Raw genomic sequence first — 144179 nt, forward strand, 5'->3', positions numbered from 1 at the left:
CAGAAGAACTAGATGGTGCCTGGCTACAATCGATGACTGCCCTGACAGGGAACACAACAGAGAAGCCCTGAGGGAGCAGGAGAGCACTGGGATGCAGACCCCAAATTCTCGTAAAAAGACTAGACTTAATGGTTTGACCAAGGCTAGAAGGACCCTGGTGGACATGGCCCCCAGACCATTTGTTGGCTCAGGACAGGAACCATTCCCAGAGCCAACTCTTCACACAGGGATTGGACTGGACAATGGGTTGGAGAGGGATGCTGGTGAGGAGTGAGCTTCTTGGATCAGGTGGACACTTGAGACTATGTTGGCATCTCCCGCCTGGAGGGGAGATGAGAAGGTAGAGGTGGTTAGAAGCTGGTGAAATGGACAGGAAAAGAGAAAGTGGAGGAAGGAAGCAGGCTGTCTCATTAGGAGGAGAGTAGTTGGGAGTATGTAGCAAGGTGTATACGGGTTTTTGTGTGAGAGACTGACTTGATTTGTAAATTTTCATTTAAAGCACAATAAAAAAAAAAAAAAAAAAGACCTCAGGGACCCCACCATCATGGTGTCACAGGCCAGGGGAGTGAATCAACAAAACAAAACAAGCCAAAAAAATAAAAATAAAAAACTCAGAGACCCCACCAGCATGGTGTCGTGGGTCAGGGGTGTGGATCCCCGGTTTAACAGGGCTTCACAGCTTTACAAAAAGAAGCAAAGATGGCGCACAGAGCCAGGTGTTTGAAAGAAAGGATTGGGAGGTTGTGGGTAGCACAGAAGAAACCAAAAGAGAGAAAGAAACTACACCAGCTCAGGAACCTGGCCAGTGTGGATGCGTCGAATCCAACCCATCCGGGGCAGAAGCAGTTGTCTCCTGGCCAAGAGACTGTGGTTGGCGGGAAGCACAGGATGCTGAAGCGGGAGGGGAAGAAGGGTGGGAGTTAGCAAAGTTGTATATTGCTCTTTACCAGGTGCTTTGTCTCCTACTGGGAACTTGGTGAAGCTGCTTTCCCTTACTCCCTGTTCGCGAATCATGGGGGGGGAGGGGGGAGGCGAATCCAAGTGGCACGAACGCTGCACTTCTGGGCCTGCCAAGTCACCATAGCCAGCCAGGAAACTGGGAGGTAGAGCAGCAGGAAGAGGATGGCGGGTGAGAAAGCATGTATCACTGGTTACCGGGTGCTCTGTTTCCTGCTGGGAGCTCCATGAAGCTGCTTTCCTGTGCTCCCTGTTAGCCTGTCTCTGACTGGCGTCCAAGATGGTGAATCCATGCTGTGTTAGCTGAAAAGGAACCTCGGCAAGTATCTCTCCTCGATCTCAGTCCTCTGTCAGTTTCTTATTCCATTCAATGTCTGGCTGAGTTCTTCATCTCTTCATTTGACGCTCTGGGTTCCAGGGATGACAACTGTCTCTGTTTTACTTAGTTTTTCAGGTCTTTGCTGTGGAGGAACGGTGTGGTGCTTCTGTCTACGGCCCCATGTTGGCCGGAAGTCCTATACTTGCCTAGTGTTAACACAACTTCTGATGTACTGTGTTTGGCTCTGGATTATGCCTTTCCTTTAATTTATTTAATTGGTGGTATAGATTCTGCCAGAGTGGTACATTTTATACACAAAATGCTGTGGTAGGACTTAAAATACCTTGATTTAAGAACATTGAAAAGGAAGGAAAAAAACAAATCAAATCAGTGCTGTTGAGGCAATTATGACTCATGGGAACCCCATATATTATACAGTAGATCTGCTCTATGGGTTTTTTTTTTTTTTTTGGCTGCCATCTTTATAGAAGCAGATCACAAGGCCTTTTTTCTGCAGTGCTGCTAGGTGGGTTCTAACTGCCAAGCTTTAGGTTAGTAGATGAGCTCAAACTATTTGTGCTACCCAGGGACCTTAAAAGGGAAGGGAGTCTATTTTTATTTGTTGAACTATTCCTCCATCATGAAAAGCCAGTTTTAATAAAATAACAGAGGGAAGATGATGGTGGTAGCATCATAGTTAATTTCCTCAAATTCCCTTATAGAAACAGAAAGAAAAATCAAATAGTAAACCAAAAATCATGGACCACCTTTACATCTAATTAGTTTACCAGGTTTTCTCACAAACCCAAAATACAGGTGTGCAGAGAGAAAACATGGCAGCTACAAGCCCTACATTATCTCAACTTTTGTGTAGAAGGAAGCAGAGGAAGACAACCCTATATCTTGAGGGCTGAGAACAGGATATTCATGATGGGCCAAGTTGAAAACAATAGCTGAAACTAGGAGGAGTTTTGCTTAATCCATAGCTATTGAGAGTGCAATGGTCTATGGTAAATTCTGAAAGGACCAGAGCATTTTAGACCCAATGAACTCTTGAAACTGATCAGGTATGGCTTCCTTCCATAACAGGTTTCCACACTGAAGAAAACAAATAAACAAAAAATACTGAGAACTAAATTAAAATTTGTCAGTACAGGCCAATAAAATGACCGAAAGAAAAAGATCTAGATAAAAGTGGGGAGTGGGAATGACCCAGAAAAATATCTCGTATTTTTTAATATTAATCTAAAAAAAAATTTTAAAAAATGGTGAGAGAATCCTGTGAAGTGAAAACCTATTCTGAAACAAATTTTTTAAAAGTTTGAGAAATCTAATTTCATGTGAAAATCAGCATATGAAAATCAGCCTTGGATGTATAGCTAACTTTGAAACAGGTTAAATGAGGAGAGACTGTAGAATGTGCTGGCTACATGCTCAGACAAAATAGATATAGTAACTATAGAACTAATATAATTGAAGTCAAAAAGGATGCACATAACAATTAGTTTAACTGTTCAATAACTATTTAATTTTGGAATGTTATTTGTGTGTTATTTGGATACTAATGTGGATGTGATGTAGGATAAGGCAAATGAGTAACTATTGTATAATCTCATTCTATCAACTTCTGTACCTAAGAAAGGCTTCTAAGGGTAAAAGGAAGGAGGTACAGATGCAAAGTAGAAGAATTTGAGTAGTTCTGAAATCCTGAATTTGAATTTGAAATAAGAATGAACTCTTTATGCATTTTATCTATTTATATATTGATTAATGCATTTATCTATCAGTCTATCAATTTGTATTTTCTTCCCAGCTCCATCCACAAAATCTCTAGAATAAATCCAGTAAAAATGAGCGTTCTTAGCATCCAGATTGTAGTCTTAAAGCCCTTCCCCACTAAAGAAAATGAGAGTTTTTGGAGAAATGGCTTATTCCAGGTTTGAGACTACCAACTACTTATGATCTTATTGTTTTATAAATGTAATAAATCTTTATTTATTTACATATTTAATATATCCTATTGCTAAAAATGAAAACAAAGAAAAGCTTAAAAATAAATTTTAAAAATAGATGTTTGAGATGGGTTACTGTGACCCTTCCTCAAGTCTCATTACCATTGAGCATTTTCAGTCATATCACTCTTTGGCAATCTGATGTGTTAAACTGATGCCTTGCTGTTGTTATTTATTAAAAAAGATTTTTATTTTGCAGATATAATTATATCTAATTTTGTTAAGTTTTTTCATATGTTTTATCTGTTTTTCTACTGAATATTTCATCTTTTACATAGATTCTTCACCTCTTTTGTTGAACTTCTAAATTGCTGGCCTTTCACTTTTGGTTAGTTTTCTTCAGGTAGTCAGTGTTGCTTCCCAACGTAGTTTCATATTGCTTTCATTAGCAATTCTGTTTTTCGCTTATATTTGCTACTGGGAATTTTATTTTTTTATATCAAGATATTAAAGCTCCTGGGAATTTGTTTTTATGCATGATGTGAAATGGGAAACTTGTAAAAGTAAAACGTTAAAATTCCCTCAAATTTCAAGTTTTTTTTTACATATAAAGTTAGAATGAAAACTATTTAGAAATTAATAGTAAAATGGAAATACATAGAAATATATTGATTTTAGAGTAAGCCAAGATCTCTGTGAGAAAAATTTTGAGAACATGAGTTTTTTGTTTGTTTTAAAGACATACAATGGTACAACGGTCAGTAACTTGTCTCTTGTCAGTTAACTGATGATATGGAAATTTGAATAAATTGTTTTGTGTTAGTGGACACACTAGATTTTTTTTTAATTTTCAAATATAATCTTAATGTATGTATAAGCAGCTTGAATTTCCCCCACAAGTCTGCCATTTTGACATACTATGATAGCTTGTGTATTGCTGTGAGTTGGAAGGTATGTCACTGTTATTTCAAATACCAGCAGAGTTCCTATGGTGGACAGGTTTCAGCTGTGCTTACAGACTAAGACAAAGTAGGAAGGAGGTCTTGTCAGTCTACTTCTGAAAAAATTAGCTGGTGAAAACCTTATGAATAGCAGCAGAACATTGTCTGATATAGTGCCTGGAGATGAACACCTCAGGTTGGAAGACACACAAAATACAACTGGGAAAGAGCTACCGCCTCAAAGTAGAGTCATCCTTAATGATGTGGATGGAGTCAAGCTTTTGTGACCTTCATTTGCTGATGTGGCATGACTCAAAATGAGAAGAAACAGCTGCAAAAACCCATTAGTAATTGGAATGTAGAATGTGTGAAATATGAATCTAAGAAAATTGGAAATCATCAAAAATGAAATGGAATGCATAAACATTGATATCCTAGGCATTAGTGAACTGAAATGCACTGGTATTGGCCATTTTGAATCAGACAACTATATGGTCTACTATGATGGGAATGACAAATAGAAATGTCATTGCATTCATCATTGAAAAGAACATTTCAAGATCTATCCTGAAGTACAATGTTACAAAGCTGTCACTGACAGGATAATATTCATATGCCTAAAAGGAAGACCAGTTAATATAATTACTATTCAAATTTATGCACCAACCACTAAGGCCAAAGATGAAGAAATTGAAGATTTTTCCAACTTCTTCAGCCCGAAATTGATTAAACATGCAGTCAAGATGCATTCGTAATTACTAGTGATTGGAATGCAAAAGTTAGAAACAAAGAAGGATTGGTAGTTGCAAAATATGGTCTTGTTGATAGAAACAAAACTGGAGATCACATGATAGAATTTTGCAAGACCAATGACTTCTTCATGGCAACTTCCTTTTTTCAACAACATACATGGCAACTATGCACATGGACCTCACTGGATGAAACACACAAGAATCAAATCAACTACATCTGTGGAAAGAGACAATGGAAAAATTCAGTATCATCAGTCAGAACAAGACCAGGGGCCAACTGTGGACCAGACCATCAGTTACTCTTCCGCAAGTTCATGTTAAGTTGAAGAAACTTACAAAAAACCTACAAGAGTAAAAGTATGACCTTGAGTATATTACACCTGAATTTAGAGGCCATCTCAAGAATAGATTTGACCCATTAAACACTAATGACCTAAAACAGAGGCGTTGTGGAATGATATCAGACATCATACATAAAGAAAGCAAAAAGTCATTAGAAAGACAGGAAAGAAACAACCAAAATGGATGTCAGAAGAGATTCTGAAACTTGCTTTGAACATCAAGTAGCTAAAGGGAAAGGAAGAAATGATGAAGTAAAAGAGCTAAACAGATTTCAAAGGGCTGCTTTGTGAAGACAAAGTATTATAATGACATGTGCAAACACCTAGACTTGGAAAACCAAAAGTGAAGAACACACTCAACCTTTCTCAAGCTGAAAGAAGTGAAGAGAAAATTCAAGCTTCAAGTTGGAATATTGAAGGATTAGATGGGGGAAATATTAAATGATGCAGGAAACATTAAAAGAAGATGGAAGGGATACATACAGTTGCAGTACCAAAAAGAATTGCTTGACATTCAGCTGTTTCAGGAAGTAATGTTTGATCAAGAATTTATGATACTGAAGGAAGAAGTCCAAGTTGCACTGAAGGCATTGCAAAAAACAAGGCTCTAGGAACAGGGAGAATACCAATTGAGAAGTTTCAACAAATCAGTGCACCACTGGAAGTGCTTACTCACCTAAGCCAAGAAATTTGGAAGAGAGCTACCTGGTCAACCAACTGGAAAAAAAAAAAAAACAATTAACAACTACGCCACCACGGTTTCCAACTGAAAGAGATGCATAACTGTACCCATTTCAAAGAAAGATGATCCAACAGACCTGAGAAATTATCGAACAATATCATTAATACCAAACACAAGTAAAATTTTGATGAAGATCATCCAAAAGCAGTTGCAGCAGGACATCAACAGGGAAATGCCAGAAATTTAAGCTGGATTCAGAAGAGGATGTGGAACCAGGGGTATCACTGCTTACGTCAGATGGATCTTGGCTGAAAACAGAGAATACAAGAAAGATGTTTACCTGTCTCTTATTGTCTATGCAAAAGGCATGTGTGGATCATAACAAATTATGGATAGCATTGCAAAGAATGGGAATTCCAGACACTTAATTGTTCGCATGCAGAACCTGTACATAGACCAAGAGGCAGTCATTCAAATAGAACAAGGGGATACTGTGTGATTTAAAATCAGAAAAGGTATATATCAGGGTTGTATCCCCTCACCATACTTATTCAATCTGTATGCTGAGAAGCTGGACTATATGAAGAAGAACATGACATCAGGATTGGAGGAAGACTCATTAACAACCTGTGTTATGCAGATGACACAACCTGGCTTGCTGAAAATGAAGAGGGCTTGAAAGAAGCACTTTCTGATGAAGATCAAAGACATACAGCCTTCAGTATGGATTGTGCCTCAACATAAAGAAAACAAAAATCCTCACAACTGGACCAATTAGCAACATCATGATAAACGAAGAAAATATTGAAGTTGTAAAGGATTTAATTTTACTTGGATCCACAATCAACCCCCATCGGAAGCAGGGGTCAAGAAATCAAAGAACACATTGCATTGGGCAAATCAGCTGCAAAAGGACTCTTTAAAGCGTTAAAAAGCAACGATGTCACTTTGAGGACTAAGATGCACCTGACGCAGGCCTTGGTGTTTTCAATTCCCTCATGTGCATGTGAAAGCTGGACAAATGAATAAAGAAGACTGAAGAAAATTGAAGCCTTTTAATTATGTTGTTGGCAATGAATATTGAATATACCATGGACTCCCATAAGAAAAAACAAATTTGTCTTGAAAGAAGTACAGCCAGAATGAACCTTAGAAACTAGGATGGCAAGACTTCATCTCACATACTTTGGACATGTTATCAGGAGGAATCAGTCCCTGATGAAGGACATCATGCTTAGTTAAGTGAGGGTCAGCAAAAAAGAAGAAGACCCTCAAGGAGATGGATTGACACAGTGGCTGCAACCATGGACTCAAGCACAGCAACAATTGTGAGAATGGCTCAGGACCAGGCAGTATTTCATTCTGTTGTACATAGGGTCACTGTGTTTTGTATTCACCTCAACAGCACCTAACAACAGCTTGAATTTATTAATTCTTTCCATTAGTTCCCCCAATAATGTGACAAATGGACACACTTTATTTTTTGTATAGATGCAATTATGCATATGCTCATATCAACTGCATCAAAAATATAACTTTGTCAAAAACTTAAAATTTGAATTAATCAACAAATATTTCTATATTATGTAAAACAAAACATTTGGATTAGATATGATTACAGTGACTTTTCTTCTTTCATTCATTTTAAGTATTCATAACACCAAATGTGAAAGCTAAATATTTTTAAGTTGAACAGTACATTGACATGACAAAATTTTCTGTTACAGAATGTGATGGTTAAGGTTGTATGTCAACTTGGCTGGGCCATGATTCTCAGTGGTTTGGCATTATGATGTAGCTTGGCAGTGGTGTAATTGTAATCACCTCCATGATGAGATTTGATATAAGGTTATCACCTTTATGATGGGATCTACTGTGAGTAACCAATGAGTGGAAAGGGAGTTTCCTTGGGCATGAGGCCTGCATTCAATGGTAGTTGGATTTTCTGGCAAAGCTCTTTGGATTTTGCTCACTCAGGATCCTACACCTGGCTTCTATTTATCTGACTTCTGGTTCTTGGGACTTGAGCTAGCAGCTTGTCTGCTGACCTTGGGATTTGTCAGCCTCCGAGTCTGGATCTTGGGTTCCCCAATCCCTGCAGCTACATGAGTCAGGAGAAGCCTCCAGCATGACTCACGGATTTGAGACTTTCTAGCCTCTACAACTGCATGACCCATTTCCCTGATCTCTCTCTCTCTATAGAGCCTTCACTGGTTTTTCTTCTCTAGACAACTGAGCCTAAGGCACAGAACTTATAACAATATGACAATGTATTCTAGCAAACTGCACGTGGTTCTTTAATTTTGTTCTTTCCCCCTTCACAGTACACACAATCAAATTAAGTCTAATGGTTGTAGAACTGAAACTAAAGAATTGCTTCATTCAGCATTCTTAATGAATTCCATCTTTGTCATATTGTATTATGTTTATGAGACTTATCTTTTTATGCGTAGCACCACCATTCTCATTTCCCAGCTATTTATATAAAATAAGGAAAAATTCAATAAAATGCACAACTCACAGACTGCTGTATAGAGAAAGATGATAACACTGCAATAATTGGACTCTTGCCTCTCTGACAGCACGCCCACTATACAAAAGTCCAAATTTGCATACAAAGCATTTAGGAGTGACAATGGATAATGTACAAAGGATACGGGTTGTAAAACTTCAAACATGTAAAAGATGAACCTTTTAAAAAAATTATATTCCAAGCAGGAAGCAAATTAATTTTAGAAATATAGTGGATATTAAAATATTTCTCTGAACACTATAATTATTATCTATGAGTTATTTATCTGTAATTAAAAAGAAAATAAAGCCATTTATTCTTTGTATCTTAATTTACCTCTCCCAGTCATCTTGGTCTCAATAAATCAAAACATCATTTTTTGAGTTTCTCAGGCTTTGCTGAAAACATGCTGATGTCTGCAGTTTATGGTGCACCAAAAGTAATATGAATTACAGAGAGATGGATACATGGATAGATATATGATAAACAAGTATAAAAAAAATTTTCATTTTTAGTTTTGTTAACATCCCTTTTTCAAGAAATTTTTCCATTTCATGTAAGTTATAAACTTCGCTAGTGTAATGTTGTTTATAATATTTTCTTCTGATCCTTGTGAAGTGTGTAGAATATGTAGCAAAATTTCCTTCATTCTCTATTTAGGATGATTTGAGTATTATTTGTTTAGTTTGGTTATAATTTTGTTTTCTCATTCATTAGTCTAGTTTTGTTGTTGGTGTTAGTTGCCATCAAGTCAGCTCTAACTCATGGTGATCCCATGTACAACAGAAAAAAACATTGCCCTATCCTACGCCACCTCCACCATCGATCTTTGGTATGCTCGAGACCATTGTTGTGAGCATTGTTTATTTTATTGCCTTCCAACCTAGGGACATCATCTTCTGGCACTGTATATGACAACATTCTATTATGAACCACTAGTTAATTTTTGGAATAGATTGCTAGGTCTTTTTTTCCAATCTATCTTAATCTGGAAGCTCCACTGGAGCTTGTCCACCATGGCTGACCCTGCTGGCATTTAAAATACCAGTGGCATTGATTCCAGCATCATAACCACATGTAAGCCATAAGAGTATGACAAACCGATGGACAGGTGATGGATCAGACTACCTATGGATATAGAAATTGTATTCTTTTTAAAGAACTTTCAGTTTTGTGAATTATCTGTATTCTTTGTGTATGTTTGGCTTTGTTGATTTCTGTCTTTATCATTATTGTTTCCTTCCTTTTACTTGTTCACTCTCTATTCTACCAATCTATTTGTCTATCTTAATGCCACACTATCTTGATTCTAGGTTCATAATAAGATGGTTAAAAAAAAAAAAAAACAGTTGCCCTTGAGTCCATTTCGACTCATGGCAGCTTCGTGTAAGCAGAATAGAAATGTACTCCATAGGGTTTCCAAGGCTGTGATCTGTCAGAAACAGGAAGCCAAGCCTTTCTTCCTAGGCATGTCTGTTGTTCTTGTTGTGGTTCAGTGCCATCAACTTGGTTCCAACTCATAGCGACACTACGTACAACAGAACCAAACACTGCCCAGTTCTGCACCATCCTCACAATTGTTGTTATACTTAAGCCCGTTGTTACAGCCACTGTGTCAATTCATCTCCTTGAGGGTCTTCCTCTTTCTTGCTGACTCTCTACTTTACCAAGCATGAAGTCCTTCTCCAGGGACTGATTCCTCCTGAAAACATGTCCAAAGTATGTGAGATGTAGTCTCGCCAAAGAGCATTCTGGTAGTACTTCTTCCAAGACAACTCTGTTCGTTCTTTTGACAGTCCATGGTACGCTTAATATTTTTCTCCAACACCACAATTCAAAGATGTCAATTCTTCTTCTGTCTTATTCATCGTTCAGCTTTCACACGCATATGACCCATGGCTTGGGTCAGGCATGCCTCAATCTTCAAGGTGACATCTTTGCTTTTCAACACTTTAAAGAGGTCTTTTACAGGAGATTTGCTCAATGCAATGAATGCATCTTTTGATTTCTTGACTGTTTTTCCATGGGTGTTGATTATGGATCCAAGTAAAATGAAATCCTTGACAACTTCAAGCTTTTCCCCATTTATCATGACATTGTTTTTTGGTCCAGTTGTGAAGATTTTTGTTTTCTTTATATTGAGATGTAATCCATACTGAAGGCTATGGTCTTTGATTTTCATTAGTAAGTGCTTCAAGTCCTCTTCACGTTCAGCAAGCAAGGTTGTGTCATTGGTATATCATAGGTTGTTAATGAGTCTTCCTCCAATCCTGATGTTCCATTCTTCTTCATATAGTCCAGCTTCTTGGATTATTTGCTCAGCATACAGATTGAATAAGTGTGGTGAAAGTCTACAACCCTGACCCATACCTTTCTTGACTTTAAACCATATGGTATCCCCTTGTTCTATTCGAATGACCGCCTCTTTATATATGTACAGGTTCCTCGTGAGTACAATTAAGTGTCCTGCAATTCCCTGTCTTCTCAATCTTATCCATAATTTTGTTATGATCCATGCAGTCAAATGCTTCTGCACAGTCAATAAAACACAGGTATACATATTCTTTCTGGCATCCTCTGCATTCAGCCAAAATCCATCTGACATCAGCAATGATATCCCTGGTTCCATGTCCTCTTCTGAATCAAGCTTGAATTTCTGCCAGCTCCCTGTTGATATACTGCTGCAGCTGCTTTTGAATGATCTTCAGCTGCTTTTTGAATGATCTCGTGTGTGATATTAATGATATTGTTGGATAATTTCCACATTCAGCGGGATCACCTTTCTTGGGAATAGGCACAAATACAGATCTCTTCCAGTTGGTTAGGCAGATAACTGTCTTCCAACCTCTGGGTAGGTTCAAACTTCCAAGCTTTCAGTTAGTACCATATTTTTCTGCAAATAACACACACCTTCTACATTTGTTTCCCAACTGCTCTCTCCCCCTCTGAGGTATTTTTGAAAGCACAAATATGTCATTTTTTTTTACATTTTGCTTTAAAAAAAATTAACAAAGCACACTTACAAAAATATCTAGCAGAGGGAGGGAGTGGTTGGCAAACAAAAGTAGAAGGTGGGTGTTATTTGAGTAAAAATAAGATAGTTGAGCATTTAACTTCATAATAAGCCTTGAAAAACAGAAAATGTTAGCCCTCCAACTTTGTTCTTGCTTTTCAAAGTAGTTTTAGCTATTTCTAAGTCTTTGGACTTCCATATACATTTTAGAAATGGTTTTTCAGTTTCTCTAAATATCCTTTCAGAATTTTGATACAGATGCATTGAATTTATAGATTAATTGGAAGGATAATTTTTGTACTAGCAACATTGAGTCTTCTGACCTATAAACAAGGTATATCTCTCAATTTTGAGGATTTTACATAATTTATCTCATCGACATTTTATAGTTCTGTGTGAATAGTTCTTGCATTTCTACAGTCAGGTTTATTCATAAATATTTAATATTTTGATTATGCTATAATTTTATTTTTACTTGGGTTTCAATTGTTTATTGCTTATATATAGAAATACAATTGTCTTTTCATGTTGCTGTCATTACCTGTAACTTTATTAAGGTTACAGTTTTTGTAGATTGTATTAGATATTTTAAACTACCATGTCATCTGCAAATAAAGACAGTTTTACTTATTTCACTCCAATTTGGATGCACTTTATGTCTTTTCTTAGCCTTGTTTCACTGCCTGAACATCTAGCACAATGTTGAATAGAATTGATGAGAGCTGGCATTCCTCTTATTCCTAACCTTGAGGGAAAAGCATTCAGTCATTCACAGTTAAGTATGATGTTAGCTGTAGGTTTTTCATAAATGTTCTTTATCAGTTTGAGGAAGTATATATCTATTCTATGTCTAAGAAATTATTTTAGGGATGTATTGTGGGTTTTGTAAAAATGTATATTTCTTTAGTTTAACATGATCAAATACTTTTCATTTTTAGTTTGTTAATATGATGAATTATATTGATTGATTTTTATATGTTAAATCAGCTTTGTATTTCTGAGATTAAACCCATTTGATAATGATTAACTATCTCTTTTATTGCTATATTACTTTGGCTAAAGTTTTGTATATAATTTTTGCATCTATTTCACATGGGATACTGTTATGTAAATTTCATTTCTTGTAATGCATTTGACTGGTGTTGATATCAGAATAATTCTGGGTTCATTCCATGACTCAAGAACTAATTTCTTCTCATCAATTATCTGGAAGGGTTTCTGTAAAATTGCTATTAATTTTCCCTTAAATGTTTGGTTAAATTTAGCGATGAAACAGGGCAGGCCTCGGGTTTTCTTTGGCGGGTAATTTTTTAACTACAAATAAATAAAGGCTCTTCAGATTTTCTATAACTTCTTAAGTGAGCTGTGGTAGTTGTGCCTTTTAAGAAATGTGCCCATTTCATCTAAGTTGCCACATTAATTGGCCAAAGTTGTTCGCAATATCTGCTTAACATCTTTTCAATATCTGTAGAATCTGGAGTGGTGTGACATTTTTCTTGCTAATTTGTGTCTTCTCTCTCTCGTTGTCTTTTTTTTTTTCCCCCTCATCATTCTGGCTAGAATTTTGTCCATTTTATTGATCTTCTCAAAGAGTCACATTTTGATTTCATTGATTGTCTCTATTGTTCTTTTTATTTTATATTTGATTTCTATTCTGACTTTATTTTATTTTTTCTGATTACTATGACTTTAATATGATCTTTTTCTTGTTTCTTAAGGTGGAAGTTCAAGTCTTTTTTTTCTTTTTGTAGCTCTTTTTTCTTTTCTAGTATACATACTTATTCCTGTAAATTACTGAGTACTGCTTTACCTGCAGATATAGTTTTTGACATGTGTGTTTTCATTTTCATTCCATTCAAAATGTTTTATAGTTTGACTTTTGATTGCTTCTTTGGCCCATAGGTTATTTAGAATTGACTTAGTTAGGTTCCAAGTGTTCCAAATGTTTGGGAAATTTCCAGATAACCGACACTTTTTGATACGTTGTTTTTATTTTCATTATTCATTGAAATACCTTCTAAATTCCCTTGGGATTTTTCTTATTGCCTATGCATTATTTAGAAATAATCCCAATCCTCTGAAATATTTTGAGACTCATTTTGTGGAATAACATATGGCTATCTTGGTTAACGTACTAGGTAGATTTCAAAAGAATCTTTATACTGCAGTTATAGTATGTAGTGTGTATATCAATGTATTGATAATGTTTAAGCTGGCGATAGTGTTTTTCAGATTATTTATATATTAACCTTTTTTAATATCTATTTTTTCTATTAATTGCTGTGAATAGCGTCAATGTAATTTTGTCACATTTCATTTCACGTGCGCTTTTATACACACGTTTGAGATTGTTAGGTCTTCCTGATGAACTGACCCTTTAATTATTACCATTTTTGATATTCTTTGTTCTTTCTTATAGATCCAGGCTTCCTCTGGTGTCATTACCTTCAGTATTAAGAGCTTCCTTTAAAACTTCTTATAGCACAAGCTTGCTAGTGACAAATTCTGTTAGCTTTATTTTGTATGAAAATTTTTTATTTGTCTTTACTCTTAATGTTTTTAGAGGATATAGGGTAATTGTTTGACTATTTTTCCAGTATTTTGGAGTTTTCTCGTCTCCGTATGTTTTTATTCCATTTTAGATGAAGGTTCACAGAGCAAATTAGTTTCTAATTAATTAAATGATACACATATCGTTTTGGGACATTGGTTGCCAACTCCAGCATATGTAAACAGTCTCCCCTTCTCAACCATTACCCACTTTCCTGTCCCCTCCTGCTTTCATGTCATATCTCCAGGGTTGCTGTGCCCACTTAGTCTCCTTTTGTTTTATGGACCTGTCTAAACTTTAGCTGAAAGGTGAACCTCAGGAGTGAATTTAGTACAGAGCTAAGAGTGTCTGGGGGCCATACTTTTGGGGTTTCTCCCGTCTCTGTCAGACCAGTAAATCTGATCTTTTTCTGTGAGTTAGAATGTTGTTCTACATTTTTCTCCTGCTCTGTCCAGAGCCCTCTATTGCGATCCCTGTCAGAGCAGTCAGTGGTGGTATCCAGGCACCATCTAATTGTGCTAGACTCAGTCTGGTGGAGGTTGGACTAATCTCTTTCCCTTATGTATTTGGTTTTCTTCATTCCACCTTGCTCCAAACATGGTGGAACCAGTGGAGCATCTCAGATGATGGCTCACAAGCTTTATGAGCCCCAGATGCTACTCACCAACGTAGGATGTAAAACATTTTCTTTATAAACTATGTTACACCAGTTTTTTATACCAGTTTAGCTAGATTGCCCACCAAGACCATGGTGCCCAGCCTGCAGATCAGTAATTCAGTCCCTCAGGGAGTGTCGATGTGTCTATGAAACTTCCATGACCTTGCCTTGGTTGACTTGTGCTTGCTTCTCTGGTACTTTGTACTGTCTTACCCTTTACTAAAGTTACCACTTATCTATTGTCTAGTTAGTGTTTTCCCCTCTCCACCCACTCCCTCCCTCATAACCATCAAAGATTGTTTCTCTTTGTTTGTAAACATTTTCATAAGTTTTTATAATTGTGGTCTCATGAAATATTTGTCCTTTCGTGTTTGACTTATTTCACTCAGTGTAATACCCTCCAGATTCATCCATGTTGTGAGACGTTTCACAGATTCGTCATTGTAGTTTATCGTTGTATAGTATACCATTGTGTGTATGTACCATAGTTTGTTTATCCATTCATCTGTTGATGGATATTTAGGTTGTTTCCATCATTTTGCTATCGTGAACAATGCTGCAGTGAACGTGAGTGTGCATATGTCTATTCGTGTGACAGCTCTTATTTCTCTAGGATATGTTGCTAGATGGTGTGATATTTCTATTTCTGGCCTTTTGAGGAAGCACCAAAATGGTTGTACCATTTTCCATTCCCATGAGCAGTGCATGAGTTCCAATCTTCCTGCAGCTGATCTCCATATTTTCTGAAGAGAAATTAACAGCTATTCAGGTATGTGTTTTCCTGAATGCACTTGGACATTTCGTCTGGTCTCTTTTAATATTTTCCCTTATTCTTTGGTTTTTGTCACTTTTACTATTTTGTGTGTAATCATATTTTTCATATGTATCCTGCTCAAGATTCAATGATGTTCTTTTTATATATATATTTGTTTCATTATTGTGCTTTAAGTGAAAGTTTACAATTCAAGTCAGTCTCTCATACAAAAACTTATAGACACCCTAGTTATTCTCCCTACAATGTGACAGCACACTTCCCCTCTCCACCTTGTATTTCCTGTTCCACTCAGCCAGCTTGCACTGACTGACCTTATTAAAGCAATAAATTTATGGGCTTCTATAGCTTAGAAAAAACTGGCTTTTACATACTCAAATATATTTTCTGCATATCCTTTCCCTCCCCACCTGCTACTACTCCACTTAAATATGTTACACTTTGTGTTATATTTCCTCAATTTTCTTGAGGGTTAGAATTTTTAAAGATTAATATACTTTATTTTGTTAAAGCAGTTTTAAATTTATAGAAAAAGTGAGAAGAAAGTAAAGATAAATTCCATATACTCCTTTTCCTCCTGCACGGTTTACCCTATTATTAACATTTCTCATTAGTGTGGTCCATTTACTACAACTGATGAAACAATATTGATATATTATTGTTTTAAAAAGTCCATAGCTTATGTTAGGATTCATTTTTTGTGTTGTGCAGCTCTGTGGGTTTTGACAAATGTTTAATGATGTATATATACATAAATATGTGTGTGCGTGTGTGTGTATACCAAAACCTGTTGCCATCAGGTGGATTCCAACTCAGAGTGACCCTATAGGACACAGTAGAACTGCCCCATAGGGTTTTCAAAGAGCACCTTGTGGATTTGAACTGCCAACTTTTTGCTTAGCAGCTTCCATATGTGTATATCCTGTTGCCTTTGAGTCGATTCCAACTCATAATGACTCTATAGGACAGCGTAGAACTGCCTCATGGAGTTTCCAAGGAGCCCCTGATAGATTCAAATTGCCAACCTTTTGGTTAGCAGCCGTAGCACTTAACCACTGTGCCACCAGTGTTTCCTATATGTGTATATAGATACATACATAGATGTATGTATGTATATACGGATTGAAAGAGAGAGAGTTTCTGGTGGCTTGAATCCACCTAATAGCACTGTAGAAGAAAGGCCAGGTGATCAGTTTCCATAAAGATTACAGGGGAAAAAAAAAGCCCTATGGAGCAGTTCTACTGTGTAGCACATGGGGTAGCCATGAGCTGAAATTGGTTCTATGACAATAGGGATTTTTGGAGGGACATATATATATATGGAAACCTTGGTGGTGTAGTGGTTAAGTGCTACAGCTGCTAACCAAAGGGTCAGCAGTTCAAATCCACCAGGCGCTCCTTGGCAACTCTATGGGGCAGTTCTACTCTGTCCTATAGGGTCGCTATGAGTCAAAATCAACGTGACAGCACTGGGTTATATACAAATGGAAACCCTGGTGGCGTAGTCTTTAAGTGCTATGGCTGCTAACCAAAGGGTCAGCAGTTCGAATCCTCCAGGCGCTCCTTGGAAACTCTATGGGGCAGTTCTACTCTGTCCTATAGGGTCGCTATAGTTGGAATCAACTCGACGGCACTGGGTTTTTTTTTTCTTTTGTATATAGATGTATACACACATACACACACACACACACACACACACAGAGCGCTGGTGGTGCAGTGGTTAAGAGCTCGGATGCTAACCAAAATGTTGGCAGTTCAAATCCACCAGGTGCTCCTTGGAAATCCTATGGGGCAGTTCTACTCTGTCCTATAGGGTCACTATGAGTTGGAGTCTACCCAATGGTAAGAGGTAACTGATAGATATATATATCCCACCTGATATATATATATATATACACACACACACACATATATATACCCACACACACACCCATACATCTGTCAGTTTATCATACTGTGGGGGCTTGTGTATTGCTGTGATGGTGGAAGCTATGCCACCGGTATTCAAATACTAGCAGAGTCACCCGTGGCAGTCAGATTTCACCTGAGATTCCAGACTAAGAAAGATTAGGAAGAAGGACCTGGTGGTCTACTTCTGAAAAAAGCTAGCCAGTGAAAACCTTATAAATAGCCGTGGAACATTGTCTGATATAGTGCTGGAAGATGAGCCCCTCAGGTTGGAAGGCACTCAAACTACGGCTGGGGAAGAACTGCCTTCTCAAAATAGGGTCAACATTAATGACACGGATGGAGTCAAGTTTTGGGACCTTCATTTGTTGATGTGGCATGACTCCAAATGAGAAAGAAACACCTGCAAGCATCCATTAATAATCAAACCATGTAATGTACAAAGTATGAACCTAGGCAAATTAGATATCATCAGAGATGAAATGGAACACATAAACACCAATATTCTAAGTATTAGTGAGCTGAAATGGACTGGTATTGACCATCTGGAATCAGACAATCATATGGTTTACTATGCCGGAATGACAAACTGAAGAGAAATGGCGTCACATTCATTGTCAAAAAGAGCATTTCAAGATCTATCCTGACGTACAACACTGTGAGCAATAGGATAAAGTCCATATGCTTCCAAGAAAGACCAGTTAATATGACTGTTATTCAAATTTACACACCAACCACTAAGGCCAAAGTTGAAGATTATTACTAACTCTTGTAGTCTGAAATTGATCAAACATCAATCAAGAAACAATGATAATTACTGGTGATTGGAATGCATGATAAAATTTTGCAAGACCAATGACTTCTTCATTCCAAATAACTTTTTTCAACAACATAAACAGCGACTATACATGTGGACCTTGCCAAATGTAATACACAGGTATCAAATCGACTATATCTGTGGCAAGATACATAGAAAAGGTCAATATCATCAGTCAGAACAAGGAAAGGGCTGACTGTGAAACAGATTATCAATTGTTCATTTGCAATTTCAAGTTGAAGTTGAAGAAAATTAGAACAGGTCTATGAGAGCCAAAGTATGACCTTGAAAATATCCCACCTAAATTTAGAGACCATCTCAAGAATAGATTTGACTCATTGAACACTAACAAGAGAGTCATGGAATGACATCAAGGACATCATACATGAAGAAAGCAAGAGGTCTTTAAAAAGACAGGAAAGAAAGAAAAGACCAAAAGGGGTGTCAAAAGAGACTCTGAAAGTTGCTCTGGAACATAGAGTAGCTAAAGCAAATGAAAGAAATGGTGAAGCAAAACAGCTGAACAGAAGATTTCAAAGGGTGTTCGAGAAAACAAAGTATTGTAATGAAATGGCAAAGAACTGGAGATAGAAAAACAAAGGGCAAGAACATGCTCAGCATTTCTCAAGCTGAAAGAACTGAAGAAAAAAATCAAGCCTTGAGTTGCAATATTGAAAGATTCTATGGGTAAAATACTAAACGATACAGGAAGTGTCAAAGAAGATGGAAGAAATACACAGTCACTGTACCAAAAAGAATTGGTCGACATTCAACCATTTCAGGAGGTAGCATATGATCAAGAACCAATGTTACTGAAGGAAGAATTCCAAGCTGCACTGAAAGCCTTGGCAGAAAAACAACACTCTGGGAATTGACAGGATACCAGTAGAGATGTTTCAACAAATGGATGCAAAGCTGGAAGTATTAACTTGCCTATGCCAAGAAATTTGGAAGACATCTACCTGGCCAACCAACTGGAAGAGATCCATAATTTTACCCATTCCAAAGAAAGGTGATCCAACAGAATGTGGAAATTATCTAACAATATCATTAATATCACTCACAAGTAAAATTTGGCTTAAAGATTATTCAAAACTGGTTGTAGCAGCACATTCACCGGGGACTGCCAGAAATTCAAGCCAGATTCAAAGGAGGGCATGGAACAAGGTAAATCATTGCTGATATCAGACAAATCATAACTGAAAGCAGAGAACACTAGAAAAATGTTTACCTGTGTTTTATTGACTATGCAAAGGCATTGAACTGTGTGGACCATAACAAATTATGGATAACATTGCAAAGAATGACAATTCCAGAACACCTTAATGGTGCTTATGAGGAACCTGTACTTAGACCAAGAGGCCGTCATTCAAACAGAATACGGGGATACTCCGTGGTTTAAAGTCAGGAAAAGTGTGCACCAGGGTTGTATCTTTTCACTGTACTTATTCAATTTATAAACTGAGCAAATAATCTAAGAACCTGGACTATATGAAGAAGAAGATTGGACGAAGTCTCATTAATAACCTGTGATATACAGATGATGTAAGCTTGCTTGCTGACAGTGAAGAGGATGTGAAGCACTTACTGTCTGAAGATTAAAGATTACAGCCTTCAGTATCAATTACACCTCAATGTAAAAAAACAGGAATCCACACAACTGGACCAATAAGCAACATAATGATAAAAAGAGAAAAGATTGAAGTTCTCAAGGGTTTTATTTTATTTGTATCCACAATTAACACACATAGAAGCAGCAGTCAAGAAATCAAAAATCACATTGCATTGGGCAAATATGCTGCAAAAGATCTCTTTAAAGTGTTAAAAAGCAAAGATATCATTTAAGGACTAAGGTAGGCCTGACCCAAGCCATGATGTTTTCAATCACCTCATATGCATGTGAAAGCTTGACAATAAATAAGGAAGACCAAAGCAGAACTGATGCCATTGAGTCATGATATTGGCAAAGAATATTGAATATACCATGGACTGCCAGAAGAACAAATAAATCTGTCTTGGAATTAGTACAGCCAGAATGCTCCTTAGGTGCAAAAATGGTGAGACTTCATCTCACAAAATTTAGACATGTTATCAGGAGGGACCAGTCCCTGGAGAAGGACTTCATGCTTGGTAGCGTGTTATCGAAAAGAGGAAGACCCTCAACGAGATGGACTGACAAAATGCCTGCAACAATGGGCTCAAGCGTAACAACTGTGAAGATGGCACAGGATCCGACATTGTTTCGTTCTGTTCTACTTAGGGTCATTATGAATCAGAACTGACTCAATGGCACCCAACAACAACAACAACAACAACATATGTATATATATATATATATACAGGATGATAGAATTAATTTTACTGCATTAACATTCCCTAATTTCATATATTCACCACTCCCAAGACCCAGATAACCACTAATCATTTTACTGTCTATATAGGTTTACCTTTTCCAGAATGCCGTCTAGTTGGAATAATACAGTATGTATCATATATACCTTTTCACCTTTTCATACTGACATTTGTTACTTAGAAATATGTACTTAAGTTCCCTCCTTTTTTTTTAATGGCTCTTTAGCTCATTTCTTTTTACCTCTGAATAACATTCCATTTTATGGATGTACTACAGTCAGTTTATCCATTCACCTATTGAAATACATCTGGTTGCTTCCAAGTTTGGGCATTTATGAATAAAGCTGATATGATAATTTGTTTTCAAATAATTTGGGTAAATACCAAGGACTGCAAATGCTGAATTGTAGAAGACTATGTTTTGCTTTGTAAGATGCTGCCAGACTCTTTTCCAAAGTCACTGTACCATTTTTTATTTCTACCAGCAAGGAATAGGTGATCCTGTCTCACCACATTCTCACCAACATTTGGTTGTTTAATGAAATACATAAGCTATTTTTATCTAATGTGTGAACAGGAACTATAAATTTAAATAGCACAACAATGCTGCTAGTTTAACTAGATTTAATGCCTTTGAAGCTTTATTATTCTTTTCAATTTTTTCATTTGCTTCTAAAGTTAATTATTCCATGTTTGTATAAAAAACACTGTGCTTGAATATTGGAGAACAAGACCTATGTCACTTCGTTATAAGTGGTTTTGGTTGAATAAATCAGAGTTTGTAAATCTTAGTTTAATCATCCCTGAAATGGGGAGATAGTTCTGAGTATGCATTTGGGACTTCAGTTAAGGGTATAACTAAATGAGTATAAACATTTCTCTAGTTCTGCAGTTTTATGTATTGTGATTAAAGATCAAATTAGACTTATATTTCATATATGCACTCACATATACTTATAATACATACCAAACCCAGAACCAAACCCCTTGCCCTTGAGTCGATTCTGACTCAGCAACCCTTTAGGACAGAGTAGAACCATAGGGTTTCCAAGGCGTACCTGGTGGATTTGAGCTAGTGACGTTTTGTTTAGCAGCCATAGCTCTTAATCACTGTGCCACTGGAATTTCCTATAAAACACAGAGATAATTTATATTGAATTTTGTTTTGGTTTGAATTTTATATATAAAATATGAGAAATTATGTTTTATTTAGACCATTTACATAGCTAGTGAAATGAAGCTTTCATTCCACTAAAGCACAAGTTGTATTTTACATGTTCTGGTGATTTATTTTTTTTTATGGATTTTAAGGTGTAGATTGTCAAATTTGAAGCAAAAACAATCTATTAATAAACTACAATAATTATAAAAACAGGTTTTAAAATATAATTTATTGAATTTTTATCACTAGTATAATCATTACAATATATGTTCTATAGAAAATGACATCAAATAGAAAAAAAAAAAAAAAGGATCCCTGGTGATACAGTGGTTAAGTGCTCAGCTGCTAACCAAAAGCTTTGAAATTCAAACCCACCAGCTGCTCCAAGGGAGAAAGATGTGCCAGTCCGCTTCCATAAAGATTTACAGCCTTGGAAACCCTATGGGGAAGTCCTACTCTGCCCTATAAGATCCTTATGAGTCTGAATCAACTCATCACTTACGGGAAAAAAAAAAAAAAAAAGTTAATTTTTTGATTTCAAGCATAGCAGATGTATTCCCAATACATTTTTAATGATGTGTTTTTTAGCTTTCTATCATCAAAAAAAAAAAGTCACTGGCAAATAAAGGTGACAATTGGCAAAGGCAGCTGTCAAAACCAACAGCTGTTTTTGTGGGTTTTCTTCACTTTGCTTTATTTTAGTTTTAGGTGAGATTTTGTGAACTCATCACTTTTTTGTGGATTATTTGTCTATTCTATAAGCAAGCAAGAAAAAAAAAATGGAATTGAACGCTCCAAATGTCTCCAAAATCATTGTTGCCATTCAAGAAAATTACGAGAAGCAGAGCTATTTGGTGTTTATAAAACCATCAGTTAGCAGAGCTTGAAGATCAATATTTCAAAATTTCCATTCAAAGTCAAACTGAATGATTTTATGTCATATTAGTCAGCATTGTTGCAAGTCCTCTAAAATATATAGGGCCATAAAGGATGTCAGATGAGATACAGGAGAAAAACATAGAGTCTGAAAAAGAAAAAGATTGTTAAAAGACACCGAACCTACACACAGCCTCACGTTAATATACATCCTACTTTTCCTCTATTCCTAGGGTTTCTTTTTTTTTTTTTTTTTTTTGCCATTACCTAGTGGTAATTCATGTAGCTCCTGTTGTAAATTAAAACTCGCCTTTCAACATTGCTATGAAAGATGAAAGTGACTCACGATAAATAGCCATTAATGCACCACGTTTCTCGGATGATTTACCAATACGATTCTTCTAAAGTGCTGATAGGAATAGTCATGCATTTTAGATGTGAATCTTTCTTTAAAATTTTCATGTTACACAAAAGTCACCTAGGAGAGTTCTGAGGAATTTCAAAAAACTAAAGAAATTTGTCTACAGTATGGCCGCAATTTTCATGTAGATTGGTGTGTAACAAGTTTTGCCTTAATTGCTATGAATTGAATTTTAATGTCAGACTGCCTGCATTTAAATTCTGGCTTGACCTCCTTGACCTTGTGAAAGACTCCTAAACGTTTTAAGCCTCAGTTTTCTCACCTGTAAATAAAATAAAAAAGGAAGGCATATCTTGTAAATTTGTTGTGAAGTACAAGTGAATAATACAGTGTCAGTATAACACCTGGAAATATTTAAGGATTAAAAATGTTAATTTTTACTACTATTTTCATTTTTTGTTGTGTTGCTATAACATGCAGCATATTATTCAGCATTCGTATTGCTAATTATAGATATTCGTTTATGTCACCTCTGTTATTCAGCAAACTATGGTTCTAATATTTAAAGAAGAAGGAAACTTACATTTGACCTATTTTCATCTACTGAGATCACAAATGAAACCTAGAGGGAAAACATTTCCAAAATGTTCAGGAAATGATTAAAACAATTTCCTGGGAAGTTTGTGATTTAACGCTCAACTGAAACATTCTTAAATCGATATATTTATGACATGTGAATAATATAAAAAATCCACAAAGGGATGTTTTAAGGGTGATAAAAGTACTTCTACTAAGTTGAATGGAAAATCCTGAACTAGTGAATTAAATCTTGAATATCTTACTAATGGGATACAATAGTAGCTGTTAGGAAGGAAAGAACACTGGTTCTAATCTTCCGAGGAAGAAAAGTAAGGAAAGGTAATTGAACACAGATTAGAAGGATGTCCCCAAAGTCAGCTGGTATAAAGAATACTTAAGGGCAGTGTCGTGGATTGAATTATGTCCCCCTATTTTTTTTTTTTAAAAAAAGTGTGTATCGATTGTGTGTATCGATTGGGCTGGGCCCTGATTCCCAGTATTGTGGTGATTTTCCTATATGTTGTAAATCCTGCCTCTGTGATGTTAATGAGGGAGGATGGGCTGTAGTTGTGTTAGTGAGGCAGGACTCAACCTACAAAATTGGATTGTGTCCTGAGGCAATCTCTTGAGATATAAAAGAGAGAAGTGAGCAGAGAGACAGGGGGACCTCATACCACAAAGAAGGCAGCACTGGGAACGGAGCACATCCTTTGGACCTGGGGCCTCTGCGCCAGAGAAGCTTCTTGACCAGGGGAAGATTGAGGACAGAGACCTTCCTCCAGAGCCGACATAGAGAGAAAGCCTTTCTCTGGAGCCAGTGCACTGAATTTTTGGACTTTTAGCCTACTTTACTGTGAGGAAATAAGTTTATCTTTGTTAAACCATCCACTTGTGGTATTTCTGTTAATAGCAGCTCTAGATGAGGAAATAAGTTTATCTTTGTTAAACCATCCACTTGTGGTATTTCTGTTAATAGCAGCTCTAGATGACTAAGACAGGCAGTTTAGTCATGATGGAGTCAGCGGAGCTCAGGAAAGAATTTTGAAATCCACTGGGATCAACATCAGGTATACAAGGTCATTCTGTGTTCATTCTTGAAACCTAAGTATAAGCAGGGGGAAAAAATACAAAAATTGTTCTTGCTAATTTTGTGTAAAAATTTAAGTGTTCATAGCACAGTACCCAAAGAACATTAACCTACAATCTTACTCACCATATTTACTGCATATTTTATTATACTTTGTTTATGTACTTACTGGGGCAGTTTTATATATTCATTCTAAGTGCAGCAGTGGGTCTAAAATGAGTGTCAACCTTCTTTTTCAAAGGTTCTTAAGATGGTCTATCCAGGTAAATTGAAAATACTTTAAAACTAGAAGACATCTTAGAGAAGAGATGCCACGATGAATTATAAAGCATGAACTTCAAAGGGAGGTAGAGTGATGCTTCCATCTGACCTATTTTCATCTACTGAGATCATAAATGAAACCTAGAGGGAATATATGTTTTTCAGTGTATAAAGGCAGGCGTTTGTGGGCCATAGGACCCATTTACTTCAGAGAACGAGTTTTATCTTAAATAGTCCTTTACTTTGAGATCTCAGAGTGAAAGGTATCGGGATATTAAACATTGATTGCAGTGGATGCACTTGATTGGATCTATCATAGGATAGATTGCTATTGTAGGAGTCTCTGATTAAATTGTCCAGGAGAATTGTTTTCTAGCTTTGGCGTTGCAATGGAAAAAAAAAAACAAAACTGAGACAAAATGTTTTCACAACTTTTTCTTCTCCTTTATAAGTTTTTGTTTGTTTGCTTTCCTGTTTTCCTACAATATATGATTGTATTAGATTCCCCTGGAAAGTTATATGTCTTTTCAATATACTTAATTAGTTATTGTTTTAGTCTAAGAAGTATTTCTAATTTTTGCTTCTGTTCTAGTCACTATGCCCCTTCCACCCTCTTGCTGGAGTGCCGTATCTATGGAGGTTGTCTAGTGGTTTTCCTTTCTTGCTAATTGAATCCCTCCTCTCAGTATACAATAGGATGACAGCATGATGCGAACAATTACTTTTACCTCCTTTTCACTGTGAATCAACAGCCCTACATCCTTCTTTCACACATTATCCAATTTCATTTTTAGATCTGATAAAATTCAATAGATAATCAATGTAATATTTCCTTAGCACACCCTCTCAGCTCCCTCCTTCTTTCTGTCTGCATGTTTTACTTTCCAAATCTTCACCTACTCCATTAATACACTATACTATTCTGAAACTTCTTTTAAATTTTTAATTATTAACCTTAAGTGAGACCTTAAAATTCCCAGAGTTAGATAATTGCAAGTAAAATGATACAATTTATAATAACAGTAATTATGGCATTATTAGTGCACATTCAAACATACTACCATTTGTCTATTGGTTTATCATACTGTTATGGTTTATCACACTGTGATACTGGAAGTGATGTCACTGATGTTTCACACACCAGCAGGATCACCCATGGCGGCCAAGTTTCAGTGGAGCGTCCAGATTAAGACAGGCTAGGAAGAAAGGCCTGGCAACCTACTTCCAGAATTAACCTATGAAAACCTTATGAATCACAAGAGAACATCAACTGATTAGCTTGTTTTTGGCACATCATCGAGATGGATCAATTGCTGGAGGAAGACATCTTGTTTGGTGAAGTATAGGGCCAGTGGAGGAAAGAGAGTCCTTCAGTGAGATGGATTGGCACAAACACCACAATGATTGATTCAAGCATGTAAGCGATCATGAGGTTGATGCAGAACTAGGCAAGATATCATTCTCTTGTTTTTAAGGTCTTCAAAAGTCAAAATCCACTCAAGGGAATCTATATGTCTGTCTGTCTGTCTATCTGTCCTAATTAGGGTAAAATTATTTCTTCCCTTGTAATGGCATCTATTGTAGCACTTTATTCAAAACATAGCTTTTTTAATAACTAAGCAAACATTTTTGTGTTATTTGCATATCACAGTTCGTTAATAAGTCTTCCTCCAATCGTAACACAATGTTCTTCTTCATAAAATCTATTTTCTAGAATTATTTGCTCAGCATACAGACTGAATAAGTATGGTGAAAGGATACAACCCTGACACATGCATTTCCTGATTTTAAACCATGCGGTATCCTCTTGTCCTGTTCAAATGACAACTGCCTCTTGATCTGTGTACGGGTTCCTCATGAGCACAAATAAGTGTTCTGAGATTCTCATTCTTCACAATGTTATCCATAATTTGTTATCATTCACTTAGTTGAATGCCTTCACATAGTCAATAAAACACAGGTAAACATCTTTCCTGTACTCTTTGCTTTCAGCCAGGATCCATCTGACATCAGCAATGATATCCCTTGTCCTACATCCTCTTCTGAATCCAGCTTGACTTTCTGGCAGTTCCCTGTCAATATACTGCTGCAGCCGTGCAGATGACACAACCTTGCTTGCTTAAAATGAAGAGAACTTGAAGCACTTATTGATAAAGATCAAAGACTACAGTCTTCAGCATGGATTACACCTCAACATAAACAAAAGTCCTCACTACTGAACCAATAAGCGACATCATGATAAACGAAAAAAATATTGGTCAGTGATTTCATTTTATTAAATTCACAATCAATGTCCATGAAAGCAGCAGTCAAGAAGTCAAATGATGCACTTTATTGGGCAGATCTGCTGCAAAAGACCTCTTTAAAGAGTAGAAAAACAAATATGTCACTTTGAGGACCAACACGCTCCTGATCCAAGCCAGGGTATTTTCAGTCACCTCATGTGCATGCAAAAGCTAGACAATGAATAAGGAAGACCGAAGAAGAATTAATGCCTTTGAGTTGTGGTGTTGGTGAAGAATATTGAATACACCATGGACTGCTAGAAGAACGAACAAATCTGTCTTGGAAGAAGTATAGCCAGAATGCCCCTTTGAAGTGAGCATGGTCTCACATACTTTGGACATTTTATCAGGAGGGACCAGTCGCTGGAGAAGGACATCATACTTGGTAAGTAAAGGGTCATTGAAAAAGAGAAAGACCCTCAGGTCGATGAATTGATACAGTGGCTGCAACAATAGGCTCAAACATAGCAACAATTGTGAGGATGGTGCAGGATCAGGGAGTGTTTCAGTCTGTTGTATATGGGGTCTCTATGATTCAGAACTGACTGGAGGGCACTTAACAACAACAAACAAACATTGGTGAATTGTGAATTTCACCCCAAGAATGTTTAAGGATATTTTTAATAACTATACAATATTAAATTATGATTAACAACCTAATAAAGACGTAGTTACAGTTGTTAACAGCAAAATGTGCCACCCAGGGACCTGTAACAACAGTAGGTAAACCATATTTGAGGACACCAACTTTGATCAAATTAGTAACACAACAAAGATTCTTAACATTTCAAGAGACAGGTGGTAATACTCTCTGGCAGGTTTGCCACCAGTTGTTATGATAGCAAATGGAATTGCTTTCTAAAGAAATTATTCATATGTTTTAATTGTGAAGTGTAAGAAGTCACACATTCAAAATGGTTATTGACCATCAGTGAAGCGACAAAGAAACTATGCATATTATCTCACTTTATTGTGTTTTTAAGCTTCATTATAAAAAATCTATCATTGTTAACATCAGATACAAAAGAAGAGCATGTACTAAGAGAATCTGAAAAAAAAATCATTGTAATTACTATAATTTAAATCTCTAAGGGAAGCAGTTTTCTATGGAAGAGCTCAATGTACATGTTACTATTGATGCAGCAGAAAAAAAGCCATAATATTCTAGTATTTAAGTTTGACATGGATTTTGAAATAAATAATAGACACATGCATTGCTAAAATTATTACTTTTAATAAGCTTTAATAATGTCTACTAAATTTACATACCAACCATAAAACACTGAAGAATTTTACAACTTGCTATAGTCCAAAATTGATCAAATGTGCAATCAGTATGCATGGATGATTACAGGTGATTAGAATCAGAAACTAGAAACAAAGAAGGATTATTAGTTGGAAAATACAGTCTTTGCTATAGACATGATGCCCGAGATCACGTGATATAATTCTGAAAGACCAATGGCTTATTTTTCTGATGTACTTTTTTCCTTCAACTTAATCTGTGACTATACACAAGCGCCTCCCCTGATGGATTATACAGGAATCAACTCAACTACATCAGTGGAAAGAGATGATGATGAAGCTCAATATTATCAGTCAAGACAAAGCCAGGGGTTGACTGTAGAATAGACAATCAAGTTCAAGTTGAAACTACAGAACATCAAAGCAAGTCCATGAAAGCCAAAGTCCAAACTTAAATACATCCTACCAGAATTTAGAGACCGTCTCAAGAATATCTGATGCACTGAACACTAATGACCAAAGACAGAAAATTTGGAGGAAGATATCCAGAATATCATACATGAGTAAAATGAAAGGTCATGAAAAAGATAGGAAGGAAAAGACTAAAATGGATGTCAGAAGAGACTGTGAAACTTGCTCTTAAATACAGAGTAAGAAAGGTGAATGGAAGGTGTAATGAGGTAAATTAGCTGAACAGATTTCAAAAGGTGGCTCAAGAAGACAAAGTAAGCCCATGGCCTCCACCAGACTGAGACCAGTACAACTAGATGATGCTCGCCTACCACCACTGACTGCTCTGACAGGGATCCCAAACTGAGCTGGAGAAAAGTTTAGAACAAAATTCAGTCTCAGAAAGAAAGAGCAGACCCCAAACACCCTTTCAGCTCAGTAATGAGGTCTTTCTTGAGATTTACCCTTCAGCCAAAGATTGAGCAGGCCCATGGAACAAAACAAGACTAAAGGGACACACCAGCCTGGGGCAGGGACTGAAAGACAGGATGGAACAGGAAAGCTGGTAATAGGGAACCCAGGGTTGAGAAGGGAGAGTGTTTACATGTGGTGGGGTTAACCAATGTCATACTGCAATGTGTGTACTAAATGTTTGGTGAGAAACTAGTTTGTTCTGTAAACCTTCATCTAAAGTACAACAACAACAAAAAAAAGAAGATAAAGCAAGGTATTACGATCAAACTTGCAAAGACATGGAGTTATACAATCAAAAGGGAAAAATACATTCACCATTTCTCAAGCTGAAAGAACTTAAGAGAAAATTCAAAGCATGTATTGCATTACTGAAGGATTCTATGGGCAAAATATTGAAAGATGCACAAAGCATCAAAAGAAGACAGAAAGAATATCCACAATTACTGTACAAAAAAGAATTTGATGATGTTTAATCATTTCAGGCGGTAGCATGTGATCAAAAACCAATGGTACCAGAAGAAGGAGTTAAAGCTACATTGAAGGCACTGGCAAAAATAAAGCTCCAGAAATTGACAGAATACTAATTGTGATGCTTCAACAAATGAATGCTGCAGTGGAAATGCTTACTTATCTATGTCAAGAAATTTGGAAGAGAGCTGTTCAACTGACTGGAAGAAATCCCTATTTATGCCTATTACAAAGAAAGGTGATCAAACAAAATGTGAATATTATCAAACAATATCATTAATATCAAGCAAAATAACTAACGGAAAATTTGGCAGTTCAGACTCACCCAGAGACACCTCAAAAGACAGGCCTGGAGATCTGATTCTGAAAAGTCATAGACTTGAAAACTTTATGAGCAGTTCAACTCTGCACATGTTGGGTTACCATGAGTTGGAATCAACTCAATTGCAAAAAACAACAGCAGCAAAATTTTGCTGAAGATAATTTAAAAAAAATGACTGCAGCCATACATCAACAGAAAACTGCTGGAGTTAAAGCTGAATTCAGAAGGGGATGCAAAACAGAGAATATCATTGTTGATGCCGTATGGATCTTGACCAAAAGTAAAGAATACCAGGAAGATATTTACCTGTGTTTTATCAACTACATGAAGGCATTTGACTATGTAGATCATAACAAAATTATGGAAAACATGAAGAATAAGAGTTCCAGAACACTTAATTGTGCTCAGGGATCAAAAAGCAGTCATTCAAACAGGACAAGGAGACACTGCATTGTTTTATAACTGGAAAAGGTGTATGGCTGGGTTTTATCCTTCTACTTTACCTATCCAATTAGTCTTCTGAACAAATAATCCGAAAAGATGGAGTGTGTGAAGAAGAATATGGCATCAGAATTGGAAGAAGACACATTAAAACCTGTGATATTTAGGTGACACAAACTTGCTTGCCAAAAATGAAGACGACTTGAAACATTTACTGATGAAGGTCAAAGACAAAAATCCTCACAACTGGGCATAAACAACATGGTGATAAATGGTGAAGAAATTGAAGTCGTCAAGGATTTCATTCTACTCAACACCCATGAAAGCAGCAGTCAAGAAATCAAATGTTGTATTACATTGGGCACATCTGTGGCAACAGACCCCTGTAAAATCTTAAAAAAGCAAAGATGTCACTTTGATGACAGAAACCATGATATCTTCAATCAGCATTTGTATGCACACAAATGCTGTACAGTGAAAAAGGAAAACCAAAGAATTGATGCAGCTGAATTATGGTGTTGGCGAAGAATACTGAAAACACCTTGGATTGCCAAAAGAATGAACAAATCAGTCTTAGAAGAAATACAACCAAAGTACTCCTTAGAAGTGAGGATGATGAGACTTCAGCTCACTTACTTTGTGCACATCATCAGGAAAGACCAATTGGTAAAAAAAGACTTCATATTCAGTAAAGTAAAGGCAAAATCCTAAAGAGATCATTGACAAAATAGCCACAACAACAGACTCAAGCATGCCAACAATCACGAAGGTGACACAGGACTAGGCCACGTTTTACTCTGTCATACTCGAGGTTACTGTGAGTTGTAGCCAACTCAATGGTAACTAACAGTGACAACGATATATACATACAAAATCTCAAAGAATCCATAACAAAGCTACTAGGGCTAAGAAACCAATTTAGCATAGTTGCAAAATAAAAGATCAACACGCAAAAATATGTTGTGTTTCTATACACAGGAATGAAGAATCTGAAAATAAAATTAAGAAAAAAATCCAATTGCAATATCATGCAAAAGAATGAAATACTTAGAAATAAATTCATCTATGGAGGTGAAGGCTTATACACTGAAAACTACAAAACTTTGCTGCAAGAAATTAAACATAAGAAAGGACACCCTCTGTTCGTGGATTGGAAGACGTAATATTGTTAAGATGTCCATACTAACTAATTTACATATTCAATACATCCCTACCAAAATGCCTGCTGCCCTTTTGGCATTGGAAATGGAAAGGCCATCCCTCAAGTTCATACAGAATCACGAGGGCTCCTGAATAGCCAAAACAATCTTTAAAAAGAACAAAGTTGGAGGTCTCACACTTTCCATTATCAAAACTTACTATGTTGTTAGGTGCCATCAAGTCACTTTGACTCATAGCGACTCTGATGCCCTGTTCTTCATGCGGTTTAGCTTCTCAGATTATTTGCTCATCATTCAGATTGAATAGGAATGGTGAAAGGATACAACCCTGATGTACACCTTTCCTGACTTTAAACCATGCAGTATCCCCTTGTTCTGTTCAAACCACTGCCTCTTGATCCATGTACAGACTCCTCATGAGCACAATATAAGTGTTCTGGAATTTCCATTCTCTGCAATGCTATTCATAAATTTGTTATGATCCACACAGTTCAATGCCTTTGCATAGTTAATAAAACATAGGTAAACATCTTTCCGATATTCTCTGCGTTCAGCCAGGATCCATCTGACATGAGCAATGATATCTTTGGTTTCATGTCCTCTTCTGAATCCGGCTTGAATTTCTGGCAGTTCCTGTCAATATACTGCTGCAGCCACTTTTGAATGATCTTCAGCAAAATTTTGCTTGTATGTGATATTAATGATATTGTTCCGTAATTTCTGCATTTGGTTGGATCATCTTTCTTGGGAATAGTCATAAATATGGATCTTTTCCAGTTGATTGGCCAGGTAGCTGTCTTCCTAATTTCTTGGCATAGATGAGTGAGCACTTTCAGACCTGCATTCGTTTGTAGAAACATCTCAATTGGTAGACCGTCAATTCCCAAAGCCTTATTTTTCACCAATGCTTTCAGGGCAGCTTGGACTTCTTCCTTCAGTACCATCAGTTCCTGGTCATATGTTACTTGGTGAAATGTTCGAACATCAAACAATTCTTTTCGGTATAGTGACTCTGTGTAGTCTTTCCATTTTCTTTTGATGTTTCCTGCATCTTTTAATATTTTCCCCATAGAATCAGTCAGTATTGCATCTCAAGGTGTGAATTTTTATTTCATTTCTTTCAGCTTGAGAAATGCTTAGCATGTTCTCCCCTTTTAGTTTTCTACCTCCAGGTCTTTGCATGTGTCATCATAATATTTTGCCTTCTCAAGCCACCCTTTGAAATATTTTGTTCAGCTCTTTTACTTCATCATTTTTCCTTCTGCTTTAGCTACTCGATGTTCAAGAGCAAGTTTCAGAGTTTCTTCTGACATCCAGTTAGGTCTTTTCTTTCTCTCCTGTCTTTTTAATGACCTCTTACTTTCTTCACATATGATGCGCTTGATGTCATTCCACAACTTGTCTGACCTTTGGTCATTAGTGTTCAACATGTAAATCTATCTTTGAGGTGGCCTCTAAATTCAGGTGGGATATACTCACGGTTATACTTTGGCTCTCATCAACTTGTTCTAATTTTCTTCGGTTTCAGCTTGAACTCGCATATGTGTAATTGATGGTCTGTTCCACAGTTGGCCCTTGGCGTTGTTCTGAATGATGATATTGAGCTTTTCCATCGTCTCTTTCCACAGGTGTAGTCGATTTGATTCCTGTGTATTCCGTCTGGTGAGGTCCATGTGTGTAGTCACCGTTTATGTTGGTGAAAAAGGGTACTTGCAATGAAGAAGTTGTTGGTCTTGCAAAATTCAGTCATGTGATCTCTAGCATAATTTCTGTCACCAAGGCCGTATTTTCCAACTACCAATCCTTCTTCTTTGTTTCTAACTTTTGCATTCCAATCGCCAGTAATTATCGGTGCCTTCTAATTCCATGTTCAATGAATTTCAGACTGCAAAAGTCGGTAAAATATTCAATTTCATCATCTTTGGCCTTAGTGTTTGTTGTATAAATTTGAATAGTAGTCTTATTAACTGGTCTTCCTTGTAGGCATATGGATGTTATCTTATCCTATCACTGACAGCATTATACTTCAGTATATATCTTGAAATGTTCTTTTTTGAAGATAAATGCAACACCATTCCTCTTCAAGCTCCCAGTATAGTAGACCATACGATTGTCTGATTCAAAATGACAAATACCAGTCCATTTCAGCTCACTAATGCCTAGGATATGGGTCATTATGCATTTCATTTCATTTTTGACTATTTCCAATTTTCCTTGATTCATATTTCATACATTTAAAACAATATAAAGCTACAGTAATCAAAGCAGTGTGGGACTTGTATAAAAATAGATAACTGGAATAGAAATGAAATTCCAGCAATAAGCTCATGAATCAATGATCAATTGACTTTGACAAGGGTGCTAAGTCCATTCAATGGGAAAAGACTAGTCCCTTTAATAAATGTTGCTGAGATAAATGGATATCCTCATTTAGCAAATGAATCTGGGCTGCTACCTCACACCATACACAAAAATTAACTCAAAAATGTATCAGTGACCTAAGTGTAAGAGTTAGAAACACAAAACTCTTCACATTAAAATTAGGGATATACGTTCATGACTTTGAATATGACAGTGGATTTTTAAACACAATCAACAAATGAAGAAAATTGATCATTAACTTCATCAAATTAAAAACTTTTGTGGATCCAAGGACATTATCAATAAGGTGAAAAGACAACCTATAAAAATGCAGAAACTATTTGTAAATTGTATATTTTATAAGGGTCTAGTATCCACAATATATAAAAACTCTTGCAATTCATCCACAATAACAACAAAAAAAAAGACAAAAAGACCAAATCAAAAAAATGGGGAAAGACTTAAATACACATTTATTAAAAGGAGATATACCAAAACCAAAAACCCACTGTCTTTGAGTTGATTCTGACTCATAGCGACCCTATAGGACAGTATGGAACTGGCCCATAGGGTTTCAAAGGCTGTAAATCTTTATGGAGGCAGACTGCCACATCTTTCTTACACTGAGTGGCTGGTGGGTTGGAACCACCCACCTTTTGTTAGCAGCCAAGCACTTTAACCACTGTGCCATCAGGGCTCCTTTAAGGAGATATACATATGGCCAAAAAGTTCATAAAAATGTTTGACATAATAACTTTTTAAGGGAATGCAAATCAAAACTGCAACAAGGACAAAACCACTTTGTCCTTGTTGTTTTTAGTTGCCATTGAGTGGGCTCTGACTCATGACATCTTTATGTATAACAAAACAAAACATTTCCCAGCCCTGTGCCATCTTCATGATTCTTGATATACTTGAGCCCACTGTTTTGGCTACTTCGTCAATCCATCTAATTGAGGGTTTCCCTCTTTTTCGCTGACCCTCTCTTTTACCAAACATGAACACCCACCAAGATGGGTATAATATAAATGGGAATTTAAAATGGTTCAGCTGCTGTGGAAAACAGGTTGATAGTTTCTCATAAAGTAAACATAGACTTACCATGTGACTCAGCAATTCCACTCCTAGATTTGTATCCAAAAGAACTGAAAACAGGAACATGCTTATGCGTATTTACGGTACCATTATTCATGATAGCCAAAAGGTTTAAACAAACCAAATGCCCAACAATGGATAAATGGATACAAACTTTTGTAGACATCAAAACCAAAAAATTCCATTGCTGTGAGTAGATTCTGACTCATAGCGATACTATGGGACAGAATAGAACTGCCCCGTAGGGTTTCCACCTGGTGCTGTAATGGTTAAGAGCTACAACCGCTAACCAAAAGTTGACAGTTTGAATCCACCAGGTCATCCTTGGAAACTCTATGGGACAGTTCTACTTTGTCCTGTAGGGTCACAATGAGTCGGAATTGACTTGATGGCAACGGGTTATAGGGTTTCCAAGAATTGGCTGGTGGATTTGAACTACAACCTTTTGGTTAGCCAAGCTTTTAACCACTTCACCTCCAGGGCTCCATATGATGGAATATTATTCAGCCATAAAAAAGGAATGAAGCACTGATACATGGTAAAAAAAAAAAAAAAAAAAAAAAAACCTACTGCGGTCGAGTCGATTCCGACTCATAGCGACCCTATAGGACAGAGTAGAACTGCCCCATAGAGTTTCCAATGAGCGCCTGGTGGACTTGAACTGCTGACCTTTTGGTTAGCAGCCATAGCACTTAACCACTACACCAGCAGAGTTTCCACTGATACATGGTACAATGTAGATAAAGCTACACGAAAGATCATATGTTATATGATTCTCTTTACAGTTGGAATATTCTAAATAGTTAAATTCACTGAGACAGAATGCAGATTGGTGGTTGCCAGAGGTGGGGAGGACTGGGAAATGGGAAGAAATTGCATGATAGTTAAGGGGTTTTACTTTGGAATAATGGAAATGTTTTGGAGCTAGATAGAGATATTGGGTTCCACAGAAAACTGAATATACTAAATGCCACAAAATTGTTTATTTTAAAATAGTTTTATGTTATGTAAATATTGCTTCAACAAATTATTAAAAACAAAAACAACCTTCCAGTTGTATACGGAGATCATCTTTTATCAGTCCCTTTTCAGGTTGTAAGTTTTTAGACAAGGGGAGATCTAGCCAACAGATGTATTTTTTTTTCCCTTAAAGGATTATTTTATCAAACTATTAAATTTGTGTACATATAAGTGGTGCATACTCTCTTCTGTGCACTTATGTCTATCTGATCTCTTCCGTCATTTATATAATTTACCTGTACCTAGTATCATTTGAGCTTACGATCCCTGCAAAAACATTCTAATTTACTTTCTCTATTGTATGATTGAAAACAAATAAGTTTGGAGTGAATAATTATGTGTAAAATAAGTAGTTTCTTTGTGAGGACTTCAAAAGTGTAAGAGACTTAGTGCCTGCCTTTTATGGTAACTGTTTTTGCTTCCAAGAAGTTTATTTTTTTAAGTTTCTACTGTGTATTTTGTAGATAGCTATGTAGGGTTGCTATGACTTGGAATCGACTCAACTGCACTGGGTTTGTTTTTTTTGTTTTATGACCCAGATAGTTAAGACCACTTTATATGAAAAAATGACTCTTGGCATGAGAGGGGAAGTCCTACTTTTTTTTTTTTTTTTTATATCACATAGTTTTCTGAATTTAATTCACTGTTGTTGTTGGTAGGTGCCGTCAAGTCGGTTCTGACGCTTAGCGACCCTATATGCCACAGAATGAAACACTGCCCAGTCTTGTGCCATGCTCGTGATTGTTGTTATGCCTGAGCCCATTGTTGCAACCACTGTGTCATTCCAGGCAGTCTACTTCTGAAAAGAATTAGCCAGTGAAAATCTTATGAATAGCAGCAAAACATTAGTTCACTAACGTGTGAAATATTGAGAGTTTTTTTAGTGGAATTATCTATACAAATTATTTTAATCTTTAGAGTCACTAAGTTTAAACAAATTCTATCTTTTTGTTACAGTGTCTCTGATACAGAGGAAGAACAGAACAAGGACATCGTGTTAAATTTGTAAAGAAATAATGTCAAAATGGTTAATGTAATTCACCAGTTCAATAAACTGGATTACATTTTAGTAGGACAAAAGATCAACGAAAGCCAATTTATATTCATTGGCTGAAGGCTGAAACAGCAACCAGGTAATGCTTTCCCTATCTTTAGGCTCATTAGCTGTGGCTATTATGTTTGTTGGGTACCATAACATCCAGATGTTTCTGGACAGCTCAGCTAATTTTTTCCTTATGTACCAGTAAATGGTAAAGGATAGGAGGTTAAAAAAAAAATCTATCACTAGTCAAGGTCTGAGGCTTATGTTTATGTGGCTATCTTTTGAGTCTCTATATATTTTTCTAAATGTTGATATCTTCATAAAACCTTGAGGACACAGGCCACTTCTCTGAAGAATGGCTAAGGTATAAGGATTAGATACGCCATATATTTATTATTTGCATACTATCCTCATCCATTCACTCTATAAATTTGAATGATGTAGTATTTTGCTCTTTCTCTGTGATTATTCCTTAAGCGAATCAAATAGTAATGTCTGTAATACCTTATTTTACTCATTAACTTGTACTTTCTTTGTTCTACAATAGGCATTATCAATTTCCTGAAGAGAATATTGTGAATGTCCTACACAGAAGGTAAGTAACAGTTATCTAGTAGAAGATTGAGTTCTAATACATCAACATCATCCTGTATTTCATCTATTTGAATCATATTCATATAATTTTTATGTTTCATAAAATATTATATATATATATACACACACGTATATATATACATGTGGAGCCCTGGTGGTGTAGTGGCTAAGAGCTCAGCTGCTAACCAAGCCACTCCTTGGAAACCCTATGGAGTAATTCTGCTCTGTTCTATAAGGTCACTATGAGTCGGAACCTACTTGTCAATACCTAACAACAGCAACCACATATATACGTGTGTGTGTATATATCTATCTATATATACACACATGTATATATACATATGTATATCGAGAGAGAGGGAGAGGTGTTTTCCAAAAATGTATACACAATATCCAAAATCACAAAGAAATAAAAATTACTTTTGGTTGGTGCTGGTATTTTTAGTATTATATCCTCCCCCACAACCCTTTTCTTTTTTTCAATTTTTCAGATCTTAATTGTGGTCATGACAGATCTTTGACCTTTGCACTAAGGCTACTGAACAATGAAGATTGATTGTAAACAGCTTCCCGAACAGGAGGCTGCAGGCTATGGCAGACACCTCGCTCTGGATACATATATCAAAGAAACATAGAGAGTTAGAGTAAGAACATCATGTTGTGAACAGCTTGTGAAGTATTTCCAGAAGAGAGCAGTCAAAGGCACATGCATGTCAGTACATTTTATAGTCAGGGATCAAGACAAGCACATAATTAAGGTGAAGATCAAGGAGAGTAGCTGTAGGAGCCTCATGTCCTGACTGGGTGATGATTTACTAACTTAATTATTTCAGATACTTCCAAGGAAAATGGGGGTGTCTGCTCTTTAATGGATGTTGCTCTCAGATATGCCATTGGGTATTTGCTGACATGCCTTGCCATTAACAAATAATTATATCTAATTCAGTTTAAAAATATGTCAGGATATTAGATGGACTGTTCAAGTGAATGCCTTTAGATTCCCTTTGCTTAATTAGAAAATTTGCATGAATTGTCATTTTTGTATGTTTCTCAGCTCTGTCAGCCAGGGAGCCAAGCTTGCTGGACTGAAGAATGTTGACTTTCTCTAAGATATTTAATGTCAGAAGCAAAGAGAAATCTATGAGATGGCAGAAAAAAGCTTTGGTACTTTTCATCCACTTGTATCTTGATTTAGAAGCAAATTGTGTCATGAACTTGATAAAAAATGATTAAGTGATTTTACTTTTGAGTGTAAAAGTAAATAATGAAATAAATACACATGTACACACACACATAGATTGGTGATGATGATAAACAGATAGAAAGATAGATAGAGCCAACAATCATGAAAGGGCATAGGATCAGGCAATTTTTCTTTCTGTTGTATATAAGGTCACTATAAATTGAAGTCAACTGGATGACAACTAACAAGAATAATACGTATATTACATACATATGTGTACAACTTAAATATATGCATGTTTTAAACTCCAGCACACTGAAGATAGCTGCTAATCATCTCAAAATTAGCAAAACTATTTAGGCGCAATAGCCATTCATAGTTTTCTTATGAAAATTATTGAACAGGAAATACGAAAGATTTAAAGGTTTCTCACCAACAATTACAATTCCTCTAAAAGAGATTAATAATTTCCTAAAGTCTTCATTTCACCTTCTAATTCTACTTTTATGTCATTTTAGGTCATGTGACTCTGTAAATTTCTTTCTTTTAACAGACATTTTGAAATGAAAGGAGATTTCATTTCAAACTAGTCATTACGCAAACAAAACAAAAAAGATTAAGCCCATGTTTTGTTAAAGGAACCTGTGACTGTCCAGAGCACACGGCTATTTCCTGTTGGGTTATTTTAATCCCTGGTTGACTTTTCTTGGGCTATTTCAGGGAGCACCTCACTAATGTTTGAGGAAAGATTTCCTTCAAAATGCCTTCCCCTTTAAAATACGAAACTTTTTCCCCTTTTCCAAATCCTTTTATATAACTTGTTTCAGGCATCTACTGCTGTGGCAAGAAATGGATTAAAGTAGACTGAAATTAATTAAATTGTCTTATTAATTTAAACTTTTTCATAGTAATTGCTTTGTTCATAGTAAAGAACACAATCTTTAGCATCAGGGTAGCCGAGAAATACTGAAGAACGCAGTGACTTTATCAGTCCAATTGGCAATTGTGGCTTAGTTTCTTACTCCTTTTATAGTCTTGAGCTATCTCCATAAATGCACCCCTCCTGGTAACCACAGAAACAGCATCCACTGTGATTTCTTAAAGTGGGAGAACAGCTAGCACCTAAAGACATCTATGAAGAAATGTATGAACATAATTAGATCCTAATTATTATATATGATATCTCACATTTTATATTATATGTTAATGTCTTCTGTGCTTGAATGAAGAATTAGATCTGTGACCTTTCCTCCACAGATGATTCTGATGGATGATATTGAAAGCAAATTCCTGAGATTTGGGGGAAGAAAACAAATGAAGGCTATAAAGACTTTTAATTTCACTCATGATGGAGCTTGTAAGTTTAAAATTTTATAAAATTTTGTCTAGCTTCAGCTGTTTTTAAATACATCTGTTGGTGGGTGAAAACTCACCTAGTGGTCTTTCTGTTGTAAGCTGGCACTCCATTCTTGAACCATTTTAAATATCCCCTACACCATCATAAGGAACATCAAATAGCTTGGAAATAGTGCACTAGAAAATTAGATTACAAATGTGTTCTCTCTTATCATGTAGTTCAACTGTTAATATTTAAATTTAAATTAATAATTCACTATAAATTTCTCTTATTCCATTACTGAAATGTTAAGCTTTCTTTACAAAAGAAGATATTATGTGATAATTAACTTTCTAGCTTTAAAGGAAATTTATATTTATTAGAGTTTGTAGTAGCAACTTCTTAATTATTTTACTAATTTAGTCAAGTTTTGTGAATTAATATATACCATTAAGATATCTATCTTCAGGATCTGGAAGTAGTTTTTCTTATTATATAATTTTTATAACATTATATAATAAAATATATATAGCATAAATTAATCATTCATAAGTTAAATTTTTCTACAAACTTGAGGAGCGTAAAGTGATTAATCTTTTATGGTTTTCATCTTTATAGATTAGTCCAACAATGTAAGAGTTGTAATCTTTATATATGTTCAAGTATTATTTTACATAAAAATACAATGTTTCTTTTTAATATGAAACTGAAACAAATTGGTATACCTCATTGTTCACAATTTTGTAAAGCCTCTGAAATGGAGATTCCTGTATTTGGGGGACAAGAGTGTTCTACTTCTGTTATTCTAACTCTGGTCCATACAGGAACAGATTATCAGAGAGTACATTTACTTTCTGTCACTGACATTTCTCTTCCTGATGTATATTTGCACTTGCACTGTTTTTCATTGTTGTTAAGAGTCAACCTATGGTTATGTTATGAAAATGGAGTCTCACACATCCCTCAGTGAGGCTGTAACGTTCAACAATCACCACCAGAATCTGTTTGCTCCAGAAAAATCCACCTTACAATGCCACTTAAAGGCAGAAATGGCTGAAACACTGGACTCTATGCTCTTACCACAGCCCTTGTCCCTGTGCAGGATCCCATATATCAAGATATCAGCAAGATGAAACTTCCATCCCAGATAATTAGTTCTAAGCTCAAGGAGAATAGTTCATGGACAAACTTGTACTTCATTATCCATGTTAAATGTTCCAGTGTACTCTACTCAGATAAAACATTATATTTCAAAATCATAAGGCTATTTAGGTGCAATAACCTAGAAAAATCTGGAAACACAGGCTAGGACAAGCTTATTTTTACCCACTTTTTCTACTTAAAGGTTGTTTATTCCTTCTTTTTGTCTAGGCCTTGATTAGAATCTTCCTGATTATTAAAAAAATCTTTTGAACCTCTGGTAGAAGAGGCTGAGGTATGATTCTTTTGGTAATATACAAAAAAAGACTGTTTCATACCAAAAGGTTGGAGTGAGAGAATTATTGAGTATATATATCAGTTTACATGAATGCAGGCAGTCCATGAGAAAGTACAAAGTCTGGACAGGATTTCATGTTAATTTATATAATAAAGTAAAAGAAAATAAAACATTAAAACTTTTATTTATTTTTTTCATGACAACCAAGAGGTATATATTGTGTTAGTCTCCTGCACACCTCATTAGAAACTCCTGAGTTAATTTTAGAGGTATGTGTTTATGGTTCCAAAGGTCTAAGGACCTCAACCTTTCATTGTAAAATCAAAAAGTTGGGCCTATTATTGGGTCAATTACATTTTCAAGGGGAACACCCTAATAAGAGCGATGGAAGAAGTAGCTGCCTCCCCACCCTCAGTTAAACAAAGAAAATTTTATCATTTTCCCTTTATAATCCCTTCCCTAAGAGAAGACATTGAGCCCCATATGCTGATGTGTTTTTCTTTCTCCAGCAACCCTCAGTACATATTAACATATATAAAAATAAAAATATATAATATAATGAAAAAAATTTCAACCCACTAAATTCCATAATAAAATAACATTAGCAAAATTCATATTGAGAAGTTCAAAACTGACTTGTTGAGTATTGTCTTAAGCTGGGTTTTCTAGAGGAGTAAAACCAGTGAAGCATTTGCATGTACATATAGAGAGAGAGATTATTTCAAGGAAATGGCTCACACAGTTGAGGAGGGTGGCAAATCCCAAATCCATGAATCAGATATCAGGCTAGAGGTTTCTCCTGACTCACGGAGCTGCAGGGGCTGACAAGCCCAAAATCTACAGGTCAGGTGGCAGGCTACTGGCTCATGTCCAAAGAACTCGAGATCAGAAGATGACAAGTCGGGTGTAGGACCAAAGAGAGCTTTGCTAGGATATCCACGTACATTGGATGCAGGCCACACTGCCAAGGAAACTGATTGGCTTTCAAATGATTGGCTTCCAAATGATTGGCTGCTCATATCAGACCACAAATAGAGGATGATTACATAGTATCTGCCGAACCACTGAGAATCATGCCCTAGCCAAGTTGACACATAGCCTGGACCATCACAGTCTACCCCTTGTCATCTTGCACTTGTACACATCTTCATGAACCATGCATGATCTCCAAATGAAGACAATTATGAAGTCATGCTTGCATCTGATGAGATACAACTAGTACACATACAACTGAAAATGCACTAGCCCGGTTTACAACTTATATTTTATAATAAATAATGAAAAAAGGAAAGGAAGAAAACAAAGATATTTGATATATATGTATACAAATTATGGATAACATTGTGAAGAACGGGAACTCTGGAACACTGAATTGTGCTCATGAGGAAGTTGTACATAGATTAACAGGCAGTTAATCAGAGAGAACAAGGGAATACTGCGTGGTTTAAAGTCAGGAAAGGTGTGTGTCAGGGTTGTATCTTTTACAGCAATGGGTTAATGGGTATGGGTATTCAATCTGTATGCTGAGCAAATAATCTGAGAAGCTAGACTATATGAAAAAGAACACGGCATCAGGATTGGAGGAAGATTCATTAACAATTTATGATATGCAAATGACATAACATTGCTTGCTGAAAATGAAGAGGACTTGAAGTGCTTACTGATGAAGACCAAAGACCACAGCCTTCAGTGTGGATTATGCCTCAACATAAAGAAAACAAAAATCCTCACAACTGGACCAATAAGCAACATCATAATAAATAGAGAAAAGATGGAGGTTGTCAAGGATTTCATTTTACTTGGATCCACAATCAACAGCCATGGAAGCAGCAGTCAAGAAATCAAGACTCATTGCATTGGGCAAATCTTCTGCAAAAGACCTCTTTAAAGTGTTCAAAAGCAAAGATGTCACCTTGAGGACTAAGGTGCCCTGACCCAAGCCATAGTGTTTTCAATTTCCTCATATGTATGCAAAAGCTGGACAATGAATAAGGAAGACCGTAGAAGAACTGATGCCTTTGAATTGTGGTGTTGACAAAGAATATTGAATATACCATGGGCTACCGAAAGAATGAACAAATCTGTCTTGGAGGAAGTACAATCAGAATGCTCTTTAGAAGTGAGGATGGTGAGACTACATCTCACATATTTTGAACATGTTATCAGGAGGGATCAGTCCCTGGAAAAGGGCATCATGCTTGGTAAAGTACAGGGTCATCAAAAATAGGAAGATCCTCAATAACGTGGATTAACACAGTGGCTGCAACAGTGGGCTCAAGCATAGCAACATATGTGAAGATGGTGCAGGACCAGGCAGTATTTTGTTCTGTTGTGCATAGAGTTGCTAAAAGTCTAACCAACTCAATGGCAGCTAACAACAACAACAGCATGCAAATGCCTTACTAATAAGTCTAGAGCCATTGATACTTCTTCTTTACTAGGTCCAATCAGCATAATGTCATCCATATAAGGGTACAGTGTGAAGTATTTTGGAAGGGAAAGGTGAATCAAGGTCCCTGTGGATTACATTATGACATTGGTTTGCAAGTTCATATACACTTGAAGTGGGACAGTGAAGAAGTATTGCTGGCCTTGTGAGCTGAAGGCAATCTGCTTCTGGAAGTCCTTTGAAACAGGTATGGAAAAAAAGAATTAGCCGGATCAACAGCTGAATACCAGGTACCAGGAGATGTATAAATTTTCTCAAGCAATGAAACCACATCTAGAACAGTGGCTCGGCTGGAGTCACCACCTGGTTAAGTTTACTATAATCCATGTGTTTTGCACAGGCCAAATACGTGAGTTGAATGGGGATGTGGTGGGAGTCACAACCCCTGCGTCCTTCAACTCCTTAATGGTGGCAATAATCTCTGCAATCCCTCCAGGAATCCAGTATTGCTTTTTGTTTACTATTTTCCTAGGTAGGGCAGTTCTAGAGGCTTCCACTTGACTTTTCCTACCATAAACCCCTTACTTTACATGTCAGGGATCCAATGTGGGGATTTTGCCAGTTGTAAGTATGTCTATTCCAATTATGCATTCTGGAACTGGGAAGGTCACTACAAGATGGGTTCAAGGACTCACTGGACCCATTGTAAAATGGACCTTAGCTAAGACTCCATTAATAACCTGACCTCCATACGTTCCCTATTCTGATGCTAGCCCACTATGATGTTTTGGTTTACCTGGAATTAATGTCAGTTCAGAGCAGTGTCAGTAATCCCCCCAAATTCTGAATATTTCCTTTTGCTCAAAGAACAGCCACTCTTGTAGAAGGTTGCAGACCCCTTTTGGAAAAGCTGGGAGAAATATTAACAGTATAAATTTTTGGCAGTATAGTGGGGTCCTTCCTCAAGGGGACTCAACCTCCTTTTCATTCAGGGGGTTGTGGGTCTTTCTACTTGCTCAAGTCTGGCAATTGACTGACGGGCTCTGACTTTTCCAGCTCTTCATGTTACACTGCCATTCATTTGACTTTGAATTCTCCTGCTTTTACAGATCAAGTAAATATTTAGTAGATTTTCCATCTATTTTACTCCTAAGGACACCATGACTAAGGAGACAATGCCATAAGGCATTATGAGTCAGATCATTCTGATTACTGTTTTGACTCTGCTGTCATTTACAGTAACCATACCCACCTTGTCATTGTCAATTAAGTGCTGCTTCTTGGCCCCTACCACCATGGGGTCCAATCAGCCCCATTGTAGTTAGGCATCGTAATTCAATTAGGGCAGTTCACCCGGTCAAATCTGACTTATGTAAAATAGCAATCCTGGCAGTCTTAAACATGCTGGGGCTCCTTTCACAAATTTGTTTCTCACCATTGTGGTAAAAGGGTGTCCTGTGGGCACTGCATGGGTGGTCTGGTTCTGTGTGTCCAACCTTACAAATCCACTCTAACATGCCAATTTCTCTAAGCCTTTGGATTCATTCTTCTACAGTATACCAAGGAAAGTCTTTCAACTTGATGTAATGTAGGGCATTCCTTAATCCATGCTTCAGCAAGCCAACCAAAGAAACTATTAGATTCTTTTCTAACCTCTCTAGTAAAACATTGAATGACAAATCTGTGTTTAGTGGGCCCATATCGATAAACTCAAACTGATCAAACTTTGTGTTTCTTACACCATTATCCCATACCCTTAATAGTCATTCTCATACATAGTCCCCATGTTTCTGTTTGTATATATTAGAAAAATCAAGCAGTTCTTTTGGAGAGTCACATTTATACTTTTGGTTCACACTTTGGGTAACACTTTCCATTTCACTTCTTGGGACTTGTTGGAACTTAAGTCTAGTTATAGGTCTAGAAGCAGAAATCCATGGAGGAATTGGGTCCTGGCAGACTGGGGTGCCTCTGAGCACTTATTGGTGGAGCTAGGACTGCCAAATCATGGAGCAAGACAGCGGAGTGCCTTCCAGCAGAAGTTTATTGGCAGAGTGGAATGCCTCCAGGCACTTATTGATGGAGCTAAAGAGCTTTGGAACACTTGCCCCGGCAGGAAAGACACAGGCAGAGAGGTCTGGGGGCAGAGAGGCCAAGGGATCAGGAAGCAGAAGCTGAAGAGGCAGGAACACAGGAAGCAGAGCTGCCTCAATCTCAAAGGGTAGGGCCACTACCACTGGGGTCTCAGTGGATGGAGTCACCACTCAGATGGAATAGAAGAATGGGGATGCCTAAAGCCAAGGGAGCAGAGTTGCCGTCCTATGGGCCTGAAAGGGGCTGAAACCCACAACTGAGGGGCCTCAACTCAGAATCTGGAGAATGTGGCCAATACCTAGAGTCTGGAGGGCAGAGCTATTGTCTGTATGATGTTAATGAAATGGGATTAACACCAGTTATGTTAATGAGGCAGGACTCAATCTACAAGAATTAGATTGTGTTTTAAGCCAATCTCTTTTGAGATGTAAAAGAGAAAAGCAAGCAGAGAGACGTGGGGACCTAATATCACCAAGAAAGTAACATCAGGAGAATAGTGTTTCCTTTGGACTCGGGGTTCCTACACAGAGAAGCTTCTAGACCAGGGCAAGATTGATGACAAGGATCTTCCTCCAGAGCCAACAGAAAGAGAAAGCCTTCCCCTGGAACAGGCGGCCTGAATTCAGAAACTTCTAGCCTACTAGGCGTAACAGAATAAGTTTCTCTTTATTAAAGCCATCCACTTGTGGTATTTCTGTTATAGCAGCACTATACAGTTAAGACACAGGCCACACTGCCAAGGAAACTGGTTAGCTTTCAACTGATTGGCCTTTCAACTGCACATACCAGATCACAAAATAGAGGATGATTACATAATAACTTCCAAACCACTGAGAATCATGGCCTAGCCAAGTTGACATTTAACCTTAACCATCACAAGCATGAAGGCAAGATTCTTACAGGTCTAAGAATTAGGTCATACTTATGCAGAGCTACATGTGGTATCCTGGTTTTGAATCTGCTGTTGAGGGTGAGAGGGGCTGAGTCAAACACAAATGCATACAGTCTTTAAACATTGTTCAAACATTATGAAATAGAGTATAATAGTAAAATTGTGTGATACAAGACATAGATGTCATATGGATTTAGAAAAGTAGGAAAGTATGTATTTTGGAATGGTCTTGTCAGTGTTGATGGAAGTGGAACTGACACTGAACCTTGAAAACTTGTTAAGAAATTGACAAATATGACAGAGTCGGACAAGATTTTAATCGTGTGTTACCTATTTTTTGGAGAGTAAAGACACCAGTTCATGTGAGTTAATTATCCCAGATATTCTAGATGAGGGACCCATGCCAAGTAAAATACAGAACCACAGAAAGAGTAACTTGAACTCTTATGGCACTGCTAAGCTGATACAAAGTTTATGTAATTTGCTAATAAACATATTAGCAGAACGGTGATGAATCTGTGAAACATTTCATAACATGGAGGAGTCTGGAAGGCATTATACTGAGTGAAATTAGTCAGTTGCAAAAGGGCAAATATTGTATAAGACCACTATTATAAGAACTCGAGAAATAGTTTAAACAGAGAAGAAAATATTCTTTGATGGTTATGAGGAGGGGAGGGAGGGGAGGAGGGAGAGGGCTATTCACTAATTAGATAGTAGATAAGAACTACTTTAGGTGAAGGGAAAAACAACACACAATACACGAGAGGTCAGCACAACTGTCATTAAAAAAAATTGCATAAAAATCAAAATAATGATCAGATATTAATAAGGTCTTTTTTTCTTTTTAATTACTAACAGAAGTGCAACAGATTTTCCCAGAGCCATCTATGACTTTTAAAGTCCAACTCAGGCCATAAATACTTCCTGTTCTCCTATTCGCACCTCATTTGTTCCCAACTTACAAAACAAGGATCAAAATGCTCTTCAAAAAGTTTACCCAGTGAGAAATGACATGTTAAAGGTATCAAGTGTAGAGTCTTAAACAAATCACAGTCCAAAATGTTGAGCACAGAGAGGAGTAAGTAAAAATAGCCCATAACGATACTTGCAGCGCTGAGGGTGATGTTTTTTCCCCATTTTCATCAGAAGTTTTAGCTGTTCACGTTATGATATCTTCAAATGGTTTAAGTTCTGAGTCTGTTAGCCTGTAAATATTGGCAAAGCTGAATTAAGCCCATAGGGTTTAAATACTTATCCAATTTTAACTGGCTATGAGAGAGCAATGATTAAGTCAAAATATCTGAATTACATGTGTAAACTATTTAAAATAACATACCTTTGCTTTTCTTTTTGAAGATTTAATTTCAGCTGAAACCAAAGGCTTATGTCAACATTACAAATTAAATACTGAAATCTATAAATTTATCTACGGACTAAAAAGTAAATAAACATTTACGTCAAATTGTAGCTATTCAACTAATCTATAGTTAGAAATATTTGTGGTACAGAATTTTATTTTTACCTATAGGGCGTCTGGCTAGTAGAGCACCACCAAGAATTGAGCCCTGGAATGAATCAGAAGAGTAATAATCTGATTAAGTTTGCTCAGAGAAGGACCTGGAAGATGTGTGATATGAGTGTGATTTAGAACATGAGGTAAAGGGGTCATCTAATTGAAAGAGAGCATGTAAAAAGTCAGAGGAGGCAGCCTAAAAGGACATATATATTAAAGAAAACAATATTTATTGAGTGTTACAAATGTAACAGGAGTTATGTTAAATTATTTATATAGCCTGCTTGAATTAAACTAATTAAGGCACTGAGAAAGCTCAAGAATTGTCTTGCCATTGCTATAACAACATATCAAAAAAAAAAATAAATAATGTATTCAGCCATAAATATAGGGATGTGCCAGAAGCATCCCTATATTTACGGAGATCTACCAGAAGCATTCCTATGTTTCCAGGGATCTACCATTGGTACCCCTTTATTTATGGCTGAGCTGGAGTAAGACAAAAATACTTAGTGTTGTAATAATAAGGTACAACAAAGTGAATCTATATTTCTGGGTATATTGTTTATAGGTAATCTAGCTACTTTAACAAATAAAATATAAATCTTCCAGTACATGGACTTTGCTAATATACTTTCTAGCTGCTGAAGAATGTGATGCATTTCATGACTGTAACTGTAAAACAATGACTTTGTGTAAGTCAGAAATCTGAATAGATCACGATTTTTTTTGATATGCATAGCATATCAAATAGCATATCATATGCATAGCATATCATAGCAATGGCAAGACAAACCTTGGAATTTCACTGCACCTTAGCTCAATTTGTTTAATTCTCTCAGGTATAAATCATTGAACGGAGTTTTTCTACCAGAAGTATGAGAAGCCCTGGTGGTGCAGTGGTGAAATGCTCAGACGCTAAGGGGAAGGTCAGTGGTTTTAACCACTAGCCACTCTGAGGGAGAAAGATGTGCCGGGAGAAAGATGTGGCAGCCTGCTTTGTTAAAGATTTACAGCCTTGGAAACCCTGTGGGGCAGTTCTACTCTGTCCTATACGGCTGCTATGGGTTGGAATCAACTTGACAGCAACAGGTTTGAGTTTACCAGAAGTATATGAGAAATATGAGAGAATTTAAAAATACACCAAGATTTTTTTCTTAATTATATTTCTCTTAATTTTCAGAAGCCAATGAAAAATTACTACATGTTACCATTTTACAATTTTATGAAGAGTTAATAAATGTAATTATAGAAAAGCTAAAACATACACACACACAAAAATACTGCCATTGGCCAATTTCTACTCATAGCGACCCTGTAGGACAGAGTAGAACTGCCCCATAGGGTTTCCAAGGAGCGGCTGGTGGATTCGAAATGCCAGCCTTTTGGTTAGCAGCTGTAGGTCTTAACCACTGTACCACAAGGGCTCTGCAGAAAATTAGGGGAAGAGCATTGTTGATGATAATATTATTATCAAATAAATGAAAAGACCTGTAACTAGTATTCAGAGCAATCAATTACATTTCTGTCAGTTTTCCTACATTTTCTATTAGGGGCAATTTGCAGATAGCAAAAACAAGTTAATATCAGAAATTTATTTTTAAAATCCTGAAAATAACGTGGGCCTAGTACAGATTTCATTGACAGAATTTAAGTAAGTATGTACATTAATCCCTACTACATTTCATGTGAAGAGTTTGTATTCAGACTGATAAACAGGGTACTACAAATACTGAGTAATCAACAAAAGAAAGAAAACAACTGGATTTATCAAACTAGGGCTGGAACATGACATTCATTAAGCTTGATTTGTTCTCTACAAGTTTATCAATAGCATATTCACTTTAATAAACTCAAAGTTTTTCAGAATGAAAAAAGGGCTATTTTAACTCTCTTATTAGCGCTTTATTAACGCTTATATTAGGAGACAGACAATGCCAAATTATAGATAACTATCATAATTATTCACTTCACTTTGAGAACACAATTTGACCTCTGACATAATAATAATAGCTCATGCCATTTCCTAGGTATGAACTTCATCCTTGGCAGCATACTAGATGTCTCATCTGTTTTCACATTTCATTCCCAGAACCAGTGGGTTTGAGAAAATTGTCCAAGATCACACACTGTTAAAATGGTCAACTTCGGTTTGTCTGTCCAAACCAAGTATCTGGTCACTACACTATTTATGTAGAATCCATTTTCAGGCACCCTATGTTATTATGGGGTTCAACTCATTCTTTACTCTGAATTTAATTGTTCACTAGTCAAAAATTCACTGAATTTTGAAATCGTCCTTCATCTTCCCTGTCTCCTCATACCTGCATGCCAGCTCTTTTTCCTCTCTTGAAGCTGGGGAGAAAATAAGGATGCCTCAGTATTTGCAGGTGTTTCTGGCAGCCACGTTATTTACAGTATCTGGAACAAAGTCACATTCCACAGCCCTGAGAAATGAAAGGCTCAGAGAGAGGGTAGGTAAATAGAGAACGTTTTGCTGCCTTTTGCACTTAGTGTGAGCTACACCCTAGGAATGACCCTTAGGCACAATTCTATACACATACAGATTTTTGAGTCTGAAATTTGACACAGATTTGTTCTAAATTTTGTGTGATTGCTTCAGCCTTTTTGCTATCATATCTCAGAATTACTTATGATTACCCTGTTATTTAATTTTATAGAAACAAAAATGTCATACTTATTAATGATAATTATGCTATTAATAAAAGAATAATGATATTTCCATTGTAAAAATCTTTATAATGTTAAATCATTTTTGCTTGAATTATTTTTCAATTTTCTGATTTTCAGACAATTTTATGAGGTAGGAATAAACTGTTATCTCTATATTATACATGGAAAAAAATGGAAAAGGCCAATTTTCTTCTTTTTTTTTTTTTAGATTTTTCCCCATCTCTATGGATTTGTTGTCCATTGGTGAAACATCCATAGACTTTATAAATAACAAAGTAAATGAAACGATATTGAACATTGATGCATAAATAACCCACACAAAACCAGTGCAATCAAGGACAAATGGATCACAATTCTTGTAACATTTGTCTTTTAAAATACTTTAACTGCATATCAATTATCAGGATATCACAATTTTAACAGAGTGACATTCTTAGGGAAAAGCAAAACATATAAGAACCATGCAGAACAATGGTTTAGCCACAAGTATAGCATCAAGCTTTGTTTTTTTTTCCCTTCCGTGAGACTTTTCTGGTGTGTAGGTTTTTCAGAAGCTCTAAGAACAAAGCTTCGCATGTATCATCACGTTGTCATTTCTCCCTTTCTGACTACCTTTGTCCCTAAACCTCAAATATCATTGAATTTGTATATTTTTGCTGTGTGGTTAGATTACTTTTAACTAGGAACTGGGGATTTCTAATCCTCTTAAGCCAAATTATTTTCCCTTTCAATTATGCAGTAATGCACTCATGATTTCTTGTGGATAATACAGTGTGTTTTCTAGTCGGCACTTTTACTAATAGAGTAGGGCTTATCTGGTTTCAGACTTCTGCTGCCTTGTTTGTGCGTTCCCCCAGGTATGAATTATGAGGACCATCAACACGTGGCACCGACTGGAAAGCTAGAGCAGCTTATGTCATCTTATTTCAAATCCTTACTTTTTTCTCCTGCTGAGCAGAAAGTTTCGCCTTACAAATGTGATAGAACTCACTAAAGGCATATTTATGTTGGGATTAGAGCTACTTATAGCATAAGTTCTTCTCAGTCTATTTTAAACCTATATTCACTCACTGTTTATACCAAATAATATGCCTAAAAGTTGGTTTTGCACAAAAATGGAGGAAGGCAATGACTGACAAATTTTTATCTGGATTCACCAAACAATGATTTTTAATAAATGCCTTTTTTAGGTATTTGAGCTCAAATAGACTACGGAATTTTTACATGTTACACATATGTTTCAATATTTTCATGAATTTGATTTTATTATATATTGGCATTCGATCAACAGTAAGTTGCATGGTATTTTATTGCATATATAATATACACATAGATAAACTCCAAGTGTATTAAGAAAATGGTTCAATTAATTCTGATTATTTAATATGAAGAAAATGAAGGCAAAAATATATTAGTCTTCAAGTTTGAGAGATTATAAAAATGAAACACAGGATATAAATGCATCTTCTTAAAAATTTATAGAAACTGTATAATATGCAATTTATTATTATTTTTTATTTCAAATGTTATTACTATCAGTTTATTCCTATAGTTGATCATATTAATTGTACTTTGTTCTAAAAGGCTTTTGGACATTTCCTGATATCAAATTCATTTCAAGAGGGGAAAATGCTATCATCCACACTGTTTAAAATAAAACTCAGTTTTAGTCCTTCCCCCTTCTGGGTCAATTTTGACCCCCCACTGGGTCAATTTTGCTGTTTTTATTTTTTGAAAAATTGTATCTCAGATATTTCCATACACATGCTTATCATTCTCTCGTGGCTTTGATTACCAATTTGATAAAATCTTAATTCACTCATTATCCGGCTCTATCTTAAATTTTCGTACTCATTTGGTGACTCCTCTAAAGTCCAGTCATAATAACTTACTGTTTGCATGCATATCCTCATGCATCCCCTTCTTTATTCAGGCTATGCTGTGAATTGATGGTTCAGTGGTAGAATTTTCACCTTTCATGCAGGTGACGAGAGTTCAGGTTCTGGCTAGCACACCTCAGGCACAGCCACCACCAGTCTCAGTGGGGGCTTGTGTGTTGCTATGAGGCTGAACAGGTTTCAGCAAAGCTTCCAGACTGAGCTTTGCTAGCAAGAAAAGCCTGGAGATTGTTCTAGAAAAACCAGCCAATGAAAACCCTATGGATCCCAACGGTCCAATCTGCAACCGATCACGAGGATGGTGTAGGACCTTGCAGCATTTTGTTCTGTCGTGCTCCGGATCTCCATGAGTTGGAGGCCGACTCGATGTCGGCTAACAACCACCGCCACAAGTTGTGCATGGTATTTCCTCAATTTGGAATGTTGTTTAAGTAAAAATCTTAGCCTGAATAATAAACACTAATCTTTTTTGGAATCAGCCAAAAAGGCTTCCTTGAAATTCTTACATATAGTTGGTGATAATCTTTCTTTTTTCTGTCACTTCTTTTGCTGTCTGTCTCTCTCTGTCTCTCTCTTTCCCTCTTCTATCCTCTCCCTCCTTTTTACTCTCTTCTTAGCCTTTTTTTTTTTTTGTCTTTATTTATGTCTGTCTATTTGTCTTTCCTTCATTGTCAAAACACTTGAACAGGCTTTTGTTTAATTCTCACAGATTAAATTATAATGTATTCCTATTTCTCTCTTCTACTTCATTTGGATATGGCACAGTGGTTAAGAGCTTGGCTGTTAAACAAGAGGTCAGTAATTCAAATCCATCAGCTGCTCCTTGGAAGCCCTGTGGGGAAGTTCTACTCTGTCCTATAGGATCTCTAAGAGTTAGAATCACTTAAGGGCAACATTTTTTTTTTTTCTTTTTCATTTGGAGTTTCTAAAAGAAATCAACTACATCTCATTCATTTTATATCCTTAGAGATTATGACTGGTATTGGTGTATTCATGTGTTTATTTACACTTTGCATATTTAAAGGTGGTTTAGCAATTTCCCATGTTTAATGAAAAAACGTTTTTTTCCATCTATAACTACAAATGTTTTTTTGTTTTTTTAAAAAAGATGGTTGTATCTTGTTATATTAAAACTATCACTTATACAGGAACACATTAAATATCACAAAAATATAATAATAGTAGTAAGTAGAAGAAAGAATAAAAGGGTGAGAACGTATAATGGAGCCAGTGGTATGGCTACTATGTCCTATCAAAATATTCTCTACCATTATTTTAGAGAGATCACATGTTTAGTTCTGAACTTTTGAGGAACCAATATGGAAATAAAAAAAAAAATTTCATTTACAGATTCCAGGAGAAAAAAAAATGCTCAAGAAAAATGTATCTATTTTCTTTTTGGGAAGCAAGACACAATCCCCTTAAACCAAGCCATACCAAACCCAGTGCCATCGAGTCAATTCTGACTCATAGCGACCCTAAAGGACAGAGTAGAACTGCCCATTAGAGTTTCCAAGGAGTGCCTGGCGGATTTGAACTGCTGACCCTTTGGTTAGCAGCTGTAGTACTTAACCACTATGCCACCAGGGTTTCCACAATCCCCTTAAGCACATGCATATAGTCAAGGCAATGCTCACTTTCATAGGACTGTTGAGCCTTTTTAGGGTGCATTTATCTTACCAGAGGGCAGCCGACCCACATGTAGGGTGTCAATATGCATTTGTGAAGGTACATTCTTTGCTGCTCTGGACTTAAAATATTTGGAAGAACTAGACTGAATTCCATCTAAGAGCCCTTACATAATTATTTTCTATCAAAAATTTCATAAATATTGAGTGGCTGTAAGCTCAAATTAGTATTCATTGATAGGCACTCAGGAGGCAATTATCCTATGGCATCAATTGAATAGACATATACAAGTATCAAGAGATAGATGTGTTTTAGTAGAGTTTTCAACCTTTTAGGAAAACTGAGAAGACTAACACAGACATGCATAAAAAACTCAAATATTAAGTGAAACGTGAGCTAAGGAGAACCTGAAAAATATGTCAGAAGTTGAATATTGTTTTCAAATTAAATCAAAACTTTAATTTTAAAATTAAGTCAACAAAGCTCTAACCCTAGATAAATAATTGGAATTGTTTTTATCCAGTAATATTTTGCTTACAGCCAATATCCTCATAAAATGACCAGAAAAAAAAAAAAAAAAAGAGATATGCCTTTTCATGTTTTAAGATAAGGCATGACTACTGATTGAAAATTCTTCATTATGAATACATCAGTGGTAATTTAGAGACATCTCAGTATCTAGAGAGAGTCCCTAATATTAGGATTAGAGGATTGGCAAAGCAAATCCAAATGAATGCATGTATGTATGTGAGGGGAAAGCAGACACATAGCTTGAAGAGGATACAATGAGTGAAGTTTCAAGACATGGAAACGGTGAGACAGAATACTGAAATATTTTGTATAATACCCCATATTTTAATACCTTTACCCCAAAGAAGTTTACATCATTTGTTTTGTAACAAATCAAGAAATTATATTTCTGGCAACAAAATGAGTATTGCAGTGTGTTTATGATAGGGATCTTTTGACTCTATGGTAGTATCTTTTGTACTTGTCTGCTCTTTCGAGAACCAGTGAATTGATGAATTGAAAATACAGGGGAAAAAATTGGCATTTCTTTAGGACCTTTTTTCTGTATCCGTACAAGGAATTTGTGTGGGAAGTACATTCTCAGCTAATAAGCACGTAAGTTTTACAGAAAATTTAATCTTAGGAGTACTGATTTATAAGGAGCAATGACCAAAAAAAAAAAAAAGAATAGAATTTAAGAATATCAAGCATGTTAAGTATCTGGAGGACAATAATCCCCTGAAGTAGACAGCGCTAGTGGAACTCCAGGATGGTTTCTAGCTGCTCAGCAAGCTGAGATTTGGCGACTCCATTATTGTAGTGAATATCCTTATCAAAACAACAGGAACTAGGTCACAGCATGCCAGTCTTGAACCATCCTCTTTGCAGGGTTATTTGAGAAAGAAAACTTTTATTGTTACTGCTAAGAAAAGACACACTCTTCTTTTAGCCCTAACTTCAAACAGGGACCCAAAGCAATTCAGCTATTTTTTTAGGCCACACGGCAATAAGTATAAGAAGGAAGGAAAAGCCATTAAAAAAAAAAAAAAAATCTGTATGACACATAATGAAAGTCAGCTCCTTTTTCAATGGCTCTTCTTTGTCATTTACCAGCTTATAATCCTTTTTCTATGTTGGCAAGAATAGAAGCAGGGACACAAAATGAGAGTCTGGGTCAGTCACTATAGTGTTCATGCTAGGTATTCACCCAGACTCTAAGAAAACATCAAGTAACCTTCAAAAACTCCAAATATGGTCAGAGTCCCTTTCTCACAGACCCTTTTCACCTCCTAATGGTAGTGCAAAATCAAAATACAAATAGCAGGAAACATACATTTTCTTAGAATATGTATACCCAAATATTTAGATTTCATGAATTTGTTAATGAAAATAAAAATTTTAATTGATGCATTTATATATATATCCCTCTGGGTTAAATTTTCATTAGATTTTTATGCATAATGGAAAACGCTAATAAAGTCAATTTACATTAATTAATTTAGCGGCTGTGTTTTTCTGGATACTGCTCCACGTCTCTCCAACTGCATGTGGAAACTTAGGGTTTCAGATCCAACATGAAAAGGGTTTGGAAGTCATCGCTCTTATCCTTAAAACAAGAAAAAAAGCTAAAGAAACAGAAAATCAAAGGATTTTCTCGTACTCTTCAGAGAATTGAGGTCACATGGCAAACCGCCATACTGAAATCCGGAGAGATAGACAAATACAGAGAATCATAGCCAAGACCTGCTGACAGGGAGCGGAAGCCACTTGAGCCATTAACTGGTAGGAACACTCAAACGGTAATTCTGACAAATTACTATAGTCTGAGTATAGACTACAGAGAAAGTGAGAACTCTTCAGAGCTGCAGTTTTAGGAGAATCCTCAAACTTTTATGGACTTTACCTCCAGGAACCCAACTAGGGTCTCATGGTGAAGAGACAACAAAGAGAGGGGAACAGTATCTTTTGAAAATCAGCATAGGACGTTTTCCATAACAACTTGACCTACTCTCCAAAAGAAAATTACTCTAACAGACACCAAACAACAACTATTTATGTATGTGTGTGTGTATATATATATATATATATATATCTGGGTGTGTGTATAATATGGGTCTTTCTATAGTTTCTATAATTTCTGGAGTGACAATTCATAGACTAATACATAGGGATAGATAGATGTATTAAGTAGATTATTAGCAGCTTTCTTCGCAGAGTCCAAATAATTGTCTGAAGAAATATAAAATGTTTCTAAGAACCATATTCATATAAAAGCATATAAACTTTTGACCTCCAGACCCTAAACTGGGTACTTTCTCAAGTAATGTGACCCTTCCATTACTACCTCCTGTCCCTTTCCATGAATTCCCACCCTCCTCCACTTTTCACACTCACACAGTTTGGACGGGGCAGTCTACAACCTCAGTTTTAAAGAAGCTAGTGAATAAAATAAAATCTGGAGGTCACCAAAATCCATGGAGTTGCTGTTGTATGGAAATGGCAGTCATTGCCTCAGTTACATCCATTTTGAAATTCAAGTTCATGCTGAGCCTTTCAACCAGCTCATTGGTATATGAACACTGCGACCCAAAACGTTAATGAGCTACTGAAGATGAGAATAGACAGTAAGAATTGACACTTGCAGATGAGTTTAATTTGCTTGTCCTATAGGCAAAAACCTTGATAAGGCAGCTGTAGCCTGCATCACATTGATTTAGAAGGCTTAAAGAAGTCCATGCCCATTATCAGATCACCAACTAAATAACTGGATGAAAAAACCTTGCAGCATTCACAGATTGAGATACATCCCTCGTACTATTGTTTTTGTCTTGTTTTGCTTTGCCTTAACATGTATTTGTCACACGTAATTTCTTCTCTGTTCTCACAAAGTAATATTTTTAAAATAATATTTACAAAGAGGGATATCATTAAAATAAATGAAATGGATTCAAAATATTTAAATTAACTCAGGAAAAATGAAGACGTTAAGTGGAATAAATTAAGTGGAGGGGCAGAGACATATTGATATATTGAAGCTTCCTTTTCACTGCTGATTACCAGCCTGGGAGAGTCTGTTCTCAGAGCTTTAGATCACAACTGGTGAGATTCAGCCAATGACTATGTGTAAAAACAAGCTTGGAGCAGTTTCAATCATTAGCACTCTAAGAGTTGCTTCCAGAGAATGCTAATCCTAGCAAAAGTAAGTGAAATACGTATTTCTAAACATACAGTGCCCTGTCATGTCCATGACATTATTGCTAAGCCTTCGCAAAGAACGTTTCTTTTCAAACTTTCTTATCCAGGGACTGTACTAATCATAAAAGAGTCTCTTTTTTTATTAAATAGTGGTCTATTAATTTAGGAAATGAAGTTTAAGACCACCAACAATCAAGCATTTCCAGTGACAACATTGAGGATAAATCATACAACTTAGAATTCCAGATGACAGTGTGAATTTCTTTCTTTTTTTTTTTTTTTTTATTGAATGCACAACTGACTAGGAAATAACAGGAAATTATTAACACAGGAATTCTTAAACATAAATGAGTTATTTCTGCTTTTGACTTACCGACAGTTTATTTAAAGGGTAAGAAATACATGCAAACTATTAACATATATAGGCAAAAGATTAGTGCATTCAGTCTGTGTTAAGAGAGCTCCAGTTTACAAGACTAGTGCCTCACTGTACTCTATGCTGATCAGACTATTTGCAGTTGTGGGAACCATATTTTAAGAGTGACATTAATACATGTGAGTTCTTGGAAGTGTTCTTGGAATCATATAATGTGGAGATACAATGACAATCTTAGTGTCATTTAGTCGGAAAAATAATTCTTAAAGGAGGCATGACAACTTTTTTTCACATAGATGAAGAATTGTCATGTGAAAATGAGATAAGACATTGTGAAAGTCAATCTCTAGAGCAAAAGCAAGTAAGTAATATTACGGGAAGGATGATTTCACTGAATATACAAAATTGCAATTAGACCTGTCAACCACACATGTATCTCCATAGGAGGAAATGAAGTTCCTCGTTTTACTTTTTACTCTCAATGTTTATTGATAGGAACCAGATCACCATTAATAGGAACCAGGTCATCAGATCACTGTTCATCAACTCTGCATACATTAACAGAGAATTTTACAGTACCATTTTCACTTGCAAGTAAATGGACTCACAGAGGACTTTTTAGAAACTAACTTGTTTGTGAGGAGAGACGCTTGAGTAGTTGTTTCCCTAATACTAGAAATATCAAAACAAGATATCAACTGCCAGTGAACGGATAGAGTTTTTTATATTTGATGGTACGTTGAGCTATATCCTCCTAGGCATCCATTTGTAAAGCAGATTTTTACATCCTGAATAAACCAAACCCATTGCCATCAAGTTGATTCTGACTTATAGTGACCCTAGAAAAGAGTAGAGCCACCCCATAGGGTTTCCAAGGAACAGCTGGTGGATTTGAACTGTCGACTTTTTGTCCAGCAGCCAAGCTCTTAACCACTGAGCCACCAGGGTGCCACATCCTTAGTAAACGTCAGTAAAGTAGGAACAAAGAGAGCTGAGCCTTACTATTGCCCTTTACCTTATTTGGTTGTGGAAAATTATTCAACCTTTCTGGTCTTCATATTTCCAAAATGAGAGAATCACATCACATGATAGTTAAAAGTCCCTTTAATTCTTAAAAAAAAAAAAAAAAAAGGTAGGGGGAGGGATTTTAAGCCCAAGAAAAAGAATGAGCACTATTCTAAGTCAGCAAGAGAAAAGATTGTTAATAAATGAAATATTTTATGATAGTCTAAGATCTACAATACATCTTGTTCACTGGAGTTCTCAGATTTGAAGAATGGCTGCATTTTAAGTATGAAGGGGATTTCATACTGAAAGGAAAGTAATGACAAAGTTAGAATATTGGGAATGAATGCCTCCAGAAATAGTGAAAAAACTTCCAGTGATATATTTTCCACAAATGGAAGGTATAATGAGGCTACTCGATATGCCAGGGGTCAGCAAACTGGAACCTGTGGGCTGCTTCTAGCCTGTTTTGTAAGCACGTTTTTATTGGAATGCAGCCACGCCATTTGCTTACATACTGTCTATGGTTGCTTTCATGCTGGAGTGGGAAAGTTGAGTGGTTCTGACAAAAGATCATAGCCTGCAAAACCCTAGAATATTCACTATCTAATCCTTTAAGGAAAAGTTTGCTGACCCTTGCTGTAAGAAATGATTTTGTGGCCTTAGAGAGGACAAAAAAGAAATACCTTCCCTGTGAGAAAGCCCCAAAAGATTTTCTCTCCAGAAAGATTCCCTGTTCTTTATTATTTTGGACAGGATTCACATCATAGTTATTGGAATATAAAAGACAATCACGGTTCCAAGGAAAAGCAGGAGAAAGGCAGTGATTTATAGCCACTAAGTCTATGCCTCAGGAACCAGTTGATTTAGAATTTATTTAAGTGACAATAATTATGATACCTGCAATATATGATATTTTATGCAACTGCAAAGTATTATTTCATCTTTAGTATGAACCAGTAAATCTTGATGTGGCTATTAGGATTAGGAGAACAGTTAACTAGATAAGTAACTATGCCGTACCTGGTAGATGGAAGATATATTAGAAAGTCTTCATTCTTCTCCAGTATCTCATTTTTCCTTTATTCATCTGCTCATTTATTTCTTCTTGGCCAAAAAGGAAATTCATTTGAAAAAGCTATATTGCTGAAAGATATGGTGAAAGGCATAACTCACGAAAATTAGACAATTCAAAGATAAGGCTGTTTCTAACTCATCCCCAATTTGCCTTTGATTTGTGCCTTTTTTCATTCTTACATAGCAGAAACCTGGATGGTTTTTGTCATAAGTCACGTTAACTTAAAACTTGATGATTGGTTCCATGTGATTGGTGAAAAGTATGGCTAGCCATAAAACATACCTAGTTTCAGACCCTATCAGCCTGTAAACATAATGATGCCATTATTATATCAATGCAATTCTAAAATTACCTTTTAAAACTTTTGTTATTTAGTGCTGAGATAAAAATTTTTGAACCAGTTGGGCTTTCATGGAAATTGCTTGGGAATCGTGAGTAAATCTTTTCTCTAAAATATCGAGAACAAGTAGGAAAGCTTTGGCTCTATTGCCTGGAGATGTGAAGGGGGCACTATTTTTTTCTCTCTCTCCCTCCTCATTTGAAAGGCTTTAGTCTTCTCACCACCCTAGGATTGGACCTGGAATCAGATAGATGGGAATTTAATTCCTGGCTCTTCTTTGAAACTTGACGATTTTCTCAACCTCTCACCCTCAGTTTTCTCATGTGTAAAATGAGACTAATAATCCCCCTAAAACGGTGGATAAGTGTTTTAAGTAATAGCCTCAGAAAACACACAGTAGGTACTCTCTCTCATAAGTGTGTATATTTTCCATCTTGACATGATATAACCTAACATTTCTTTATCTCACAACAATCTGCTTAGAATAAAATTTATATATTTAATTTAAAAAGCATTTTCATTGGATAGAAAAAATTGTTATACAAATTCTTTACTATGATCAAATTGTTGCATCATTACAACTTATCTTTTTAATAATAATTTATCCAAATATTGTTATTTTAGGATAAATAGCATAAATTAGAGGTTATCAGTGATATTTCTTTCTGATAATGTCTAATGCTTTACAGAGGAGGTGATTATATCAAAACCCCTCCGTTTACACATTGCTCTTACAGTTTCTTCGAAAGTGGCACCATCATCTTGCTAAATCTAACATATCCCAGAGCTATGAAGGGAGTAGCAACAATTGCCACTCCTTGGTAAACAAGAAAATAAAAAAAAAGCCTATTGCCTTCCAGTCAATTCCGATTCATAACAATCCTATAGGACTGAGTAGAACTGCCCTGTAGGGCTTCCAAGGGACAGCTGGTCGATTTGAACTGCTGACCTTTTGGTTAGCAACCAAGCTCTTAACCACTGCACCACCAGAACTCCATGGTGGCTATATATTATTAAATAGCTGCTCTGGTTCTAGGCAGGTCACTGGCCAGATTGAAATGACACAACACATTTTATAGAGGAGGCAAGTGGCAGACTGAGGAGGGAATTCCCTAATATTGATATCCTACTCATTTATCGAAATCAATTCTAAAGGTAAGTATACCAAATCAATATTTTTTAAGTGAATAAAAGTTAAACCCAAACTGGTCCTGAATATAAGAAGGAAGAAATGTTTTCTGGGAAAACATGTGACTGAGCTAGCTTTCTTATTTCTTATCACTTTACTTTCCTTTAATCTGTTAAAAAGATATAAAAAATGTTTATGTGTGTATGTATACAGGAATCCCTGGGTGGTGCAAATGATTAACATGCTCCACGGCTAACTGAAAGGTGGGATTCCCAGAGGCGCCTGTGAAGAAAAACTTGGTGATCTAATGCTAAAAAAAATAGCCATTGAAAACCCTTTTGGAGCACAGCTCTACTCTGACACACATGGAATTGCCCTGAATTGGAATCAACTTGACGGTGACTGGTTTTGGTTTATGTGTGTGTATATGTGTGCGCACGCACATGTATGACAGATAGATAGATTATAGATAGGTAGATAGATAAACATACAACTTTATACTCTTTTTATAGAAAAAAATAAATAAAGAGTAACCTTTTATGGAGAAGAAGACTTCTCTCCTGAAGTTGTACAATTGGTCTAAATCGTACCATAGGAGGAAGAAATTTAAAAGGGGAAAAAGTGGAGTAAACTTCCATTAAGTCCCTTTCTAAAATATTTCAGTGACTCTAGCAATGTTACATGCTGGGGGTCTGTGGGTCTTGCTTTCCTCAGGGAAACTTCCTGGGCCTTTTAAGTGTCTTAAACAAAATAGGAGTTGTGACTGGAAGCAATGGTCCTGAAGTAGGTCACAATTTGGTTTTCAATCAATTGGCTGAAAAATATTTTGCTGTATCAGTCCTCCATGCCCAGCACTTCTGAGGAAGGCTGAAAACAACTTACTACACGTAAGAAGAAATTTAAAGGAAAATATCATGTTTGACTATTTCTGAAAGTTTATCCACTTTAGAGTTCTTATTACAGCTGCTTAATATAATTGATGTCAATAAGTTGTATACTTGTAAAAAGTTTAATTGGCAAAGTTCATATGATATATATATTTATGACAACAATTGAAAAAAAAGGAGCAATTGCTGAAGTGGCTTATGCACAACCAAACACCTCACAGGATTTGTTTTTTTGGTTTGGACGTTTAGGGTAATGGTTTGATGAGACATCTTGGTTACTTGGCCTAATATCATGTTTCATGCTTCTGTTCTACCTTCTAGTTCATTGTGTAGCACCTGAGGTCTTAAAAGCTTGCAAAAGGGTTCCAAGTTACAACAATTTGTCTCTATTTGCCTGGAGCAACAGAGGAAGGAGAGTCCAGAATAGGAGAAGGAAATGGAATGCGTGGCTAATTGCGCCCATGAACAGCTACCTCCTTTGCCATGAGACCAGAACTGAACAATAGCCAGCTACCATTACTGAAAGATTTAATGAAGATTCTAGAGAAGGATTCTGGTCAAAAGGGGAAAATATGCAACAGATTTTCAAATTCTCATGGAATTCACTTTCTGGAGCCGTTGAGGCTAGATGAACCCATGAAACTATTTCCCTGAGATAATCTTTAAACTTTAAACCAAAAATATCCCAAGAAGTCTTCTTTAAAACAAACAATAGTTTAGCTTATTAGTAAGGACTGCCTACGTTGAGCTTTCTGCTCTTTTAACAAACTATCTATATGGGATCAAATTAACAACTGCAACTCGAAGTTTAGATAGGAAGCTTATGGAGCAGTGAGTTTATGTTAATGGAGAAGGAACGATTCAGAAAAGGAGGGTGAGAATGGTTGCACAATTGGAAGAATGGAATCAGTCAATAAAATGGATTGATACAATAGTCACAACAATGGATTCTAACATACCAAGGATTATGAAGATGGTACAGGATTAGACGATGTTTCCTACTACTATACATAAGGTGATCATGAGTAGGAGTACGTGTACCATGTCAAACTCTCTTTCGTCTCCAAAATATCCAGTGTTCTAGGAACACAGGTATTCTACACAATGTAGTTGGATACCAGGTTTACCCACAGATGTTGCTGTCACTTTTCATCCATATCGCCCTGATGCCACCTTGGCTAGTGCTAATAGAGGACTCATGAAGAAGAAAGGGTTGTTTACCAGCCATGTCACTTCCAATGACCCTTAGTTTCCCAGTTTATGAATTTCCCATAGAGTGATATGCCAGCTGTTTCTAAATCTCCATGTTTACTCCTGCTCGGGAAAGGAGGAATGAATTGCAGGATTGAGTTAGGAAAGAGGAGCTAGGCATACATAGTTCAGCTCCTTCTTCCCTGTCTTCATATTTTGTATTTCCCTGCTTTCAGATAATATGTCTTAAATATATCTCTTAATTATTTAGTTTTATCCAATTGGATTGAAATTGTTACATCATCTGGCTTTTTTCCTAAAGTTTTCTCCATATATAGTTTCTATAAAAGAGTCTTTAAAACAAACATACAAACAAACAAAAATGCAACTCTGATCAAAATGCTTAACCACACAGCTATTACAGACCTATTACTGCTTTGAGCATAGACCCATCTTCTTAATGTGGTGCAAGAGGATTTCCATTTTCTGGCCATGGTTTAGAGAAGTTATTTCCTATTAAAAGATAAATATAAGACTTAAGTTACTATATTCTATAAGCAGAATATATTGAGACTAACAAATAATTTAGACTAAAAGTCTAACTTACTAAAATACTCTCTGTATCATTTGTCCAATTCATGGTGTCTGTCCCAGAGGTTTAAGGTACAACCCCATTTTTATACTTCTCTTAGGTTTTGGACTGCATCTCCGAAGCTGTATTTCTCTTACATCATCACTGCATCCATTCTCCCCTACCGTCCAAACCATATATATTTTAACTTCAGTACTGTATTTGTGTAACCTATCTCACAAATGGAAGTTCAATCCAGGCTAGAAGTGAAAGTCTTTTCCTACTCTCTTTCTGACACCAGTTGAACTAATTACAGAAGCAACTAGAAATGATCACGAGGAAGAAGTGTGTTTGAGTGAACATCTATCATGTCAAACTCCTGTTCTCACTCAGTCTTTGTATTTTGTATCTTTCCAAAGTTCAGACCTTGGGCTTCAAGGAAATGTCACTGTGAATTAAACTAATCTGGCTGTCAGTTAAAATTTCCGTTATTGTCACAATTTGCATTGTAATACTTCCATTGCTATAAAATTTTGAACACATTTTGAACACAACTCATGGATTAAACTCTGTGTAGATAACCTTACTATTCCTTCCACATAACTTGATAAAGACCTTTATAATTTTATTTTCTATATCATAAATTTAATATCAAATGTATTCTTTTATTCTCACAGTACTCTTTTTGCCAAAAAGAAAAAACAACTTTCTCATTTTTTTTTTTCCTTTTGCTTTTATGCTCTGCCTTCACTTTTTTGCCTAGATATTTTCTCTTCCTCCTTCAGTTTGCTAAATATTTCTCTGGCTTCCTCAACTTCTTCACTTTTTCATGTTTCTAGATGTATTCTCTGTCCGTGGTGTTTATCAGAGCTGTAATGCCACTTGATTTTGTATGTAGAGTGCATTAATTTCTGTTTCACTGAGTAGATTATATAAACCCAGGGATCTTGTCTCTTTGTGTTCATAATCGTAGTTCTAGCACCTGGCATATTAATTGGCATGTAAGAGACTTTCGGTACATAGTTCTGAATGATTGAATGGTTTCCTAATCTCCAAAGTATGAAGTGGGTGAAATTATAAGTCAAGCCAACACACAGTGAGTCATTATTACATAAAATATAGGAACAGAAATATAAGAAAGAAAAAAGGTTGAGAAAGGAAACTGCCATTAACGGCTGCTTCCTACCTTGTGGCATTCTACTATAATTCTGACTATAAAGTCACACAGTTTCTATTATTCTTGTTTTACAACAGAGAGACATGTGATGCCAATACTTTGTTTCAATGCCCTATATCTAGCAAGCCATGAAACTGGTGTGTGTAACCAGATCTGATCCTCTCCAAAGGCCACTCCCTTTCCACTATTCCATGTTTGACTATTTGTAGCTTCATAACCTTTGGTTCTATGTTAGACCCTCTTCAGCCCAGGCTTTGGTCTTTCATATCTGATGAATAAGTTGTGTGGAAATTGTGAGTTGAAACTTATCATATACACATATCTTCAAAATTGCATATTCTCTCTCATTCCCTAAAGTGAAGCCACAATTTAAATGCTTCTGTTATTGTTGATTACTACACTTACAATATGCCAGATGTTATTTAAATTGCACCCACACACTGCAGGTGCAAAATGGAGGCCACAATTTAGGAAATTTGTACTTAAGTTTTACTTCCCCCCCTCCACTTACTCTATATGCTTGACCATGTAAATCATTTACTTTATATTTTTTCCTGTTTTCTACTTGTCAGAGAAGACTTATTTTATGTAACTTCAAAAGTTCTGAAGACTGAGAATGGCATATATTTTTGTTTTTCGAAAAAAAAAAAAATCCTCCCCTCTTAGTAGAATTTCCATTCTCCTGGATTACAGACAATAATATTGTACATATTAATTTTCACTATAGATTATAGCTAAACCAGCCATGCTTTCCAAAGAACAGAACACTTTATAGGATGTGGTCTTAAAATATCAAAAGTTTATAAGCAAATGGATATATTATAATCTCATGTTTTTTTTTTGTTGTTGTTGGTGTTATTTCCATTAAGAGCTCAGCCGTTTTACATTTATCTTGATTTTTCTTAAACGTGTTCTTTCTTCACTTTCCTATGCCATCATGTTCAAAAATTTACAACTTGTAACTGTATGACACCCACAGTGGTATTTCTATTGGCTGGTATGTCTGAACTAGTGAGAAAAGACAAGAGAAAGCTCTGAAATGTCCATAAAATGTTCCTCTCAATACTAAAGAATTTGAGATATATAAGATGGCATATATCTGCAGTCGAGTTAGATCTGACTCATGGCAATATTATGTGCAACAGAATGAATGAAACTTTGCAGGGTCCTGAACCATCCTCACAATCATTCCTATGTTTCAACCCATTGTTGCAGCCAATGTAAATCTATCCCATTGGGGATCTTCCTCTTTTTCACTGATCTACATTACCAAGCATGATGTCCTTGTCCAGGCACTGGTCCCTTCTGGTAACATGACCAAAGTCCCTGAGACAGAGTCTCACCATGCTTGCTTCTAGGGAGCATTCTGGCTCTACCTCTTCCAAGACAAGTTTGTTCTTCTGCCATTCCAGGGTATATTCAATATTCTTCCCCAACACCATAACTCAAAGGCATCAATTCTTCTTTGTTCTTCCTTATTCATTGTCCATCTTTCACATGCATATGAAATGATTGAAGATACTACGGTTTGGGTCAGGCGCATCTTAGTACTCAAGGTGACAGACATCCTTATGTTAAGGTGTAATCCATAATGAAGGCCTTGTCTTTGATCTTCATCAGTAAGTGCTTCAAGTCCTCTTCCCTTCCAGCAAGCAAGGTTGTGTCATCTGCCTCTTGAAGGTTGTTAACAGACTTCCTCCAGTCCTGATGCCATGTTCTTCTTCATATTGTCCAGCGTCTTGGAATTATTTGCTCAGCATGCAGATTGAATAAGATGATGAAAGTATACAACCTTGACACACACTTTTTCTGACTTTAAACCACACAGTATCCCCTTGTTCTGTTAAAATGACTGCCTCTTGATCCGTGCACTGGCTCCTCAGGAACACAATTAAGTGTTCTGGAATTCCCATTGTTAACAATGTTATCCATAATTTGTTATGATCAACAGAGCTGAATGCCTTTGCATAGTCAATAAAACACAGGTAAACATCTCTCTGGTATTCTTTGCTTTCAGCCAGGATCCATCTGACATCAGAGATATCCTTTGTTCCATATTCTCTTCCGAATCCAGCTTAAATTTCTGGAAGCTTCCTATCAATATACTGCTGCAATTGTTTTTGGATAATCTTCAGTAAAATTTTACTTGTGTGTGTGATATTAATCATATTGTTCAATAATTTCTACATTCTGTTGGATAGCTTTTCTTTGGAATGGGCGCAAAGATGGATCTCTTCCAGCTGGTTCGCCAGGTAGTTTTCTTTCAATTTTCTTGGCATAAACTAGTGAGCTCTTCCAGCGCTGCACCCATTTTGTTGAAACATTTCAATTGGTAGTCTGTCAGTTCCTGGAGCCTTGTTTTTTGCCAGTGCCTTCGGTGCAGCTTGAACTTCTTCCTTCAGTACCATTGGTTCTTTATTACACGCTATCTCTTGAAATGGTTGAATGTCGACCAATTCTTTTTGGTACATGGAATCCTTCAGTATTGCAACTCAAGGCCTGAATTTTTTCTTCACTTTTTTCAGCTTGTGAAATTCTAAGTGTGTCATTGCCTTTTGGCTTTCTAACTCTAGGTCTTTGCACATTTCATTATAATACTTTACTTTGTCTTCTCAAGCCACTTTTTGAGATCTTCAGTTTGGTTTTTTTACTTCATTGTTTCTTCCATTTCCTTCAGCTACTCTACATTTAACAGTAATTTTCAGAGTCTCTTTTGACATCCTTTTTTTTTTTTTCTTTTCTATCTTTTTAATAATTATTTTGCTTTCTTCCTTATGATATCCTTGATATCATCCAGTCTTTGGTCATTAGTGTTCAATGCATTAAATTTATTCTTAAAATAATCCCTAAATTTACAAGGATTATGCTCAACATCATACTTTGGGTTTTGTGGGCTTGTTTTAATTTTCTTCAGCTTCAACTTGAACTTCCATATTAGTAATTGAGGTTCTGCAGTCAGTCCCTGGTCTTGATCTAACTTTCTGACTTGTCAGTGATCTGACTTCCTGACTTGTCAGTAAATACAAATATGTGGGTGCAGACACATATAATCGTTGAAGACACAAATACTCCTCAGAAGTAACCAAACACCTTCCAGGATTGGTTTTCTGGGTGTGAAAGCTTGGGACCATAGTCTCTTGGGACAACTCAGTCAATTGGCATAATATAGTTCACAAAAATCATATTCTGCATCCTAGTGAAGTTAGTAGTTTCTGGGTTTTTAAAAGCTTGCGGGTGGCCATCTAGGATACAAGTATTCATTAAGATATTTCTAAAACCTTTCTCAGATCTGGTGTTTCTTAATTCAGAATTGTCAATTTCTTTATTTTACTTCAGAATATCATTCCCTGCATCAATAGTATTTGCAATGCAATGATATAGAATTTCTCAAAAGAATTCTCTACCTTTGTCTCCAAGATGTTTTTCATATCCTTTACCCCATTTGGCAGAGTTGATTTGGTTTTGTAGCTCTCTTGAGCTTTCTAGAGGATTTCATGTAATGCTTTTAGGTAATAACCAGAAACCATAATTTTTCTCAAACGGTTCTTAAATACCCCATTGATTTAAAAATGGAAGGACTATGGTTATGCAATAATGACACCAGAAATAATGACCAGTTGCCCCAAGCCCCAGCAATCACTGCAACTGCTTTGTCTAGTGCAATTTTAACAGGCATCAACATTTCAAACAAGTTAAATAAATAAATTCATACATAAATACAGCTGCTTCTTAAAAATGTAAAATTAAAGTAATCCAATAGCCAACTAAGATTGACTAGTGTTTTGCTATGCCTGGAAAATAGCTCTTTTCCACATCTATTGCCATGTTCCTACCACACTAATCTGAGGTCCACTGATAAAATGAGTTACTGTGCTATATATTTCCTCTCTGGAGATGTTAGGCCTAACCATTGTGTTCCTCGTTCTTTTGAATTTGTTATTTTGTCTTTTCAGCATGCTTCCCTCATATTATACTTTAATTTATCCACCAAACTGGTTGAAGAAATAGCTACTAAGCATTGCCCTGGGAAGAGGAGGCAAGTAGCTGTTTTATGGGCACTTGTATATTATGAACAAGCCAGTTTGCTAGTGTCTTTACATCTACTTTTTCATTTAAACCTCAGAATAATTCAGACTTTATAATTGCCATTTTAAAAGAAAATGATGTAACGTGGGATTGGTTGATTGTATAATTTACCAAGGTAATGTGAAGTGGAGGTTGTAAGTTGTAATTAACATTTTAGTTATTCCTTTACTTCTCCCTTTCTAATTCTGACTTAATTCCATAAGAGTTAGCCAACATGAATTTTCTTCCCCATTTATTTGTTCATGTCATTTTCTACAGGAGCCCTGGTGGCACAGTGGCTAAGAGCTCAGGCTGCTAACCAAAAGGTCAACAGTTCAAATCCACCAGCTGCCCCTTGGAAATCCTATGGGGCAGTTCTACTCTATCCTATAGGGTCACTATGAGTCAGCATTGACTTGACAATGAGTATTTTCCACAGTTTGAAAATGCTTTATTACCATGCCCCCTTACTTATACTTATTAAGATATAAACTATATTTGATGTTTTATTTCAATGTTTAGGTATTGCCTTTTTGACTTGGATGGATTATATGTTCATGTTAAAACAAGTCCTGATCAGCAAAGTCCCTTGAGAATCTGGTTGATCAAGTTTCTCGATCTTAGCTATGATGTAAACTTGTATGGGAACTGGCAATAAAGAAAAAGGACCAAGAAGATGGACTGCAAATTTTGGATACTGAATGTATTTTTAGGGAAGTAAAGTAGTATATAGAAAAAAGCTACCACTGTAAGTGGTGGTAGAGAAGGGAGTGTTCACTTTCAAGGGCAGACCCCAGTATAATGCTGAATCTGGTCTTGGTAAAGACAAAGACCTATTTTTAGCTGTGGTGTAGTGGCTAAGTGCTACGGCTGCTAACCGAAAGGGTCAGCAGTTGGAATCTGCCAGGCGCTCCTTGTAAACTCTATGGGGCAGTTCTACTTTGTCCTGTAGGGTCACTGTGAGTCAGAATTGACTTGACAGCAATGGGTTTGGTTTTGGGGAGGTTAAGTTATCTCTTGTAAAGAAAATCAGCTTTAGAATATATACAACTGCACTGCCATGGAGTCAATTGAGGTAGCATCTTTCTTAAATGTAAGGTAGAAACTTTCTTAAATGTAAGTATATGGTTAGTGTTTCATGTATCAGCGGAAATGTGCAGAAGAATTTCCAGTCAACATCTGCATCATTATAACCAGAGTTTAGATGATTGTTTGATGTTCAGCAAGGAAGCTCACCTTATATAGTCACAAAGAAAGGTATATCCAAAACCAAAAACCCAAACTCGTTTCTATTGAGTCAATTCCAACTCATGACAACGCCTTGCGTTACAGAGTAGAACTGCTCTTTAGGGTTTTTTTTTGGCTGTAATCTTTATGGAAACAGATTGCCAGGCTGTCCTTCTACTTGATGTGTTCAAACCACCAACCTTTAGGTTAATGTTCGAGTGTAAACCATTTGCACCTTCCAAGGACATAATTCTTTGAACATCTAAGAGATTTACTGGGTATATGTGTATGTATGCCTGGAGGTAGGGGATCGGACATTATCTGAGGCAGTGGACTCCATGTGAAGCTAGTTAGCCCAATTCTCTGCAGTTTACTGTAGGGTCTCTGGCATATTTTCCTAACAAAGTGACTGAGGATATTGGTGTACACAAGTTTTGCCATTTAAAACATTAATTTTCATTATAGTTACGGAAGGTGGAGGAGACAGGGCTAAAACAAAATTAACCCAGTGCTCTGCAAAGTAGTAGTTTTAAAGCCAATACCCTTTAGCTACTGTTTTGTTGGTATTTTTTTCTTTTTTCTAAAAGTTTAGTGTTGCCAAAATAAATAAAATAATCTAGTTAATTGAGGATTTCATTACTTAAGGTTTTATTGCACACAAATAATGGTACAATAAAAAATATATATATACAAATCAGCCCAGAAAATAAAAAACTACAATTATTTCATGCCTCACTGGAAGATAGACGTATCAAGGATGGTCCCTGGGGATCAGAATGTGGATCGGTGTTATTCATCTTATTCATTAAGCAGTCAGTGGAAAATGTAAATGAGTGCACGTTTAAATCTGTAATAATACAATTCTAGAAGCTAAAGATAATAAATCAGCTTGATCAAAAATACAGATGGATCTAAACAGCTGGGGAAATTATTCAGAAGAGAAAGAGATGAGTTTTAATAGAATAGTAAGATAATGCATTTGAAGAAGAATAATACACAGCAGAAACTATATAAACTAATAAAAAGTTAAGATGCATAAGAAGTAATTATGGAGAACAACTATTTTAGTGTATTTGTTGATAAACTGAAAAGGAATTCTAAGTTCAGTGTCATGAAATGAAGAATAATTACATTCCAAATTTCCTAAGCTAAACAATTGCAAAAGAAGAGAAAAACCATAATACCATTTAGCTAGGCAATAAAATTCTGTCTACAATCTTAGGGAGACATTAGAAAGTTAACCAATTTCAGGGCAAAGTAGCAATTGTAATAAAATCTGGCAATTTTAACGAGGAAGGAGATAGCTGTTTAGACAGTTTTGTGTTTAAAATATTGAATTTCCTGACATATTTCCAGTCTTGTAGATCAATCTCAACTCTGTCCGTCTCAAAGTTTTCTACCTGATCACACTTCTGTGACATTTCTTCTAAGTCTCTTAATCTCAGAATGGCACAGTATATTCTTGTTTTACACTCAAGATACAATGAAACTTATCAGACTTCAGACCCACTGACTGTTTTGACTGAATAAAACTGAATTCTAACCTTTCAGAAATATCACACACTCTTACTATAAATTTAGCCATGACATTTCCAATTTTATAAACTTCTACATTGCTAAAAGCAATAACAAACTAGTATTAGAGCACATTCAGCATCAGCCCATTCCAAAGAAAACAAGTATTAGCCAACATAATTCTAGTTGGTTTCAGTGGAAAATACCCTGAGTTTAGGAAACTGATGGAATTATATGTAACAATAAGACGTACTGAGATGGTAGTCTCCATGTCAAAATTTATAAAATGGTGAAAAAAAAAATTCAAGAGAATGTAAGACAATGGGAGCTTTGAGTGAGCATTTCAAAAATATAAATGATTGTCCCAATTCTGCCCCATTTGCTTTGGGACCTTGAAAAGCCTGTTCCTTTTCTGTGGCTGACTGAAATTATGGTTAAAAAAAAAAAAAAAGTTGCAGTCCAAGTCGTTTCTGACTCATGGTGGCCCCATGTGTGTCAAGGTAGAACTGTGGACCACAGAGCTTTCAATGGCTGATTTTTCAGAAGTAGATCCCCAGGCATTTCTGCTGAGGTGCCTTAGGGAAGACTTGAACATCCAACTTTTGGTTATCAGCCAAGCGTGTTAACTATTTGCATTATCCAAGGAATTCAAAATTATGGTTATGAGAGTTTATCAGAAAATTAGAAGCTTTATATATAAAGGAAAAATATCACTATTAACATTGTTAATATTAGTATCAGTATTATTTACTCATAAACATACACAATTGTGTTCCAAACAAAACTGAAATATTTGCTCTAGTTGTTGTTGTTAGGTACCCTCAAGTCGGTTCCGACTCATAGCGACCCTACCCACAACAGAACGAAACACAGCCCGGTCCTGCGCCATCCTCACAATTGTTGTTATGCTTGAGCTCATTTTTGCAGCCAGTGTGTCAATCCACCTTGTTGAGGGTCTTCGTTTTTTCTGCTGACCCTGTACTTTGCCAAGTATGATGTTCCTTTTCAGGGACTGATCCCTCTTGACAACATATCCAAAGTATGTAAGACTCAGTCTTGCCATCCTTGCTTCTAAGGAGCATTCTGGTTGTATTTCTTCCAAGACAGACTTGTTTCTTCTTTTGGCAGTCCACGGTACATTCAATATTCTTCACCAACATTACAAATTTGCTCTAGAAGGAATATATATATATATATATATATATATATATACACACACACACACACACTCTAGTAGGAGTATATATATATTTTTTAATTTTAACTTTTATCCCCCAACTCCTGAATGTTAAAATTTTAACCTCTTACCTCACCCAGGTTTCATCAATTTTTCTCTGACTTTCTTTCTCTTAGTTTTTTTTAAAAAAGAGAATCCTATTGTCTTGGTTCTCTTTCTTTTATGTTCTTGTGGAGTTTTTGTTTTGTGTTACTATCTGCCCTGTCCTGGATAACTGTTAGTCCATCATCATCACCAATGATAATGATTTTAAATACCTCCAGTAAGTCGCAATTCTATCATTTCTCGTGTCATATGATTTCAGTTAGATAGGTCTGTGCTTGCCTGTTCTTTCACATGCCCAGAAAAGAGAAAAAACTTCCTATTCACAGTAGCTTCTTCACATTTATAAATGGTGTTTCCTCCTGCACTGCTCCCTGCTGCAGTCCCAGAAGCACTTACTAATTCTGAAACCCTCTCTTGGATGACTATTTTTAGATCAGTTATCTAATTCGAAATTGTGACTTTTAGGCTGTACTGATAGATCACTTCTGTGTGCTCTGATTCCATGACTATGTTAATTCCAGAGAAGAGCATCTTTCCTTTGCTCTGGAAGATTCATTGTCACAAGGGTCTTTGTGTCTCTTCCCTTGGGGGAACCATTTCATGTGCGTGTACTCTGTGGGCACTGAATACAAGTAGAAACATATGGCCAGCATGCTTACGATGTATTCATATAGGAAAAGGAGTGGAGGAGGTCAGGTAGAACATATAAATCAAGTGGTAATCTCAATCAAATAATTTCATGATATAGCATGTAGGAGTCAGAGAATTTTTTTTTTGAATGAATCACACATGCTAGTATTACTAAGTAAATCTATGCCTGAAAATTGACCTCAATTAAAAGATTATTTTTTTGTTTGACTATAGTACGAGTGTATTATAGTTGGGCATATCTGATGCAAAAGACCACTGTAAAGTGCTAAAAAGCAAAGATGTCACTTCAAGGACTAAGGTATGCCTGAGCCAAACCATGGTGTTTCAATCGCCTCATATGCACGAGAAAGCTGGGCAATGCAAAAGGTAGACTGAACAAGAACTGACACGTTTGAATTATGGTATTGGCAAAGAATAGTGAATATACCATGGACTGCCAAAAGAATGAAAAAAATTGTCTCAGAAGAAGTAAAGCCAGAATGCTTTTTAGAAGTGAGGATGATGAGACTTCCTCTCACATACTTTGGACATGCTATCAGTAGGGAACAGTCCTCGGAGAAGGACATCATGCTTGGTAGAGTCAGAGAAAGGGAGGAAAACCTTCAATGAGATGGATTGACACAGTGGCTGGGACAATGGGCTCAAGCATAACAATGATGTTGCAGGACCGGACAGTGTTTCAGTGTTTCATTTTGTTATACATAGGGTCGCTATGAATTGGAACCGACTTGATGGCATCTAACAACATCAACAACGTAATACACTAAAACAGATAAGTCACATCATTGAGCACTCATTTAATAATAACTAAAACAAAATAGCAAACAAAAAAATGAGTTGCCATCGAGTCAATTAAGCGACTAGCACCTTATAAAATAGCATATTAAGCTTATCCCCGTTTAAGAGGGAGGAACCTAAGTACCAAGGCTTCCCAGCTAGTAAGTGAGAGAATCAGGCTCATAATACCTGTCAGAATCCAGAGTTTGGGATATGAAAAACTATCTCCACATATTCGAAAAATCTTCCAATAAGCAAAACAATCAGTCCTGGCGTACATTCAGGAAGCCAAAGGCATGGAGGTAAAAATGACTTTTTCCAGCCCTCATACTTCATTCTGATTAACTATGAAACAAAAAGGATCTGGAGTTTGGAGAGTATGGGAAACTCTTCTGCTTCTGGGTTTTGCAGGTGTACACCAAAGACCTTGATAAAGTTATTTGGGAATGTTGCTATATTGCTGACTCTGCCCTGTAAGCACACATTCAAGAAGACACGCAATAAATTATGAGTTGTTTAAAGGCTCAGTGTAACACAATGAAATGACAATCATACTAAGAACCAAGGTCTTGCTGGCCAAATCCTACACTCAGCAGCAACTCTCTTCTGACCTACTGAGCTCATAGCTGTCACTGCATTCTGTTGCCTCCATAGCTCATCATAAATCTCTACTATGCTGTGCTATATTCATACGGAAGCTTCCTGCTAAAGAAGATTGGTTTAATAAAAGAGGAAATATTACTGAATACTAGGAAGCCAAAGTAGCCTCATGATACTTGGGTAAAGATAAAGCTAACCCAAGGGAAGGCGAAAAAGGAAATGAAAGATAAAGAAGAACAGGCTCTTAAATTTGAGCACACACACATATCACACCAAATAGTTTCTTAGTAGACCTGTGGGTGAAAATGTTAGGTGGTTATGCCTATAAAAGAAAATGTTTACTAATTTTCACATTGTCAATCATTGTCTTTGTTCTAGAATTTACGGTTCTATGATGCTTTTATTTTTCTTTTATTGATGGCAGTGTAATAAACCATGGATGCTATATTAGTCAATGCACTTTATAATACAGCTTACTCATGGGTGGCAGAAACACAATTCAAACTGATACAAGCAAGACGGAACATTTGGCTCTCATCTAACAGAGAAGTCCAGTAGTAGAACAGCTTCAGAAATGGTTGTTACAGGTGCTCAAATAAGATATTTGAGGGTAGGTGTCTGTAACTCTTTATCTCTTCTTGGCTTTGATCTTTGCTGACTCTATTTTTAGACAGGTTATCCTCAATCCCTGGGTGGCACAAACAGTTAAGCACTCAACTATTAGCCTAAAGGTTGGAAGTTCAAACCCACCCATAGTTACTTCAGAAGACAGGCCTAGGTCTAGTTATCTGCTTCTGAAAGGTCACAGCCTTGAAAACTCTATGAAGCAGCTCTACTGTGCATGCATGGGGTCACCACGAGTCAGAATTAACTCCACAGTAACTACCAACAACCAACAATAATCCTTAACCACAAGTGGTGCCAAATGAACCAGTGGCATCAGGGATATATTGTATCAGTTTAAGCATCTTTTTTTTTTTTTTTTTATGGGGGGAAAGTTTCCTTTTTATATTGAGTACCACTAATAATCCACATGTAAGGACATCACTAGTCCTGCTTGGGTGATGAGTTTAGTAGAGAAATGGAAGTACCCTGAATGGCCCCCAACACATGTATTGCTAAAGATCAAGGTGGAATCAACCTCTCTCCAAATCACATGGATAAAGTGTAAGAATTGTCTCTGAAAAGAAAGTCAAGGTGCTCTTGGGAGAGCTTTTTTTTTTTTTTTTTTTTTTTTAACCAAAAATAAAGGGAAATGTTTTTTGGGTAGGGAAAATATTAGATCTCCAGTATAGATTCCACCAATGGGACGTGATGAATTTTAACAGAGAGTTTAAGAATAATAATGCATCTCACAATTTAAAGAGCCCTTAAACATCATCACCCCCCTTTATTCAGTATATGGAAAGAAGTTATTGGCAAGCACTGCATTAATGTTGTCTTCAATTAGCAAAATGGAGTTGAAATTATCAAAATCCTGGACCAAAATGCATCCGTTGGTATTATAGCCATGCTTACTAGACCTGATCTCAAAGAAGCCAACGCATTTTCTAGCCAAAAGAAAGACTGAGCCATGGAAACTCAGCTTGTAAAAATGTAAAAGCGTTGTTGATTGCTGGGAACAAACAGAAATAGCAGCAGACAGCTGGCTGGGAGGAATCAGAGATGAGATGATAGCATTTTGGAATATGTATATATATGTTTATGAAGATCTACATTACAAAGTCTAATACACAAAACATAGACCTACTCACACAATGACTTGAAAGTAGCAACCTCACCTGTTAACAGAGGGTACTTTTCATAATCATCTGTCTTAGAACATGCACTGGCATTCCAAGCCTCACCCTCCATTCTCATAGTCAGATTCAAATATTAGGTATGTTTGTATACCATATAGGTGTACATGCTATGCAAAAACCCAGGGCCATTGCATATCTAGGCCACACCTGTGTAAGAAGAGGACCCCATGGATTTATGTAACATACTGAGCCAACTAACCAAGCAAAGAAACAAAACAAAAACAACTAGCCACCAAAATATCATGCCTAAATCTCAAAAATCAAAATAGGTGTCTTAGAGTGAATCCCAGTTAAACTTGAGACTACTTAAAAAAAGATGATTAAAAACTTAGAACAAATACATTGTCTAGTCTGCTTGAAGCCAGGAAGATTGAAAGTGTGAGTGATACATTGTGTTATTCATAAAATTATATTAGCAAGCTCTTGTGTATAGGTACTGTGGTTTAGCTTCATTACAGTTTACTAAAATATGGAAGTATGTGTATATATGCATGTGTATGCGTTTATGTATAATACTGTTCTCAATAGCCAAGGTGTTCATTTAGACTCTTAAGGACATGCTAAAAAAGAGTTATTCTTATGTCTAATTTAAATGCAGTGAGAGAAAAAAGATTAAGTACATATACTTTCATTCAGCAGGTTCAGCTAGCTTATTTGTGCATCCAACATGATCTCTTAAAAATAACCATAAGCAAAATATAACAGATTGTAAACGGTTGCTCATATTAACTTAGCTAAGTACTCGTAATCTGTCTAAGCATTATTTAACAGAACATAATTGCAAAACAGTATGATACCTCCAGAGTTTGGAAGACTACTATGTGACTAAATCATATTTAGCTATTGGAAAGCTAAAATAGAAAATACTTAAACAGTAGATACTTTTCAAATACGTGCAGATTGAAAATTTTGTTTTCCAGAATGAAAAGTACATTTGAAATTAGGAAAAAAAAAAGGGGGGGGGCGGTTCTTCGTCCTGTTATTTCACTTCAAAATCTTAGTTTAAAGAAGATACAGAACATAGTAAGGAAAAAAGAGAAAACCACTGGTCTATAATTTGTAAAAGCTTTGCTTTGTTAACAGAGAAAATATTTCTCTAGAATTCCAAAAGTTAATATTTAAATGTTAAGAGCCAGTTTTGAAGGTCTGAAAAGTAAGTTTATATTACAAATGTGAACGGAAAACACAGCAAGATGACCTTCCAATTCCAAAGCAAGTATTCATCCACATCAGTGGTTCTCCTAGACAAACAACATCAGGATCACCTGGAAACTTGCTTTAAATTAGAGTTTTCAGGCTCCACCACAATCCTACCAATTCTGTGATGTAAAAATGTGTCCAAGTGATTCTGATGCATGTTAACACTTGAGAACCACTAGTCTGGGTTAAAAGAGATTTGGTAGGAAAGATTTGCAGGTGATTGTTTGAAAAGGCATGACTACACCTACCCATTGTGAGTCAGACAATAATATGGTCTACTATTTCAGGAATGACAAATTGAAGAGGAGTGGCATAGTGTTCACCATCAAAAAGAACATTTCAAGAGATATCCTGAAGTACAATTCTGTCAGTCCTAGAATAATATACACACGCCTACAAGGCATACAGTTGGTACAATTATTATTCAAATTTATGTACCAAACACTAATACCAAAGGTGAGGAAATTGAAGATTTTTACCAACTTCTCCAGTCTGAAATTGATCAAACATACAATCAAGATGCATTGATAATTACTGGTGATTGGAATATGAAAGTTGGTAACGAAGAAGGATCCAAACAACAACAAAAACAAACTCATTACTGTTGAGTCAATTCTGACTAATAGTGACCTATTAGGACAGAATAGAACTGCTCCACAGGGTTTCCAAGGAGCAGCTGGTGCATTCTAACTGCCAACCTTTTTGGGTAGTAGCCTGAGCTCTTAACCACTGTGCCAGCAAGGCTCCAAAGAAGGATTGGTAATTGCAAAATATGGCCTTGGTGATAGAAACAATGATGGGGAATCTCTTGATAGAGTTTTGGAAGACCAAAGACTCATTCATTGTAAATACCATTTTACAACAACATAAATGGTGATTATTCATGTTGACCTCACAGGATAGAAAATGCACAAATCAAACTGACTACATTTGTGGAAAGAGACAATGGAAAATTTCAATATCATCAGTCAGAACAAGGTCAGAACAGACCATCAGTTGCTCATATGCAAGTTCAAGTTGAAACTGAAGAAAATTAAAAACAAGTCCACGAAGCCAAACTACGATCTTGAGTATATCCCACCTGAATTTAGAGACCACGTCAAGAATGGATTTCATGCGTTGAACACTAATGACTGAAGACCAGACAAGTTGTGGGAAAACATCAAGGATATTATACATGAAGAAAACAAAAGGTCATTAAAAAGCCAGAAAGAAAGCAAAGAAGTTTCCTGAATAAACTGAATGCTTCGAAGGCCAGCATAGCAGGGGCAGGGGTTTGGGGACCATGGTTTCAGGGGACATCTAAGTCAACTGGCATAATACAATCTATTAAGAAAACATTCTGCATCCCACTTTGAAGAGTGGCGTCTGGGGTCTTAAATGCTAGCAAGCAGCCATCTAAGATACATCAATGAGTCTCAACCCACCTGGATCAAAGGAGAATGAAGAACACCAAGGACACAAGGTAATTACAAGCCCAAGAGACAAAAAGGGCCACATGAACCAGAGACTACATCAGCCTGAGACCAGAAGAACTAGATGGTGCCCAGCTATAACTGCTGACTGCTCTGACAGGGAACACAGCAGAGAACCCCTGAGGGAGCAGGAGAGCAGTGGGATGCAGACACCAAATTCTGATAAAAAGACCAGATTTAATGGTCTGACTGAGACTAGAAGGACGCCGGTGGTCATGGCCCCCAGACCTTCTGTTGGCCCAGGACAGGAACCATTCCCGAAGCCAACTCTTCAGACATGGATTGGACTGGACAATGGGTTGGAGGGGGATGCTGGTGAGGAGTGAGCTTCTTGGATCAGGTGGACACTTGAGACTATGTTGGCATCTCCTGCCTGGAGAGGAGATGAAAGGGTGGAGGGGGTTAGAAGCTGGCGAAATGGACATGAAAAGAGAGAGTGGAGGGAGGGAGCGGCCTGTCTCATTAGGGGGAGAGTAATTGGGAGCACGTAGCAAGGTGTGTATAAGTTTTTGTGTGAGAGACTGACTTGATTTTTAAACTTTCACTTAAAGCACAATAAAAATTATTAAAAAAAAAAAAAAAGAAGAAAGAAAAGCAGGAAAGAAAGAAAAGACCAAAATGGATGACATAGATGTCAGAAGAGACTCTGAAACTTGCCCTTGAACATAGAGTAGCTAAAGTGAATGGAAGAAATGAAGTAAAAGTGTTGAACAGAGGATTTCAAAGGGCAGCATGAGAAGACAAAGTAAAATATTATAATGAAATATGCAAAGACTTGGAGTTAGAAAAACGAAAGAACACGCTCGACATTTCTCAAGCTGAAGGAACTGAAGGAAAATTCAAGCCTCGAGTTGCAATTTTGAAGGATTCTATGGGTAAAATATTGAATGATGCAGGAAGCATCAAAAGAAGATGGAAAGGAATACACAGAATCACTGTACCAAAAAAGAACTAGTTGACGTTCAACCATTTCTAGAGGTAGCATATGATCAAGGATTGATGGTACTAAAAGACAAAATCCAAGCTATACTTGAGGCATTGGCAAAAAACAAGTCTCCGGGAATTGACAGAATACCAATTGAGATGTTTCAACAAAGGAATGCAGCACTGGAGGTGCTCACTCATCTATGCCAAAAAATTTGGAAGTCAGCTACCTGACTATGACTGGCAGAGATCCACATTTGTGCTCATTCCAAAGAAAGGTTATCCAACAGAATGCAGAAATTATCAAACAATATCATTAATAGCACACACAAGTAAAATTTTGTTGAAGATCATTCAAAAGCCATTGCAGCAGTACATCAACAGAGAACTGCCAGAAATTCAAGCTGGATTCAGACGAGGATGTGGAATGAGGGGTATATTTGTTGATGTCGGATGAATCTTGGCTGAAAGCAGGGACTATCAGAAAGATGTTTACCTGTGTTTTATTGACTAAACAAAGGCATTCAATTGTATGGATCATAACAAATTATGGATAGCATTGCAAATAATGGGAATTCCAGAACAATTGTGCCCATGTGGAACCTACACATAGACCAAGAGGCAGCAAGGGAATGGTTTAAAATCAACAAAAGTGTGCGTCAGGGTTGTGTCCTTTCACCATACCTATTCAATCTGTATGCTGAGCAAATAATCCGAGAAGCTGGACTATATTTATGTAGAAGAATGCAACATCAAGATTGGTGAAAGACTCATTAACAACCTGCAATATCCAGGTAACACTACATTGCTTGCTGAAAGTGAAGAGGACTTAAAGCACTTATTGATGAAGATTAAAGACTACAGCCTTCAGTATGGATTACACCTCAACATAAAGAAACAAAAATCCTTACAACTAGACCAATAAGCACCACCATGATAAATGGAGACAATTTTCAAGAATTTCATTTTACTTGGATCCATAATCAATGCCCATGGAAGCAGCAGTCAGGAAATCAAATGACGTATTCCATTGGGGATATCTGCTGCAAAAGACCTCTTTCAAAGGTTAAAAATCAAGATGTCACTGTGAGGACTAAGGTGGACCCGACCCAAGCCATGATATTTTCAGTTGTCTCATATGCATGGGAAAGCTAAACAATGAATACAGAAGTCTGAAGAATAATTGATGCCTTTGAACTATGGTTATGGCAAAGAATATTGAATATACCAAAGACTACCAGAAGAATGAACAAGTCAGTTGTAGAATAAGGAAATAACAGCTAGAGTGCTTCTTGGAAACGAGGATCGGGAGACTTTGTCTCAGTACTTTGGACATGTTATCAGGAGGGACTAGTCGCTAGAGATGGACATCATGCTTGGTAAAGTAGAGGGTCAGTATGAAATAGGAAGACCCTCAACCAGATGGATTGGCTCAGTGGCGGCAACACTGGGCTCAAGCATAACAACAATTGTGAGGATGGAGCTGGTTTTGTTCTGTTGTACATATGGTCGCTGTGAGCCCAAACTGACTTGATGCCACCTAACACAACACCTCTTCCAAGAGGCCAAAACACTGGGTAGGGCAGTGGTTGCTCAATATAAACAAACACCTAGCAAGTTTAGGAGGCGTCTGGGATTGAATTTATGCCTCCTTTCTGAGCACTTAGCGAAGGAAAAATATAAACCTTTTATGGATGTCCTATTGAGCATGAAGTCAGGGCAAAATAGCTCCTGGCTCGTATATGTGCAACAGCTAAGGGAAAGATGCAGGCCTGACAGCAGCTTCAGAGTCCTTGCTAGTGTAGAGAGAAGCAGAAGAGGGTTCCAGTGTACCTCAACAAGGCAACAGAAACATTGAAAGGCACTGAGTTTGGGAGAAACAGAACTCAGATTAGAAGGCCTTGGTAATCAAAGACTGTGGCAGAATGCATAAATATTTCAGCAATGAATATGGTGAGATCAAATCCTAGCGACCAAGGAATAAGCAGAGCAATTCAACTCAGTAGAGGCTAGCAGATAAAGAGGGTGGGATCTGACCAGAGACACCACTCCCTTTCCTTAAGGGGAAAGAAAAAAAAAAAAAAGTTACCGTCAACTAGATTCTGACTCATGGAGACCCCACGTGTGTCAGAATAGAACTGTGCTCTGTAGGGTTTTCAATGACTGATTCTTCAGAAGTAGACTGCCAGGCTTTCCTTCCAAGGTGCTTCTGGGTTGACTTGAACCACCAACCCTTCAGTTAGCAGCTAAGTGCATCAACTGTTTGTAACACCCAGAGTTGTGCAAAGATGATCCATAATACCCTGCTTCCACTCCTAAAGGCAGATCACCTAGAGAGAAGAGCATGGCAAGAGAATCCTGAAAATGATCGAGTTACCTTGAACAACAGTGAAACCTGTGAGAATCAGAACTCAAGTGAGCTGCCTTGCTTCTCTGGGTCTCGCCAGTTTTCAGCATTTGACAGAGTAACGGAAAATATTTGGGTTTTCCTTCTCTGACAGATTTCTGCCTTACATAGGTTCCAGCTTTCACAGGTTTTACTGTAATATCTTGAAAATGGGGACTTATACGTTCACTTGTTTTCATTTACAGAAAAGTAATGGCAGCTATATACATATATATTTTTCATATCCCGGTCTGTACCTATTCATTTTAAACGTATTACTATTACATAGGACTATTTGCTGAAAGGTGATTATCACCTGGGGATCTTGTTAAAATGTAGATTCTGATTCAGTACATCTTGGGTAGAAATGAAAACTCTCAGCAGTGGCTCAAACCAGAATGAACAGGCTCGAAGCCTTGGTTTGGCCAGATTGGCAATTAATTGGTGCCGGAACAATGTAAATAAAAAAATAAATAAATAGCATAGATTAAATGCTAAATAAAACACCTGGTCTTCATTATTTGTAAGCGGTCAATAAATACACTTTGAATTATGGATAATATTATTCAACTTACTCGTACCTATACCTATATCTGATTTCGAAAGGCTTCATCTAACCACCTAGGTAAATATTATCACTCCTTTTGCTACATGTTTCTTTAATACCATGAAGTGTTCTTTAACACTTAGCACCACCTGCTGCATATATTTGTAAATTCACTTGGTGTTTGTCTTTCTCACTCGGGCAAGCTCCATGAAAGCAGGGCTTTGTCTCTCTATTTCACTGTGTATCCTTAGTGCTAGGCATATGTTGGTAGGTGCTGTCGAATCGGTTCCAACTCATGGCAACCCTACGTAAAACAGAATGAAACGATGCCCAGTCCTGCAGCATTCTCACAGTTGTTGCTATGTTTGAGCCCATTGTTGCAGCCGTTGTGTCAATCCATCTTGTTGAGGGCCCTCCTCTGTTTTCACTGACCCTCTACCAAGCGTGATGTCCTTCTCCAGGGACTGGTATCTCCTGATAACATGTCCAAAGAAAGTGAGATGAAGTCTTGCCATATAGTCTTGCTTAGAATACAGTAAAAGAGATAAAATAAAAATCTCTTCAATGCAATGTTTGTAAACAAATGGACCATATTCATGCAATTTCTAATAAAATATATATTTGTGAATAAAGGCATCTTAAGCGAATCCCTTTTCTTTCTATTACCTAGATATTAAATGCTAATAAATCATTCATAGTCTAACCTGTCAGATTTAAGGACAAAAAAGTTTCTAAACTTTTGTCGATATATCAATGTAGACATTAACTCTGTTGAATACCCTTCTAGATGGCCACACCGATTGTCTTTTGACAGCTTTGAAGCTGATAAAGCGTCACTGAAATGTAAGTTTGCTGAACGGTACTTGGATGATTTTCTAAAGAAAGTGGTGGTTAAAGACAGACAAAAAAAAAAAAGAGACCAATTTAAAAGGGCGCTGGGGGGTGGGAGTAGGGATAAAAACAACACTTCTGCCATTCAAAGACCTGTAGCACCCCCTTCTGGTAGAGGTAATCTTGAGCTCCACTGGGGCTGCGGTCAAATCAACCAGTAGTCCCTCAGACCAGTGCGTCGTGGTTAACCCAGCAGGGCTCAGCGAGTTCCTAGGCAGGGAGCCAGTTGCAATAAACACACGACTCAGAACAAGAGCACAAAATGAAAGGTTTTAGGACAGCAATCTAACACTCAGCAATTCCTAGGAACCTTTTATCTCAGCAGGCTAGGAAAATTTTTGGTTCTTATTTATTTTCACCTAGCAAAGACATCTTGTTGGCACTGGGAGCGCCAGAAAGTATCTGCCAAGTCCATGTCAGTCTTGGCCAGTTTTCAGGGATGCGCTATAAAGTGCAGTCAGCATTATGCCTCAGGAAAGCAACCTGTGACCATCTAGACCTCTGTGTGAACCACCCAGCTAACATGTAGAGATTTCCTGATGGGCTGACAGATTGTTTTGGGATGATTTAGTGCTTTGGTCCTAAGAGTGAAAGCAACAGCTGCAAGAAGCCACTGTTTTGCTCACTCAGCTGCAGAAAACATGTATTAATTTTAGGCACATTTTTGTTGTTTTTTGGTGGTTGTGGTTTTCATTGTGTTGTCTGTTATCGAATAGGAAATTGCTTTTGCTCATTTGTTAGTTCATTTTTTTTAATTAAGAATTTATTTTGGGGGCTTTTTAATTTTTTTCCCTGAATCACTTTAGCCTTATTTTCTGGGTGCTCCTGAAAAAGCCAAAAAAGGGAAAGATAAGACAAAAGACACAACATTTTATTTCATGTGTGCATCTCTTAGAATCAGAAGTACCAAAAACCTAGTCTCTAAACATAAGACTTCTGCTGACACTAAGGAGCAGTCATTCACTCTCATTTCTGATGATGGGTACTACAGGAGATCCCGGAGCTTTCTGTCCATCAGTCATGAATATAGTTAACTATGGAAAGGAGTGAACATCAGAGAAGGGAAGAAATGGGAAACCAAAGGGTATGCCCAAAACAGCCTAAGAAATGAGCCAGAGCTTCAGAGAAAAGTAACCAAAGTGTAAGATTTGCCAGTTTTTCACTAGCCTGTTTGTCATATTGTAGAGAAAAAAAAAAAAACTTTTCATAATAAGAATGTTGCCTGTTGGTGCTTAATAAATAAACTGTGGTCTAAATAAATTGCACAGGTCCTTCCTCTGCCTGCTTCAATTGAATATTCCTTTCAGACTGTAGCAAGGACATTTCTATGATTATAGAGTGTTAAGATTGAATTCTGGGACACAATCATAACCTGAGATAAACAAAAAGAGAGATGGAGTGTTTAAAATGATGACCATAGAATTCTTAAAATGTGGCTCCATGTTAAAGACAAATATTTCCTCTAGAGGAATAAATAAAGCCAAGTTATCCTAACTGGTACATTATCACCTCCTTATGGTTATTTTATTTTATTTTTGTTTCATATATAATAAAGCAGAAAAATAACATCTCTTCAGATCCATTATGTAATAAAAATAACAGTGCCAAATGGGCACAATCTACATTGTATGCAAAGTAGCTCAGCTTTAATGAATGATTTTATGCAAATGAATAGACAACCTATTTTTTCATAAAAATGTAATCAATGGGTTGGAGTGTTGCTTTGTTAATGAGCCTGCCTGGCCAGGATATTCCAGTGTAAGGAAATATTTCACAATGAGCAAAGGCACAGAATTCTTCATTCCTGGCTCTAAGGAATGGCTAAATTCCCCAGTTACTGTATCTGAGGAGTGTCAGAAAGAGAGGAGCTCATTAGTTCAATATAACTACCTGATTATCCCCATCCAGCACAATCTTGTTTTTTATGCAAAGATGGGTTGCATTCTGGGAAACCACTGTTGCATGGAAAACGTATTAAAAGAGCTCCATGATATTTGCCTAATGGTTTTGTATTGTTGAGGAGTTCGGAAGACAGTCTTACGCATACAGATGTGCTACAGATCATTAAAGACCAAGAGCTTTCAGATTGCAAAGTCAACGGGCTGATACCAAAAGCAAGAGGAACCAGAAGCATCTTATTCACAGTAGCAGCTTTGGGAAGGAGAAGTAAAGTGATTGCTACCCTACCCACCTCATATTCTCATATGCATTGTACACCACAACAATTCAATAGGCACTTTATCGTAAGATTCATATTTATGAGTTTATTGAAATTTTTAGAATGCATGTTGTTTAAAAAAGGATTGACATCCACATTTGAACAAATTTGAGAACAGACAGTGAGAATAAGTAAAAAAATACGCTTTGGCAGACTGATTTAATAATACAGTCTCTGTAAAAGAATGTGAAATTGTGGCACCTATTGAAAATATCATTTAGCAAATTTTGACAGATTTTTTTTCCTTTGAAAGGAATATTTTAAATGTGAAATTTCGATAACAGGTCAATATTTCAAGTTTAAAGGTAGTCCGTACTTTTTTTTTTTAATGTGCTCCACAATTTGAAATGGCAGGGAAAATATCTTGATAGGTGATTCCCTCTGATTTAGATAGACATCATAATCTCTAGAAATCAAAATTCATATAGTATGTTCTCCTTAATAGTAAGAGAAAAAGAAGGCTATAATGTTTCTAATTAAAGCTACGTAATTAAAGACTACTCCATAGAGATGCATATGAAATAGGCCAAGTGTCCTCGGCATCAGAATCTGACTACCTCCCTTTTGCCAAACTTCTTGCCATTAAGCTCAACCCCGCTGTAGCTTCTAGACCCAGAATTCATATTTGCCAACAAGGATTTAATTCACTGCCAGATGGTCAGCAACACGTTGTCATTGCTACCAATCTGGCTCTGACCGTACAGGCCAAATTAAAAAAATAAAATATGCTCCTGCTCTGCTCTGTTCCTGGGGATAGGTCTGTAACTGGAGATCATTCCAGATCTCCTATCCCAGAGTTCCTACTTAAATTGCCTATGCTTATATTTCCCAAGTCTCTCAAGCCTGACTCCTGCTCTTCTTTCTTGTCAGTCTTGTCACTCCCACCATTCTGGAGGTTGGCAATTAGTCCCCTTATGGTCATCACCCTGCTACTTCATGCAGTTTGTTAGCTTACCTGTCTGCATCTCTGAGCAATGGCAGCTCCTAAATTGTTCATTGCCATGTTCCACTGGTCTGATATGCTGACATCCCTCTTGGAAAGTCTCTGACACCAACCACTTATCTGCATCTGTCTTTTGTCATATATTCTCTGCATACTATATTCTGCCTGCTAACCTAAACTGCCATTTGTGGGGAAAAGTACATAGGTTTTGTTTTAAAGTGGAATTTGGGCAACAGTTAAAAGGCAGTCTCTTTCAACTTTGGAAAACTAAAAAAAAAAAAAAAAAAAAATCAGTGAAAATCTAGAGAAGACAGCTTAGAATAAAATGGAAAAAAAAAAGATAGGAAGAAAGGCTGGGGGGACAATTGAAGGTCAACATCTTGAAGAAATTTCATTTGACTATAAAATATGGAACTGGACTGAGATTAGCCTTCCCCGAATTCAACACATTTGTTTTGAGCTGTTGAGTCTTGAAGGAGAGAAACATTTAGGTAACTTCTCCAGTCTGTTTCTCCTGTTTTCTGACACAGATTTGGGGTGAAAACAGACCAGAAAGCATTTATTTGCATTAAACTGCTACTGCCCACATTCTCTCTCTCTTAAGTTTTCCGAATTCTGTCATTTTTTTTTTCTTTCCGCTTGTGGTCTTTCTACATTTTTTCAATGGGAGCACCTAACCCAAAACAAATAGAAAACTAGGTGTAAATACGGTAGATACAACATATATGAACCAAGAACAAAAAAGCTGCTATCTTAGGGAAGCGAAGCTGCTGAATGGGTCATAAAAATTACAAAATGACTGGAATTTGTGGACTTTGACCTATTCTAAAGCTGCAAATCAGGGAGGGAGTCATAAAGTGCCTAAGTGAAAAGACAGTAGGCCCATGGTAATATTGAAGTGATGTCAAACAAATTCTGGATAAATCTTGCTCATTTGAAAGTCAGTAAAGAGAGGAAAAAAATATATAAACCTAACTTGTAGATTTTAGAAATACTTCTCAAACTAATGGAACACAGAACAGCAGAAAGTTCAAGTCCAGGGCAGATTTTAAAAAAAAAGTTAGTGCAGAATCCAAATGAAATCTTGAAGAACTCTTTCAGATTCTAAAGAAAAAAAAAATCATAATGAAAAGATATTGTTTCTATAATTTGAGATCCATAAAAAATGAACAGATTGAAACTAGAAAACAACAGAATGATATGAAAAGACAAAAACGCAACACAATAATAGAGAAAAGAAAGCATTACAAGAACACCAAAAATGCGATGGTTGAATAAATGCAAACTGAATAAAATAGAAACTGTAATTATTTGTGAAAAATCAAATCAACAGTGAAAATACAGGTTTGAGAAACTTTTTCAAAATACAGATGGAAAAAAAGATGTCAATGGCAAGAGGAAACAATAGACATGGAGGAGAAAGACTGGAATGTCAGCATGCGTTCCTTTAGAAAGGAACCTCGTTAGAAAGACGATGTTAAATGGAAAAGAATCAGTGGACAAAAATTTTATTAGAATGGAGTTTTCTAATTGATCCACAATTAGTTACATTCTCAAGGTAAAAAAAAAAAAAAAAAAAAAGTGTAATATTCTCCAGATGAACGAGAAGTTTAAGATTTCTCTTTAGAAATCTTTTTGGCAACAAGTTACAAAAGGAAGATACAGGTTTTCAAGGGGACCAGGTTAGTGCTCCAAGAATTTCAAAACATCCTCGTGGGGCCATCAAGTATGAAGTCAGAATATTCTAATATATCCAGGAGTTAAAAACATTAAGCATGTAACTATATTAAAATATTTATAACAAAGTCATGATAGACAGCAAGAACAACTTGGAGCCACAAGTTTCTATAGTATGTCACCGGGTTTGGATTTAATATAAAATGACTAATTTGATGCCATGATGCTAATTCTAATTAACATAACATTTCAAAATGGATATTTTTCCTTGAGGGAGGAAGATCTGGCAGTCTGCTTTGGAATGGACTTGAAGGCAACAGATTTTTGTTGTAGTTATTGTTAAGGTTCTTTAAGCACTAACATTGGAGCCCTGGTGGCTACAGTGTTAACAGCTTGACCATTAACCAAAAGGTCAGCAGTTCGAATTCACCAGCTGCTCCTTGGAAATCCTATGGGGCAGTTCTATCCTGTCCTAAGGGTCACCATGATTTGGTATTGACGGCACGCCAAGAGGTTTGGTTTGGGTAAGCACTGGCCTTAATCGGAACTATTTCAATGCACATTCTATCTGAAAATGAAATTTAATAGTTCTTTTACTTTTGGTATATGCAATTTATAATCTACATATTCCTGGTATGTTTACAAAACTTTGTGGATGAATATAAAATTGATAATCCCCTCAACCCAAAGTGTTATCAAACAGTGGCATGCTCTTTCTTTCTGTTTTGTTTTGTTTTAATTTCCGTAGGCCAATTTTTGCATGCATAGAATGGCAAACAAGGAAATATTTTTCTGTGTGTTTTGCCTTCTGTGTGTATTATCAAATTTCTGGTTTGGGGTAGCTGTCCAACTTACGTAAATAAATAAGTGAAGGGCAGATGTTGCCCAGGGTAACAAAATATATGTGCCCTTCTGTTCAGTACACTTTATGTTTGAAAGGTAAAATAATTGGAATTATTTCTACTATCTGCTTCTTTAACTTATAATGATAAGAAATATTTTCAAGAGTTCATTCTGCTGGATTTCATGCAAAAGTGACTTGTTTAAAACAAAATGCATGACAATCAGAAGTGAAAATTTATTCTACCAAAGTAGATGATACTGATTTACTGATGACTATATGGAGCCCTGGTTACTCAACATTTTGGTTGGCAGTTTAAATTCACCAGCCACTCCTTGGAAATCCTCCGGAGCAGTTCTCTATGTCCTAACCAAGGGGAAAACAAACCAACCAACCGAGTGGATTCGGACTCAGAGCAACCCTGTAGGACAGAGGAGAACTGTCCCATCGGGTTTCCAAGGAGTGCCTGGTGAATTCCAACTGCCGATCTTTTGGTTAGCAGCCATAGCTCCTAACCACTAGGGTCACTAATAAGGACTCCTACTGGTGAGCCGGAAACCCTGGTGGAGTCGTGGTTAAGTGCTACGGCTGCTAACCAAAAGGTCGGCAGTTCAAATCTACCGCCCAGTTCTTGGAAAGTCTGTGAAGCAGTTCTACTCTCTCCTATAGGGTCGCTAGGAGTTGGTATAGATTCTCCGGCAGTGGGTTTGGTTTTGGTTTTTTGGTTAGTGGTGCAATGGTTAATTGCTTGGCTGCTAACCAAAGGTCAGAGGTTGAAACCCACCTACTGCTTCGGGGCTTAAAAGACCTGATGATTTGCTCCCTCTAAAGATTCCAAAAACAAAGCCCATTGCTGTCAAGTCGATTCTGACTCAGAGACTCTATGGAACAGAGTAGAACTGCCTCATAGGGTTTCCACCGCTGTAATTCTTCACGAGATCAGGCTGTCACATCTTTCTCCCTCAGAGTGGTTGGTGGGTTCCAACCGTTTACCTTTCGGTTAGCAGCCCAGCCCTTAACCGTTGCACCACCAGGTCTGCTTCCCCATAAAGATTACAGCCCAAGAAACCCTATGGGGCAGCTCTTCCCTGTTGCATTAAAAAAAAAAAAAAAAATTTTTTTTTTTGCATTGGGTAACTATAAATCGGAATCAACTCACCTCCAGGGCATACAAGAACAACATGTTTACATATGACTAATATCTCAGCTAGTTCCCAAGAGTGAAATATAGAAGCAGTTTCTAGAAAAAAAAAAAAAAATTTTTATAAAAAAAGTCCTTGTTATGTGATTTGCATTTTTAACAACAGTGTACCCTCACCTTTACCATTTTGTTGGTTTCTCCCTCCGCCCTCATTTGAGCACTGTTCTTCTGTGTAACCCGTGGAGTTTGGTCAGAGAAACAGCAGACACTTGTAGCAGTTTTCAAGTAGGTCCCAAAATTCTTTGACAGTCCTTTCATCCAAAGACAGTGTCCGTGTCCCTCCCCTTGCATCTGAACTCTGTGATCACCTGACCAATAGGATAAAAATGATTCTGTTTCAAGGTCTTGTTCCAGTTCTTGAGAAACTGGGATCTAATTTAAATTTCTTCTAATGGTCTCATAGTAATTGATTTTGCTGTAAGATAATATGTAGATATTTAATAAACAATTGTTTAGGATAAACAGTTGTTGCAGCACCGTTCACTGAACATTATGTCCCTTCCCTACTGATTTATAGTCTCATTTTTCTCTACTGGCTGGAAGTCACAATCACAGTGACTTTGAAAGAGGCTACCTGTTGAATATGAAGACCCTGAGTGCTTGAATGATGGCTTGGTGCAAAAGACTCAATGTGCCACACCTACCACTACCTTTATATGGTAAAAAAATTGTATCTCTATTGTGTTAAACCACTTAGATTTTATCTATTAAATAGCTAGTGTTACACTGATTTTTGAATTCTACATTAAGTCTCTTTCATTTCAATAGTTAAACTCTTTCATTTTACATACCGAATCCAAAAATATATATTTTTTTACTGTCTTTAACTATGATACAAGTTTAAACTGGAACCCTAAATGAGTTAGATATGTGTCCTTTTTGTTAATTCTTTGAAAAAAATTATATAGGATATAGATTACCTAGTTCCTTGAAATACTGGCAAAACTCAGGTGAGCCTGGTACCTTTGGAGGGAGCAGAGGATTTGAAATTGTAAAGGATTTCATTCTACTTGGATCAATAATCAACACCCATGGAAGCAGCAGTCAAGAAATCAAACGAAGAATTGCATTGGGTAAATCTGCTGCAAAAGACTTCTTGAAAATGTTAAAAAGCAAAGATGTCACTTTAAGGACTAAGGTGCACCTGACCCAAGCCATGGTGTTTTCAATTGCCTCATATGCATGAAAGCTGGACAACGAATAAGGAAGGCCAAAGAAGAATCGATGCCTCTGAATTATGGTGTTGATGAAGAATATTGACTATACCATGGAACTTCATCTTGCATACTTTGGACATGTTAGCAGAAGCGATCAGTCCCCAGAGAAGGACATCAGGCTTGGTTAAGTAAAGGGTCATGAAAAAGAGGAGGACCCTCAATATTGACTGATTTACACAGTGGCTACAAAAATGGGCTCAAACATAACAACGATCACGAGGATAGCACAGGACAGGGCAGTGTTTCATTCTGTTATACAAAGGGTGCCTATGAGCCGAAACCACCTAGATGGCGCCTAACAACAACAGCAATAGAGGATTTTGACTACATTTGATAATGAATCCACTTGAGATTGTTTTAATAATGTTATGAGAGCTATATACTCTTTCATCAGGAAAAATACACAAATACATATTCACACAAAGTTTTGCGCTAAACTTCAAATAGTCTTTGAGGATTAATTGAATCAAGGTTATGAACTACTGATTTCTGTGGAATGTTTCCCACAGGTCAGAGTGCTTTTATGCCTTCTCAGAATTTTCCTTTTATTCTTTTTTTTTTTCCCGTTGCTTTTGTATTATTTATAGTCAAAATAAAGCTAACTTAAAAACTTAAAGGTTGATATTTCTAACTTTGTTCCATCAACCTTGTTTTAATGTGGAAAAGTGCCACCAAGAGATCTTTTAAACAATTGAAAATGCATCACCTTTGCAAGAAACATTGCATTACAAATAAAGTTACTGACATTGTGAATTTAAAATAGGAAAGTATATTAAGCAAAACAAACAACTCCATTAAAAATTATCAAAGAAAAGTCAATAAAACAAATTATTTTTTATTAGGATTTTGTTTATCTTATTCATTTGAGCTGGAGTCAATAATTTAGTAAATTTTTTATCTGCATTTAGACAAGATGAATCACTATCATGTTGACAAAAAAAAAAAAAAAAATTGCCATCAAGTCGATTCCCACTCATCGTGACCCTATAGGACAGATTAGAACTTCCCCCAAGAACTGGCCAAATACAAAGGACATTTATGGCCATCTATTTCCCATATTTAATTTTACCCCTTCTTTCTTGCTGAGAGCACATGTGCCACAACCGGACATCTCATCATGAATAGCTAATCAGAGGACCCATCAACAAGCTGATCATTTTTTGGTGAGCAGAATCATTGATGAGCAACATGTCATACTTCCTGGCCTCTAATTTTTTTTCAGGCCACCTCTCCTACATACTTTGTGCCAAATAGCCTGAAGAGAGAGCAACTGACACTGGGAACTGAACCCACATCTCTCTTCTGGCATTGAAATATGTTACTAATGAGCTACTGTTTTGGCTCCTAGACGAGAACTGAATTCATAAGACTCTCCAAATACATCTATTAGAATTCCTCACATGCCCAGGCCACACTCCAGTCACTTGATACTTCCCTGCCACATTCGTCCTTTTTGAAATGCTCTCTAGATGTGAGTCCGCCTCTTTAAGCAAACAGAAGAATTAATAAGAAAGCATGCTTCTGAGTCCCATTTCCAGATGGAATTCAGGATGAAAGATTCTTCTCTTATTTTTATCTCCATGTGGAAATATCCCTGCAATATTACCTTTTAGCCCAAGTGTGTGAATGTACCTGGGGACCACTATAGTGCAAGTCACTTGAAACATAGGGCATTTTTGCATGATACTTGCAATTTTTTCATATTCAAAAAAGAGATGAAACTGAGATAAGTAAAATCATTTGAATTCCCTAGACACATTTTCTCTTTTATAGTAAAAGGCACACCTACCTAATAGGCAATTTACGGCTAAATCAACTATTTGTGGGACATATGTAACAGTGACTGCAGGGGACAGATGCCTGGTTTTTATTCCCCTCTTTACTGTTGACTTACTGACATTTATCCATGCAATTAACCTCTTTATTCTTGATTCACCTAATTTAACTTTAATGGCCATTATGAAAATCCCAAAAACATGTATTTATTTTCTTCTCACTTAGCCCTGTGTGTTTCCAGAAGATACAACAGAATTCTTTAGGACACTTGACAATATTAGATAGTAAGTGTCTCTTCTTTCCAAATACCTTCTGTTCAACTTTTCCCTCTATCTTTGGGATTATTCAAACAAATGCTCTCCAAAGCTGTGAAGAAGAGAGACATCTCCATTTGACTTTCTCTTGATATGTAGTAAATTAGACCACTTTATTTAAACTGCAAGTAATGAAATATTAGTGTGTTGTGAAATCAATTTAATAGACTGCAAGCATTTTTAAAAAGAAAATAAACTGCTTGTTTTTTCCAGTTTTATACATATGTGCATTTACTGAGACATAATGTAAACTATATGTATTATTATGGATTGAGGTTACAGAAGGTTGAAAGCCTACCCTTTAGGTTCAATATTTTGATATGATATGCCAGTACCAGTACCCAGTGCCATTGAGTCGATTCCGACTCATAGCGACCCTATAGGACGGAGTAGAACTGCCCCATAGAGTTTCCAAGGAGCCCCTGGCAGATTCGAACTGCTGACCCTTTGGTTAGCAGCTGTAGCATTTAACCACTATGGCACCAGGGTTTCCCCTGATATGATATATATACATAAATATATATATATTAAATTTCCAACTTCTTTTTCTACAGATTCATCTGTTTTCTAGATTATAACTATTTTTTGAATGATTTTAAATCTTTCTCCTCCTCTACGATATTAAAGTACGTATTACCCCAGGGAAAGAATGCTGGTGTGGCACAATGGTTAAGCACTAAGCTGCTAATCAAACTGGTAGCTCAAACACATGCAGCAGCTAAGGGGGGAAAGACCTGGTGATCTGCTCTCATGAAGATTAACCCATTGCCGTAAAGTTCATTCCAGCTCATAGCAACCCTATTTAGGACAGAGTAGAACTGCCCCATAGGGTTTCCAAGGAGCAACTGGTAGATTCCAACTGCTGACCTTTCAGTTAGCAGCTGAGCTCTTAAACTTTGAGCCACCAGGCGTCCCCATATAGACTCACATTACAACCTAGAAAACTCTATGGGTCAGTTCTACTCTGTCACAAGAGATCATTACGAGTTGAAATCAACTTAACAGCACTAATAACAACAACTCCAGTCTAACCATGGTAAAAATTTCAGACAAATCTCAGTTGAGGGACATTTTACCTGACCAATAATCTTTAAAACTGTCAAGGTCATTGAACACAAGAAAAGTCTGAAAACAGTCATAACCAAGAGGAGCCTAAACAGATATGACTAGTAAGTGTAATGTGGTGTCCTGGATGGGATTCTGGACCAGAAAAGGACATTAAGGAAAAACTGCAGAAATTTGAATACAGCACAGACTTCAGTTTATAATAATATTTGTTCACTAATTGTGACAAATGTACCATATGAAGTATGATATTAATAATAAGGGGAGCCTAGTTTGGGGTATACAGAAACTGCCCATATTATCTTCACAACTTGTCTTTAGACCTAAATCTATCCTGCCACATGGTGCAGTCCTACACTGTTCTGTAGGGTTGCTATGAGTCAGAATTAACTTGACAGCAATAGATTTGGTTTTTGGTTTTATCCTAAAATAAAATATTATGTGTAGCTATTCCTAATTTTAATTAAATACACTCTAATCCTCCTAATTCTGTACTTGAATATTAACAGAAATCACCAGTATTTATATTTAAGTATTAAAGACTTTTAAAACAAGCCACTCTTCATAAAAATAAAACATTTAATATAGTCACATCAAGTACAAATATAATTCCATAGAACAAGGAGGCCCATGTTTGGCTAAAATGATAATATAAATAATAGTCACGAAAATATAAATGCTATTAGTTTAAATGTCAAAGAACGCAACAAGTTGCCTGTCATGGTAAATATAAAATAGGCAAATAATATGTATCTGCTTTGGTAATTGTTAGTCAATAAAGATACCCAGTATAACACATGAAAAGATCTCTGAGGTAGAATTGCAAAAATAAAATTTCTCCTTCTTCTTCTCCTTCTTCCTTTCCTTCCTCTTCTTCTTCTCCTTCTTGTCCTTCTCCCTCTTCTTCTTCTTCTTCTTCCTCTTCCTCTTCTTATTCTCCTCCTCCTTTTTCAATTTTCTGTTACTGAAAGTTATCAACTTATTTTTCCTTAACTAGGAATATTATTTCACTCATTTTCAAGGTTTTAAGATTCTTCCCTTACTTCTGATTCATATTTGTTCCATATTCATTGTCTATGTGAGCAGAATTCATAGGCACCACAGCCTAGTAATAATTGCTCTTTCTTTTTCTCACCCTATAGCCTCACATCCTTTAATTCATATTATATCACAATAAAGTTAGAGTAAAGTGCTGCATTCATGGAGACTATTTGGGCCTCCATGGTCTATGGTTTCCCACTTCTCAAATGATGATTCATTTCCCAGATTCATGTTTCTCTCACTTTAATTTTGGTTTAAGTCATATACAGTTATTTCAATAGCTAGTGAAATGAGTCTAGATATATATATATATATATAGGAAGGCAGAGAGATAGATGATAGATAGATAGACACGCATAGATACATAGACATCAGTTCTACTCTGAAACACACTGGGGCTTCATGACTCAGAATTGAGTAGATGGCAACTGATTTAGTTTTGATTTTTCAGTTTGTCACCTAAAAAAATAATAAATAGAATGACATAAGGTGATATACAAAATTGAGGACAAACATTTCTAAAGCATATTGCAAGTAGTAAGATAAACTATACCAAATTATAAAAAACATTTTTTAATTACAGTGAGGAACTCATTATTTTGATACAATTCTTAAATACTTTCCAAATATACAGTTATCTTCAAATTTTAAGAAGAACTTTTCTAATACTTGTACCCAAAATTTTTTAAACAAGTACTATGGTCATATGTACTTAGTTATATTAGTGATTATTAGGTGATTTGGAGGTTTAGTGGGGAGGGGCTTTAGTGTCCGAGCACTTAACTGAGCACTTACCCTCAAGCATGAGCAGAGAGCATTAGAAATGACCAGGTGAAAGTGGTATCCATTGCTTACATAGAAGCTGACCAGGCAGACCAACTTTCCTTCAGAGTATGAGGGGACTTCTTGTTATTAGGCCTGATTTAAACTCTAACTCCTACCAAATACTTTACCATTTATGTCTGTGGGCCAAAAGGGATCAATATGTTCTAATGATCCAGGAAAACATTTCCGCTTTGACTTAATGTGCTTGTGGTTATTATGTGAGTGTGGTGCATTTCAATGTTTAGTTTATATTATTGAACTTTCTGGAAAAAACAATGGCCTGTTGGAGATGAAAATCTTTGAATGATAGTGTAAGTAAATCTCAGGCTTTTATGCCTGTGGTGGATTGTACAAGTAGTCAACTTGAAATCATCATTATTTCCTTCTAAGGCAAAGAATACTCTCCCCGGGATCCCTTTTCCAGTCCTAGTCCAAGTTAGAGTTTGCTGTGAAGGGGAATTTTTGTGATATTAGGAAAGTATAAATGAGGTTGTAGCCATTAAGGGAGTGATAGATGTGGCTTGGCAACCTCTCTGCTTTGTATCCTGGGGAAAAAAGGAGATAATTCATCAAACTACCTGTGGTCTGGAGATTCTTTTCCATCTGCCTCAGCCTGTGCTTCAGCTGACATCATTAGTAACTCTTTTCCTAGTCCTCCATCTGTAGGTTAACCTATTTTGTATTTCTGCAGTTCCTGCCACGCAAGTAGACCCTGTATTAAGAACCCTGATTCCTATAATACTGTTTTCCTGAAAAACTCAGATTGAAAGAGCTCTGGAAAATAGCAAAGGGATAAAATAATACCAGATGAGAATAAATGAAGGACTATCCATACCATCTCACAAAAAATCAAACCAAATCCATTGTTCTTGAGTTAATTCTGACTCATAAGCAACAATCCTAAATCCAAGAAATTAAATCCCAGAAACATTACAAATGAAAAAAACAGTTAATTTATATGAATTTTATTAGATACCTTTCTTTTTGTGATATGAAGTAATTCTCAATATTTTGATAATATTAGTTTGAACCACCTGAAAATACTGCTTAAAAAAAAAATTTTTTTTTTTTTTTTTTTGGAAAATACTGCTTAGGCAGATCGAAATGGTTGATAGTTGATAATTTTATGTGGCTCAATTTTATACCTTATATACATCAGGAAGGAATAATTATTTTGGGGTGAAAAGTAGAGGTAGACCAACATTTACTTCTATTTAGCACTCAAGTGGGAAATAAACACATAGGGAATGGTGTGCAAAAGCTATGAAGAGGGTAGTTGAGTGGAACGTTAGTGACCTCAGCATGTAAAAGGGAAATAAGAGCTGGGGGGAAAGTTTGAAAACTAAAGACTTTTCCAATTTAAAAGTGTTTTCTTGCTGTTGAGCCTGAATGATTTCCTAGAAAGTAAGAGCGCCATATGATTTTGGAAGAAATTGCATTTAATGCTGTTTTTTTTTTTTTTTTCTCAGAATATATCTGTGCTGGTGTGAGACTTCACCTTTCCTTTCAACTAAGGGAATAACACTATGATGTGTTCTGAATTTAAGTAATGTTTTTCCTTGCCTATGCACATTTTTAAGGAACGATGAAGGATTTGGCTTCCAAATGGCATGTTCTGGTGGACTTTTTATCATCTACTTAAGAAGGAATTAAGGACACGTTAGAACACTTGATTACTGTTGTATTAAAATACACACACACACACACACAAAGTGAATTTAGCTTTCTGTTTACTTTCCCTTTTCACTAATTAAACCTGAGAATACAAGATGTTTAAAGGGACAATTTCAGAAGAGTTACTTCAGGTCCAATCACTGTGAAAAGTCCGGCAGGTGTTTATTTTTAAAAGTAGTGAGATTAATGTACACCGAGTATAATGTAATGAGGTATGCTAAGAAGAATGCCTGTCAGGCAAGACAGAAGAAAAATAAGATGCAGTTAGGAGAATGTAAACCCTCTCCTAAAATTTGAAAGCCATATATAATCCAGAGTTACCGTAATGATTTAAACCAATATAATAATACCAATGCTTATTCATTGAATGTCTACTAGGGAGCAATGCTAAAAATAGGACAGATGCAAACGCATGTCTCTTAACACATTATCAGGAACATTTTCTGAACTTTTTTAACTCTTTAACTTGTAAGACTATTTCAATTCCAACATTTCATAATCTATATACACCAAAAATACTACTTTAAGTTAAATGTGAACTTGTACAATTAATTCTTTCTTGTTTTATTCTGAGATGCATTGAAGTCCACAGATCCAATAATCCTGGTAGTTCCTTTGGAATTTTCAGTTTTGGAGAAGTTATAATTTCCAGGTAAAGTGATTACATAAATAATTATGATTAAATGTAAATGAAATGAACATATATTAATCCAATTGTCATTAAACGGAACCTCTTTCTTCCTAATTCCTTTTACTTATTTATTTTTGTCCCTTACATTTTGTAATGAGTGTCTGAAGAATGTTTATTTTAGGATACCTGTTCTGTATTAAATAGGAATATATCATCTGCAAATAATGAAAACTTCAACTTAAATCATAAAAATATAAAAAAATATGTCAACTCACAAAATAGGCCATCCAGATTTAGGCCAGTTTTTACTGGAATGCTTGATTTGGTTTCTAAAGGATGTTATGAAGAACTAAAGTTATCCCTGTGTCTCTGCTTTGCCACCACAAATTAGCTTCTTCTTGAGGTTGGTTCTCTACATGAACATGAGATGTCTGCCAGTAGAAACTGGGATAACAAGCATCTTTGTTTACATTCCCCAGGAAAAACAAAATTAACTTCCTCAGAAGTCCAAAGCAAGCACTTGCATTTCATTAGCCCAGGTTTGTTAAACTTATCCAGCTCCCAAAACTAAGCAATGGCAAGATTGAAGAAATTATTATGATTGATTAGACCAATTATTTCAGGAAAAAAGTTCCTGGGTGGTGCAAATGCTTAAGTGTTAGACTACTAGTCGAAAGGTTGGTGGCTTAAACCCAACCAGAGGCACTTCAGAAGTAAAGCCTGATGATTTGCTTCTGAAAGGTCACAGTCATTTGAAAATCCTGTGGAGCAGTTATACTCTGCACAAATGGAGTCAAACATGAGCTAGAATCAACTAGGCAGCAACCAACAACAACAAGGTGATGGTTAAAACCAAAAGCTGAACCCGTTGCCAGTGAGTCAATTCTGACTCATAGCGACCCTATAGGACAGAGTAGAATTGCCTCCTAGAGTTTCCATGGAGTAGCTGGTGGACTCAAACTGCCAACCTTTTGGTCAGCAGCCATAGCTATTAACCACTGTGCCACCAGGGCTCTATGTGATGGCTAGCCAATGTTGTCTACTGCACACTTAAAGCTGGTTCTAATAATTAATAAAACAACATTTAGTAAAGTAATTTTGTCATTTTTACTTTTATTGAAATTGCCAAAGGAATATTACTTTCCTTAACATTTAGAAAACATTATGGTATATACAACTTTAGCTCAGTCCTAATTCCCATTTGGCTATCCTTTTTTCTCATGTATTCCTACTTAGCACGTTTTTTATTTCTCAATAGCAGCTATGTCAAGTCTTTACTAACATCAAGCTTCCAACCTTTATGTTCCCAGGTTATCATTCAGCAAATAATTTTACCTACAGTAAAACAGTAATAGAAATAGCCCAAATCATTTAATTCCATTCACTGTCTTATCTCTTAACATCGTCAGTCATTAGCCCACCACCTACAAATGTACCTGAGTCATTTTGGTCTTATCTCAGGTATAAGATGTGTTTGCCTGTCTTACAAAGATTAAAACCATCCATATTTTAGTCCTAACTCTCATATTTTTATCAATTTTATAACTTCAGTATCTTCAATTTTGACACTTGACTGGCTCTTTATCTCAGCATATAGAATAGTAGCTTACACTTATATGATGATTATTGTGCAATAACACTATTCTAAGCACATTTACACCTATTAAGTCAGTAAAGAGTTATAACAAATCAATGAGTTAGTTTCTCTTAATTTATTTATGAAAGACGAAACTGAGACACAAGTTATAAGCTAGCTAGAGACAGAGTTTGGAATTAAATTCAGGAATTCAGGGTTAAGCAAGAGTCCGTGTTTTTAATACCTGCACAATTCTGCCTCTCCTTAATTGATGTTTTAAATAAGAAACAAAGATACAATAAATGTGAACCTGCAAAGCAAGACCACCACATAATGATTTTATAAAGGAATAAAATGAAAATGTATTCACCATTTTTTACAGTTTTTTGGCATAATTTGCATGTCATAATTTGATCAATTAAAAGTGGAAATTCATGAATTTTAGTAAATTTACAGTTGTGAATCCAGTTTTAGAACATTTCGTTTATCGCAAAAATTTCTTTTTATATTTCCCCATTTTTTAATTCTAGCCATCACTTCAAGAATATAAAAATATGATGAGAATGACCATACTTACTTAAAAGGAGCTGCTATAATGTTGAACAGGTTTTAGCAGAGCTTCCAGACTACAGTGAGCTAGGAAGAAAGGCCTAGTGATCTTCTTCCACAGATTAGCCAATGAAAACCCCGTGGTGCAATCCTCAACCAAACACGGGTATGGCGCAGGATCAGGTAGTATTTTGTTCCACTTTGCATGAGGTGGTCAAGTGCCAACCTGACAGCGGATAACAGCAGCAACAACATATGTGAAAGAAAAATGATCCAGATAGAAATACAAAAGCGCAGAAAGGATGAGTAATTATGAATAAATTATGAATTTACTAGTAGTAATATCCCTTAAAGTTTAAAATGCTTTAGAATTATAATGCACGACAATAAGTCTAAAGCTTGAGAAGATAAATGGAATTAAAGTATGTTGATCCTAGAATTATTAATAATAATTCATAATAGAGTATAAATCAAGCGTGAATGTTGTAATCTCTAGAATTTCAACTAAAAGAATATATAATTAAGAAGTTATTAAGTGAAAATGAGAAGTTTTAAAACAATTGATTCATGCAAATGAAGGGTAGATAGAAGACAAAGAACAAAAGAAAGTGGGTATAATGGAAAAAACACATAATAAAGTCGTAAACCTAAAACTTAATATAGCGCAATTATATTAAAACTAAAGGGATGTTTAGGGAAATGCTATGTTATATATAATTTTACAACTATAACAAAAACAAATATATGTATGTGCAGATTTATATTATGTATACATTTATATTACATTTATATGTATTTATATTTATATTTTATAAATAAAGTCACTGGTGAAAAACAAGGCTACGGGAATTGAAGGATACAAATTGAAATGTCGTGCAGTGCTGAAAGTGCTCACTCTTCTATGCCAAGAAGTTTGGAAGATAGCTAGGGTTGTATCCTTTCACTATACTTATTCAATCTGTATGCTGAGCAAATAGTTCAAGAAGCTGAACTATATGAAGTAGAATGGGGCATAAGGATTGGAGGAAGACTCGTTAACAGTCTGCATTATGTGGATGACACAACCTTGCTTGCTCAGAGTGAAGAGGATTTGAAGCACTTACTGATGAGATCCAAGACTACAGCCTTCAGTATGGATTACATCTCAACACAAAACAAAAATCCTCACAACTGGACTGATAAGCAACATCATGATAAATGGACAAAATATTGAAGTTGTCTAAGGCTTCATTTTGCTTGAATCCACAATCAATGCCCATGGAAACAGCAGTCAAAAAGTCAAATGATGTATTGCATTGGGCAAATCTGCTTCAAAAAACATCTTTAAAGTGTTGAAAGCCAAAGATATCACTGACTGAATCCATGATATTTTCAATCGCCTTGTGTGCATGCAAAAGCTGGACAATGGGTAAGGAAGACAGAAGAAGAATTGGCACATTTGAGTTATGGTGTTGGTGAAGAATATTGAAGAATAAACAAATCTGTCTTGGAAGAAGCCCAACCAGAATGCTCTTTGGAAGCAAAGATGGCGAGACTTCATCTCGCATACTTTGGACATGTTATCAGGAGGAACCAGTCTCTGCAGAAGGACATCATATGTAGTAAAGCAGAGTGTCACTGAGAGGAAGACCATCAGTAAGATGGATTGACACAGTGACTGCAATGATTGGCTCAAGCATAGCTAGGCTTGTGAGAATAACACAGGACTGGGCAGTGTTTTATTCTGTTGAACATATGATCCCTATGAGCTGTAACTAACTTGATGGCACCTAACAACATCATATGTATATATATGTGTGTGTGTATATATGTGTGATGTACAATAAAACGAATAGGCATCACAGATAACGATACTGCTTAGATGTAACCAATCAACTCACAGGACCAGTTTTCTTCGGTAAAAGGCTTAGGGTCATAATCTCTTGGGACAGCTTGGTCAATTGGAATAATATAGTTTATGTTCTACATCCTAGCTTGATGAGTAGCATCTGGGGTCTTAACAGCTTGCAAGTAGCCATCTAAGATACAATTATTGGTCTCTACTCTTCTGCAGCAGAAGAGAAAAAAGGAAAACCAATATTCAGAGAAGGAATCAGTCTATAAGGACTAATTATATACCTGAACCACAGCCTCCTCTACCAGAAAGAGACAAGAAGAACTAAATGGTGCCTGACTACCACTACTGAACATTCTGATCAGGGCTACAGTAGATGGATCCCAATAGAAAGAGAAAAAAATGTAGAACAGAACTTCAAATTCTCAAAAAATACGTAATTACTGGACCAGTTGAGACTGGAGGAATCCCCGAGATGACAGCCCTGAGATATTCTTTAAACCTTGAACTGAAACTAGACCCTGAAGTCACCTTTTAGCTAAATAGCAGATTAGCTCATAAAGTAAAGAATATCACCCTTGAAAACTGTGCGTCTTTAATAAATCTTCTACATGGAACTAATTGGTTAACTATTACTCTAATGCATAGATGAGAAAGTTAGAGGACAGTGAGACCAGGTTAATGGGAATGGAACACCTAGAACAGAAATAATGAAAGTCTTGACACAATGTAAAGAATGTAACCAACGTAATTGATTTTGTAGAAATTGTCGAATGGGAACCTGTTTCGCTGTACAGACTTTCACCAAAAGTGCAATAAAATATTTTTTTAAGTAAATAGACTGTATAATCCATTTAAAATATTAATAATGTCAAACTGAATAAAAAAATCATTTGTTTAAAAGAAACACATATAAAATACAAGAACACAGAAAGATTGAAATGAAAAGGATAAAAAAAAATTCTTTATACAAACACTAACCCAAGAGAAAACTGATGTAGTTTTATTAATATTAGACCAAGCTTTAAGGAAAAGAGTCTTACTGTATTTAAAAAAGGAATATTTCATAGTGTTAAACAGGTCAACCTACTATATTTCATTTTTATATACAAGAAAATCTACCACAAATATATAAGTTCTGAATCTGTGACTGATAACAAAGTTTCAAAATATATAAAGAAAAACAAACAAAAAAAAAAATGAAGGAACTAAAAGGGAAAAAAGACAACCCCACACACCTCTTTAAATAAAACAAGTAAATAAGACCTATTAATGCAGAAAATCTGAACAAAACAATTAACAAACTTGAACTATGATATACTTAGCAAAATAAACAAATTCAAATTATTTCCAGGGGCATGTAGAATATTTACCAAAATTTAATATACACTGGGTTATAAAGAAAATCTTAAAAAATTTCAAGAAATTCAAATAATACAGAGTATGTTCTCTGGCCATAGCAGAATTAAGCTAGAAATCACTAACAAAAGCAAACAAACAAAAATGTTTATTAAAAACTTTTCCCTTGTGACCAGGAACTAGATAAATACTCTCATTAGTATCACTTCTTTTCAGCATTTCTTAGAAGTCTTAGCCAATGTATTAAGAAAAGAAAACAAAAGATTTAAATATTGCACATTACATGACTGTGTTACTAGAAAATCCAAAGAGTTATCTGGATCCATATTACAATTAATAGGTGGTCTTTGGATATGGGGACTATATTCTAAAATCAATTGCATCTCTACATACTGTCAATAAAATAAAAAATTAAAATGAAAAAAAAATTGATGACATTTGTTATAGCATAAAATAAATACCTAGGGATAAATGAAAGACGTGAAATATCTTTATACTAAATACTACAAAACATGCCTTGAGGCAAGTAAGAAAAAGGCCTCAGTAAATGGAGGGGGCCTATCATGTCCTGAGTAGAATTACTCAATACTTTAAAACATCAATTATCTCCACATGTATCTTTAGGTTGAGTGCAAGTCTAATAAATATGCAAGCATATTTGTGGGAATTAAGTCCATTCTGTAGTTTTTTTGTTATTATTAATTGTTTTGTTTTAAGAATAGCTGTGACTAGCTATGAGAATCTTGAAGAAGATTCTTGAAGAAGGACACATTTGGCAGATAGAGACTACTAGATATCAAGATTTATCATAAAGATATAGTAATTAATATAGCATAACATTTGTGCAAGCATCAGCAAATATAGACTAAGGGAATAAAATAAGGAGTTCAGAAACTGATCTATATATGTATATACACACACACATATAGTTATGTGATTTATAAGAATGATGAATCAATAGTTAGTGGATAAAGGATTGTTGTTTTTTGTTTTCTTTTCCTCCTTTACCACAAGGAGGATGAACAAAATTGAATTATATAACACAGGATGGACAAGCCCCACAAACAAAAGCTTAGAGAATGGAGTCACACATGAAAAAGCATATGCTGTAGGAATCCATGCATATACATTTCAAAAACTGTCAAAACTAATATATGGCAAGAGAGGTGCAGAAAGTGGTTATTCTTGAGAATAGTGGCTAGAAAGTGGCTTCCATGATACTGATAAGGTTCTTTTCTAAATATAGATGCTGTTTACATAGGTATATCAATTAACATAAATTCACTGAATTGTGCACGTTTGAGTTGTACACTCTGTATTCATCTTATACTTCATTAAAAAGCTTACTAACAACACCAACAAAAAAGAGTCTCATTCAAAAAGAATAAAGAAATAGAAGTGAAACTAGCCATTTCCCAACAACTAAACAGGGGAATAAATTTTAGGGTTAAATGAGGCTTAATCCCAATTCTGTTTAACATGATTAATATCTTGCTCTAAACATGCTTATCATTTTACTGGGACTGTGTTTGCAACTTACTCTGACCACAGCACAATATCATAATATAGAAAAGAGAGCAGAATGCTATTAGAAGTTGGAACTTTGCTCTAGGGGCTGTAGAAGGCAGCCCTCACTGAATAAATTTTAAATAATTGAGGAAAAAAAAAGAAAGCCCTGTCTGATCATTTCTCAAAATATTTAAGTTAAATGAAATGGTTTATTAAAACTCTACTAAAATCTTTTATCTCTTTAAAATAGATTTTCACTTCACATTTTCTATATTTTAATATTAAGTTCTTTTATCACTTGGTATATTTTGTCTGGCTGAATCCTCATCCATTGCTATGCCTACAAGTTCTAGAGTCAATGTCTCTGGCCTAGACTTCTCACTTGAATCCCAAAACCACGTGTGTAATTTCTTTCTTGGTATGGATGTGTATATCCTCCCACTTTGGCTAATACCTTGGCCCTCTCTCTAGAAACCTGGGTTAATGCTAGAGCTACGCCTTGTCTCTCATTCCTACCTCTACTTATTCCTAGTCTCCACTCTCCCTTTCATTTCGCCTATTTCATCAATGACTGTTATTTTGCTTTTTTCACCTCTACATTTTTTTTCAAATTTATACAAATTCGTAGTCTTAGCTCAAGCACTAATTCTTTCTTGACTTATCCCAATAGTTTACTAATTCTTGCCTCTGCCTCCATCTGCTGTAGTTTATATGTCTTGTACATTATATGTAGTTAATATTTTTTCTTTGTTGTTTATTTGACCATATCATTTTTCTGATTAAAAACCTTCAGTGGGAGATGAGAGGGTGGAGGGGGTTAGAAGCTGGCGAAAAGGACACAAAAAGAGAGAGTGGAGGGAGAGAGCGGGCTGTCTCATTATGGGGAGAGCAATTGGGAGTGTGTAGCAAGGTGTACATGGGTTTTTGTGTGAGAGACTGACTTGATTTGTAAACTTTCATTTAAAGCACAATAAAAATTATTAAAAAAAAAAAAATTCAGTGGTTAATCCTGAAACATAAATCCCTTTATAATCTAACATCTGCCTGGTTTTCTAGCTTCATGTTACATAAATATGGTTGAATCAACCAGAATTTTCTGATATATGTGAATAAAATTTGTTGATATTTATTTGTATTCATAAGAAGAAAAGGGAAAAAATAGAAAGGTCAAGAACCTGAAGATACAAATTGTCTTCAAATTATTTTTGGAATTCTTATGTTCAGAACATTTTTTTAATTCAAGGGTTTCTATATAGACTAGATTTTGTCACCTTTCATATTTGGAAGCAATATTGGTGACTCATCCATATCAAGCATAATATTTGTTTTGAGTTGCTTTTTTAACAGAGAAGGTGATTCACTCTGAGCCATTTACACTTTCTCTATAAGTCATTGTGTGGACTGTGGCATGGGTCTCTAAAATGACTTAAAAAAAAAACTTAGGTGCTATCTTTTGCTACTAAATAGACAAGAGGGGTCAGAACTATTTTTGAGAGCCAGTAAATCATTGATCACTAAGCCATCCTTGAATAATTTACTAAACTGATGTCACGAATAACACCCTAGTTGTATGAAAGTTCTAATGCGTTTCAAAAGTGCCTAATACACCCTGCTTGCTAATTTATTCATGCAGTATCAAATGCATAAAATGATACATAAACCTTTTTAGTTTGTACAAAATGTTGTATGAAATTGAACAATGCTTGATACGATAAGAAAATTGTGAAACATTAGCAAAAACAGATTTTAAAAAAAAGGAAATTTTAGTTTGAAGTAGATTTTTATAAAAGCCAAAACAAATAAATCCAAAAGTTTTTATGATGAAATTAAAGTCTAATATTTCTGAGCATTTGCCATGTACCAGGAACTTTCTGTGCCAGTCATTGTTCATTCTTTCATGTGTCCAATCAAAAAGTGTATATAGAACCCCTTCTATGTGAAAATAACCAAAAAAAAAAAAAAAAGAAACAGTTTCCATGGAGTTGGTTCCGACTTATAGCAGTGAATAAATAAGAGACTAGCTTCCATAAAAATGTAGCTTACATCCTAGTAAAAATGATCTCTTTTAAACCTTATAACAGCATAATAAGTTAGTCTCTAATACTGGCTGCATTTTATAGTGAGAAAATTTGGGTTTAGATTATCTTAATTTAATTTCGAACCTACCCAGCAGTGCCTCAAAAGAAAGGCCCAGTGATCTGCTCTCATAAAGATTATAGCCAAGAAAGCCCTATGGAGCAGTTCTACTTTGTTACAAATGGGGTTGCCATGAGTCAGAATCGACTCAGTGGGAACAGGTACAGGGTAATAGTTTATTAGTGGCTACACAAAAGAGCTGGGTCTAACCAGATTTTTCTCAGATCCAAAATCTGAGTATTTAACTACTATTATCTATTACCTATGTGCAAAGATTCATAAAATATTATATAGTTATTATGCAAATTAGATTACAATATTATAATCTTGAAATTTTCAAAAAGAAGAGACAGGTCCCATTACTGAGATAATATTATTTGAAGAGTAGTAGAGTTGTCAGGGTTAGGTTCTAACTTCAACGAAGATCATGTATAAACAGTTTTACCTAAAAATATTACCTAAACTATTAATATTACCTTTGAAAATCCCTTAGGATGAAGCCGTATAGAGAGTCTCTCAATAAGTAATCGGAGTCTGTTTTGTTTGTTCTTGTTTGTTACTTTAATTTTGTTTAAAATTGAGGGGAAAAATATATAACATATTTAAAGGCCATGCTTGTGAATAATACTGGGTCTTAAAACACTAGAAACACTTTTAGTACAAGATGCTCCCACCCTAAAAGGCTCACAAAAACTGGTAAACAGTAATTTACTTCTCCCATCTCGTGCTATTATCCTATCACTGACAGCATTGTACTTCAGGATAGATCTTGAAATGCTCTTTTTGATGATGAATGTGAAGCCATTCCTCTTCAAGTTGTCATTCCTAATATAGTAGACATATGACTGTCCAATTCAAAATGGCTAATACCAGTCCATTTCAGCTCACAAATGCCTAGGATATCAATGTTTATGTGTTGCATTTCATTTTTGATGATTTTCAATTTACCTAGATTCATATTTTCTACATTTCACATTCCAATTGTTAATGAATATTTGCAGCTGATTCTTATAATTTTAAGCCATTCCACATCAGCAAATGAAGGTCCCAAAAGTCTGACTCCATCCATGTCATTAAGCTCAACTCTACTTTGAGGAGGCAGCTCTTCCCCAGTTGTGTTTTGAGTGACTTCCACCCTGAGGGGATAATCTTCTGGCACTATATCAGACAATGTTCCACTGCTATTCATAAGGTTTTAACTGACTAATTCTTCTCAAAACTAGGCCATCTAGTCTTCTTCCTAGTCTGTCATGGTCTGGAAAACAACCAGCACTGAAATATAACACTGTCAGTCATAGTAAAATATCCACATGCCTACAAGAAAGACCAGTTAATAAACTATTACACAAATTTATTCACTGAACACTAAGGCCAAGGATAAAGAAAGTGAAGATTTTTACCAACTTCTGCAGTCTAGAATTGATTGAACATGCAATCAGCACTCATTGATAATTACAGGTGATTGGAAGGAAAAAGTTGGAAACAAAGAAGAAGGATCAGTAGTAGGAAAATATGGCCTTGGTGATAGAAATTATGCTGGAGAGTCCATAATAGAATTTTGCAAGAGCAATGACTTCTTTATTACAAATACCTTTTTTAACTAACATAAATGGCAAATATATGCATGGACCTTGCCAGATGGAATATACAGTAATCTAAAAAAAAAAGAAAAAAAAAATTTCTTTTTTTTGAATCAACTACATCTGTGGACACAGATGATGGAAAAGCTCAATATCATCAGTTAGAACAAGGCCAAGGGCCAACTGCTGAACAGACTATCAACTGTTCATATGCAAGTTCAAGTTGAAACTGAAGAAAATTAGAACGAGTTCATGAGAACCAAAGTACAACCTGGAGTATATCCCACCTGAATTTAGAGGCCGTCTCAAGAATAGATTTGACACGTTGAACACTAATGACTGAAGATGAGTTGTGGAATGACATCAAGGGCATTCATCATACATGAAGAAACCAAGAGGTCATTGAAAAGATAGGAAAGAAAGAAAAGAGCAAAATGGATGTCAGAAAAGACTCTGAGACTTGCTCTTGAACATCAAGTAGCTAAAGCAAAAGGAAGAAATGATGAAGTCAAAGAGCTGAACAGAAGATTTCAAAGGCAGCTCGAGAAGGCAAAACAAAGGATTACAATGATATATACAAAACCTGGAGGTAGAAAACCCAAAGGGAAGAACACATTTGGCGTTTCTCAAGCCGAAAGAAAAAATTGAAGAAAAAATTCAAGCCTCTAGTTACAATATTGAAGGATTGTATGGGGAAAATATTAAACAACCCAGGAAGCATCAAAATAAGGTGGAAGGAATACACAGAGTCACCGTACCAAAAAGAATTGGTCAATGTTCAACCATTTCAGGAGGTAACATACGATCAGGAACCGATGATACTGAAAGAAGAAGTTCAAGCTTCATTGAAGGCATTGGTGAAAAACGAGCCTCCAGGAATTGATTGAATACCAATTGAGATGTTTCAACAAACAGATGCAGAGCTGGAAGTGCTCACTCGTCTATGCCAAGAAATTTGGAATATGGCTACCTGGCCAGGTGACTGGAAGAGATCCATATTTACGCCTATTCCCAAGACAGGTCATCCAACCGAATACAGAAATCATCAAACAATATTTTAACACAAGTAAAATTTTGCTGATGATCATTCAAAAGCAGCTGCAGCAGTATGTCAATAGGGAGTTGCCAGAAATTCTAGCTGGATTCAGAAGAGGTCATGGAAAAAGGGATATCATTGCTGATGTCAGATGGATCCTGGCTGAAAGCAGAAAATACCGGAAAGGTGTTTACCTGTGTTTTATTGACTATGCAAAGGCATTTGACTCTGTGGATCATAACAAATTATGGATAACATTGTGAGAAATGGACATTCCAAAACACTTAATTTTGATCACAAGGAACCTGTACATAGATCAAGAGACAGTTGTTCAAATAGAATAAGGGGATACCGTCTGGTTTAAAGTCAGAAAGGGGGTGCTTTGGGGTTGTATACTATCACCGTACCTATTTAATCTGTATACGGAGCAAATAATTCAAGAAGCTGGACTACATGAAGAAGAATGGGGCATAGGGATTTAACAACCTGTGTTATGCACATGACACAATCTTGCTTGCTGAAAATGAAGACTTGAAGCACTTACTAATGAAGATCAAAGACCACAGCCTTCAGTATGGATTGCACCTCGACATAAAGAAAACAAAAATCCTCACAACTGAACCAATAAACAACATCATGATAAACGAAGAAAAGACTGAAGTTGTAAAAGATTTCATTTTACTTAGATTCGCAATCAACACCCATGGAAGTAGCAGTCAAGAAATCAAAAGACGTATTGCTGCAAAAGAGAGACCCTTTAAAGTGTTGAAAAGTAAAGATGTCACCTTGAAGTCTAAGGTGAGCCTGACCCAAGCCATGATGCTTTTAATCACCTCATATGCTTGTGAAAATTGGACAATGAATAAGGGAGACCGAAGAAGAATTGACGTCTTTGAATTCTGGTGTTGGAGAGGAATATTGACTATACCCTAAACTGCTAAAAGAATGAACAAATCTATCCTGGAAGAAGTACAACCAGAATGCTCCTTAGAAGCAAGGATGGCAAGACTAGTCTCACATACTTTGGACATGTTATCAGGAGGGATCAGTCCCTGGAGAAGGACGTCATGCTTGGTAAAGTGGAGGGCCAGGCAAAAAGAGGAAGACCCTCAACAAGAGGGATTGACACAGTGGCTGCACCCATGGGCTTAAGTATAACAATGATTGTGAGGATGGCGCACAACTGGGCAGTGTTCCGTTCTGTTGTACATAGTGTGGCTATGAGTCAGGACTAACTCAACAGCACCTAACACGACAGCACAACAACACAACAACAATATCTCATGCTGCTCCAGAGCATATCTGAAATGGCAGGATAATGTGCTTGTCTTATTTAAATTATTTTCTTTTCCCTTATTTTTCATCCACTGTTTATAGTTTGGAAACCCTGGTGGTGTAGGGGTTAAGATCCGCAGCTGCTAATCCGCGGCTCCTTGGAAACTCTATGGGGCAGTTCTACTCCGTCCTATAAGGTGGCTATGAGTTGGAATCGACTAGACAGCAATGGGTTTGTTTTTTTTTGGTTTAGTTTATAGTTCAATTCATGCATATTAAATAAGCAGGGGACGTGACTCCCTTGCTCTATGCTTTGAAATGTGAGGTTCAGAACATTTTGTTTTATCATTTCAGGAAACAAGTCCAAAATTTGGAAATAATCTCTATTAATGTGTCACAGGCTCTGAGTCAAGATTCTAGTGACAGTCCATAAAGTTTAGTGACATTTTGGTCAGGTTACAAAAAGTACAAAATCTTTTTTTTTAAGTAGAAACAAAAAGTGTAACACTGACATAGATTCCATTTAAATTCGCATATAAAGTGCAATGTGAAAAAGCACAATGATAATACGGAACCCTCCGGCAGTAGTGAGTAACTACAAAACCAGATCTAGAAACTACGTGAAAATTCACAGAAAAGTTAAAAACAGAGAAAGATTGGAGACCGAATTTCATTGCCTGAGGTAGAGATAGTGTGGTGGATAGGAAGCAGCAATGATGACTTAGAAATGAAGGGCCATCATTGTCTTTGGAGGAAGAGAGTGGAGACGTTACTTCTTAATTCTAACGCTTTTATAGAAAGCAATATCCAAAAATTGATTTTAAGGTTTCATCCTACCAAAGTTGTCTCCTAGTTCCCAAAAGTGCCATCAGGAAATATATGATACTGAAATAAGTACCCCTGTTTTATCCAAACTTGTGGCTTAATGGAGAAAAAGGCAGAGATACAGATCTTATCTGTGGCTATGTATCACTACTCTCAAATAACAGCTTGGGAATTTGCATCTTGTCCTCATAATAGACTATAATCATAATGGAACTAATAATGTAGTTCAACCTGTTGGAACTGTGGAACAGTGGATAGTATGTTCAGTTCCAGATAAAAATGCTGCAATCGATCCCTTGACACTATTCAATTAAAGCACAGAGCTCTGGCCAGCATTTATATCTCTAAATTAGAACACATCACAGACTAACCAGAACCATACAAATCCGAACACTTGTGTAAGCAACGGATGAGGATAGAATGACCCAGGCCCTCACCTGCTTGCAGTCTCCTCACCCTGATTGAGCAATTCACAACCATAAAAGAGCTTCAAGATTGTTCAGCGAGATAGCAACATCAGGTCTCAAATTAGCCTACCTTTGTGGAATTGGATTTCATCACATACGATACAAATCGGGCAGAGTTACAAACAAATTCTTAACTTGATTCTCAAAAGAAGCTCCTTGGTTAATTCAACATAAACCAGAAATATGCTTATTATTGTTTAAAAGTAGCAGTATTTACTGAAGTAGTATAAATTAAGGAGTCCCTGGGTGGCGCAAATAGTGAAGTGCTTGACTACTAGCCGAAATGTTGGCAGTTTGAACCCACCCTGAAGTGCCTGGGAAGTTGTGCCTGGCGACCTGCTTCTGAAAGATCACAGCTTTGAACACCCTATTAAGCAGTTCTACTTTGAAACACATAGGACTGCCATGAGTAGGAATCAACTTGATGGTAATTAATGACAATGACAAATTTATCATAAATTAATACAAGAAGAATAATAAATTTTATCCCAGTGCTTCATTAATAAGGTTAACTTAACCTTCAGATGGAAAAGTAGTTAGTTAAAATATAGAGCTTGACATTGTTTTCTCAGAACATCAATTCCTTTTTTCTCAAAATGGAAAATCCCTGGGATTATAATTCATAAAAAAAAATTCATAGGATGGTATAATTAGAGTCATTGATATATGTTATGATATTGGACTATTTTTTATGAGAAGATACTAATGTTCTATGAATATTCCTATAACGTAGTTGTAATTACAGCAATTTATAGCTCTCGTCTTGACAATGACCTGATATAGGTGATTTAAGTCAACTGCATTTTTACCGTATAAAATGAGTTCTTTTCAAAATTTAAATCAAAATTAATGCTATTTCAAAGTATTAAAATGAATAAAAACAATTCTGAAACTTTCTCAGGTATCTGCCTGGTATAACATTCTCCTTTTTAATATTAAACTAGCTTTATAATGTAATTTAAAAAATCATAATCAAGTTTTATAATAACATTCGAGTGGAAATTGAGAGTGAAACAAATATTTTCTCTCATGAATCAATTATGCTTCATGTGTCTAGCTTTTCTTCTTAAAATACAACATATATGATTATCTTTATATCCATATTAAGCACAAGAACCACAATCTTTACTTATTACACTTAAAAATTTTTGGTAACTTCCTGACTTCTCCTTGACGTCTTAACAAAAAAAAAAAAAAAAAAACTGAAACAACTTTTGTTTATAACAAAGGCGTTTTAGCATCACAATTTTTTTGGCTTAACAATACAGATTCACTATTATATTAAGTTGAGGCAGTAGTTATAATGGAGCAGAACTGAACTTATCTTCCATTGGATTTTTTGCTTTTTAAGTAGGCAATGCTAATTTTCATCAAATATTATTTGCATTGAACAGTTATCAAATATATGAGTTAAATTTAACTGGTTATTTTTTAAATTTTTTTATTAGGAAGTGTAACTTGTCAGATAGGTCAAGAAATCATACATGTACCATATAACGAATCATCAGAGAGTGGCCAGAAATTTAACCAGAAGTTAGAGAACATTCTGATCGACCCATGTGTCTCTTCACAATCATATATCCTCACTTCCCCTTGAGGTTGATTTATTATTCTGACTTTTATCATAATCACTTACATGTTTATAGGTTGCCCTCTTACTTGTGCATTACAATAAAGCAGTGTGGATTGTTTATGAATTTTATATAATTAAAATCATATTGGACGTATTATTTTAGTGTGCTTCGCTTGCTCAATATTGTCTTTTTAAGTTTTATGCATGGTATGAATTTAGCTTTAGTTTATGTTCTTTGCTGTATAGCATTCCTGCTTATAAATATACCACATTTTATTTATCCATTCTACTGTAGATGAACATTCAATTGTTTCCAATTTAGGACAATTATGAAGAGTGCTGCTACGAGCATCCCTGTCTAAGTCCTTTTGTGCCTCTACTTGCAATCCAAGAATGGAAGTGTTTGTTCATGGAGTATGTGTATCTTCAACGTCAGCAGATAATGCCAAAGAGGTTTCCTAATTGGCTGTTAAAAGGTATACAAAAAACAACGTGGTATGATCATTCTCATTGCTCTACATATAGTCCAAAACATGGAATAACCAGATTTTCTTAATGTTGGCATTTTGATAGACAAGGAGGACTATTTTACTGAGTTCTTACTTTGCATTTTCTTCTTACCAAGGATATTTCCCACCTCTTCATGTGATGCTGCTATTTTTTTTTTTTTTCTGTTTTGAAGCACTTGATCAATATTTTGCCAATTTTTATATTGGGTTATTTGTCTTTTCCTTATTGGAAATAAGATGCTTTGAATATATTCTAGATATGAATTGTTAATTATACATGTTATAAATATTTCTCCCATTTTGTGACTTGTCTTTTCATACACTTTATGATTTAGTCACATGGAAAGCTCTTAATTTGGATATAGATAAATTTCTTTGTGTGTTGTGAGTACCCTGTGTATCTTGTTTAATAAAACTTGCTCAGCACATATTCATGATAAAAATATTACATATGATCTTTTTTCCTCATCACAGTAGTTTTAAAATATTTATTGACAAAGTTTTCTTTAGTGAATATAGCATGTATACAGTATAATGCACAAATATTTAGCATACAGCTTTATAAATCTTGGCAAACACGTTCATCTATGCAATCACCACCCATATCAAAATGTGGAACATTAACCACGTACTGGAAACTTCTTTCATGTTCCTATCCAGTCAGTTTACTCCAAAACATAACTGCTATTCTGACCTTTAACAAATATATTTGCCCTACCTGTTTTTAAAATCATGTAAGTGGAATCATACAGTATATACCGCTTTATGTATAGCTGTTTTTACACAACATTATATATGGGAGATATATCTCTACTGTTGTATGTAGCAATATTTGTTCTTTATCATTGCTGTATAGGACACAGTAGAGCTGCCCCACAGAGTTTCCAAGGAGCACGTGGTGGATTTGAACTTCCAACCTTTTGGTTAGCAGTCGTAGCTCTTAACCACTATGTCACCAGGGTTTACTATTGCCACACAACATTCCACTTTCCATTGATAGAAAAATAGACAATGTTTATCTTGTACTGTTGATGGACATTTAGGTTGTTTCTAGTTTAGGGCTATTATGAATAAAGTTGCCATGAGCATTCTAACGTATTTTTGATGCATATATGCATTTGTGGTATAAACCTAGAAATAAAATCACTAGGTTATAGGGTATGAATAGGTTTCATTTGATAAACTACTATTAATCATTTTTTTCCAAAATGCATTTTACCTTATTTGTCATGCTAAGGGTTCACTGGGTTTCCTAAATTTATGGACTGTTGGTTTTCGTTGGTTTGGGAGAATTCTCAGTTATTTTACCTTCCAATATTGTTTTTGAACTAATCTTTCTACCTACTTCTTTTAAGACTCCAACAATAGTGACTTTAGCATCTCTCACTGCATTCTTTTTCTTGCCCTCTTTTTTTTTTTTTTTTTTTTTTGCTTTTCCATGTCTTCTTATCTCTGAATACTGTATTTTGAGTGCTTCTTAAAATTGATTTTTCATTTGGCTGGTTCTTTGTCCAGATATGTCTATGATGCTGTTAGATATAAAATCCACTTTGGTAAAGTCTTTAGTGCTATATTCCTTGCTCTGAATATTGGTTAAGTTATAATTTTTTTTTCAAGAATTTCTATTTAGTTCTTTTTAAAATCCACTATGTCATTTTTTTTTAAGAGCCATGGTGGCACAGGGGTGAAAGCACTTGCCTGCTAACAAAAGGTTGGTGGTTGGAACCCCCCAGCGGCATCGAGGGAAAAAGATGTGACAGCCTACTTCTATAAAGATTACAGCCTTGGAAACCCTGTGGGACAGTTCTACTCTGTCATAGGAATTCCTATAAGTCAGAATTGACTCCACGGCAATGAGTTTGTTTTTTTTGTTTTGTGAGTTCTAAGCCTGCCTCTCTGAGATCTTATATTCTCTTAAATTTTGGCCTAGTTTCTTCACTATTTTGATAGCATTTTGATATTTTAGGTTGCTTTTTATTACATATTTCATTCATTTCTCAAATTGTCTTCAGGGAGATAATTGGAAAAAAATTGTTCCATATTATTTTATCAAGGGAAATGGAAACAGTGACTAATAATTTTTACTAGGACAAAAAAAAATCACATATTTGCATCTGATTGTTGAGATATCTTAATGTTTTTGTTTTCTTCTGTTTTATCTCAGAATTTCTTTGATAGGTATACTACTTCTAAATTACCACTTTGAGTTTAAAGTACTTATAAAAGATGAAATGGCACTATTTCACAACAGTTTAATATCTATAAAATTTTAGTAGATTGAAGATTCTCAATGCAATGTAAAAAATAGTGACTTCTTTCTATCAAAATATTAGTAAAGCATAGTGTATGCATTTACTAAAAGTATCCCCAAACTAGAAAAGCCGCATATCATAAAATAAAGTTTAATATGTTATGATTGTAATGGCTAAATCATTGTTCCAGAAGGCTGGCTTATATTTTGATCTTTTTTTTTTTTTTTAATTATTATCAAATATTTTCCTTGTCACATTTCCCATTTCTTTAGTCTTATTTCCAAATTTCATACTTATGTAATATTCCCGTCTCCTTTCTTCATTCCTCTCCAATACATATACCCCTACATACTTCTCATTTCCCATATTATCGTATTACTAGTTTTTCCATGTCATTGCTCTATCCTAGTAATTATATAAAATTATTATAACTCAAAATAGGTATTTATTAATTCATGATTTCCTCTAAAAGTTTCCTCTCCATAGATTTTTATCCCCTTTGGGGTAAGGGTTATATTTTAAAATGTGTATGACCAATTAACGCCAGATGTCTCATGCATCTTAAAGATTCCTCAAAAAATGTTCGTTGAATGTGTTGAATAGTTTAGCCAATTCTTATTCAGTCTTTAAATATTTAAGGGAATTAAAGGTAATATCAAATTAGTAAGAGATCAAAATTTAATATGCATTAGTGGAAATATAAAGTTTTAAATTCAGAAGGTTTACATAGTATAAAACCAATAATTGTTGGAAATGGCCAAATCTTCAAAACCTTCAATATAGTTAATAGCTTCTTTCCTCTAATCTTTCTGTGAGAATTATGTCTCATGATCATTTTTATCTCTGAGCAATGCTAATTTCCAAACTGCTACAAAAGAGAAATCATATGCAGCTACCTTCAATCAGTGCCTTAAGGTCATTGCTGTGAACCATGAAATTAAAATTTGAAAATGCAAAAACCTCTGTTCAATGTGAGATACATTAATAAATATTAACAATAAAACTCTGCTCTCAATTTGACTTCATCCTGTTTTCAATATGATCTTGAATAAGTTTACCTTGTTAACCTATTGATTTAGGGCACACTGGGAAATGGGATCCATGTAACTCTTCTATATGTTGCAAAATTGACCACAACTTAACTGATGGCCAGCTATAATGAAAATTACCTTTCTCTGCTTCCTCCAACATATCTTGATGATTATATACTTATTATGATCTCTCACATCCTAACCATTTATGAGCAGGCCAGAATTCCTTTGATTCAAAAGATAGACGATGGTATCTGACTGACCTTGATGTGAATGGTTTAAATGGGTCCATTAAGTCCATGGCTAGTTATCAGATAGCAGTCAGACTCTGTCTCATTATTTCTAGAAGGAAATCTAGGACACATAAGTCATAACTATCTACATGAATGAATTTTATCTTTAATCTGGTACATCACAGTCACATTTTTATGCTGAGTAGATTTCATGGGTAACAAAAAGATTTCTTTAACAAAATGCTTTCTAAAAATGTATCTAAAAGGAGTCCCCAGGTGGTGCAAACAGTTAACACACTCAGCTGCCAACCAAAAGATTGGAAGCTTGACTCCACCCAGAAGTGCCAAAGAAGAAAGCTCTGGCTATCTACTTCTGAAAAATCAATGATTGAAAACTTTATGGAGCACAATTCTACTCTAATACAGATGGGGTCATCACGAGACAGAGCCAGCTTGATGGAAACTGATTTATAATTGTAATTATTAATAACAAATTATGAGAAACAGTTTGAGCCCTGATGAGCTGCAATAATTTCCACTTAAAAATGCATCTCTGGTATCAACAAAAAATTTAAAATATGACTGAAATTGTATTTTCATTATGAATAGAGAAATTTCCAAAATATTATTTGTACCCAAAGATGTTTAAGTAGAAGTAGAAAATCTAATTTTTTTATCTATCTATCTCAAAACAGATGAATCTCAAAAAAATATTGTTAGTAAAAAACAAGTTAAGAAATGATACACTCTAAAACATTTATACAAATTAAAATGAAAAGATAATCTACTTAGCATCTCACCCCAGCAAGGCTGGCATTAATCCACAAAACACAAAACAATAAGTGTTGGAGAGGTTTTGGAGAGACTGGAACATTTATACACTGCTGGTGGGAATGTAAAATGGTACAACCACTTTGGAAATCGATTTGGCGCTTCCTTAAAAAGCTAGAAATAGAACTACCATATGATCCAGCAATCCCACTCCTTGGAATATATCCTAGAGAAATAAGAGCCTTCACACAAATAGATATATGCATGACCAGGTTCATTGCAGCACTGTTTACAATAGCAAAAAGATGGAAAAAACCAAGGTGCCCATCAATGAATGAATGGATAAACAAATTATGGTATAGTCACACAATGTAATATTAGGAATTATAAAGAACAACGATGAATCTGTGAAACATCTCGTAACACAGAGGAATTTAGAAGGCATTCTGCTGAGTGAAATTAGTTGCAAAAGAACAAATATTGTATAAGACCACTATTATAAAAACCGAAGAGAAGGTCTAAACACAGAAGAAAACTTTCCTTGATGGTTTCAAGGGTAGGGAGGGAGGCAGGAAGAGGGGTATTCACTAATTAGATAGTAGACAAGAATTATTTTGGGTGAAGGGAAGGACAACACACAATACATGGGAAGTCAGCACAACTGGACTAATCCGAAAGCTAAGAAATTTCCTAAATATAACCAAATACTTCAAGGGACAGGGTAGCAAGAACAGGGGTCTGGGGACCATGATTTCAGGGGACATCTAGGTCAATTGGCACAACAAAGTATATTAAGAAAACACTCAGCATCCTACTTTGGTGCGTGGCATCTGGGGTCTTAAAAGCTAGCAAGCAGCCATCTAAGATGCACCAATTGGTCTCAACCCACCTGGAGCAAAGGAGAATGAAGACAACCAAAGACACAAGGTAAATATGAGCCCTCGAGACAGAAAGGGTCACATAAACCAGAGACTCCATCAGCCTGAGCCTGGAAGAACTAGATGGTGCCCGGCTTCCACCAATGCCTGCCCTGACAGGGAACACAACAGAGAATCCCTGATGGAGTAGGAGAAAAATGGGATGCAGACCTGAAATTCTAGTACAAAGACCAGACGTAATGGTTTGACTGAGACCGGAGGGACCCCAGAGGTCATGGCCTCCGGACCTCTGTTAGCCCAAAACTAAAACCATTCTCGAAGCCAGCACTTCAGACAAAGATTAGACTGAACTTTATAAGACGCAAAATGATACTGTTGAGAAGTGTGCTTCTTAGGTCAAGTAGATGGTCAAGTAGACACATGAGACTATGTAGGCAATCTGGAGGTGAGATTAGAAGGCAGAGGGGGACAGGAGCTGGATGAATGGACACGGGAAATACAGGGTAGAGAGAAGGAGTGTGTTGTCACATTGTAGGGAGAGCAACTAGAGTCACATAACAATGTGTGCATGTTTTTTTATGAGAAACTGACTTGAATTGTAAACTTTCACTTAAAGCACAATAAAATAAAGTTTAAAAAAATAGTCTACTGTGTATAAAAGAATAACAAAAATAGATTCAAAACATATACATTAAATTCATGAAACTGGTTGTTTTTAGGGAGTCAGAAAGCTAAATAGGACTTAAGATTTTATTTTTAAAAAGACTTTACTCAAGCAATAAATTAACCATATATAAAGTTTTATATATTTTAAACAAACAAACAAAAATACAAAACACAAGAACCACACACGACAATGTTTAAATAGTTCATTCTGGTTCATGAGTAAAAACATATTTGCTTTGTTTTTCTGTGTGTGCGTGTGTGTGTTTAGTCCTGAGTGAAAATTCAGTGATCTTCTATCCTTAAGTCAATTGTCTTATCTAAAGTTTAATGATTTGAAATCTATTATCTAAAATGCACACGGAAAGTAAAAACTATAACAAAAGAAAAAACACCTCTGGTAAGCCCTTAATTTGGCTTCCTTTATATTTGTTATTATTGAGTTGAATTTAGAATATTCTTAAAAGACATAAGTAGAAAACATTAATTTCCATTTTTGAACTTCTAAGAAAATTTTTTTTTTTTTTTAATTTTTATCATTTTTCTTTTGCAGGTTTCATGTTGCCCTAGTTAGGACTTCATTCCCATCAAGTGGTGATCTGACTAACACACCAAGGACATTCTTTAGATTTTTTCCAATTATCTTCAATGAATCATTTCAAAAGAAAAAAATCCGTTGTTAAAATGTAATACTGCTCTTCACAAAGTCTAATTGTGGGAAAATGCTGGTCTTCTTAGTTTCAATATACGTTCCAGTCACAAAAAAAGAATAGTCTAAGTCAGTGTAGTGTGTGTTGTGTGTGTCTGTGTAAACAATAAACAATAATTTAGTAAAAAATATAGTACTTTGGGGAATAACAAACATAGACCCATAAAATGAAAAATTTAAACTATGATTGTTTTACAATGAATGTGTAGACATAGCGACCACGTGGGTCATATGCCCTTTTTGGTGATTGTTGAAGCAATTGTTTTCAAAACCTAATTTGGCTTAACTTTCATGATGATATAAGGTACGGAAACATTAACCTTCCTTTGGCAGATAAAATCTTGAATCAGGGAAAAAGATAATCAAGCACTAAGCAATGACTTTTAAGAGTGTGAAGCATGGAGCACTATATTCACAGAGATTTAATTTACTGGTGACTTTTCCATGGAGTAGATATAGTATGAGAATTGATTTTCAGTAAAACAGAAAAAAAAATTAGCCATGTTGTTATGGCTAAATTACATTCTACGCCTTGTCTCTTTCTCCACAGATATATCTACCATAAACCAGATAACAATTATATAAGCATATTCTGCTTTCTCAAATACATTTGCCTTATAACTAGAGATATTTATACAACATAGGGAAATTGAGATCTAAGTGAAACTTACTATAGAATATTAGTTAAACAAAGGACAAATAGATTCATGTTTTCTGTTTGTGTTTTATTTCCTGAGGGAAAAAAGCAAAAGAAAATGCATTTAATATGTGAGCAACTATACAATTATTGGTCGTGTTTCACTGGCATTTCTCCTTAGTTACCTTCATATAGCCTGTTATTTTACTCCACTTAACTACACGTTCTTGCATGAAGAACAGTGAAGTAGAACAAAAAACAGGTTTTAAAAATTACTAACTCATAAACCATATTTTATAGCTGTTATACTTATGACCTTTCAGGAAAACTATTTCTCAGTTCCAAAGTGCTACAAATTTGCTTTTAAAAAAATGGAATACCCAAAAGCACATAGGAGTTAAGCAGATCCTAATTAATACAGAATACCAGGCAACTGGGTTTAATTTTAAAACGTCAATAGAAGAATTTTTTTTTTTTTTAACGATTTTAAAAACCACAAAATTGTGATTAGAAGGATGTCTGTTTGGATTACTGTCATGTAGACTGAGTTAGACTTTCAATATTTTGCATGTGATGTTTTTCTAAGACCCTAAAATATTATTCAAGTAGGTTAGATACATATTCAAATACAATAATAAGCTGACTAAAAATAATAGGAGTATTTAAAACTGTAATTAATATAATTCACATTTCTGATGATTCAGATAGTAGGGTTTGTAAATGCCAAAGAGATTGGATTTAAGGGACAAAATCCTAGAGAAGTAAGAACCACAGAAAATGAACTCAGGTATCTGTGTGCAATTTCCCTTGGGGTATTTGTTAGCTCCTATTTTCTTTTTTTTTTTTTAAGATGAATATGCTCAGACAGAGGCTTCAAAAAAATTTCTACAAAAAGCAGCGGCTGGGAGACTAAAGACCTATGCAGTGATTTCAGCAGCTGTGTAATGCTGGGGAGCAGAGGTTGAAGTGTAAGGAGCCCTGGTGGGACAATGGTTAAGCAAGTGGCTGCTAACTGAAGGTCAGAGTTTCAAACCCATCAGAGGCTCTATGAGAGACAAGACCTGTCAACCTGCTTCTGGAAAGATTACAGCCTACGAAAGCCTATGGGGCAGTTCTACTCTGTCACATTGGGTGGTTCTGAGTCAGAATGGACTCAATAGCACACAACAACAGGATAAGGGACACACTAATCACTCTTAGACTTCAGTTAAGATCCAAGAGGGGTCACTCTGTAAGAGTAAGGACTATGATTTAGAATTTATGTTAGAGTTCTTGTCTAAAACTGTAATTCCTATATATTCTCTCTATTTTTCCTTTTAGTTTTTGGTCATTTTCTTCTGTAAAAGCATATCTTATGATTGTTGATTAAATATCATACATTGTATGCAAAAATATAGAGAGGTTCTGGTTGATGTTATCTCCATCAAGGAAGTTAAAAAGTATTCAAGAGGGCAAAAACAGTAGAGTCTAATTCTCCTGATCCCTTGGAGGTTTGATTTTAGGCTTTTTTATTCAGGTTGAAATTTTTCAGGTATATTTGAGAAAAACCAACAAAACCAAACTCTGGTTATTTGAAAAGATCAACAAAATTGATAAACCACTAGCCAGCTAACCAAAATATACAAATTACAAGTGTCAGAAATGAAGGACAAGTCATCATATCTGATCCCACGGACATTAAAAAAATAATAAAGGAATATATTAAAAACTGTATGCCCATAAGTGTAATAATTTAGATAAAATGAATCAATTCCTTGAAAAACACAAACTACTAAAACTCTCACAAGAATAAATAGACAATCTGAAAGGCCATATATATATATATTAGGTATATTGAATCAATATTAATAACCTTCCAAAAAAGAAAATCCTGGGCTGAGAGGGGTTTGCCGGTGAGTGACAGGCATTTAAGCAAGAAATGACACCACTTGTCTATAATCTCTTCCAGAAAATAGAAGCTGAGGGGAACACTTATAACTCATTCTATCAGGGCAGCATTATCTTAATATAGCAACTGGATAAAAATATCATAAGAAAAACAAAAACTATAGATCAATATCTCTCATGGATATACTTGCAAAAATCCTTAACTATTAATAAATTGAATCCAACAAGATAAAAGAAGAATTATACACCACCACCAAGTGGGATTTATTCCAAAGATGCAAGCCTAGATTAACATTCAAAAACCAATCAATGTAATCCACAGCATCAGCACACTAAAGAAAAAAAACAGCATTATCATTTCATTAATAGACACAGAAAAACGTTTTACAAAATCAGCAAACTACTAGGCATCAAGAGGAACTTTCTCAACTTGATTTTTTAAAAAAGAAAACTACAGAAAACCTACAGCAGGTATAACACTTAATGCTGAGAAACTGAATGTATCCCCCTAAGTTCAGAGACAAAGCAAGGATATCCACTCTCACTATTTCTATTTAGCGTTGTACTATATTGTCAGTAAGGCAAGAAATGGAAATAAAGCATATGCAGATTGGAAAGGAAGAAATAAAACAGCCTCCACTCACAGGTGGCATAATGATCTGTATTGAAAATTCCAAAGAATTGGCAAAAAACTCCTAGAACTAATGTGTTTTATAGTGAAGGTCAGAGGATACAAGATTTATATACAAAGTCAATTACTTTTGTTACACCAGGAATGAGCCATTGAAATTTGAAATTTAAAAGGAAGTATTGCATACAATAGCAATGAAAAAAAAAAAAAAAGGCAAATATAAGCCTAACAAAATATATGTAGAACCTATATGCAGAAAACTACAAAATATTGATTAAAAAACTCAAAGAAGACCTAAATAGTTGGAGAGACGTTCTGGGTTCATGGAATAGAAGACTCAATATTGCTAAGATTTCAGTTCTTTCTAACTTGATCTATAGGTTCAATGCAATTCCAATTAAAGTCTCACCCAACTATTTTTTAAATATTGACATACACATTTTAAAGTTGACGTGGTAAGACAAAAGACCTAAATTAGCCAGCACAACACATAAGAAGAACAAAGTTGAAGCCACTTATACCTCTCTATTTCAAAAATTACTCTAAGACTATAATAATCAAGATGGTATAATACTGTGAAATCACAGACACACAGATCAGTAGAAAAGAAGAGAGACTCCAGAGGTAGAATCAAACAAAGATACTCAACTGATATTTGACAAAAATTTCAACAAATAATGCTTGAACATCCACATGCACACACTGAAAACAAACTGAAAGTCCTTAAAGTTTCTACAAAAGTAAACACAAAATAGATCACAGATCCAAATATAAAATGCAAAACTTCTTGAAAAAATAAAGAAAATCTGCATGACTTTAAATTTGGTTAAAGAGCCCCAATGGTGCAGTAGTTAAGCCCTTCAAGTTTTTTTAATATAAGGCCAATGGCAATAGGAAGTATCAAAAGAAGATGGAAGGAATATAAAGAGTCAGTGTACCAAAAACAATTGGTCGATGTTCAGCCATTTCAGGAGGTAGCATGTGATCAAGAAGCAGTGGTACTGAGGGAAGAAGTTCAAGCTGCACTGAAGGCACTGGTGAAAAACAAGGTTCCAGGAATTGTTAGAACACCAACTGAGATGCTCCCACAAATACGTGCCGCACTGGAGGTACTCAACTGTCTATGTCAAGCTACCTGGCCAACTGACTGGAAGAGATCCATGATTGTGCCCATTCCAAAGAAATATGATCCAACAGAATGTGGAAATTATAGAAACAATATCATTAATATCACATGCAAGTAAAATTTTGCTGAAGATCATTGAAAAGTGGTTGCAGCAGTACATTGACAGGGAACTGATGGAAATTCAAGTGGGATTCAGAAGGGGATGTGTAATGAGGGATATCTTTGCTGATGCCAGATGGACCTTCCCTAAAAGCAGAGAATACCAGAAAGATGTTTACCTGTATTTTATTAACTATGCTAAGGCATTCGACTGTGTGGATCATAACAAATTGTGAATAACGTTGCAAAAAATGGGAATTTCAGAATACTTAATTGTGCTCATGCAGAACATGTACATAGACCAAGAGGCAGTCTTTCAACAGAACAAGAGTATATTGTGTGGTTTAAAATCAGGAAAGGTATGCTTAAGGGTTGTATCCTTTCACCATTCCTATTCAATCTGTATGCTGAGCAAATAATCCGAGAAGCTGGACTATGTGAAGAAAAATGCACTGTAGGGATTGGAGAAAGACTCATTAACAACTTGTGATTCAAAAATGACATAATCTCGCTTGCTGAAAATGAAACTTGAAGCACCTACTGATGAAGATCAAAGGCCACAGCCTTCAGCATGGATTACACCTCAACATAAAGAAAGAAAAATAGTCACAACTGGATCAATAAGCAACATCATGATAAGTGGAGAAAAGACTGAAGTTGTCAAGGATTTCATTTTACTTGGATCCACAATCACCACCCATGGAAGCAGCAGTCAAGAAATCAAAGGACAATTTGCCCTGGCCAAATCTGCTACAAAAAGACCTCTTTAAAGTATTAAAAAGTAAAGATGTCACTTTAAGGACCAAGGTGGGCCTGACTGAAGCCTTGGTGTTTTCAATTGCTTCATATGCATTCAAAAACTGGACAATGAATAAGGAAGACTGAAGAAGAACTGATGCCTTTGGATTGTGGTGTTGGCAAAGGATATTCAATATGCTATGGACTGCCGAAAGAACAAACAAATCTGCCTTGGAAGAACTACAGACAGAATACTTCTTAGAAGCAAGAATGGTGAGATGTCTCACATACTTTGGATATGTTTCAAAGGCGTCAATTCTTCTTTGGTCTTCCTTATTCATTGTCCAGCTTCATGCTCATGAGGCAATTGAAAACACCATGGCTTGGATCAGGTGCACCCTAGTCTTCAAGGTGACATCTTAGCCTTTCAACATGTTAAAGAGGTCTTTTGCAGCATAAACTATTAGTCAGACCAAATGATGTAGCAGAGAGGATATATTTGGAATTTTACTGAAACCATGATTTTTACTTAAAATCTCCCAATATTTACTGTCACGAAGGCTCTGTTTTCCTCCAACCTTCACTACATAAAAGGTCGTTACACCAAGATGCAACATTATTTGATGAAGCAATCTCCCTAACAAGGAGCTCTTAATATGGATCAATAGAGGGTCATTTAAAACCCCCTTAGGCAGTAAGACATACTTCCAGATTAGAATCAGTTAAGACAAATTCCTTATTCCCTAGCTCCAGGAATTTCCTGTGTAGAATAATTTAACACAGTCCTGGAAGTAATAGCTCATGGATATTTCTGCTTAATCACGATATCTCCAAATTTATGTGGACATCATCAGACTAACATGAGCCTTTCTATCACCAGGGAAACTAAACATGAAGGGGAAATGCTAATCCCCTCTTTACCTGGGAATAACTCTGCACAAAAGGCGGCATTTTCAAAACTGCTTTAAATTTCTCTCTAGTCATACCACAAAAAGCATTAGGCCTCCAGCCACCTGAGTTGCTGTGATGGAATCAAATCAACAGGACCCCATCCATAACTACCTTTACAATGTGAGAAGAATTCTACCTAGGTCTGCACTTTGCTCCAAGCCTTTTCAGTTACAAGATGTAAAACAGTACCCCTTTGAGCCATAGTTGATAGCTAAAGGCATTAACCATTAAGTCCATCAGGATGGATGCACATTTGGGGAAAAAATATATGCTTTCCTCCCTGATTGCAAAGGGAGATTTTTCTCCAAAAGTTACCAAAGAAAATATTCCCAAGAAAAAACTAGAATCTGCTATCATTTGAAAAAAAATTACAAATATGTATTCATATATTACTTTTGCAATTTAAAAAAGACTGCAAACAATCGAGACAAAAAGAATAAAGTGGGAGGAATCACTCTACCTGAAGCATAAATAAAAGAGCAATGCAGAGTCTCTAGCAAGAGGCCAAATGTTCAGGGTTCAATTATAGTCCAAAAGGGGATTGATGAACCAGACTTGTATAATCAGTAAGAACAAAGTGTCGAGAACCATGCAAAAAGACCTGTTTAGTCCAATTTTGCCAAATCAAAAAAGAGAAAACGGTACTTTGGCAAAAAATAGTCCTGGATCCAGGGTCTAACTGACAGAAAGTAATTGGAAAAAGCAAACATAAAAGGAAGGCAAAGTTCATGTTTAGGGTCATTGAATCCTAGGACAGTGAGGAAGAACGTTAACTATCTCAAATTTATAGAGGAGTACCACATCTCTTACCCTGGTGGTGTAGTGGTTAAGTGCTATGGCTGCTAACCAAAGGGTCGGCAGTTCAGATCCGCCAGGCACTCCTTGGAAACTCTATGGGGCAGTTCTACTCTGTCCTATAGGGTCGCTATGAGTCGAAATCCACTCGAGGGCACCGGGTTTTTACCACATCTCTTACACTATATAACGGAAATCCTGGGGGCATAGTGGTTAAGATTTCGGTTGCTAGGCAAAAGGTCGGTAGTTTGAATCTAACAGGAGCTCCTTGGAAACCCTATAGGACGGATCTACTCTGTCCTATAGGGTTGTTAGCAGTTGGAATCGACTGGACGGCAATGGGTCTTTTGGGTACACTATATAAACATCTTATTAAAACCAAAATACCTTAACTTAGTTAAACCAAACCAAACCCATTGCCTGTCCAATAGATCCTGACTCATAGAGACCCTATAGGACAGAGTAGAACTGCCCCATAGGGTTTCCAAGGAGCGACTGGTAGATTCCAGCTGCCAACCATTTGTTTAGCAGACAAATTCTTAACCACTATGCCGCCACAGTTCCAACTTATGCAGTCAGAAATTTTTATTTCCATTTTAGAGATGATGAAACAGAGATTGAGGAGTAAGTAACAGTCCTTATGTTATAAGTCTCAAAGAAGTTATTTACCCCCACTTTTACTAAGAGGAGGGCTAGTGGTGCTATGGTTAACCATTCTGCTGCTAAAGAAAAAGTTGGTGGTTTGAACCCACCAGCGCTTTAAAGAGGAGAAAGACCTGGAAATTCGCTCTCATAAAGAAAACAGTGTAGGAAACTCTATGGGGGCAGTTTTACTCTGTCCTATAGGGTTTTTTTTTATAGGGTCACTATGAGTCAGCATTGCATTAATGGCATACATAACCACAACTTACTCTACATTGTAACAGCACATTTTTTAGGTCATAAATTTTCTATGAAATTCCTACTTACTTGTGGGCCACTCACTTGTGAAGCAAGTGTCTACTGAGTGCCTACAATGTATGTGGCTCAATATACTGGAAAGACTAACGTGGTACTGAAAAAAAAAAACAGGCCCTGCCTTCGTGGGCTTATGGTCTAGTAAGGAAAACATTGCATAAGTCATTACAAAAAAGTAATTCAATTTACAGTTAGCAATTTGTGCTGTGGAAGATACAAAATGCAATATAATGTACAACAAATTTACCTAGTTAACAATGGTGATGAAAAATTGTTTATACACAAGGTCTACCTAATTGGATATGTGAAATAGAAAACTCAATTTGTAGAAATTTATGGCGGAAAATCTTAGAGACAAACCAGTCTACCCGTTCATGTTATCGATAAAAACACTGAAGCTAGAAAAGAAAAGTTTAAATACACGTTTAAATTCACAGAAATAGTAGGTGAGTCAGGGTAAGCCATTTCACTTATTCTGTCTGCCATAGTTCCATCTCAAATGGTTTAACAGGAGTAGAAAAAATTATTTAACAGGAAAAAAAAATACTCTGTTTCTAAATAAAGAAATTTGAAATATATAAGAAGGTACAATTTCCCTGTAATGAATGTCTTTAGAAAATATAGATATGTAATACATTGCAATACTTCATTGTCAAGCTCTGTAAAATAAGATAAATAAGTGTACCTATAGCTATAACATGAGAAAGAATTAAGTCAGAGAGTGTGGGAAAAAAAGTGTGCTAAAGGAGATAATGACCTTAGGTATCTAACTCTAAAAGTAGACACATAAAAATTAAAAAAAAAAATTACTAGTCACAGGTCTGTACTGGTTACAAATATTTAGTAAGCATGATTTGGAAACCCTGGTGGCATAGTGGTTAAGTGCCACGGCTGCTAACGAAAGGGTCGGCAGGTCGAATCCGCCAGGCCCTCCTTGGAAACTCTATGGGAGCAGTTCTACTCTGTCCTATACGGTTGCTATGAGTCGGAATCGACTCAATGGCACTGGGCTTAGTTTTTGAGCTTTTAAGGATGATTTATAAGACATCATGAAAGTCAGAGGTGAGAAAACAGGTGTGGAACAATCATTGCTTGTCAAGCACTAATTGCAGGTTTCCCATTTTTATGTTTTTAAAAATAGTTAAGGAATATGATATGCAAATTTCCCTTAAAACAGAGACTAATGTAACTTGTTTTTTTGTGTATTTTCTTTTCAGATTAAAATTTCTTACCTGATTTTGCTACTATCATTTTGGGAGACCGATATGGGAAACTTTTTCTTTTAATACTGAGAAAAAAAAAATTCTCATAAAAGTAGCTATGAAAAGAACTGAATTTTCACTGTAAATAGATGTAAATAATAGATGTTTTTAAATAATTCTATGTAAATAATGCCCCCATGTGTCTGTCAGTTTGTCATACTGTAGGGGCTTGTGGGTTGCTCTGATGCTGGAAGCTATGCCACTGGTATTCAGATACCAGCAGGGTTACCCATGGAGGACAGGTTTCAACTGAGCTTCCAGACTAAGACAGACTAGGAAGAAGGACCCAGCAGTCTACTTCTGAAAATAATTAGCCAGTGAAAGCCTTATGAATAGCTGCAGAAAATTGTCTGGTATAGTGCCAGAAAATGAGCCCCCCAGGTTGGAAGGCACTCAAAAGATGACTGGGGAAGAGCTACCTCCTCAAAGTAGAGTCGACCTTAATGAAGTGGATGGAGTCAAGCTTTCAGGACCTTCATTTGATGATGTGGCATGACTCAAAATGAGAAGAAACAGCTACAAACACCCCTTTAATAATCAGAACCTGGAATGTACAAAGTATGAAACTAGGAAAATTGGAAATCATCAAAAATGAAATACAACACATAAACATAGATATCCTAGGCATTAGCGAGCTGAAATCGACTGGTATTGACCATTTTGAATTGGACAATCATACAGTCTACTATGCCAGGAATGAAAATTTGAAGAGAAATGGTGTTGCATTCATTGTCAAAAAGAACATTTCAAGATCTACCCTGAAGTACAATGCTGTCAGTGATAGGACAATATCCACATGCCTACAAGGAAGACCAGTTAATACAACTATTATTTAAATCTGTGCACCAACCACTAAGGCCAAAGATGAGGAAATTAAATTTTTTTATCAGCTTCTGCAGTCTGAAATTGATCAAACGTGCAGTCAGGATGCAGTGATAATTACTGGTGATTGCAATGCAGAAGTTGGAAACAAAGACGAAGGATTGGTAGTTGGAAGATATGGCCTTGGTGATAGAAACAATGCCGGAGATCAAATGATAGAATTTTGTAAGACCAGTGATTTCTTCATTGCAAATACCTTTACATAAACAGTGACTATAAACATGGGCCTCGCCAGATGGAACACACAGGAATCAAATCGACTACATCTGTGGAAAGAGACAATGGAAAACCTCAATATCATCAGTCAGAACAAGGCCAGGCGCCTACTGTGAAACAGACCATCAATTGCTCATATGCCAGTTCAGGTTGATATTGAAGAAAATCAGAGCAAGTCCACGAGAGCCAAAATACGAACTTGAGCATAACACACCTGAATTTAGAGACCACCTCAAGAATAGATTTGATGGGTTGAACATTAATGACCGAAGACCAGACAAGTTGTAGAATGACATCAAGGACATCATACATGAAGAAGGCAAGAGGTCATTGAAAGGTCAGGAAAGAAAGAAAAGACCAAGATGGATATCAGAGGAGACTCTGAAATTTGCTCTCCAATGTTGAGCAGCTAAAGCAAATGAAGAAATGATGAAGTAAAAGAACCGAACAGAAGATTTCAAAGGGCGGCTCACATACCTATTCAATCTGTATACTGAGCACATAGTCCAAGAAACTGGACTACATGTGCAAAGAGCAGGAGACAGAAAACCAGAAGGGAAGAGCACACTTGGCGTTTCTCAAGCTGAAAGAACTGAAGAAAAAATTCGAGCCTCGAGTTGCAATAGTGAAGGATTCTTTGGGGAAAATATTAAAGGATGCAAGAAGCATCAAAAGAAGATGGAAGGACTACACAGAGTCACTATACCAAAAATTAGTCAACGTTCAACCATTCCAAGAGGTAGCATAAGATCAGGAACCATTGGTACTGAAGGAAGAAGTTCAAGCTGCACTGAAGGCATTGGTGAAAAACAATGCTCCAGGAATTGATGGAATATCAACTGAGATGTTTCAATAAATGGATGAAGTGCTGGAAGTGCTCACTCGTCTATGCCAAGAAATGTGGAAGGCAGCATCCTGGCCAACTGACTGGAAGAGATCCATATTTATGCCTATTCCCAAGAAAGGTGATCCAACCGAATGCAGAAATTATTGAACAATATCATTAATATTGCACACAAGCAAAATTTTGCTGAAGATCATTCAAAAGTGGCTGAGCAGTATATCGACAGGGAACTTCCAGAAATTCAGGCCGGTTTCAGAAGAGGACATGGAACCAGTGATATTGCTGATGCCAGATGGATCTTGGCTGAAAGCAGAGAATACGGGAAAGATATTTATCTGTGTTTTATTGACTATGCAAAGGCATTCGACTGAACGGATTGTAACAAATTATGGATAATATTGTGAAGAATGGGAATTCCAGAACGCTTAATCGTGCTCGTGAAGAACCTGTACACAGGTCAAGAGGCAGTTGTTCAGACAGAACAAGGGGATACGGATTGGTTTAAAGTCAGGAAAGTTGTGCATCAGGGCTGTAGCCTTTCACATACCTATGCAATCTGTATGCTGAGCACTAAGAAGCTGAACTATATGAAGAAGATTGGAGGAAGACTCAGTTAACAACCTGTGTTATGCAGATGACACAACCTTGCTTGCTGAAAGTGAAGAGAACTCGAAGCACTTGCTAATAAAGATTGAAGACCACAGCCTTCAGTATGGGTTACATCTCAACATAAAGAAAAAAAAATCCTCGCAACTGGACCAATAAGCAACAACATGATAAAGAGAGAAAAGTTTGAAGTTGTCAAGGATTTCATTTTACTTGGAGCCACAATCAACATCCATGGAAGCAGCAGTCAAGAAATCAAAAGGCGCATCACATTGGGCAAATCTGCTGCAAAGGACCTGTTTAAAGTCTTGGAGAGTAAGGTGCACCTGACCCAAGCCATGGTGTTTTCAGCCGCATCATATGCATGTGAAAGCTGAACAATGAAAAAGGAAAACCAAATGAGAATTGACGCCTTTGAATTGTGGTGTTGGTGAAGGATATTGAATATACCGTGGACTGCCAAAAGAAAGACCAAATCTGTCTTGGAGGAAGCACAATCAGAATGATCCTTGGAAGCAAGGATGGTGAGACTGCATCTTACATACTTTGGACGTGTTGTCAGGAGGGATCAGTCCCTGGAGAAGGACATCCTTCTTAGTAAAGTACAGGGTCAGCGGAAAAGAGGAAGACCCTCAAGGAGGTGGATTGACATACTGGCTGCAAGATGGGCTCATGCATAACAACATTTGTAAGGATAGTGCAGGAATCGGCAGTGTTTCATTCTGTTGTCCACAGGGTCGCTATGAGTCGGAACCAACTCGGTGGCACCTAACAACAACATGTAAATAATAATGGGAACCCTGGTGGCAGAGTGGTTAAGTGCTAAGATTGCTAACCAAAAGGTCAGCTGTTGGAATTCACCAGATGCTCCTTGGAAACTCTATGGAGCAGTTCTACCCTACCCTATAGGGTTGCTCTGAGTCAGAATTGACTCCATGGCAATCAGTGGCCGCATGTAAATAATTGGGTATAAATGGAAATTCCAGAACGCTTAATTGTGCTTATGCAGAACATGTACATAGACCAAGATGCAGTCATTCGAGTGAACACAGGGATACTGTGTGGTTTAAAATCAGGAAATATGTGCATCAGGGTTTTATCCCTTCACCATATTTACTCAATCTGTATGCTGAGAAAATAATTCAAGAAGTTGGACTATACGAAGAAGAATGCAGTATCAGGATTGGAGGAAGGCTCGTTAACAACCTTTGATCCTTGCTTGCCGAAAGCGAAGAGGACTTGAAGCACTTACTGATAAAGATCAAAGACTGCAATCTTCAGTATGGACTACATTTCAACATAAAGAAAACAAAAATTCTCACAACCGAAACAATAGGCAACATCATGATAAATGGAGAAAATATTGAAGTTGTCAAGAATTTATTTTACTTGGATCCACAATTGACACTCATGGAAGTGCAGTCAAGAAATGAAACGATGCATTGCATTGGACAAATCTACTGTGAAAGACCTCTTTAAAGTGTTAAAAAGCAACGATGTCACTTTGAGGATTAAGGTGTACCTAATCCAAGCCATGGTATTTTCAACTGCCTTACATGCATGTGAAAGCTGGACAATGAATAAGGAAGACCAAAGAAGAATTGATGCATTTGAATTATGATGTCGGTGAAGAATATTAAATATTAAATATTAAATATGCCATGAACAAACAAAATCGTCTTGGAAGAAGTACAGCCAGAATACTCCTTAAAAGCGAGGATGGCGAAACTTCATGTCACGTACTTTGGGCAAGTTATCAGGAGGGACCAGTCCCTGGAGATGGATGTCACGCTTGGAAACGCAGAGGGTTAGCAAAAAAGGGGAAGACTCTCAATGAGGTGAGTTGACACAGTGGCTGCAACAATGGGCTCAAACATAACAATGATTGTGAGGATGGCACAGGACCAGGCAGCTTTTCATTCTGTTGTATGTAGCATCACTATGAGTTGGAAGAGACTAAACGGCACCTACCAACAAGAACATTTAAATAATATAAAAAATCAATGATTTACTTTGAAAATACTGTGAAATATGGTGAAAATGATATATTTTGAAGCTTCAAGCACAAAACATCCCTATCAATTGTCATAGAATGGGAAGTAGGAAGTAGTACAAAGTAGTGTATTTTATAAAAAGGCAATTTGATTTCAAGTTAGCTAAATGCATATTACATATTTATAAAATTGATCTTCATGATTTCACAGCTGTTTACCAGACCACAATAATTTAGATCATACTTAAAAATGGAAAATGTTATTAGTCACCTCTATAGTCAGAGGATGGCTGAAATCAAACTGAACTCACCTACAAGAGTGAGATATTTATTTTAGACAATATATGTAAAAGTGCTGAATTTGATGTTGGCAGATCTCAGGGAGAAAATGGCTCTAGATTTTTTATTAAATGGAATGTCAGAAAAATGAGATGTGGTGTGATAAAGGAAAAAACTATGTGAATGTCACAATTCTGAATATAAAATGTCTATTACTTAATATGGAAATTCTGGTAGTGGTTAAGGGCTATATCAGCTAACCAAAAGGTCAGCGGCTCGAGTACACCAGGTGTTCCTTGGAAACTCTGTGGGACAGTTCCATTCTGTCCTGTACGGCTGCTGTGAGTCAGAATCGACTCGATGGCTACGGGTTTGGTTTTTTTTTTTTTTTTGGTTATTACTTAATATGACCATATGTTAAAAATCACAATATATTTACTTCACTATTGAAAATGTTTTAAGTGGCTTCACTGATCACAGTTAAATAGTACTTTGGAACAGCAAATATTTTTCACTCTGTTAGGTGATAAAGGGACAAAATGAAGTTAATTTTTTTAGTAAGATCAAAGAATCTATCTTGTTCTGGTAAGAAAACCACAAAGCTAAAAGTAAACAGTAAATTAGATAAAATTAGCCTACAATGCTAGTGATAAATTTTGTTATACTGTAAAGGTACTAATTATCAAAGTCATTAATATCACACAAAATCAAGGTCATGCAGTAATACATTCTTTACAATTCATAAATATTAGTCAAAATACAACTGCGATAGTCCTAACTGAGAGAGTATACATACAGCTAAAAAAAAATAAGTTTTATCCTGGGATCCAAATACAGTACAAGGCACATAGGATAATACTTCGGAAAGAGAAAAAAAATGGCATTGGAGAATGCAAACGAAATAGCTTTACAACCATCTCATTACAGAGGTGACTTAAAAAATATGGGATAAAGGAACTGGGAGAAACTAAATGACTATGTTGCAATCTTTCTGCTTGCCAAAAGCAAGTAATGATGATTCCCACCAGCAAAAGCTAAATTGAGAGTTGAGAAATAGCATCAAATAGGCATAAAAATGGAAGATACTGTGTTTTTTAAACAAGGGAAAGCGCTTCCATTAGGCCATTTTATATAAAACATTTTCTATTTGTCCATTATATGCAACTCAATCATTATTACATAAGAAAGGAAACTAAGTCTTATAACCGTCATATACTTACTGAAATGGAAAAAAGTAATGCGAAATTTAATGCTGTGAAAGGAGTGATTTTCCAGTTATACTAGACCTGAAATGAATCAATAAAAGCAGAAAAGGAGCAGCAGTATGTGAACACAGAAGGAACAGATCTGAATAAACTCATTAGCCCTGAAAAGTGGTCAGAAGAAAAGGGAATTATTCCACTAGGCTCTGAAAGAAATTTTTGTTTTCAACTTTATGGCAAGTTGATGCCCCAAAGCAATAAAAGAAATCTATAAAAGAGGTAGCTGACCAGTCCTAGTCACAGGGCAAAGATGAGAGGTCTATTACTTACATTTGTCAAGAACGCCCAAAGATCATGGTTCTGAGCAAGTATGAAAATAACATATTAAACAGATAGCGGATTGCGGCCTTTCAATGGACCCATGATTTACTCAGGCTCCCTATGAAGACAATACACCAAGAGAGAAAAGATTGATTATACACTTGCTGTGATCAAAATGGAAGGTGACTTCAGTGTAAAAAATAAATTGCAATGTTCACATATGAGAGTGGAAATATATGAAGTTTCTATGTTTCTGGTTAACCGAAAGCAGAACAATGAATATCTATTTCCTTACGAAATACAAACTCTTTTGCAATATAATTTTTGAATGGAGATTCCTAACTGATTCAGTTCTTGCCTCACTAAGTTGAAGACCAAGAGACAAATGTCTGGCAGTGATGGAATAAGAAGGCCTGGATTTAATCTCCCTCTGTAAATAACTAGAAAACTGGACAAAATGAAACACTTGTTTTCAGGCACTGGACAACAGACAACGCAGGACTGTGATCACTTAATAAAGAGAAACAAGTGAAGTGAACCTGATGCCCCAGAATCTTGCCTGAAGTCATATTATGAACTAAGTCATATTATGAACCAAGGATCAGGGAGGAAAAGACTCAGGAGAGCAAGGCATCGTGTTTAGTTGAGGAGTCAGAGATTGGCATTCTTGGATGCTGAGGCAACTGGAAGTTGCAGGGCAGAATCTCAGAGAGGAGGGAACTACATAGAAAAAGAGGTCCAGAAATCTCCATGCTCCATCTCCTTGAGTCTTACTGATTACGATATCAGTCAGGGTTCTCCAGAGAGCCAGAACCAATAGGATCTAGCATCTATATATTTTGGCTCATGTATTGTGATGGTTAATGTGTGAACACGGCTAGGCTATGATTCACAGTGACTAGGCAGACACTGTGTAATCACCTTTCATTTCGTTTTCCGATGTGAGCAGTCAATCACTTGAAAGGAAAGTGTTATGGATTGAATTTTGTCACCAAAAAATACATGTTATAAATCTTAAACCCTATACCTATGATGGTATAGTGGTTAAGAGCTACGGCTGCTAACCTGAAAGTCAGCAGTTTGAATCCACCAGGTGCTCCTTGGAAACCCTATGGGGCAGTTTTACTCTGTCCTATAGAGTCTCTATGAGTCAGAATTGACTCGAGGGCAGCAGGTTTTTTTGTTTTGTTTTGTTTTTTTGTTTTATATACCTATGGTTATAATCTCATTTAGAAATAGGTTCTCTTTGTTATGTTAATGAGGCAGTATTAGTGTACCTTGTGTCTTAAATCACTGTCTTTTGAGATATAAAGGAGCAAATTAAGCAAGCAAGCAGGGATAGGGAAGATAGATGCCATACCACATGAAGATCACAGGAAGCCAAGGAACAGAGGCTGAAAAGAGACAAGAACTTTACCTCAGAGCCGTCAGAAAGAAAAAGACTTCCTCTAGAGTTAGTGCCCTGAATTAGGCCTTCTAGCCTCATATTTTGTGAGAAAATAAATCTCTCTTTGTTAAAACCACCCAGTTGTGATATTTCTGTTGTAGCAGCACGAGATAACTAAGATAGGGAGTTTCTTTGAGGGCGTGGCCTCAGGTGTATAAATGGATGTCCTGGCAAATCTCTCTCGCCTTTCCCTCTCTCTCTCCACCCTGTACTCTTCTTGTTGCCTGACATCCGGTTCTTGGGATGTAAGCCTGCAGAAGTCTTTAGCCTGCTACGTGATCTACAGATTTTGGATTCACCAGCCTTTGTAACCTTGTGAGCCAGCAGAGTCCTCTTGCCTGCTGCCTTACCTACAGATTCTGAGTTTGTCAGTGAGTCAGTAGAGGCCTTCAGGCTGCCACCTGACCCATAGATGTGGAACTTCCTGGCCCCCACAATTTTGTGATTAATTTCCTCAAAACTGTGTGAGCCATTTCCTTGAAGTAAATCTCTCTATATATATTTATATATGTGCTTCACCGGTTTTGGTCCTCTGAAAACTCAGACTAAGACATGTATACAGGTATATATACCCAAACTCATTGCTGTCAAGTTGATTCTGACTCATAGCAACATGATAGGATGGAGTAGAACTATAGGGTTTCCAAGGCTGTAATCTTCACAGAAGCAGACCGACACATCTTTCTCGCACAGAGGAGCCAGTGGGTTCAAACCACCAAACTTTTACCAACTTTTTAGTCCCTGTGTGATGCAAACATTTAATGTACTTGGCTATTAACCAAAACATTTGAGGTTTGAGTCTACCAAATATAACTTGGAAGAAAGATCTGATGATCTACTTCTGAAAAAATCAGCCAATGAAATCCCCATGGAGCACAATTCTACTCTGACACACATGGGGTGACTGTCAGTTTGGGGGGAAGGTCCTTACCAATCAACCTTTCCCTGGTCTAGGAGCTTCTCAGTGCAGGAACCCCAGGTCCAAAGGACATGCTCTGCTCTTGGCACTGCTTTCTTGGTAGTATGAGGTCCCTCAGAGCTGACAGAGAGATAAAGCCTTCCCCTATAGCTGGAACCCTGAATTTGGACTTCTAGCCTCCTAGACTGTGAGAGAAAAAAATGTCTCTTTGTTAGAGCCATCCACTTGTGGTATTTCTGTTATAGCAGCCCTAGATAACTAAGACAAGTTGGTACCAGGAGAGGGGTGCTGCTCTAACAGATACCTAAAATGTGGAAGTGGTTTTGAAACTGTGAATGGATAAAGACTGGAAGAAATTTAAAGTGCATAGTGGTAAAAGCCTAGATTGCCTTGAAGAGACTTTTGGTGGAATTGTGAACATCAGGCAATTGTGGTGAGGACTCCTTAGGAAGTGAAGAGAGCTGTTACACTGGAGATAGTGCAGATGGTAAAAAGCAGCAGTGGAGAAATTGCAGCATCAGAATCAGGAGACCAGCATGAAACAGCACTGGGGCCAACCCATGGAGTGAAATAGCTGAGTGCCTTTGTGCAGGAACCAGCATGGGGTACCGCTGGGCACTTAGTGGTAAATCTAGGCTTGCTGACCTACAGAGTAAGAGAGCTGAGGGCCTTCTGGGTGAAGTTTACTGGTGCAGTGGGGTGCCTCCATGCACTTACTGGCAGAACTAGAAAGCTTTGGAACACTTGCCACAGCAGGGCAGGAGTGGGTAGTGGGGCCCAAGGGGCCGAGAAACCAAGGAATCAGGAAGTAGAAGCTGAAGAGACAAGGAACATAGGAAGCAAAGCTACCTCAGTCTCAAAGGGTTGGGCCACAGCCACTGGGGACCTCATACCACCAAGAAAGTAGTACCAGAAGCAAAATGCATCCTTTGGACCCCAGGGTCCCTGTGCTGAGAAGCCCCTAGAACAAGGAAAGATTGAGGACAAGGCCTTCCCACAGAACTGACAGAGAGAAAGCCTTCCCCTGAAGCTGTCACCCTGAATTTGCAATTCTAGCCTACGAGGCTCAGAGAATAAATTTCTCCTTGTTAAAGCCTTCCACTTGCAGTATTTCTATTATAGCAGCACTAGATAACTAAGTTTTTTTAGATAACTAAGACAAGTTGGGTTTTTAAAACAAGTACTAAGGTCCACCTGACCCAAGCCATGATATTTTCAATCACTATGAGTTGGAATTGCCTGGACTGTACCTAAGAACAACAATTTACACATATAGAGATAAACATTAGAATAAAAATAATTCAGTACCATAAGTTTCAAAGTTTTAGAAAGTATTCACATGTACAAACTAGTATAGTGAAAATTTCCCAGACTTTCAAAATTTAGAAACTTTGGAACCTAAGACTAATAATAGCAAAAACAGAGGTATATGCATATTAGTTATGACTGTGGTGGTAACATTCAGAACTAAAAACAAGCAACAACAACAACAAATGAGGAAGATAGCCTCTGGGGATTGGTTCTTGAAGTGGAAAAGGGGTGATAAGAAAATGTATTTTCATTTAATAAATTACTTATTTGCCTTGTACTTTTATCAGGAAAAAAAATTTCTTTTTTTTTCTTTTTATCGGGGCCTTATGCCATTGGTATGTCTGAGAGTCTATCAGGCAGAATGCTAGCTTTTTTTTTTTTTTTTAATAACTTCATTCATGAAACAAGTCTTTGGTGAGTTACTACTTACTGAACATTTTTTTAGTCACTAGAGGTATGTTGTTGTTATTTGTCAATGAATCAGTTCTGACTCATACTGACCCCATGTACAACAGAACAAAACTTTGCACCATCTCACAATTCTTAGTATGCTCAAGGCCCTTGCAGCAGCTACTGTGTATCTTCCAGCACTGTATTGGACAAGATTCTGTTGGGATTCATAGGATTTTTATTTGCTAATTTTCAGAAGTAGATTTCCAGGCCTTTCTTCCTACTCTGCTTTAGCCTGGAAGTTCTACTGAAACTTCTCCACTATGGGTGACCCTGCTGGTGCTTGAAATACCAGTGGTATAGCTTCCAGCATCATAGCAACACACTAGTCACCAAAGCATGACAAACTGACAGAGAGGTGGTAGAGAGAATATATAGTAGGGAACTAAACAATCTCAGGGAGAGCTGACATATCCATCTGTACAAATAAGGCCAGTAACATGTATACATTTTTTCAGAAAGCTGTTATTTTGATTCAATGTTAAGGAAGCCAAATTAGCTGACACTCTAGGAAAAGAGACACAATTAACTATGGACTTCCTAGTGGAACCCCGTGATGGCAGAGTCCCTAAGAATCTGTGCTGTAAATGTTCTTGATAATAGATCAGGGAGACTAAGAGGTCTTACCTGGTACAGTCACTCACCTCGCAAATGAAGTTAAAATCATCAAATCTCCTTATTATCATCTCTTAGAAAAAACAGAATGTGAAACTTGAAAAGGGATTAAGATACTACTGCATCAATTTTACAGATGTGGA

General features: G+C 36.2%; 1 long non-coding RNA gene across 1 annotated transcript; it reads left to right on the plus strand.

The window, feature by feature from the left end:
* Positions 1-37761: 37761 nt before the first annotated feature.
* On the plus strand, positions 37762-95837 carry LOC126075817 (uncharacterized). Its single transcript, XR_007517281.1, has 3 exons — positions 37762-37811; positions 40251-40350; positions 95779-95837. It is a non-coding gene; the product is annotated as an uncharacterized LOC126075817 (long non-coding RNA).
* Positions 95838-144179: the final 48342 nt, after the last annotated feature.

Source organism: Elephas maximus, chromosome 4 (genome assembly GCF_024166365.1).
Source record: "Elephas maximus indicus isolate mEleMax1 chromosome 4, mEleMax1 primary haplotype, whole genome shotgun sequence".
Taxonomy (NCBI): domain Eukaryota; kingdom Metazoa; phylum Chordata; class Mammalia; order Proboscidea; family Elephantidae; genus Elephas; species Elephas maximus.